The 144179-nt window shown below is 44.4% G+C and overlaps 2 protein-coding genes across 10 annotated transcripts in view; both read left to right on the forward strand.

Moving 5' to 3' along the window:
* The first annotated feature begins 11493 nt into the window (after positions 1-11493).
* Positions 11494-87427, forward strand: ERCC4 (ERCC excision repair 4, endonuclease catalytic subunit). Of its 4 annotated transcripts, none has more exons than XM_077448966.1 (13): positions 11495-11999; positions 12175-12506; positions 27595-27777; positions 30956-31136; positions 39339-39534; positions 49133-49340; positions 50849-51029; positions 59999-60118; positions 68297-68407; positions 78145-78733; positions 80938-81030; positions 83134-83246; positions 84325-87427. In XM_077448966.1, the coding sequence occupies exons 3-13, from the start codon at positions 27604-27606 to the stop codon at positions 85053-85055; spliced, it is 2697 nt and encodes an 898-aa protein (XP_077305092.1). In that variant the 5' UTR covers positions 11495-11999; positions 12175-12506; positions 27595-27603; the 3' UTR covers positions 85056-87427. The 4 variants fall into 4 exon arrangements, with proteins under 4 accessions (XP_077305093.1, XP_077305092.1, XP_077305091.1 ...); XM_077448965.1 differs by having other exon boundaries at positions 11495-11964; positions 12000-12506; XM_077448967.1 differs by lacking the exon at positions 12175-12506 and having other exon boundaries at positions 11494-11548.
* Positions 87428-137177: 49750 nt separating this feature from the next.
* The window catches only part of MRTFB (myocardin related transcription factor B), a 484967-nt gene continuing 477965 nt past the window's right edge, over positions 137178-144179 (forward strand). For all 6 annotated transcript variants that reach the window (XM_077448955.1, XM_077448954.1, XM_077448957.1 and 3 more), the window contains exon 1: positions 137178-137276. The gene's annotated coding sequence lies outside the window, so the exon portion shown is untranslated. The remainder of the gene's footprint in view (positions 137277-144179) is intronic.

The following is a 144179-nucleotide window of genomic DNA, read 5'->3' on the forward strand; positions in this document are numbered from 1 at the left end:
TTAATTATGAAATGAACTTTAACCTTTAGGGCCAGTTCACACCAGACGCAGTTCCGTGTGCTTTTTTTCACCACTAAAAATGCATACACAGTGTTTTCCATGTATTCCAATGGCTCTAGTTCACACCATGCAGTCAGTTTCCAGTCAGTTTCTGGTGAAGAACCTGACTGGAAACTCACTGTAACTGACTGTATTGGTGCAGAAAAAATTGAACTGCACGGAACTGGATGGAACTACATCTGATGTGAACTGGCCCTTAATACCAAACAGAACCGCTATTAACCATTAACAGACCAACATGCTTAGTCACTAAGACTCAAGCAGCAATATCTTATACCAAGCAAATAACAGTTTACCAACCACCGTCCACCCACAAAGTGGGCGACATTACCCAAAAAGATAGACCTTCAATATCAATCAGAACTGTTGTTTGTACTCGGAGTCACTCTGTGGATAATGAGGAAAGGAACAACGAACAACAAGGAAACAAAGCCTGAAGTGTGCCAGGGTCACGTGGTCAGTATGCCTAAAAGGGTGCATACCCAAGTATGAAATGTAATGAATGAAAATAAAAGAAAAAGGGAATGGGTGGGTGGGACACGAGACCCGACGTCCACAAGGAGGAGGCAGAGGAGGGCAGGCTTTATGCAGCCTGACTCCTCCTACAAATATAGGCTTAACCTGCGGTCAGCCTTACACTTGTACTCGGAGTCACTCTGTGGATAATGAGGAAAGGAACAACGAGCAACAAGGAAACAAAGACCTGAAGTGTGCCAGGGTCACATGGTCAGTATGCCTAAAAGGGGGCAAAAAATAACCCAGTAGGAAGAAAGCTCAACAACCAGATGACACAGTGAATAACGTCTAACCTGGGGCGGCGGCAAAAGAGTTATGTATTTGTCCGCAGAGAAGGAAGCGCTAGGAAAGGCAGTAGAGGACCAACCTAGCGTTAGACAAATGATACACACACACACTTGCTTCAACCCAACACCATGCACCACACCTTGCCAGGCTCCAGGGACCTGACAACAGTGCCGCTCCGAAAGCCACATCCCGTGAGCATGCAGATGTAACAGAAAAGGCTGGGGTGCCAACTAGTAGATTGGCTAAAGTAAGTAAGACCCTGGGCCAGAAGCACCACTCCCCTGGCTTCAGGAACCACAAATCCAGCTCTAGCACCCCCTTGAGCCCCAACCCGGTGACCAACGCAAAAGGAGACCTGAGAGTACGTGAAAGTCATAAAATAAACCCACAATGGAAAGTCAGCTGAGCACAGCAAGGAGTCCACACCGCTGGAACCCTGGATGGCTTGAAACGAAAGTGCAGAAAATAAAACAACCTGAAGGATCATTAAGCATGAAATGCTGCGACTTAGCTCGATACGCCCAGAAAGTGCTGAGGGCTGATACAAGCTGGAGGAGGCAAAAAGGAAACTAAAACAAAACAAAACAGAAAAGCAAAAAGGAACTAGATGTTTGACCATCAGGACTGGAAACCTGACCTGGAAACATGCCCAGCAGTTTCACGGGCCTTCCTGGAATTTAAAACAAAACCCAATGATCAAGGCTGCAGTTCCAGCCAAATGGAAAACCAATCTACCGCAACTGGAACTGAAAAGAAAGTGCGACACTGGAACCTGCTTCTGAGACCCGAGCCTACAGATACTGGCCTGGGCCCCGAGAGGGCCCCCGGGACCCACGAAAGCCCCTGAGCCAGAAGAAGCTGCGGATCAGCGAAAGGCTGACTAACCAATCGTTCTATACCCCAGTGCAACTCCTGGCCGAACGCAGCTAGGAAATTTAAAGATAGTGAGGAATGGCACCCAACTGATCAGGAACACAAACTAGCGAGAGAACCGAGATCAGACAAAGAAAACCTGCAACAAGAACGAAACCTACGATAAGGAAACGTGACTGAACGAGAAACCTGAGTAGCGTGATCTGATCACCGTGAGCGGCATAAGAGGCTGCTAGAAAACACAACCCGCCTAGGAAAAGCAGGATGCACAAGAAACGATAAAACCACAAGAGAAAACCCTGGGGGAACACAAGAGAAAATCCTGAGGGTACACAAGAGAAAACCCAGGCAAGCGAGAGAAAAACCTGGAACGCGATAGGGAAACCTGGAACGCGATAGAGAAACCTGGAACGCTAGAGAAACCTGAAACGCTAGAGAAACCTGGAAAGCGAGACCATAACAATGCACGAGAAACCGTAGTTGCATGAACCTTCAACTGTTCCACGGGAATACATCAGAACCACGGGAATACGTTAGAAAATGCTATAAAACATGGGGAAACGTCAGAAACATGGGAAACGCAAGAAGTTGCATGAGACACGTAAATTACATCTGATACGTAAATTACATCTGATACGTAAATTGCATGAGAAATGTAACATGCCTGAGAACCATAAATGTGTAAGAACTGTACATCGTTCAAAAACCGCCAACTGCCTGCGAAACGCACAAGAAACGCAATTGCATGAGAAACCGTAAAATTGCATGGAAAACCATCAATCGTATGAGAAACAACAACTTCATAAGAAAAGTAAAACACATGAGAGACCCAAATCGCATAAAAAACAAAATTGCGTAAGAACCATAACCAACGTGCGTGAAAACAACAAGCATGACAACGTCAAATCGAATGAGAACGTAAAACGAAAACGAGAACATAACTGCATGAAAACGTAAAACGAAACAAAAACGTAAATGCAAGAAACGCAAATGCAAGATACCCAAATGCATGAAGATGCAACTGCCTGAGAAACGCAACTGCCTGAGAAACGCAACTGCAAGAAGATGCAAATGCATGAAAAACGCAACTGCAAGAAGATGCAAATGCATGAAAATGCATGAAAATGCAACTGCTCGAGAAAACGCAACTGCAAGAAACGCAACTGCAAGAAAATGCAAATGCATGAAAACGCAAATGCATGAAAACGTAATTGCTTTGAGAACGTAATCGCTATGAGAACGTGAATGGCCTGAGACCGGAAACGCATGGGACCGAATCGCATGGGAAAACCATGAAATGCACCAGAACGTAAAACTGCATGAGAAAACCGTGAATAGCACGAGAACATGAATGGCACGAGAATATTAATAGCACCAGAATGCAAAAACTGCCCAAGAACGTAAATAGCACAAGAACGCAAAAATAGCACATGTTACGTGAAGCTCAGGCAGGGAGAGGACCGCCACGTGGAGCTCAGGCCCGCCACGTGGAGCTCAGGCGGGGGGAGGGGCACGCCACGTGGAGCTCAGGCGGGGCGGGCCACGTGGAGCTCAGGCGGTGCGGCTGGAGGGAAGAGATAGAACCATAGTCAGGTTTTTTTTTTTTTTTATTGCTGTCTGACATGACAAAAAATGTGGGGAAGGTCAAGGGGCATGAACACCCCCTCCAGGCACTGTAAAGCTTTCAGCGTGCAATTCTTTTTTTTTTTTTTATGCTCTTCTTTCTCTATCCTGTGGCGCAGGATCATCTTAGTTAAGTAGGAGATCCATCATTTTTAGTCCCGTCAAGATCTTGCTCGTCAAAATTGCGGGCGAAGGATGTGATTTACAAGCAGTGCAATCCATACATGAAACTACATTCCCAAAGTCACATGCTTCTTGAATGTAATTCATTAGTATGCAACCTTTTGATAGTATGCAATCACCTCCCCCCCCCAGGAGAAACGGCGGGCGCCCAAACATGCAAGGAAAGAAGGGGAGCCGGTGGCGGCCGACTACCTCCCCTCACCAGGGAAATCGCCGGGCAGAGCAAAACGTGGCATGGACACATAGGATATCACTATTTGCTTTTAGAAGTTTTTATTGAGCATTAGTACATTTTGGGAATTTTAGGTTGAGGAGTATATGAATTTTCCTTTTGCCTTTGTCCAGTACTTTATAAATGAGTCGGTAGACACCATTACAAACTATGGCCATTTTTGGATACTCCATCGAATCTGAAATACCCGCATGGGGAGAGAGGAGCCGTCGGGCGGCCAATCCCCCCCCCTCCACACTGGGAGAAAACAGCGGGTGCTCCGCACATGTGAGGGGAGAGGGGGAGCCGGCGGCGGCCGATCCCTTCCCCCCCACCAAGAGGAAAGTCGCAGATTCCAAAACTGACTGAAATGTAGGATAGAAAGAAGGACCCCCCGCCCCCCCCATTAAAACGGGGAGAACCCGGCGGCGGCCCCCCCGTGGAGCCCGCAGTACATAGGGAGAGGAGCAGCCGAACAACCCCACCCCCCTCCTGACGCGAGTACCGAGCGAAGCGGCCCCTGTGAGCCAGCATTACATGGGGAGAGGAACAGGCTGGTGGCCGAACATACACTCACTCACCACCCACCCCCCCCCCCCCACGGGCAAAGTGTGTGCAAATACACACAGTCTCCATGCCCTAGTGTGGACAAGAAGATGCAAGGGGGGAAGGGGAGCCGGCGGCCAGCCGAAGCCCCCCCCTCTCCCGGCGGAACATCCGGAGAAACAGGCGGGTGGCCCCCATGTGGAGCCTGATCTACCCTGGACAGGGGAGCTGACGGCAGCCGAAAGAACCCCCCCTCCCGGCGGAAACCAGGAGAAGCGGACGGCCCCCTCGTGGAGCCAGACCCCCCCCCCCCAGGACAGAGGAGCTGACGGCAGCCAACCCCCCCCCCCTTCTCCCGGCGGAACAGAGGGAGAAGCGGGCGGGCGTCCCCCACGTGGAGCCAGGACAGGGAAGTTGATGGCAGCCGAAACCCCCCCTCCCAGCGGAACAGCGGGAGAAGCGGGCGGACGGCGTGTCCCCCTCGTGGAGCACCCCCCAGTACCAGGAACTGAATGGGCACCAGCCGGCGGCTCCCACATGGAGCTGGATGAGCATACAGACGCCCCCCCACCCCTGCAGCCGGATCTGCCCCGGGAGAGAGGAGCTCGTAGGCGGCCGACCTACACCGCAGTACCCAGGGGAAGCAAGGTGGGTGGGCAGGCGGTCTCCCTGGTGTGACCCCAGAGAGATACACCGCCATCGCTGCAGCAGACGGTGTTTGGCAAAGACCCGCCGGAAGTGGCGTCAGCCACACGAGACCCGACGTCCACAAGGAGGAGGCAGAGGAGGACAGGCTTTATGCAGCCTGAGTCCTCCTACAAATACAGGCTTAACCTGCGATCAGCCTTACACTAACCAATAACAGACCAACATGCTTAGTCACTAAGACTCAAGCAGCAATATCTTATACCAATAAAGTAACAGCGTACCAACCACTGTCCACCCACAAAGTGAGCGACATTACCCACATAAAGAGGGACCATGATGAGGAGAAATAACAAAGGGGAGAGAGGGTGGAAGAGCAGGTCAAAAGATTCAAGAGGAGAATCCAGTGGTGAGTCCAGCTGAGAGACCTGAGGTAAATGCTGACTTCGCCCAGTGACAGGAGAAGATATAAGTAAAAGGTTACACTCATTGGCTAGGAGTTTCCTGCCAAAGGATTTGTCACCAATCCAGTACTCAGCAGCTGAGGTAAATCTTCCTAGCAACAGCAGGCAGCTTATCACCTGAAACACAAAACGGAAAGAACCAGCAAAGCAGCTATATAGAGACATGTACTTAACAATCACCATAGCCCTCTATTAAGAGTAAAATGTATTTTTAAAACAAATGTGTGTTAGGGGTGACAATCCCGTGGGGCCACTTCTCTATTTTATTATTTCGTGGCCCTGACATTCCAGGTATAAATACTTTTACCTAATTACTGTACATTGGTCCAGCTTGGACCAATGTATCTATGCATTGGGATCCTTCTAAAACAGGCTGGGAAGTCTTTCTCACCATTTTTACCCTGGAAGAACCCTTGGAATAAAGTTTGCGATCTCAGGGAACCTTTGAAATAATTTTCAGATCTACAGTATAGTGGAGACATGGCGACACAATACACACAAAGTACAACGCTCTGTTCCACACTGTTGGCTGTGTATGCCGCTCCTCTCACCCAGCCCTGGCCTGTTTGAGGGGAGGCATCATGTACAATGTGTCCTGGTGGTCAGAGCATATTGAATCCCAAAGAAGATGTCGTTTCTGATGAAATGTGTTGAACAGAGCTAGATGGTGTGACGTCATCACGTTTTCTGGAAGTGCGGTCCTCTATCCCGGAATTTATTTATTATCAGCGCTATCTTATTTATCATAATTTGTAATTGCATTTAAATTCATTTTCTAGGTTTTACACTGTGTGAAGTGTTTTCTTTTCCAACATACCGGCATGCACAGAGTGAGATCAGGGATGAGCTTGTGAGGTAATATCACCTTCTAGGCGTTCCTGTGTAGATGAAAGTTGGAAGCCTCGTGTAACAACGGTGGCAACCATATCTAGCATTATATGACTTCCACATAATCCAAGAGTTAAGTATATCTGGTAAGCCTTTTGTGTGTCATTTTGGTGGAGGAGAAGTTTGTGGGACTCACAAATTATATGTTGTATTTATTCACTTTTAATATAATTTCACAGACTTTTTTTGCACTTTGGATTTGTTAATTTTGAATATTATTCCACAGACTTGCATTTGTGTGGACTTTTGTAGTTATTAACACATGTGGATGTTGAATGTAGGGTTTATATTAGTAACACAGCATAATAGTTAGAGATATTGAAAACACTGCTGGGTGGATATGCAGGAATCCTGCAGACTTATGCTGGCTATACACTATATGAAAAATTGGCCTAAATTCAGTCATTAGACCGTTCGTTTGTTTTTTCAGCCAGTTAATGGGTACAAAATCGATAATCGCTTGGACGTTTTTGAGCCGAAAAAGAGGCATGATGGGATTTGTAGTTTCACCACAGCTGGAGGGCCGAGGTTGCCTATCCCTGTTCTAGAGGCTGGAAATCACTGTAGAAGACATCTCTATTCCAATGATCTCCACTTGCTTCTGTATTGTATTGTGTGCACAGGAGTTACATTTTCTCTATTAATGCAATGCACTCTCTGCATTACATGAAGTCACTTCCTCACCTCTCCAACAGGGCACAAAATGCCTGGCAAGGGTTATAACCCTCCTTTAGGTTACATTCAGATGAGCAGGCAGGGGCAGCCTTTGTTGGAAAGTGAGAACACCTTTAGTAGTCAAATTTGTACTCCGATGTTCACATGTAACTGCTCAGAAAGTATGCGTCCAGGCACAGAGTATCTGTGGAGCTTCTGGTCGCAGCTAATCGGCCATTTTGAATGTGGCCATAGCAGAGTGCAGCTGCGTCCAGACTATACTATTCTCGTTTAGCTATACTATTCACCCCCTCGTTCAGCTAAACTATTCACCCCCTCGTTCAGGTATATCATTCACCCCCTCGTTCAGCTATACTATTCACCCCCGGCTGACCCCTGTGAAATTTATCCAAAATGAAAAGATAAAAAGTAGCCTTTTATCCCACTTTAAACATACAAAGTCCTTCATGTTTTTAAGTGTGTTTTTGTAGCAATAAAACGTGACTTCAGTAGGAGTTTTATATACATTGTTTTATTTAACCACTTGCCGACCGCCGCACGACGATATACGTCGGCAGAATGGCACAGGCAGGCATATGGGCGTATATATAAGTCCCTGCCTTCCCGCGGGTGGGGGGCCCGATCGGGCCCCCCCGGTGCCTGCGGCGGTCGGTATTCGTTCGGGAGCGATCTGGGATGAGGGGGCGGCCATTCATTCATGGCCACCCCCTCGCGATCGCTCCCGACGAATAGAAATGCTCTGTGACATCACTTCCTCTCCTGTAATGTAAACACAGGAGAGGAAGTGATGTAATCTCTCCTCCGTGTCGGTATTTTTCGTTCCGGCACCGAGGAGAGAGGATCGGTGAGTTGCACCAACACACCACACGTACAGTAGAACATGCCAGGCACACTCACACCCCCCCTTTACCCCCCGATCACCCCCCCAATTACCCCTGCCCCCCCCCCCCAGTCACAGTGACACCAATTGCATTTTTTTTTTTTTTTTTTTTTTGCATTGGTGTCATTTGTGACTGTAATAACTGTTAGGGCAGTTAGGGTTAGCCCCCTTTAGTTCTAAGGTACCCCCCTAACCCCCCCAATAAAGGTTTAACCCCGTGATCACCCCCCGTCGCCAGTGTCACTAAGGCTGGGTTCACATTGCAGCGGTTTATGAGAACGAATGTGATTCGCACCGCACTGCAGTGCAAATCACATCCGATCTCTGTGCGATTCGAGTTCAGCCATACAGATAGTATGGCTGAATTCGCGCCGCACCCGCTGCACCCACCGCAAATTCGCACGGGACCCTTTTTTTGGTCCGCAGCAGAATCGGATCACATGGGTGTTCACACCATGCGATCCGAGTTTGCAGATCGCACTGCGATATGCGAACTGATCTGGGGGGTGTCATTAACATTTCACTAACACTCTCAGCAGTTCGCATAGGGCAGTGTGAACTGCCGCCGGGAGGCATGCGATGCGGGAACCCGCCGCGGATTCGTGGCGTTCCCGCATCGCTCCAGTGTGAACCCAGCCTAATAAGCGATCATTTTTCTGATCGCTGTATTAGTGTCACAGGTGACGCTAGTTAGGCAGGTAGGTATTTAGGTTCGCCGCAACTTTTTATAGCGCCAGGGACCCCCATATACTACCGCATAAAGCCCCCTGATTGCCCCCTAGTTAACCCTTTCACCAGTGATCACCATATAACTGTTACAGGTGATGCTGGTTGGTTAGTTATTTTTTTATAGTTTCAGGGCACCCGCCATTTATTACCTAATAAAGGTTTAACCCCCTGATCACCCGGCGGGTGTCATTTGTGACTGTAATAACTGTTAGGGCAGTTAGGGTTAGCCCCCTTTAGTTCTAAGGTACCCCCCTAACCCCCCCCAATAAAGGTTTAACCCCGTGATCACCCCCAGTCGCCAGTGTCACTAAGGCTGGGTTCACATTGCAGCGGTTTGAGAACGGATGTGATTCGCACCGCACTGCAGTGCAAATCACATCCGATCTCTGTGCGATTCGAGTTCAGCCATACAGATAGTATGGCTGAATTCGTGTCGCACCCGCCGCACCCGCCGCAAACTCGCACGGGACCCTTTTTTTGGTCCGCAGCAGAATCGGATCGCATGGGTGTTCACACCATGCGATCCGAGTTTGCAGATCGCACTGCGATATGCGAACTGATCTGGGGGTGTCATTAACATTTCACTGACACTCCCAGCAGTTCGCATAGGGCAGTGTGAACTGCCGCCGGGAGGCATGCGATGCGGGAACCCGCCGCGGATTTGTGGCGTTCCTGCATCGCTCCAGTGTGAACCCAGCCTAATAAGCGATCATTTTTCTGATCGCTGTATTAGTGTCACAGGTGACGCTAGTTAGGCAGGTAGGTATTTAGGTTCGCCGCAGCTTTTTATAACGCCAGGGACCCCCATATACTACCGCATAAAGCCCCCTGATTGCCCCCTAGTTAACCCTTTCACCAGTGATCACCATATAACGGTTACAGGTGACACTGGTTGGTTAGTTATTTTTTTATAGTTTCAGGGCACCCGCCATTTATTACCTAGTCTCACTAGTGTACCCCTAAATTTAGGGGTGTCTACTTTCCAAAATGGGGTCATTTGGGGGGCGTTTGTGCCATCTTGGCATTTTATGGCCTTCAAAACTGTAACGCCCTTAGAAAGCCTGAAGGCGGTGCTTGGTTTTCGGGGCCCCTTACGCGGCTAGGCTCCCAAAAAGTCCCACATATGTGGTATCCCCGTACTCAGGAGAAGCAGCAGAATTTATTTTGGGGTGTCATTTCACATATGCCCATGGCATGCGTGAGCAATATATCATTTAGTGACAACTTTGTGAAAAAAAAAAAAAAAGTTTGTAATTTTCCCGCAACTTGTGGCAAAATATAAAATATTCCATGGACTCAACATGCCTCTCAGCAAATAGCTTGGGGTGTCTACTATCTAAAATGGGGTCATTTGTGGGGGTTTTGTGCCATCTTGGCATTTTATGGCCTTCAAAACTGTAATAGGTAGTGAGGAGTGAAGTCAAATATTTACGCCCTTAGAAAACCTGAAGGCGGTTCTTGGCTTTCGGGCCCGTACGTGACTAGGCTCCCAAAAAATCCCACACATGTGGTATCCCCATACTCAGGAGAAGCAGCAGAATTTATTTTGGGGTGTCATTTCACATATGCCCATGGCATGTGTGAGCAATATATCATTTAGTGACAACTTTGTGAAAAAAAAATATAAAAAAATTAAAGTTTGTAATTTTCCCGCAACTTGTGGCAAAATATAAAATATTCCATGGACTCAACATGCCTCTCAGCAAATAGCTTGGGGTGTCTACTTTCTAAAATGGGGTCATTTGTGGGGGTTTTGTGCCATCTTGGCATTTTATGGCCTTCAAAACTGTAATAGGTAGTGAGGAGTGAAGTCAAATATTTCCGCCCTTAGAAAACCTGAAGGCGGTGCTTGGTTTTCGGGGTCCCGTACGTGGCTAGGCTCCCAAAAAATCCCACACATGTGGTATCCCCGTACTCAGGAGAAGCAGCAGAATTTATTTTGGGGTGTCATTTCACATATGCCCATGGCATGTGTGAGCAATATATCATTTAGTGACAACTTTGTGTAAAAAAAAAAAAAAAATATTTTTTTGTCATTATTCAATCGCTTGAGGCAAAAAAATAAAATATTCAATGGGCTCAACATGCCACTTATCAATTTCCTTAGGGGGTCTACTTTCCAAAATGGGGTCATTTGGGGGGGTTTTGTACTGCCCTGCCATTTTAGCACCTCAGTCGTAAACTAAAAGCTGCGTAAATTCCAGAAAACGTACCTTAGTTTGTAGATGTGACAACTTTTGCGCAAACCAATAAATATACAGTTATTGACTTTTTTTTTACCAAAGACATGTGGCTGAATACATTTTGGCCTAAATGTATGACTAAAATTGAGTTTATTGGATTTTTCTAATAACAAAAAGTAGAAAATATCATTTTTTTTCAAAATTTACGGTCTTTTTCCATTTATATCGCAAAAAATAAAAATCGCAGAGGCAATCAAATACCATCAAAAGAAAGCTCTATTTGTGGGAAGAAAAGGACGCAAATTTTGTTTGGGTACAACATTGCATGAGCGCGCAATTACCAGTTAAAGCAGCGCAGTGCCAAATTGTAAAAAGACCTCTGGTCATTGACCAGCAAAATGGTCCGGTCTGAAAGTGGTTAATAGACATTCTCCCACACAGAGAAATATTCTGCACTTGCATACCATAGAAGGAATGTTTGCTTCTTTGTACCATTATCTAGTTCTATTGTAACATAAGGGGAACAGTGAGTGTTCAGGTTGCCCACGCAGGACAATCTCCCCCTCAGGATCAGCACAGCTCTCCTCTTCATGTCACATTTCTACTTCTCACTGCAGGACAAACAGCAGCCTGTCACATGACGAGCCCGCCCCTCCCCTCCATACTCACAGGCTCTCCTCTCACCCCGGGTTAGTTGTTTTTGTCCAACACGTGTGAGGAGGAGGAGGAGGAGGAGGAGGAGGAAGAGCTATGCCCATGGCTAGACGGGAAGAGAGGAAGCCAGGTACAGTGCTGATGCCAGAGTACCCAGAGAGCCAGGCACAGAGTTGTGACCACAGAACAGAAGGAGCCAGGCACAGAGCTGTGATCAGAGGAAGCAAGGGACAGAGCTGTGATCAGAGGAAGCAAGGGACAGAGCTATGATCAGAGGAAGCCAGAAACAGAGCTATGATCAGAGGGAGCCAGGCACAGAGCTGTGATCAGAGGGAGCCAGACACAGAGCTGTGATCAGAGGAAGCCAGGCACAGAGCTGTGATCAGAGGAAGCTAGGCACAGAGCTGTGATCAGAGGAAGCCAGGCACAGAGCTGCGATCAGAGGGAGCCCGGCACAGAGCTGTGATCAGAAAACAGGGAGCATAGCACAGAGCTTAGGTCAGAGGGAGCCAGAAACAGCTGTGAACAGAAAGCAGAGGGAGCCAGGTACAGAGCTGTGTTTAGAAAACAGAGGGAGCCAGGTACAGAGCTGTGTTTAGAAAACAGAGGGAGCCCGGCAAAGAGCTGTGATCAGAGGGAGCCCGGCACAGAGCTGGGGTCAGAGGGAGCCAGGCACAGAGCTGGGGTCAGAGGGAGCCAGGCACAGAGCTGGGGTCAGAGGGAGCCAGGCACAGAGCTGGGGTCAGAGGGAGCCAGGCACAGAGCTGTGATCAGAGGGAGCCAGGCACAGAGCTGTGGTCAGAGGGAGCCAGGCACAGAGCTGTGGTCAGAGGGAGCCAGGCACAGAGCTGTGGTCAGAGGGAGCCAGGCACAGAGCTGTGGTCAGAGGGAGCCAGGCACAGAGCTGTGGTCAGAGGGAGCCAGGCACAGAGCTGTGGTCAGAGGGAGCCAGGCACAGAGCTGTGGTCAGAGGGAGCCAGGCACAGGGCTGTGGTCAGAGGGAGCCAGGCACAGAGCTGTGATCAGAAAACTGAGCCGGGCACAGAGCTACGATCAGAGGAAGCCAGGCACAGAGCTGTCACACACAGGTAATGATTCCAATCCTGAGCCATGTTATCGCCCATACACATTGGTATGAGCAGATCCTCATCTACACAGTGTTGTTGGCATTGAAAGGTGCTCATTGTTGGTAGGTGCTCGGTGTCAGGCTAGTGGCCCACTCATTGATGTGCTGTCACCTGGGGGACAAGTTTGCAATATTTCCCAGTTCTAAACTGATGAAGATGATTGGTTATCTGGTTACATGTTCAAGCTGAACTCCAGGCAGATATTTTTCTTTACTATCAATGTAATTTATCTTTCAGTAATGTCTCCATGTTTTCACATAGAGACCCCCCCCAACTGAGATGTCCCCTCTGAAAGCAGTCAGAAGAGGGGTTCCGTCCCATTCATTTCCTTTTAGTGGCCTTTTTTTCCCACTATTCCTGGCCTCTGGTCTCGTAACATCCTGTGTAAAATATTCACCCCATTCACAATTACAGTTCCCATTGCATGTTTTTTCAAGTGGCTCTGCACAGTGAGTGGAAATGATGGTGATGCTTGCTATATACCTCCTCTGGGTGCACGGCCATAGCTGCGTCCTTTGATTTACATCAGTTTGCAAAGGTATTTTTCTACCAAACAGTGAAGATGATAGAAAATGTCAGCTTTCTCATGTGCCTTTTGTAATGGAGTTCAGCTTTAAAGCACATTATATCACTTGATCATGTCAAGAGGGTCCATTAAGCTAGGGAACCACAATGTAGTTGGTCAGCATTATTGAAAGCTTAAAGCCCAACTCTGGACATGATTATATACTATTGATGTGTACACCTCCCCATGAATAGAGAGGAGTCCTCCAAACTCCTTTCTACCTGAACTTCAGTCATTCCTGCCATGCAGCCTCTGTTTTTATCCACTGCAGGGTGAGAGTGACCTGGCCCACAGATCATTGGGGTAAAAGAAGAGCACAAATTTGGAGTTCGACAAGAGTTCAGTCTTGAGCAGTGGCTGTGCATCTGAGCTCATACAGATACAGTTGGGTCCATATATATTTGGACACGGGCACAAGTTTTAGTTTTTTTCAGGTATTTACCAAAACATATTCGAACTATAGTTATATAATGGATAGAAAGGGGCTGAAAGTGTACTCTCAGGTTTAATTTGAGGGTATGTACATCCAAACCCGGAGGAAGGGTTTAGGAATTACAGCTCTTAAGAATAGCCACCCCTCTTTTTCCCAGATACTAAAAGTAATTGGACAATTGAATGAAAAGCTGTTCCATGGCCAGGTATGGGCTACTCCTTAGTTATTTCTTCATCAATTAAGCAGGTAAAAGGTCTGGAGTTGATTCTAAGTATGGTATTTGCATTTGGAATCTCTTGCTGTGAACCTTTATCATGCGTTCAAAGGAGCTGTCCATGCAAGTAAACAGGCCATTGTAAGGCTTCAAAAATGAGACAAATCCATCAGAGAGATAGCAGCAACATTAGGAGTGGCCAAATCAACAGTTTGGTACACTCTGAAGAAAGGAGAACGAAACCTAAAAGGGCCTGGGCGTCCATGGAAGACAACAGTGGTGGATGATCGCATGATCTTCTCTATGGTAAAGAAAAACCCATTTACAACATCCAGACAAGTGAAGGACACTCTCCGGGAGGTGGGTGTATCACTGTCAAAGTCTACAATCAGGAGAATACTTCACAAGGTGCAAACCATTCATAAGCCTGAAGAATAGAAAAGACAGATTAGACTTTGCCATAAAACATGTGAAAAAGCCAGACCAGTTCTGGAAAAGCATCCTGATGAGAAGAAAAAAGTGTGGAAAATGGCTTGTGATCCAAAGCACATAACATCATCTGTAAAACATGGTGGAGGCAGTGTTATGGCATGCGCATGCACTGGGTCATTGGTGTTTATTGATGATGTGACAAAAGCAGCCGGATGAAATCTGCAGTGTTTTTAGAGAGATACTGTCAGCCCAAATTCAGCCAAATTCAGCAAAGTTGATTGGACGGTGCTTCACAGTACAGATAGTCAATGATCCAAAACACACTGTAAAAGCAACCAAGGAGCTTTTGAAGGAAAAAAAGTGGAATATTCTGTAAGGCAGAGTAAGGTAACTGATCTCAACCCAATTGAGCATACATTTCACGTGCTGAAGGCAAAACTAAAGGCAGAAAGACCCTTAAAGAACAACTGAAGACAGTTGCCATTAGAGCCTGGCAAAGCATCAGAAAGGAGGAAACCGGGGGGCGTGGCTTGACTATGGCGCTGTGAGGACGTGCCAAGAGGGAGCTCCGTGTTGAGACCGGTCCGATCACCGCATCCAGTCGGCGGCTTAACAGCCTAGCTTATGTCCGCAGCAGCCCTCGCTCCCGGGACACCGACCGCCCGCAGATCTGCCGACATCGCGGCGTATTTCCTCCGCAATCCGGCCGCATTGCCTCAGGCCGCGGACGCCAACATGGCGCCGCCGCGCACCTCCACGGCCTCAGCATCCCACAGCAGAAAGACAGGAAAAGGATCCCAGCACACACAGGCGGGACAGCGGTCACCGGAGCCAAGAGCTGACTCCCCGATCCCCTCTCCAGACATCCTCACGGAGGGGCCGCATGCAGTAACAGGATTCGCCTCCCAGAGCCAGCCACCGCCGGAGGCCTGGAGAGAGCTGATTTCGCTTCTCCCCACGAAACAGGACATTGCAGAGTCCACTGCTACAATTGTGAGTACCCTGTTCAGGGAGATTAATGAGCTTAAGCAACATATAGACTCAGTAGACACACGGGTGACCACTGTGGAGCAGGTTACAGGCACGCTGGAAGCCAGGGTACAGGCCCTAGAGAACGCCCAAGGGTCCCATGCTCGCCGCCTGATCTCGCTGCAGTTGTCCGTGGACGATGGGCAAAACCGTAGCCGACGGAATAATGTGAGGATCCGTGGTCTCCCCGAGGCGACTACGGGCAGTGACCTGAAATCCACAGTGACGGCCATCTTAAATGCTTACCGTGACATGCCCCCGGCGGAGGAATTGGAGCTGGACCGGGTCCATCGCGCTCAAGGCCCTAGAGGTGGGGACCCTGCTGCCCCAAGGGATGTTCTAGCCAGGGTCCATTTTTATTCTGTTAAAGAGCAGATCATGCGTCAGGCCTGGGCTAAAGGCCAGATGGACTTCAATGGTGCCACTGTGCAGGTGCTCCCAGACCTGTCTCGTCTTACATTGAAGATGCGGGGGGTGCTGCACCCTTTGTTGGACTCCATTCGGGGGATAGGGGCTACCTACAGATGGGGGCACCCCTTTCACCTGATCGTCATTAAGGGAAGCGACTCTTTTGCTCTGAGATGGCCTGACCAACTCTTGGACCTGTTCTCGTTTCTGGGGGTGCCTGCATCCCCTGTCCCCAACTGGCTGGACTGCCTGCCCCTTTCGGACAACCCCCTGACCCTTCCACCTAGGCCTCAGCGGAATGGCAGGAGACGCCGCCGCTCCAGATCTCAGCAGGCCCCCAGGGCCGACTTTGCTTCTCCGGAACCTTGAAGTACCCAGCTGGTGGACTAATGTTGATAAGTGGACTTTCTTATTATATTCGTTACACAGGACTGGGGTTCATGAGGGGGAGCCCGCCCGGGTGCACCTGGGGGGAGGTTGAGACTTCTTGCTCCCCGGGGGCTGATTACATTGGAGTTGCTTTTGGGGTCTTTTTTTTTTTTTTTTTTTTTTTTTTCCTGCTAGTCCTGACTTAGCTGTACTAGATTTGGGCCTAGTCCCACGGGGCGGGTGGATGGGTGCGCCCCGGCATCCTCGCTGGTGGCGATTGGTGGGGGCGGGCGCAGGACGCGGGGAGGATGAGTGACGGGGTCGGGTGGGCGGGGTTTGCGGGTTGTCCCAGAATGGGTATAGGCCTCTGGTTTGTTATGTTCATTGTGCTCGTTAAAACCGGTGATTTGGACTGGTCCGCACGTCTCCCAACTTTTAGACCGTGCCAGTCTCCCACACTCCACCCATAGGTTGCGCTAGTGCGCGCAAGATTTTTTCCTTGTGATTTAGAAGGGCGCCGGTGTGGTTGCCTAAGTCACCACACTTCTTTGGTGCCAGCTTTCCTCTTATCTCTTACTTACCTTCTTCTTCTCTCCTTTCCTTCCCCCCCCAATACATTCCTTCCCTCGGGTCCGCCTGGGGCAATATGCCGCCCAGGCTGCAGTCCACGATGGGGGGACTACCCCAGGGGGTCAAATTTACGTCTTTAAATGTACGGGGCTTATCTACCCCTGAAAAACGGTCCAGGCTCCTGTCAGATTTGAAAAAGTCCCACACCCAAATTAGGGATGCACCGAAATGCCCTTTTCGGCAATTTGCCGAAAGAGAAAAACGGCCGAAAATGGGGCGGGGCCAGGGTAGGGGGCGGGGCTCCGCCCCCCACCGCTGGTGCGCCCATCATGAAAAGCTATAACATTCCAAATAGTGCAGGAGAGCCGTCTCCACCACCTGTTTGATCACAGAGCGGGAACATCACAGCTTTTATTTCAATAGCTGTGTGTTCCCGGCCGTGCGCCGTCACGTACAGCCCCTCCCCCTTGTCCGGGCACTTTGATAGACAGATCACCCGTAGGATTGGACGGATGATCTGTCTATCAAAGTGCCCTGACAAGGGGGAGGGGCTTACGTGACGGCGCGCGGCCGGGAACACACAGCTATTGAACTGAAAGCTGTGATGTTCCCCTGCTGTGATCAAACAGGCGACGGAGGCGACTCTCCTCTTCTCTCTTCTCTTTACAGGTTAGCTGCTATGAGGGGAGACACTGGCTGCTATGAGGGGAGACACTGGCTGCTATGAGGGGAGACACTGGCTGCTTTGAGGGGAGACACTGGCTGCTATGAGGGGAGACACTGGCTGCTATGAGGGGAGACTGGCTGGCTGCATTGTATCAATTGTATCATGTGTCATGTATCATGTGTGCAATTTCTGACCATCTCCTGTACCACGTCCCCTGTCTCTGACCATCTCCTGTACCATGTCCCCAGTCTCTGACCATCTCCTGTACCACGTCCCCAGTCTCTGACCATCTCCTGTACCACGTCCCCAGTCTCTGACCATCTCCTGTACCACGTCCCCAGTCTCTGACCATCTCCTGTACCACGTCCCCAGTCTCTGACCACCTCCTGTACCATGTCCCCAGTCTCTGACCACCTCCTGTACCACGTCCCCAGTCTCTGACCACCTCCTGTACCACGTCCCCAGTCTCTGACCACCTCCTGTACCACGTCCCCAGTCTCTGACCACCTCCTGTACCACGTCCCCAGTCTCTGACCATCTCCTGTACCACGTCCCCAGTCTCTGACCACCCCCTGTACCATGTCCCCAGTCTCTGACCATCTCCTGTACCATGTCCCCAGTCTCTGACCATCTCCTGTACCATGTCCCCAGTCTCTGACCATCTCCTGTACCATGTCCCCAGTCTCTGACCATCTCCTGTACCATGTCCCCAGTCTCTGACCATCTCCTGTACCATGTCCCCAGTCTCTGACCATCTCCTGTACCATGTCCCCAGTCTCTGACCATCTCCTGTACCATGTCCCCAGTCTCTGACCATCTCCTGTACCATGTCCCCAGTCTCTGACCATCTCCTGTACCATGTCCCCAGTCTCTGACCATCTCCTGTACCATGTCCCCAGTCTCTGACCATCTCCTGTACCATGTCCCCAGTCTCTGACCATCTCCTGTACCATGTCCCCAGTCTCTGACCATCTCCTGTACCATGTCCCCAGTCTCTGACCACCTCCTGTACCATGTCCCCAGCCTCTGACCACCTCCTGTACCATGTCCCCAGGCTCTGACCACCTCCTGTACCATGTCCCCAGCCTCTGACCACCTCCTGTACCATGTCCCCAGCCTCTGACCACCTCCTGTACCATGTCCCCAGCCTCTGACCACCTCCTGTATAAAAATATTTTTTAAAAACAGTCATTTTCGGTATCGGTGCTGTTTCGGTATCGGTTTCGGTTTTCGGCCTAGTGTATTTTTCATTTTCGGTATCGGTTTCGGCACCAAAAAACCCATTCGGTGCATCCCTAACCCAAATAGCGTTTTTACAGGAGACGCACTTCAGGCAGCGGGCGGTCCCCAAGCTTGGTAACAGAGGCTTCCCCCACGGTGTACCATGCACCCTCCCCCATCTCGAAATCTAAAGGGGTTAGCATCCTGATTGCGAAGTCGGTACCCTGGACCTTGTTGGCACAGCGGGTGGACCCGCAGGGCCGTTTCCTACTGGTGAAGGGTAAGATTAGGGATGATATTATTACCATGCTGAATGTCTACTTTCCGAACTCGAACCACTTAGGTTTTATGAGAACCTTGGCCCCTATACTCCTGGAGGCTAGTGAGGGGGTACTCTTGATGGGTGGGGATCTCAACTACGCTCAGGAACCACTGGTGGACGTGTCCAGGGGGGCGTCACACCTTACCTATTCCTGCCTCAAAAAACTGAGGGCGGAACTGCATGGTCTGAACTTGATCGATCCCTGGAGGGTCCTGCACCCGGAGGAGAGGGATTATACTTACTTCTCCCCGGTGCATCATACTTACTCCAGGATTGATTGCTTTCAGATCCGACATAAAGACCTCTCCATGGTGACCTCTGCCCAGATTGACCATATTTCTTTCTCGGACCACGCCCCAATACACTTGACTCTGGCTTGGGACTTGGACTTCCGCTCGCCCCCCACTTGGCGGCTCAATGAATCCCTGCTGCAGGACCCCGACACTCGGACAGAGATAGGGGAGACACTTAAGTGTTACTTTCGGGAGAACGTAGACCCGGCCTTGAGCCCTTCGAGCGTGTGGGAGGCACATAAGTGTGTAGTGAGAGGGGTGCTGATTCGGATTGGAGCGCGGAAAAAACGGGAGAGGAATAGGCAAATTGAAGCATTGATCAGGGAGGTGCGCTCTCTTGAACTTCTGCATAAGAGGTCTCTAGCGGCGACTCACCTGGAGGATCTGGCCCGGGCCAGGGAGAACCTGTGGGGCCTTCTGTATCAGAAGACGGTTTCTCGGTTGGCTTGGGCGAAACGTTCATTCTTTGAATATTCCAACAAGCCCAGTGCGATGCTGGCGAGAGCCCTTCGGGGACCGAGACAGCGCACCTTTATCCCCTATATTACTACTAGACAGGGCTCTAGGGTTAATACGTCTAAGGACATGGCGAGGGAATTTTTTGACTATTATCATGACCTTTATAATCTCCACCGGGGGGAGAGCGCAGAAGCAATCGCGTCTAGACAGGTGACAGCAGGTGGGTACGTCGGGGCCTCTGGTATGCCGACCCTTCCTGCGGAGGTCCGTGACTCCCTGGAGGTGGACATTTCCGCAGAGGAATTTCAGGTGGCATTGGCTCAGATGGAGCCCCGGAAGGCACCAGGACCTGACGGCCTCACTTTGTCGTACTACCGCACCTACACGGACCTTCTGGCACAGCACTTCCTTCGGGCGTTTAATGCTGCGAAGGGGGGCGATGGACTGCATATGGACTCGCTTAGGGCATACATATCCTTGATCCACCAAGGAAGGCAAGGACCTGTCGCAGTGTGGGAGCTTCCGCCCAATTGCACTCCTGAACGTTGATTTGAAGCTTTTCCCTAAGATCCTTGCCAACCGACTAGCACCTCATATCCAGAATTTAATTCACTTCGATCAAGTGGGGTTTGTCCCCATGCGAGAGGCCCGAGATAATATGACCCGGGTCATCAACTTGATTCATGCAGCTCGAAGGGGGGGGAGGCCCTTTCTACTGCTTTCCACCGACGCAGAGAAGGCCTTTGACAGAGTGGCCTGACATTTTTTGTGGGCCACTCTGTCACATATAGGCCTGGGCCCATGCATGCAGGGCTGGATATCGGCGTTGTATTCCAAACCCTCGGCGGCTGTGCGCGTGAACGATTGGCGCTCTGACTTTTTTCCAATTACGAATGGGACGAGGCAGGGTTGCCCCCTGTCCCCCCTTATTTTTATTTTGACACTAGAACCCTTCATGTGCCATATACGCAATGATCCAAACATAACAGGTTTTCGGAAGCCCTCGGCCCACCACAAGCTCGCGGCCTACGCGGATGACTTATGTCTCCCTTCCGAATATTTTGGAAGCACTCCGCGTGTACGGAGCCTTGTCGAATTACAAGGTCAATTGCGCCAAGTTCGCAGTCTTGAACGTCTCTGTCCCAGAAGCGGAGACCCGTGGTCTTCGCTCAGCTTTCCAATTCCACTGGGCAGCCGATTCTATTAGATATTTGGGGATCAATGTTACTTCGGACCCAGCGCAATTGTACCTGCATAATTATACCCTCCTGTTGCACAGGTTGAAGTTGGACCTGGAGGGATGGCACTCCCTGGCGTTAACCTGGTTTGGGCGCTGCAGCGCCTTTAAAATGACGGCGCTGCCTAGGATCCTATATATTTTCCAGACTGTACCTATTCGCGTTCCTCCGAAATTCTTTGCGCAGTTGCAGATCCTCCTTAGGAAATTTGTCTGGGCACGGAAGCCTACCAGGGCCAAACTCCAGACCCTTGCTAGACCCAAAGACCAAGGGGGGGTGGGTCTCCCCGATTTGTGTAGGTATTACAGGGCGACTCTGTTGACCAGGGTCGTGGATTGGCATTGCCACGGTCCACAGAAACAGTGGGTGAAGATGGAGATGGAGGATACGTCCATCCCTCTCTTGACCTCCCCGTGGCTCCTGGCATCCCCACCTAGGGATCTGCGGGACCACCCGCTCATCGGGGCAACACTGGCAGTGACGAGGAGGTTATTCCGTACCACCGATATCTCGCCCCTCCCTTTTCCGATGACCCCGATAGTGGGGAACCCGGACTTTCCTCCGGGGTTCACCAACAAACGGTTGCGGCGGCTGGTGGATTCAGGTAAGCACCGATTGCGAGGGGCGTGGCCTGCCGGGGATCTCCCGAGTCTACAGGCTGTAGCGGGACTTACAGAGCCACCACTCGACCCGTTCAGCGCATACCAACTCCGGCACTTCCTGCTGGCGATCCAAAAGACCCCCTATGTGCCCAGAGGCCTTACCTCTTTCGAGACGTTGTGTCATGAGACGGAACCTGTGCGGCACTCACTCTCCTTGCTGTATAATCTACTGGCTTCTATAGATGGGGGATCACCCCCTGCGTACATTCACCAGTGGGAAAAGGACCTGGGTACCCGCTTCACCCCACAGCAGATAGGGAAGATATTGCTTTTGACCCACAAGGCTTCCATTACTAGTTATATTCAGGAGTCGGGATACAAAATAGTCTCCCGCTGGTATAGGGTCCCATATCTCCTGAACAAGATGCACAACTCAATCCCCAACAACTGTTGGAGATGCCAAGCTGCGACGGGGTCCATGGTCCATATCTTCTGGTCATGCCCTGCCTTAGGCGCATTCTGGAATGATGTGGCGGCGACAATTAAGAAATTAACGTCGGTAGACTTACAGGGAGACCCGGCGGCGTGCCTACTCCATCTGACGAATAGACCTGTGCGAAAATATAAACAGACTTTGACAATGCAACTCTTGAACGCAGCGCGGGTATGCATCCCTGCAATGTGGAGGCAATCTCGGCCCCCGTCTAGGGCCCTGTGGTTTTCCAAAATTAATTATATCCTCCGTATGGAGAAATTGACTGCCACTCTCCACAATACGGAAGAAAAATTCCGCGAGAAATGGAGACCATGGAGGTACTTTACTGGTACAACGGACTACCTAATGGAGAGGGTATCTGCTGCCGACTCGGGGGCCGATTAGAGGCTCCTGACATTGTTAGTGCATGCTGAGATGGGTGTGCTGTCCTAGCCCTGTAGGTAGTGACGGGCTTTCGTGGGGTCCCCTAATACTTGCTACCCCCCTCCCCCTTTTTTTTTTTTTTACTTTCTTTTCCTTTTTCTTTTCTTCTTTCTTTCTCTTCTTTCTCTGTCTATCTTTTCTGTCCTACCCAACTTTGACCTGAATAGGTCCGTGGTGTGTCTTGCGGACCCATAGTGTCAATATAGACGTTACAATGGCGAAGGTCTGTGGATGTTTACGAGAGGGGTGTCACGTGGTTCACGTACACCTCCCTCGGCCTGTTACTCTAAGCACGTAGGAGGGTATTGTTTGTCATCATAGGTTAACGACTACAAATACCTCTTATATGTGAGACTGTTTATGAACATGCTTACTTCTTTCCAGTGTATGTTTATGGTCATGATGTGCATGACCAGGTTTATCTGTGATTGTTCTGTTTACTGTATCTGTCCTGCATTGAAAACTGAATAAAGGAATTTAAAAAAAAAGAAAGGAGGAAACCTAGTCTATGGTAATGTCCGTGAATTCCAGCTGTGCAATTCATAAAATGAGATTCACTATTTTTTTGCTTAACCACTTCAGCTCCGGACCAATAAACACCTTAAGGACCAGAGGTCTTTTTCCAATTTCGCACTGCGCTGCTTTAACTGGTAATTGCGCAGTCATGCAATATTGCACCCAAACGAAATTTGCGTCCTTTTCTTCCCACAAATAGAGCTTTCTTTTGATGGTATTTGATTGCCTCTGCGTTTTTTTTTTTTTTTTTTGCGATATAAATGGAAAAAGAGCGAAAATTTTGAAAAAAAAAGATATTTTCTTCTTTTTGTTATAAGAAAAATCTAATAAACTACATTTTAGTCATACATTGAGGGCAAAATTTATTCAGCCACATGTCTTTAGTAAAAAAAAATGTCAATAAGCGTATATTTTTTGGTTTGCGCAAAAGTTATATCGTCTACAAACTAGAGTACATTTTCTGGAATTTACACAGCTTTTAATTTATGACTGCCTATCTCATTTCTTGAGGTGCTAAAATGGCAGGGCAGTACAAACCCCCCCCCAAATGACCCCATTTTGGAAAGTAGACACCCCAAGGAAATTGCTGATGGGTATGTTGAGCCCATTGAATATTTATTTTTTTTGTCCTAAGGGATTGAATAATGACAAAAAAAAAAAAATTTTTTTTACAAAAAGTTGTCACTAAATGATATATTGCTCACACATGCCATGGTTATATGTGGAATTGCACCCCAAAATATATTCCGCTACTTCTCCCGAGTATGGAGATACCACATGTGTGGGACTTTTTGGGAGTCTAGTCGCGCACGGCACCCCGAAAACCAATCACCACCTTCAGGATTTCTAAGGGTGCAAATTTTTGATTTAACTCCTCACTACCTATCACAGTTTCAAAGGCCATAAAATGCCAAAATAGCACAAAACCCCCCAAAATGACCCCATTTTGGAAAGTAGACACCCCAAGCTATTTACTGAGAGGCATGTTGAGTCCATGGAATATTTTATATTTTGCCAAAAGTTGCGGGAATATTACAAACTTTTTTTTTTTGCACAAAGTTGTCACTAAATGATATATTGCTCACACATGCTATGGACAGAAGTCAAATTACACCCCAAAATAAATTCTGCTGCTTCTCCCGAGTACGGGGATACCACATGTGGGGGACTTTTTGGGAGCCTAGCCACGTACGGGACCCCGAAAACCAAGCACTGCCTTCCGGATTTAAATATAAAATGCTACCAAAAAAACTGTTAGCGATCGCAGGGATCAGGCCTGACTCTGCGATCGCTGCAGTTTTGTGTTTAGTGTTTTGTAAGTGACAGTGATCGATCGATACTGCACTTGGGTGGGCTGGGCAGAGGGGCAAAACGCAGGTGCTAGCAGGTATCTGGGCTGATCCCGCTAACAATGCATTTTTTTGGAACCCTGAACTGCTGGGGACGCTAGTATAGATCTGATCAGATCAGATATTGATCTGTTCAGATTCTATACCACTACGGGAGGTGTATGCTTTGCGCGTGGGTGTTAGCGGTACTGGCACTAACCTAGCGCTGCCTGGGGCGACGCAGACCCTGACCCTAAAATCTAATTGATATCACCCGCCGGGTGATCAGGGGGTTAAACCTTTATTGGGTAATAAATGGTGGGTGCCCTGATGCTATAAAAAGCAAACTAACCAGAGTCACCCGTAACACTTATACAGTGATCAGTGGTGAAAGGGTTAACTAGGGGCAATCAGGGGGTTCAAATTTTTATTAGGTAGTATATGGGGGTCCCTGGCGCTATATAAAAACCTGACGGGGAACCTAAATAACTAACTGGCTAACCAGTGTCACCAGTGACACTTATACTGTGATCGCTGGTGAAAGGGTTAACTAGGGGCAATCAGGGGGTTAAAACCATTATTGGGTAGTATATCGGGGTACCTAGCGCTATAAAAACCTGGCGGTGAACCTAAAAAAATAACTAGCTACCTAGCGACAGTAGCGACACTGATGCAGCGATCAGAAAAATGATCGCTTAGTGACAGTGGCAAAAGGGGGTGAAAGGGTTAACTAGGGGCAATCAGGATGTTAAAACCATTATTGGGTAGTATATCGGGGTACCTAGCGATATAAAAACCTGGCGGTGAACCTAAAAAAATAACTAGCTACCTAGCGACACTACTGCAGTGATCAGAAAAATTATCGCTTAGTGACACTGGCAAAAGGGGGTGAAAGGGTTAACTCTAGGGGCAATCAGGGGGTTAAATCTTTATTGGGGGGTGATAGGGGGCTACCCTGGACCTAACACTAACTGCCCTGACAGTTTTTACTTTTACAACTGACACTGAATGCATTGATCAGTAAAGAAATGATCAATGCAATCAGTGACACTGTGACTGGGGGGGGGGGGAGGGGGGGCGGAATGGGGGGGGGTTTGTGTACCTGTGTGTACCTACATGTCAGTGTAGTGTTGGTGCACACTTACTATTAGTCTTCACCTCGTAGTCCAGTCAAAAAGACCGCCCCGAGGAGAATGACATCACTTCCTCCTTCCTGTGTAAACAATACACAGTGGGTGGAAGTTCGTGATTGGCCAGGAGCGATCCAGAGGGGGTGGCCGAAAACCAACAGCCATCCCCTCATCACGGATCGCTGCTGGAGGGAAACGGACCGCCGTATCCAGCGGGAGGGGGTCCGATCGGACCCCCCACCCGCTGGAAGGCAGGCACGTAGATCTACGTGATTGTGCCTGCCTGTGCCATTCTGATCACGTATAATGGCAATACGGCGGTCCTTAAGTGGTTAAGATAGATTATGATTCTCTCACAATTCTCGCGGTGTAACATCATCTTTCACATTAAAACAAAAAAATTGTGCTAACTTTAAGTTTTTTTTTTGTTAAGAAGGAACAGTTGGTTACAATGTTTCATAGGAAGAGTTAGTTAAAATGTTTCATGTTAAATATTTCATGTTAGACTGCCCGGATGTTTTCTTTTGACAGCTGAGTGAGCAGATAAGTCTCTCCACTTGTTATATGAAAGAATCGACAAACTCTGCAATAGAGATCATCAGGGGGTTGAATCAAGATCACGATTTTTTTAACGATTACGGTAATTGTGCAGCTCTAGTGTTCAGTCGGTGAATAAAAACCAAACCCAACAATATGATGCTTCCTCTAGTGTGTGTGTGTGTGTGTGTGTGTCTTCCAGGTGTATGCCAAGCAACCTTCACAAATGCTGAACATGTTCCACTGGACTGTACAATCATTCTTGCTTTTCAGAATGTTGAGGATAGCCTGCTCAAGGAACATTTGGTATTGCAACTCCCAATAGGCTACCTTTTATTGAATTTGGGATCCAGTGAAGATAGGCCAGAGCTTGAAATCTAATCTGCACACTCTCCTGATGAGGTTTATTTTTATAGTATTTTCTTCCTACAGGGTTGCTTGTTGAGCACCAGGAAGATATTTAATCAGATATAATTGTATTTTTTTTTTTTTTTTTTTTTTTATATCGAACTGTTTTTAACAGCAACACTGGGAAAGTCAACACTCTAAGCCAGGGATCTTCAAACTTATTAAACAAAGGGCCAGTTTACTACTCTTCAGACTTTACAGGGGCCAGCCTATGCCCAGTGGCAGTAGTATTAGAGGGACGAATAGTGCCTCTTATTTGGCTTCAAGGGAAAGAACTTTGCCCCACTATTGGTTTCAGTGGGAGAAATAGTAACTTGACTCAGTGGGAGGAATAGTGCCCCAAAGGCCAGATAAAAGCAAGCAATGAGCCACATCCTGCCCAGTGGCCACAGTATTGGAGACCACTGCTTTAAGCCATTCAGGGCTCTTTTTCTTTGCAGTTTGTTGTCGGCCAACACTGTGACCTTGCTTACGAGGTGTAGTAGCTCAGAGATCACTTTACTGGTGTGTTGCTGCTCCTTCATTGTCTTATTTACATGCTTTTGGCAGGTAATTCAGATCAAATCTAGAGCTTTAGATATAAATAAGGTAAAAGAGGGCTCACGCACACTGGGGCCACATAAAATATTGGAGAGGCGAAGGATGGTGTAACCGGTTAAAAACAGCCCACGGACCACCTCCAAAGACCTACAACATAAACTTGCTGCAGATGGTGTCACTGTGCATCCTTCAATAGTTCATATGTTAGTTACACAGAACATTTTCTGACCAAAGCTTTTCCACATAGCAATGTACTGATAGTAAACACTCATAAGTCCATGAAGACATTCAATGTGTGATAGTCCATCTCATAGGAGTAACATTTAGGTGTTGTTATTCATATGAAGAAATTGTGGTTATATTCTCTGATTTTTCTATTTTTTGTTTATAGCACAAAAAATAAAAACAGCAGAGGTGATCAAATGCCACCAAAAGAAAGCTCTATTTGTGGGGGGGAAAAAAGGACATCAATTTTATTTGAGTACTATGTCGCACGACTGTGCAATTGTCAGTTAAAGCAATGCAGTGCCATATCGCAAAAAATGGCCTGGTCAGGAAGGGGGTAAAACGTATAAAGTGGTTAATTTATTCTTGCCATTGAAAAAAACAAAAACGCCTAGGCATGTTTAGATGAAATCACCTGCATTTAGGCACATCAGAAATGTTTTTATTTTTTTTTTAGCTCAAGTGTGCAGAAAGACTTAGACTTAGCCTGCTTCCAAATCTCTTCATATACATCTCAGTGCCACACATTATGCATCCACAATGGTTCAGAGACTGCAGCAGTATTATATATTCATGGTGTTTGTATGACCTTTTGTGCTTAACAGAAATTGTTTTCCTCATCAGAGACTGCAAATGGCACCTCTCCTGGAGCATGAAAATCAAATTTTTCTGGATCTTTTCCATGAAGATGGTCTTGTCATCACTGCCCGGGGCCTCGGCATTGACAGAATCTTGCAGAACTTTTTGAAGCTTTACTGTGACCCAGGAAACCTTGTATTAGTGTTGAATACTAATACAGCAGAGGAGGTATTAGCCACTTTTATTAAAAATGCTCAATAGTGACATTTATTATTCTACCTGATGATCAGCACAGCACTGAATCATGTATGGTCATCTGAGAAACAACACAAGTACATTGAACAAATTACAAACCCATATGAATGTTTTCTTTGTATCCTCACAATGGGGAGTGTAATGGAGATCTCAGAGTTCACATGACTTGCTTCAGTGTTCGGGTCGTAGATAATTGTTTTCCTATAAGATTCTAGTGGAATGCGTGATCAAACGTCACCCACTGATTGGTAACTCAACGAAGGTCTGCGCTCGGATAGTTTCGCAAACGCCCCTTTCCTCCCCAAACTCGCCCCTGTACCCCATCATAGGCAACCCATTATTTACTCCAGGTCTTTAGGATTGGAGTCTTTGGAACTTGGGGGAGGCGGGACTACATCAAGCATCCCACTTTAGTGCAGGGGGGCGCTGGAAAACGACGGCGGAGTTACTAGACCCTGCGGGCCCGTTCCGACTAGACTTCCTGAGGACGCTCCAACTCACACTTTCCTCTCTACGATCCCACCCCCCCCCCCGGGGAGACGCTCAGACGCTCACTGCCCTGGAGGTGCTCTGCACTGATGCGGGTGTCCTGTCACACACACTCTCACTGACTTATAATTTTCTAAACTCTCCCTCAGCAGACTTTATTCCTCTGGGCCTACTTAAATGGGAGAAAGAGTTAGATTGCCAATTCAACAGCACCAAGAGACAGCGTATCCTCAGATTTACCCACAAATCTTCGATCTGTGCCAAGATCCAAGAAACAAATTACAAAATTATCTCACGTTGGTATAGGACCCCTTCATTACTCCATCAGCTCTACCCGAATACATCAGACCTGTGTTGGCGATGCCTCGCAGACAAAAGGACTCTGCTGCATATCTTTTGGTCATGCCCGAAACTCACACACTTTTGGAAAGTGGTGCTTGAGACAATTCAACAATTCACTTCCCTGCCTCTCACAGACGACCCAGCTCTTTATCTCTTGCATGCCTCCAACGTACCCGACAGGAAATACCAGAAATCGGTGATCCGCCACCTAATTGATGCGGCTAAGGCCTGCATACCACTCCATTGGAAATCGCCCCTCCCGCCGACCATTGACCTGTGGCTGCGTAAAGTGGAAGACATTAGGAAAATTAAGGATCTTATCCTCACAGCGCAAAATAGAGAGGAGACTTTCACTAAAACCTGGCAAGGTTGGACTGCGTTCATATACTCGGCTGAGGGCCAGGCCCTGAGACGGGTGGACACAGACGGGTGATACTGTATGCAGCACCCAAGATCCGCTGAGCCTGGGGGCCATAGGGATGGGCCCCACATCTGTAATTCAGTATGGTCATATGCGCACTCCATGATTGGGTAGCACACCTTGCTCCCCCCCTTCTTACATTCCCTCCCCCCTTTATACCCCATACTCGATTTACCCCCCTGTCTTCTCTTCGCCCCTCTGTCCTTCCCTCCCCAATGCTTCACCTATTCCCCCCCCCCCGTACACTGGCAGTGGTATCGACAGGGATACCTAGTTAGTTAAAAAGAAACTGGGAAGTGAGACCACAGGATGACGTGAAATCCCGAATCCACATACTGCTGTTTATTCTTCTTGGCGATAATGCCAGCAGATTATTGATGTTGTACTTCAGATATTGCCTCGCTATCTGTAAACTACGTGGAAAGTTTGTACTCTGTTGGTCTGTGTGGACCCATTTCCTGATATAAATAAAAAAAAAAAAAAAAAAAGATTCTAGTGGAATGCTGTAAACCAGGGGTGTCCAAACTGGTGGCCCATTATGCCTGAATGCGATCTAACACAAAATCGTATTGTGGTGATGTCCTACACATCTGGTGGACATGTCAACGATTGGTGGGCTTTTGGACCCCAGTCTCTGGCCTTCTGTGCACCTTGTTTCATTTGACAAGGATGCTAAATTAGCCTTGCTGCACTGCTCTATCCCAGGCCTATATGCCCACCAACAGAAATTGGCATCCTATTTATTTTTGTCGACAAAGAAAATCATTGCCCAGGCCTGGAAAAAAACCTATGATTCCATTCCAGGGAATAAAGGGGCCTTTGATGGCTCTAATGATTAATGAAATATATGTCTAGCATTATGAAGGAGTCCCACACCATGTCTGTCAAAATTTGTTAGCTCTGGATTGAGTACTTCTTTCCTTTTGTTAAACCTGGCCAGTATTGGTCTCTGTTTCCCCTCCGTTACCCTCTTCCTCCCCCCTCTTTCTTCTCTTTCCCTTTTTCTCTTTTTGCTACTCTTGGGGTCTCTAAGCTGACGTCTTCCTTCTCCTTCTCTTACTTTAGGGTGTCCTTAGGATGGAAAGCACAAATGTTATTTTTTTTTTTTGCTTTTTACAAGGTATCCCTTTTGGTCTTCCCACTCACTTGTTTACATGTTCTATTGTTTGGCAATATTTAGCACCCAAATATGTTTACTATTCTGTATTTCATTTGTAGCCCCTGCATGGGCATGTTTGGGCTCATATTATATATTGAAAACCTAATTTAAAAAAAAAAAAGTTTCATCTTCCCAAAGAAAAATATCCCACTCTTCACAATCGTTCCTTATTCATGTTATCAGTTTTAGCAGCACCTATATTTGTGAGCAACTATTTTCAAGGATGAAGCACATGAAAGACACAATTAGAACCAAAATATCTGATGAGCACCTTGAGAATTGCTATTACATCTATCACACCAGATATTAATGCGTTCGTTTATAAGAAAAATTTGGCAAATGTCGCACAAGTTTTATGTTGTCATCTTTTACTTTTATAATAATAATAATATTCGTGATTTTTAACTTGTGATCTGCTTGACTTTTTCTGCTCATCAGCTATCCTTATTGTTAGTGTATGTTATGTGTTGCCCAAGACAATTCTTTTTCTTCCAATGTGGCCCAAGGAGGTAAAAAGGTTTGGACACCCCTGCTGTAAAGAAGCATATCCCATCATTGTTACATTTTTTTTTTTTTTTTTTTTTTTTTTCATGCAACACCTAACAGGACTGTCCCACACAGTGTAAATGCTCAATAAATGCGTCATAGCGTTTTTTTGTTTTTGTTTTTATGTTGTGCATTTTAATAATACTATATATTCCCCCTTTTTTTTTTTTTTTTTTTTTTTTTTTTTAAACTAGGAATATTTTATTGAACAGCTCAGGGCAGAAGAAGTTAGTCAATTGCCCCGAATTATCAACAATGAAGTAGGTGGTAATGAGCGATATGATGTTTACACACAAGGTGGTGTGTTATTTGTTACTAGTCGTATCCTTGTTGTGGATTTTCTTACTGACAGGATTCCTGCCAACCTAATAACTGGTGAGTAATTACTGTATTTTCTACACTAGCGAATAAGGGTCATGTTAATTTTGGTTTATAAACCTGTTGCCACACTTTGAGCCTCGGTGATGATCCTCTAGCAAGTCTGTAGGGCTGATGTCTCCAAGAATGGGTTGAAATTCTTCCCTTCTAAATCACAGTCTTGGCTCTTTTACCTTGCTAGGCTCACAGTTGAGCATTGGTGTAGTCTAGGCTATGATGCCAACATACATAACACTTCTGCAGTAGTTAAAGGGCAGATAAGAGTTTGCATTACTAGATGCCATTTTTCAGTACAGGTTCCCTTCATGGCTTCCATAGAGAATATGATTCATATCCGATATCTTCCGCAGGATTTGGAAGACAGATTGGATTACTGTAGGTCTCTTCAGCCCAGTAGAGCTTTTTGTATGACAGATGGTTTCACATGTCTTATTACATCACATATCCCAAAAATAGGATTATTTCTTATCTCAGGACAGTGGACACACCCATGTAAATCATTCATTTATGCCTCAGTGGCTAACTGCACATGCAGAACTAGTAGTTAAGCTACTGTATAGCCTAATAATATAAAGCCATTTATTCTAAGTGACATAAAGCTGTTTTAGGCTTTTTTTGACCTTCAGTACAGTGTATTGAAATTATTGCATCCATGGAGTAGGGGCTTGGAACCCAACAAGACAGTATAACTCAGATAGTTATGTTACAAAGAAGTAAAGGGAATCGTAAAGTCCTTCACCCTAACCAAAAGTATGAATTGCGTATACATTTTTCTTACAGACCTTGTCACAGCATCATATCCTGTAAACTATTTACATGTAGACAACCTGTAGTAGATGTAATTACACTAGCTTTCAATTTGCAGAGAGATCTGCATCTCGGTTCTGAATTCCAAACGTAGTGGAATGTTATTTAACAGCTGTCCCTGCCTCCATCTCCATCCCTTACTTTATCAGAGAGTTTCTACAGCAAGAAGACAAATATAAGATCAGAAGTAAATGCAGCTGCATATGCAGCATAGAGTTCACGATGTTGCAGCAGACCAAGCTAGTGTAAAAGCATCTACTACAGCTTGGCCAAATTGATTTGTTTTGTAGGGTCGAATCTGGTGGCAGGGGGTCTTCAAGGGCTTTTATTTTTGTTTCCACTGGAATTTCTAATCCTAAACCGAATAACATTTTAAGGATACTACTAGTCCTTACTGTATTTAAAAATCTACTGGAAAGAAAAATGCATTATTTTTTCAAGAAGGCAGAGTACATCTTGAAACTATTTGTGTTGTCACCACTAGATGTCAGCAATGTTATTATTGTATTTTCTGTGGTTTGCATCATATGGGTTCATATTCAGGTTAAAAAGGAACATTCTGGGGGGAATTCATAAAGGTGTCTTAGATACCCTTTAGAACTCTGTGAGCAGTTGCACCAAAATTGTCAGTGCTTGCGACTGATTCATGTACATGTCAAATATGGGCATTGCCATATTTGGGTAATGGCATCACCACTGCCCCCCACCCCTTTGCTTGGAGTTAACTTTCAGCTGGGTAATTTACCAAACAATTGCTGAATGGGGGGGGGGGGTTACAGAACTGTGTGGGGAACTGTTGTATTAATGACATTGAAACCATTTTCATCCCATGCATTATATAATACATTACATATCATGTATGCATGGTCAGCCAATAGTATCAACTAGTCATCTCCAGAGCATTCTAAATAGAATGCTACAAGGTTGTTGAGGTGGTGTTGACGTGTTTTGTGGAAACACCGCTTCTTCAGGACCTCTTTGATGTTTTCTTGTATCCACATATAACACAATATATAATGAAAACTAGAAATAAACAAGATATTCATATTAATGTCATAAATAACCGTATTTATATAAGACAATAATCATGGGCAAGGGGTCAATATTATATAGGATTGATCACTCCATTAGGAAATAAGGTATAGAAGATGTTAGCGCAAACATTCATTTACAAATACCCATAATGAAGTGGGTGAAAGTACTGTGTTCCGAAAAGTGGGTTCTGGATGACCCATGGGGGGTGGGGGTGGGGATGAGAGGGCTACCACACAGTGTTGTACAAATTTACCCAGGCGGGCCAGAGCTGATAATCCCAAAGAGAAAAATATGAATACTTGAAAAGAAATACTCAGATTGCTTTAATTTTAGAAGATAGAATGGTACTATGTGTATCACTGACACTCTATAGTTACCTCCAAAGGGTATACAAGGGGGGTACTCATGCTCAAATATGGAAGGAGAAGGGGGAGTTTAATATCTCAACTCATGTATCTCTCCAAAGAATGTCAGATGGTGACAATGGGGGTTATTTATGAAAGGCAAGTCCACTTTGCACTGCAAGTGCACTTGGAAGTGCAGTCGCTCTAAATCTAAGGGTTAAATCTGAAATGAGTGGAAGCTGTGCTGATTTTATCATCCAATCATGTGCAAGCTAAAATGCTTTTTTTTTTATTTTCTTTGCATGTCTTTCTCAAATCTACAGCGACTTTACTTCCAAGTGCACTTTCAGTGCAAATTGGATTTTCCTTTTAGTAAATAACCCCCAATCTTAATGTAGTAAAAGAGACATTCTCATGCCCCAACACATATGACTCTATAAATAAAATCATAAAAAAATAATTCTCCAGATAAATCTTATAAGAAGGAAACCTACCCCTCTTAACAAAGAATATCAATGTGGATAGTAATATGAACAAGTTACCTTATCTGGGTATATACAGCAGGCAAAATTCCACACTGCATGTGTGAATACAGGGTGACCTGTCATACACTGGCTCTTTAAATACTGGCTGTGGGAATCCCGCCTCCCCTGGAAGCCGCCCATGCATCCCGGTTGGGGAAACTTTGGCCAGTCTCAACCAAGCTCAAGGTGGGTGGGAAGGTTCCTCCCCACCTCCTGCCCATATGCCACACAGTGGAGGCAAGGGAAATGGTGGATGGAACACGACACGAGTCCCGCCATCTCTTCCAGTAACCAATAACTGATCGACGCAGGACCCACATATGAAGTCCCAAATCCACTGTTTTGTATTGCATTGTCAAATTAGGGATGCTTTAGTATTGTGATATTTAAATGGACCACCATTTATTTCCTTTCCTAATACAGCTACAGCATCTAAAATTTAGTAAGCTGCACTTTAATACATTTTTATTTTTGGGTTTAATACCGCTTTAATTATTGGCAGTGTCCTAATCTGTGAATAAGTGGTCATTTTATTTTATTTTTTTAGAATCTTTCCCTGCATGGTTCTTAAAGTGGCAATAGTAATAACTGCCTTCTGCGCTCAGATATGGTAAATGTGGTGGGTATAAGTGGAGATATATAGTTCCCATAAATGGTCCTCTATTGGCTTGGGTTTTTCCAAAGATCACCAGATGTTCCCTAGGCCTTGCAGTGCTCTTCAGACAGGGGGATCCAAAACACTAAATACGTTTCCTGCTGTTTTATGCTACAAGTCTAACATTCATAAAAGATATAAAAGATATTAGAATCGTGCTAAATAAAATAAATCTATAAATCAGTCCAATTATAAAAGTATAGCGTTCTTAAAGTCCACCAGTGATTCTAACTATGAACCTTGATTCCTGATGATAGAAAATGCCATCAGTCACCTCATGTGAAGAGGTTGACACCAAATGGTGAGATTTGCTGCTTACCAGCTCCAGAAGATCCCCCGTTACAGGTTTGGCTTATACCCAGCCTGGGTCTTTCTGCCAACGATATCGTTCTCCCATTCACAGGGCACCGCTCACTCACATGGATGGATGATTTTTGTACTAGAAACAAAAAACGCTCCATATGGCATAAAACCTTTTTAAAATTTTATTAGAAGTAAAGTAATGCACTTACATGTTAAAAGTTTCATAAAAGCCTTAACTCTGGTGTCCCGACCGGCGCACAACCAAAACAGACCCAGGACACGAGGGTATAGGTTACGTCAGAGACGACATTGTCCAGGGGCACAGGTGGCGCGCTGCGTCACTTCCTTTTAAATAGTAAAAAAAAACAAGCTTTGATCTGAGCCGCGACTCGCTATTCCAACATCCACATTGGCATGTACCAAGCCTCTTTTGCGGACGTCCGCCACGCTGATGCATTCTCTACAAATATTCTTATATCAAAGCAGAACGAAAAATAAAAAGTGTAGAAAAAAATATTCCTCTATTACGCCATTATAAGAGAAAGCTCAGAGACATAGCGGCATCAGAGACATCCTCTCTCATAGCCACCAGTTATAGATGTTAGCCTATTGCACAATGGTGTCACAGACTCCAAAATCTAACATAGTGACATCTAGTGGTTGAAAATAAGAATGTCACTATTATAAAAAATCTCAATTCATAAAGGAAAGAAAACAAGAAAAAAACTAATGGAAAAATCAAAAAATATTTTATACATACTACTGACAGAATACCAAATTAATAAAAATATGATATTCAAAATGTTTAAAAATGAATACAGGAAAATAGAACTGAACCGAATTATCAAACAAAAGCAACTCGAGGCTCAGAGCAAGGTACACAAATGAAATAAATTAAGACTAAAAAGTACAATCCCAAATCCACATACAGTAAACATAATTACCCAAAGTTGATAAGTATTACCCCGGTCACAATAACTGACCCATATATGATATGCTAAAAAGCTAGTTGTCTAATTATACTCCAGTATCCAGGTCCCCCCCGAAAAGGCCTCCTTAGTTAATATTATCAGACTTTAATACATAAATCTAAGAGTTGTTAATAAATGCATTGACATCACCAGTATCTGCGTTGAGGCCAAAGGGGACATAAGATCTCAACCTATATATCCAGGCCATCTCTAGTTTAGAAATCTCCAGCACTAGAGAGCTTCCTCGCCAATAGGGCCTGTACTTATCAATGCCCAAAAACAATTTATCTGAAGGATCCCTATCATGCATTAAGTCATAGTGCCTAGATACGGATTGATTTTTAAAATCTTTTCTAATATTTATGTGAACATTGAGCCTCACCTGAAGGGCCCGCTTAGTCCTGCCCACATATTGGAGCCCACAGGGACACTGGATGAGATATACCACTCCAACAGTGGAGCATGTAATAAATGACCGAGATGTACTTGTTGAGACAAAGCCACAAATCTGTGTTGGTGAGTATAATTGTTTACCACTTTCATTATAAAAAATGGTGCCATTGGTGATGCACTATGCTGGTGCACCCTTGCATTTAGTTATTAAACCTGAAATTTGTTGCCTGCATCAGATTGCTACCAAAACTGGCACAAATGCTTGCCTGAATTAGGCGCAGGTAATGGAAACTTCTGCCAGAAATGTGCCATAAGGTGTTATTAAATTCCAATTTGTGGATTTACCAAAGCAAACTTGCCAATAAATACACCTGAACATTGTTCCATATCGTGCATTTCAAAATGAATTATTGACTTGGGTGCAACCAGGCTGTTGGATTTTTTTTTTTAGCTGACAGAACATAATAGCAATGCAGGGAGAGTATTGGGGGAATCAAGTATGTGTTTTAGATCCAGATGCTTTACAAACAAAGAGCAATGCCCTTGTGCCCAAACCCTTAGTTGGCCCAAAGTGGAAGATTTAATGGATAACTGTGTTAGAAGTGTGGGGATATGTACAACAAAGTACAAAATGTGTGTGTGTGTGTGTGTGTATGTATGTATGTATGTATATATATATATATATATATATATATATATATATATATATATATATAATTGCTTGGTAACACAAATTGCTAATCAGCCAATCACATGGCAGTAACTCAATGCATTTAGGTATCTAGACATGATGAAGACAAATTGCTAAAGTTCAAACTGAGCATCACAATGGGGAAGAAGGGGATTTAAGAGACTTAACACATGGCATGGTTGTTGGTGCCAGACTTGCTGGTCTGATTATTTCAAAAACTGCTGATCTACTGGGATTTTCTTACACAACCATCTCTAGGGTTTACAGAGAATGGTCCAATAAAGAGAAAATATCCAGTGAGCGGTGGTGGATGAAAAATACCTTGTTGATGTTAGAGGGCAGACTGGTTTCAGATGATAGAAAGGCAACAGTAATCCAAATAACCACTCATTACATCCAAGGTGTGCAGAATACCATCTCTGAACGCACAACACATCACACTATGAAGCAGATGGGCTACAGCAGCAGAAGACCACATGGGGTGCCACTCCTGTTAGCTAAGAACAGGAAACTGAGGCTACAATTCACACAGACTCACCAAAATAGAAGATTGGGAAAACATTGCCTGGTCTGATGAATCTCGATTTCAGCTGCAACATTCAGAACGTAGGCATAAACAACATAAAAGCATGGATCCATCCCGCCTTGTATGAACAGTCCAGGCTGGTGTTGGTGTAATGGTGTGGGGGATATTTTCTTGACACACTTTGGGCCCCTTAGTACCAATTAAGCATCGTTTAAATGCCACGGCCTACCTGAGTATTGTTGCTGACCATGTCCATCCCTTTATGACTACAGTGTACCCATCTTCTGATGGCTCCTTCCAGCAGGATAATGCACTATGTCACAAAGCTAAAATCATCTCAAACTGGTTTCTTGAACATGACAATGAGTTCACTGTACTTCAGTGGCCTCCACAGTCACCAGATCTCAATCCAATAGAGGACCCTTGGCATGTGGTGGAACGGGAGATTCGCATCATGGATGTACAGCCGAGAATTCTGCATTAACTGTGTGATGCTATCATATCAATATGGACCAAAATCTATGAGGAATGATTCCAACACCATGTTGAATTAATGCCACAAAGAATTAAGGCAGTTCTGAACAGGGTGGATTTGATTCAAATTAAGTCGATTTAAATCACTACTAAAAAGGCTTGGTTTAAATCATATTTTTAAAAAAGCAGCTGTCATCCCTGTCCTGCAGCAGCTCCTCCTCTGACCCGCTGTTGACTCGCTGACAGTCCTATTCACTTTAATGTGAGAGCTGGTGACACAACAAGGTGAGGGAGGTGGCAGGAGCAGGTGAGTGGATGCCCACTAACAGACACTGTCATGATGGATCTGAAATGAAAGGTGCTCTTTAAATGTAAGGTCTTATTCTTGCTGGTAGTTAGAATCGTTAATATTTGCAAACAAAATTAAGGTTCCCTATTTAGAATATTAAGCTGTCAAAACAGCAATATCGGAACCGATTCAGTCATACAGTTTGTAGTGTACATAGATTTGCAAAACAATGGGATAAAGGAATATTCTTGAACTTTGTTTTATGGTTACTGTGACATTAATGTGATTAATTGAGGCTGCATTCACCTTTGCGCACGCTTTTCAGTTTATAAAATTCTCGTAAAACACCCCACAAGCAAAATCCCATTCATTTCAATGGCACCTGTTCACATCTGAGCGTTTTGTCACCTAAAGCAACATGCCCGAAAAACACCCTAAGCTCAAAAAAGAACATGAGCTTCTTTGGGGCAGATTACAGGCGTTTTTTTCTGCCTTTTACATTGGTGACCTGAACAGAATTGCGGCAAAATTGCACGACTTTGAAACACTCAAGTGTGAATGCAGCCTAAATGAGTTTACCAAAAAATTTAAATATTGCAGAATATACAACCTCATGCTACATAACTAAGCTCCACATTTCATGCTGAATAAACAAAATTATTAATGTATCTTAAATAGGTTTTCTATCTTTAGATAGATTTTTTTACTCCAAAAGCATTTTATTAAAATAAATTTGATAAAAATAAAAAAAATCTGATTGATTTTTTTTTTTTTTTAATCACTGATTTATATCCACCCTGATTCTGAAGGTAAAAGGGGGTCCAACCCAGTACTAGGAAGGTGTACCTAATAAAGTGGCCAGTGAGTTGCTGCTAAACTCTGTAAGCTGTGTAGGACTGATGCAGTGCTCATGATCTCTCTCAATACACTCTATATAGGAGAGGTTCCCTACTGCACCAAATAATTACTGGGTGTTTGGTATAGTAACCTACAGTATGTTGGTTGTGTTTTTGTTTTTACTGTTAAATGTATGTTGAATTTTTCACCGTTCTGGTCATATTCACACACTAAAAAAATATTAAACTGCTTTACAGAACCCTGAAAGCAATGACATAGAATAAGTATTGTGATCACACAATGTAAATTGGTACTACAGATTTAGATTGTCAATCTTTTGTCCCATTCAGGTATTCTTGTGTATAAAGCACATAAGATCATTCAATCCTGCCAGGAAGCTTTTATACTGCGTTTATATCGGCAAAAGAACAAGCAAGGGTTCATCAAAGCCTTCACAGACAATCCAATAGCTTTCCAAACAGGATTCTGCCAGGTGGAGCGAGTTATGAGAAATCTGTTCTTGAAAAAGCTCTACCTATGGCCAAGGTGTGTATAAAAAGATTTTTCTTTCTGAGATTTAATGTTTACAGTTTTTGTTTTTTTTTTTGTTTTTTTTTTTGCTAGACAATTACTTCAAACCCCCAAACATTATATATATATATATATATATATATATATATATATATATATATATATATATATATATATATATATATATATATTAAATGTTTTTTTCCTAACACCCTAGAGAATAAAATAGCAGTCGTTGCAATATTTTGTCACACCGTATTTGCACAGCGGTCTTACAAGCGCACTTTTATTTTCTTTTAATTAAAAAATAAGACAACAGTAAAGTTAGCCCATTTTTTTTTTTTTTTATTGTGAAAGATAAGGTTAAGCTGAGTAAATTGATACCCAACATGTCATTCTTCAAAATTGTGCCGCTCGTGTCAAACTTTTACCCTTAAAAACCTCCATAGGCGACATTTAAAAAATTCTACAGGTTGCATGTTTTGAGTTACAGAGGAGGTCTAGGGCTAGAGCGGAAGTGAGGTTTTGACGTCGCTTCCACCCTGCAATAGTATGGAGATGGGTGGTGGCCATCTTCCCCTCACTCTTCTCCATACCAAGGCAGGGAAAGGACCCGATTGCCTCCACCGCTACCGATGGCTCCAATCGGTGGGAGGGGGGGCCTCTCCCGCTGCCGCTAAAAGTAATCTTGCGGCACACCCACCACAGAGACCACTTTTATCTGAAACCGGACCGCTCACTGAAGAAGAGGATACCAGGTTTATGGTAGCTAGCTGCTGCCATAACAACGATAGTCCTCTTCAAAGTGCCGACGTATATCGACGTGAGCTGGTCCGGAAGTGGTTAAAATGCTAAGGTGTACAGTTCTGTAAATGCACATTCATTATTGCGTTTGTCTGTTAAAATAAAAAACCCTGTGTTTTCAAGCTCCTGCATTTGTCATCTTGCACTGCCATTGTTCTAGATAAGAAATGGAACCTCCTATCAAAGAGGAAAGGACCCTAAGATCTCATTCACATAAGCTTCCTGCGATTTGCATTATTAAACTCATGAGAAACTGATCTGATGAGCATACCTTTTGATTATACTTACCAGATTGGTTTCTCTTGTGTTTAAATGTACTTGTGTTTCCATTCATCTACACATATATAGGCCTGTTTCCCACAGGTGTTCTTAGGCCTCATGTACATGCTGCTGATAAACGGATGTTTAGGAGCAGTTGGGCATTTTTTCTTGCTTACAAAGTATTTTATTTTTTCAAGAATGAAATTATACATCAATGCTTGGTAAATGCCAGCTTATAAAAAACATACTTGAATATAGAGAAGTGAAAAAGGAAAAAAAAATGAGGCATTAAAGCAGTAAATATAAATTAAGGGCGTTATATAAATACATTAAAAAAAATGGAGTAGAGAGAAAAAAAGGAATATAGAAGCTTCCTTATATGAACGTAGTGAGTGAAGAAAGGGCACAAAATCATCCTCCTGGAGCCCCTATCTGGAACAGACTGCACCGGGGGGGGAGAACTTCTAACTGAAATCTCTCATTTGAGTATAAAGATTCCCTAAGTTACTTCTGAGAAGGGACCTGCTTTCATTTCTAAAAAAAAAAAGAGAGAATAAAATAAAATATGAAATCTCAAATTTATTGAAAATATTAGATTAAAATAGGAGGAATGAGGATCTCCCTCATGGCATTACCAGGATCCCCTAAAGGAGGGGGAAAAAATTTAAAAGTAAAGCGGGGAAAGAGAGAGAGAAAAGGGGAAGAAGAGAAGGGGAAGGAAGATGGTAGAGAGGATATCTTAACCGAAATTTGTGAAATATCCTGAAGCTCCCTTTATTTAACCACTACAATACAGGGCACTTTCACCCCCTTCCTTCCCAGCCCAATTTTCAGCTTTCAGCGCTCTAGCGCTTTCAGTGACAATTGCGCGGTCATGCTACACTGTACCCAAATGAAATTGTTATCATTTTGTTCGCACAAATAGAGCTTTATTTTGGTGTTATTTATTCACGACTCCGTTTTTTTTTTTTTTGCGATATAAGCGCAAAAATAGCGGAAATTTGGAAAAAAAACAATATTTTCTTTTTTCTATTTGAAAAGAAATCCAATAAAATCAAATTTTGTCATAAATTTAAGCCAAAATGTATTCTGCTACATGTTTTTGGTAAAAAAAATTCCGTTAAGTGTATAATAATTGGTTTGTGTGATCACGGACATATGTACGCAAATGATCATGTACATATGTGTGCAGGTGATCACGTACATATGTGTGCAGATAATCATTGGGACATGTGATTTTAGTGGGACATATGTGGGGGACATGTTTTTATTATTAGGGACATGTGTTTTTATTATTTGGGGACATGTATGTTTTGGGGACATGTGTGGGGACTGTGTTTGTACTGTGTGGTGTGTTGTGTGTTTACACTACACTGATGATCAGTGAGTAAAAAGCTGTAAAAAGCAGCCCATAGTCACTGATCATCAGCCGGCTGCAGCGTTCTGCTCTCCTCTCCTCAGCGGTGACTTCCGTGTGAGGAGAGGAGAGCCGATTGCCTAGCAACCGGCTGTTTGTTTACATCACATGACGGCCGTGATTGGACACGGCCGTCATGTGATCAGGAGGGCCAATCACAGAGCCCTCCTGCCGATCTGAGATGTGCCGTGTCCGGGTTCCTGAACGGCCTATCAGGAGTAGACGGCTCCCACCCGGCCGTATATATGCATTGGCCGGGTGGGAAGTGGTTAAGGGATATAACCAACATATTTAGCCCACGGGTCCCATATGTTTTGAACTTTATTACTGTATCATTCAGAATGCTAGTTAACTTTTCTTGAATCATAATCCAAGATATCTTTCTTTTGGCTTCCAAGAAAGGAGGGTTTATTTTTTTTTCCATGCTTTTGGCGATCGTGCGCTTTGCTCCTGAGAGAATAAAATGGATTTGTTTTTGTGTCGTTTTTGATAAGTGAGGTAAAGGAGCATTAAGGAGAGCTGTCGGTAGGGACCTGGACACCTGGCACCCAGTAACCTTAAATATCACGGAGAAGATTTTACTCCAAAAAGGGCGAATTCTAAGGCACTCCCACCAGATGTGGGTCATTGACCCCAGGAGTCCACACTCCCTAAAACATGTCGGATCCGCTGTAGGATAAATGGATGCAATTCTAGAGGGTGTTAAATACCATTGAGTTATAACTTTAATGTTGGCTTCCATTAATGAGACATTCAAGATCCCTTTAAAGGATCCCGAGAATGCTTTGTGCCAAGTAAGTTGGGCATTTTTGCTACTGCTCCTGAACTATCCTCTGTTATCTTATCAGTACATCTACCCAGGTTCATTTATAGTCATTTCTAGGCAGTTGCGTTTAGCAGCTTTTTTTGGAACCCAAATAAATGCGTTCAGAAGCTGTGTTTTAGAGCCATTTCAAACACCAAATGTGGCTACCCGCGTTTAGGCGCATTTTTGTCTAGTAGCTTTTTTAAAGAGAAACATTTTATTTATTACTTTTGAGCCTGGAAAACGCTAAAAACACACCAAAGACTCAATTATCACTGTATGCAAGTTTGATATTCCATGTGATATTCCCCTCGTTAGCCAATTATGTTGTACAATACACGACTTGCATTACTTGACGCTGTAGTTGAGTCACCAACAGACGTTCTTCTGATGGCATGCTTTTCCTCATGTTGGTGTCCATGCGAACTAGACCGGGTCTAACCTTTTCCAAGAGAACGTCAAAGGTGGCAATTGAAATGCGTGTAAAACTAAAAAATGTCTCTGGGTAATTACGCAGCTGAACAGAGATATTAGAAAAGTATCCTGTGGACATGCGTTGAGCCATCAATGGATGTGTCCAGCGATGAACTCTGGTCCTCTCACGCAATTTTCTACGTCTTTTGAGCCTCAGCAAAAGCAACATCAGGAGCATTTCCTCCCACATGCTCATCATGGGATCCATATTGGCAAACCAACCAAAAAATAACAGCTATCTACAAGCACGCTGTTTTCTCAGCTGCTACTCACACTGTTCTCTCACAGAATGGCTGAAATACTTGTTTTTAGTGCTTTCTAATCATTTGGGAAGATCTCCTGAGGTTATCTTTAGTAAGCGCTCCAGAACGCAAACACAGCTAAGCACGGCTTGTAAACACACATTTTTAAACGTGGATTACTTCCTGTGATGTTCCAGTGTTCAGGAGAGGTTGAGAAACGTCCCGTGTACATGAAGCCTTAAGCGTGCACCCATGTAAGGACCAAGTTTGCCAGCACAGGAATGCACAGGCAGGCAGTCCCATTCATGTCATTTGGGATGCAGTGGTTGCAAAGACACAGCCACTGCATCCCAGCTTACATTAATAGGACTGCCTACATGGGAATGCACACAACACCTGTGTAGCCCCATGCAGGCAAACACAGCCCTCACACTGACGTATATTTAGGTGCGCCCATGTGAACGAGGCCTCCTGTTACAGAAAGACTTAATAAACTACCATAGCGCTCAACAGCGCTGTAGTAGTTCATTGAGAGCTACAGACAGACAGCCACAAAGGCTGCCAGACCTTGTCGTTTTCCCATTCACAGGACACTTTTTGCAGATTGTGACAGCTAGCGGGGAGGGGAAGATCCCTCGCTAGCTGTCAGAATGGGGGATCAGGTGGGCAGGGGCCAGTGCATCTGTAACATGTTACACCCTGAATATGGATATAACATGTTACAAAAGGTGAACTTCTTTTAAGAATGTTCATTTGGTTTTGTAAACATTAGTGGAGTGAAATCAGTGTTCGCTTTTGACTGCAGTAACAAAATTAGAAGAAGCAGGATGGATTGAATTTTAAACATTGTATGGGGCTTTTGTACAGTAAAGTCTATTTGCTCCAAATTCAAAGGTTAAAAGCAAACCAAATTTTTAAATACTTCGAATGACTAGTCAAATCATCGAAATGTACTGAGAATTTTCACAAAAAACCTTCTAGTGTATACCCAGCTTTACTACCCTGAACACATTCTCCTAAGGTGAATCTCTTCCTTGGCACCCAGGAGAGGAGTGTGGTAGAGATTTGTAACTTGACATTTTTGCTAACCTTATTGTGAAATGGCTGCTAAAATGATGGCCTTTCTTCATTTGGATCCAATATGGACACTGTTGCCCTTTACGCTTTTGCTGTAACTATCGGGGCCCCTTTCAGATGCGAAATCCATCAAGCGGATCCGCCTGCTCAGCGGGGGATCTCTCTGCTGATCCCCCACTGAGCAGGCGGATGACAGGTCCGTGTTCTCTCCGCTATCCCGAGGGGACACGAACACAGCCCCCTTTGCTCTATGGGGTGGCCGGATGGAAAAGAACTGCTTGTCCATTTTCATCCGATCCACGGGACGGATGGGGAACGTTTCCCTTCCATCTGTTTTAAGGGGACCGGATTAGATCGGATGCTGGCGGGTGTCAGCGAACACGTGTCCGCTGACATCAGCTACTCCATAGAGAACAACGGGTGGTCCGATCAGGTTTGTCTGAGAAATGGACAGGTGAACCCGAACTGTCTGCTGGTGTTAAAGGGGCCTTATGGTGGGGCAGTAAGGCCACTTTTACACTGAGGCGCTATAGTGCTAAAAATAGCACATGTAAAGCGCCTCCTGTCACTCCAGTGTGAAAGCCCGAGTGCTTTCACACTGAAAGAGTGTGCTTGTGGGACGTTAAAAAAAGCGGCCCTGCCCGTTGAAAGTTTTAACCCTTTATTTACCTGCTAGCAGGCAAAAAAGTGATGCTAAAGTGACGCTAAAAATAGCCGACGCACCCTACGCCCAGTGTGAAAGGGCCCTAAATGGTTGTGAACAAGTTCATGGCTACAGTAACAGCTGTTAGCTTGCATACAAATGTGCCTTCTCTTTTCTGTGGAAGTGATTTGGGCAGTCATAAAGTCACCTGGACTTCCATGGGGAATGAGGGAATATGGTGGTTTATTCTGCTCACCTCCTGTTAAATTAATAGTAGGATTTTCAACCTCTCCGGTGTGCCATTAAATTCTCGAAAATGAAATAACCAATTAACTGATTTTTATCCTCTCTGTATTTTGCATCTGTGAGGCTATGAAGGGAGGCATTGTAACTTTTTAAAAAAAAGTAGAGTATAGTTTGTAAAAACAATGTTTTTCTCCTTAGTTTTCAGTGCTCAGAGGAGGGCACTGTTAGATTACAGCATGGGAATGTTATTATTTAACAGTATTAAAGACTAAAGAATTTTTAGGATTTCTGATTTTGATTTATTCAGTAAAGCGTTCAAATACACAGACTTGTCAACAGCTAGACATTGTTTTGCTAAGTGGAGGATATGCAGTATGTGTGAATGTTTTTCATTTGGTTATGCTGGTAAATGATCTAAAGAGTTACAAAAACTTCACCTTGCTAGCGTGCTGTAAACATGCAGTAAAAGCATTGTTCTGTAGATTTGTTTAGGGTGTGTATTCCTGTTCTGAAGCCTTATAATTGCTATTCAATTCTGCACAGCAAGATGTTTGAAAGAAGTACCAGTGCCAAAGAAATGCCAGTATTTTTTGAGGCTATTGTAGTAATGCAAAAAGCAATGTGCAAAGTACAGCAATAGCAATCAATCAGAATTCAGTTCTGTAATTATATCCTTGGAATCTTGCATTATCTGCATGTTTGTTACAGGTCAGTGACTAAAATTATTAAATCTATGGAGTCAGCATGACATGCAGGAAAATAGCATTTTTAAATTGAGATGTTATCAATGGCATGTACCTGTCAGGAAAAGTTACCTTAATTACTAACTCCGAGTTACTTTAAATAGCCTGGCCCAAACAAACTGTTTCCATTACTAAGAAATGCAGCGCTGTATAAACTGAAAGATGGGGGGATGACGTCACAATCTGCACCTCAGCCAACCTTAGGAAGCCTTGTACTCATCAATAAAAATACAGGCGTCTACGGCGCTCAGCCCAAGTTGATTTGTCCTGGGAACAGGATGAGAAGTCCCCATACTGCTGCCAGAACACAGTGCTGTATATACTGTAGTTCATGTTATATACAGTTTTATACAGTGCTGACAGCAGCCTTAGTTCTTATTAATGGAAATAGTTTGTTTGGGGCACGTCTACCCAAATAAATAGTTTAAAGTGATTGTAAAGTCTAGGTTTGTGAATTTGCACAGAGCAGCCCCGATCCTCCTCTTCTCGGATCCCTCTTCTGTGCTCTTGACCCCTCTCTCCTGTTGAGTGCCCCCACAGCAAGCAGCTTGCTATGGGGCACCCAAGCCAAGCTGCAGCTTTCGTGTGTCCATTCAGACACGGATCTGCGATTCAACCCTGCTCCCTCTCTCTCCTGATTGGCTCCTGCTGCTGTCAAAATCAGTTAGCCAATGGTGCTGCTGCTGTGTCTCAACCAATCAGGAGGGAGAGTCTCGGACAGCTGAGTGACACGTGGACAGAGATGGACTCAGATAAGTATGAGGGGGCTGCTACACACAGAAGGCTTTTTATCTTAATGCATAAGGATAAAAAAAACCTTCTAACGCTGCAACCCCTTTAGGGCTCATTTACACTTGCTTTGTTTTCAACAAGGCTTCAGACAGACTTTGTTAAAGCACTCTGAATGCTAGTCAAAGCTCCTGTCACTAAATAAAATGGTTAGCTTTTAGTCCTACTTACACCTGCTTTTGCTTTGCTTTGGCTTTGCTTCAAAAATGTATACTCCATGTAGCTTCAATGGTGCTTCAATGGTGCTTCAAAGTGTCTTCAAAGCCTCCATAGACGTCTATGGCAAAGCTCACTTGGAGCCCCACCAAAGAACCAAGCAAAAGCAGATGTAAACAGGACTGTAGGCTATCCATTTTATTTAGTGACAGGGGCTTTGACTGGCATTCAGAGAGCTTTAACAAAGTGTGTCGAAGTCATGTTTTGAAGTAAGTGTAAACTAGCCCTTAAGGTAACACTAAACCTGGTGTTAGACTTTAATGCCTAAAAATGTATTCTTAAAATTGGCATGCTATCATCATTGTCACCTGGTCCAGTTTTAAAGATGGGGGTGGCCACGTTTGCTTGCCAATGTACAGGATTCCAAGCTGAACAAAAAAGTGCAGATCAGTGATTAGCACTGATGCTTCTTGAGTAGTCTGCTTTCAATGAACACTGACCATAGTTGCCAGCAGAGAGGTAACGCCAGAGGCAGCACTGTCGCCACCATTTTTCTTAAAATGTCAGCAGATCTGGGCCATCAGGTGTATGGAGGTCCTCTTTAAACCCGTTTTAGTAAAAATCCCTTCATAATTCACAGTTATATTTTTAAAGTACATACATTTTCTACTTAGCATATTGCAAATGGCATAATTCTCTAAGTAGTGAACAAAAGGCTCAAGAGTTATTAATGGTAATAAATGTGAAACTTTCTTGATGCAGGTCAACCAAGCAAAATGTTTACTTTGCGTGGAAGGACACGGCTGCTGTCAGGAATCAAAATGGATTAACAAAAAAATTGAAACATGGATTAGTCACATTATATTCTAACTGGTGCAATGAAGCTTATTTACCTGCAAGACTAAGTCGAGGCTAATGAGAAAAGTATTTTGATCACTCAATACTCTTGTGTTCATAGTGTTCCAGTGTGTATATACTCCCTATGTTGGACAGAAATGTCTCCTTGTCAGTTCTGTTATTACTTGACTTATTTGGGGGATTTTGGCTGTGGTTTTCTTCTTCTCGATGATCCATTTTTTTACTTCCTTAGAGCACCAGTGACCAGTTGCTATTATCTTTGGCACTGGCCTCATTACTTTCCACTAGATGTGCCAAAACTAAGTCATATCCAGTGCGGGGTGGCAGGGCCATTACTGATCTGTTTGTAGTACAGGATGTGAGGGTCTTGAGGTGCAACAGAGTGGACCAGTGAGCATAGAGATTGGTTATCTTGGTGATACTGTGACAGAAGCTTGCATGGTTAAATGTTTACATTTTGTGCGCACTACAGTAAAATGAAGAACCACCCCTATTTAAAGACAGCAGACCTGGCATTGGGCTAAGAGTTTGGAAAATGATGTCTATTTCCTTCACCTTTCAGCCATTGCATCACATACATTTTTAGCAGGGGAGAATGGAGAAGCCAATTGGTAACTTGAGGCTGGGTTCACACTATTGCGAATTGGATGCAAGTTTCCCTCCATCCAATTCACATGTCAGGAGCTTGTGACCAGCTATCAATAGAGCTGGTTCACACAGCTCCGGGACAGCTGCAGAGCGAATTGCACAGTCCTGTGTGTCTTTTGGTCCATTTCAGGTCTTAATTCAGACCAAAATGTGGACTGAAATCGGACCTGAAACGGTGAACAGGGATGCACCGGACCGCTTCTGTGAGCCACTCAGTACGGAGGTGTGAACCCAGCCTGAAGGATTTGCTCATTGTGTTTTTGGTGTTTTCAAGATAAGTTGGGCTGTGTGTTTTCTTCATCGCTCCCCATAGGAATAATTTAGCAGAAGATGCACCGCGATGTAGGCAGGTGGTCATGCAGAAATCCAGGGGTTGTTGGATGGATATAAAATAATATAATTCCTTTTTTAAGGGCACTCATTTTATGATATTTAATTTTTTTTCTGTAGGTTCCATGTTTCCGTGAACTCATTCTTGGAGAAACACAAGCCTGAAGTGGTAGAGCTGCACGTCTCTATGACACCTGCAATGCTTGCTATTCAAGCCTCCATACTAGATATAATGAATGCATGCTTAATGGAACTGAAGCGCTACAATCCTGCTCTAGAGGTGGAAGATCTGAGTTTAGAAAATGCGATTGGAAGAGCCTTTGATAAGGTACTCACGTTAGCTAAGCAACAGTCTGCCATCTTTATGGATGCAGTCGTGGTTTTTGTTTTATATCATGTTAATATTTTGGCCTCACAACCATGTTTAAGGTATTTGCTTGAAACATATGGTCTAGCTGTAGAAAACCGTGTCCAGTAATCAGCAATTGTGTGTATAGTATTGTCATAGCTGAATAATCCTTCTATTAAGACAATGTTAAATATATAATAAATTCTAAGCTTTATTTGCATTTAACCTAGTCACATAATAAAACTCAATATAGGTTCAAGAAGGGAAATTCTTACTAAATTAAAAATTTTAATCTATTTTCATATTAAAGTGATATTATTTTATTGCCATGTTCCAGTTAAAGTTGGTGTCATGACATCTGCTCCAGGTTTCCTGCTTCAGGGTGGCTTCTTTCTCCTGTAACAATCCTGTGAAGCCACCGTTGCATATAGGGACTAGAGTTGTTGCAAAAGAAACCTATAGCTCCGTAGCCTAGGATGGCAAGCACTCCCCTGCTTCTCCTTCCTCCCCTCCCTTCTACAAATTAACAAACTAGGCTCAAGACTGCACTGCCCACTGTTAATGCTTTCCTGTGAAGAGTGGAAGTTCAGGGAAGCAGCACCGAGAATGCAGGGGGCAGTAACATTGATAGTTGTGAACTCCAAGTGCTGGGGTAAGAATTGTAACAAATAGTTTGCTGGGGAATGTTTGTTTTATTGTGCTGAGGTTGTAATACTACTTTAGGCTGGGTTCACACTATTGCAAATTGGATGCAGGTTTTTCTCTGCTTAAAATTTGCATTTCAGGAGATTGTGACTGGCTCTCTATGGAGCCGGTTCATACATCTGCGCAGTGTCTCCGGTGTGAATTAAACAGGAGTCCTGAGCGTCTCTCGGTCCGTTTCAGGTCCGAAATCAGCCCAAAATTCAGGCTTAAATCCGACCTGAAACGATGAATGGAGATGCACCACACTCTTGCTGTGATCCGCCGCGTTCTCCAGTGTGAACCCAGCATTAAAGGGTAACTCCACTTTTGTGGGGGGAAAAAAATGAAAAAAAATTAATAGAGCTATGATGTGAGAATAGAGATGTCCTTTCCTGCCTGTGTGATTGGCCCAGTGATTTTCTCAGAAGTCTGCACCAAGATATAAATGAGATTTTGAGCATTCCTTGCAACAAAAATTTAATTTTTGTTGAGAAACTCCCAAAGGGAGTCTAAAGGAGACCTTGCCAATTTCCTCCAGGTGTAGCAGTTGACTAATAATTATACAACCACTCTCATACAGATTCACTTTGCACATGAAAACCGACAAACAAACCGCTATTTCTTCAGGAAGCTGCAACAAAGTTTGTTAAAATCCCTGCAATGTATCACACAGAGGGGAATGTTTTTTTTTTCCTAACAACATTTTTTTTTTTATCAAATAATGCTACATATTATGTTATTTGTAAACCACATTTTGTCTTTTCTTTGGTAGAATATTTTTAAAAATGTTTTTCCTTTTGTAGATAATTCGACATTTTCTTGATCCACTGTGGCATCAGCTTGGGGCAAAAACCAAGTCATTAGTTCAAGACTTAAAAATTCTCCGCACTCTGCTACAATATTTGGCCCAGTATGACTGTGTGACATTCCTAAATCTACTAGAGTCACTGAGAGCAAGTGAAAAAGCATTTGGGCAGAATTCAGGTACAGTTTTCTTATTAAATTGTGTTTTTTCAATTTGAAATCTATCCATTTGTTTTTATTTAAAGAATAAAGTTTCTTGATTATTTGAACATAAGTACAGATACAAAGAAAAAAATAAGTACTGAAGGTTTATAGAGGCAAAAGGCTGTTCCTCTCTTTGTTGCGGTTGCAGCAGAGGTCCATTACAAGCTAATACAGTATAGGTATCAATTCCTAACAAATAACGTATAGAGGGACCTAGGATCAGTTGTGCATATACATTTGGCCCATGTGTCCTCAATGAAAGTGGAAGTCTTCTCAAAAAGAAATTGTGCAAACAATAAAAAGTTGGGGAATCATATTGGTTCTAGTAATGACGGTTTATTTATTTTTAGGATTTCTGGAGGCAGAGGAACTGGCTCAGTTAAAGCTTAATAAAAAAATCGGCCCTGATGTTATTCATCCCAGAGCTCTAAGAGAACTTTGAGATATAGTTGTTGGACCATTAATCTTTTTTTAACTTGAACAAAATTTTTCATTGAGTAATAGGTACAAACATGTTAAGCTTGTTTAACCCCTTCCCGCCAAGCATACGCAGATGTGCGTAGTCTGCTTTTAGGGGTTATACCGGGATAATGCCTGCAGCTGCAGGCATCATCCTGGTACCGTTGTTTAGAGCGAGTGATCGGCTTTCCGGGGATAATGACCAATGCGGCCAAAAGCTGCTCAATTGTTATCCCGGAGGAGTGGGAGGGAACGTCCCCCCCCCCCCCTCTCGCCGCTCTTCCTGGGCCTCCCATGCCACTGGAAGGCCCAGTCGATAACCTGCTGCTTCTGGCAGCTAGTGACAGACTGCAATAAGGCCAGAAATGGCTTCATTCCAGTCTCCTGGATGTAAACATGGAAGCGACGTCACTTCCTGTTTACTCGGCTTCCAATGGTTCCGGTTTTAAAAAAATATATACAATATTCAGATGATCGTTTTCGGTGATCTGAATACTTTGAAGTGCAAAGGAGGGATTGGAGGTCTTTTAGACCCCCGATCCCTCCATAAAGAGTACCTGTCAGCACCTATTACTGTCAAAAGGGATGTTTATTTTCCTAGTGACAGCAATTAAAGTGATCTTCTTTTTTTTTTTTTAAACACAATTTCATAATATAAAAATAAATAAGAAAATGTTTTTTTTTTTTCAAAGCGCCCCTGTCACCGCGAGCTCACGCAGAAAATAAAACGCATACAGAAGTCACGCCCGCATATGTAAACGGTGTTCAAATCACACATGTGAGGTATCAATAATTCTAGCATTAGAACTCTGTAACTCTACCCTGGTAACTGTAAAAAAAAGATTAAAGCGTCGCCTATGGGAATTTTTAGGTACCAAAGTTTGTCAACATTCTACGAGTCCGTGCAATTATAAAACGTGTTTGGTATCTATTTACTCGGCGTAACATCATATTTCACATTATAGAAAACCATTTGGATAACTATACTGTTTTGTTTTTGTTCATGAAAGTGTCCCTTTTCCCAAAAAGTTGCATTTAAAACACTTTTGCACAATTACCGTGTGACATAAATTATTGCAACATTGCAACGCCATTTTATTCTCTAGATTCTCTGCTAATATATATATATATATATATATATATATATATATATATATATATATAAAATATATATATATATATATATATATAAAAAATATATTAGGGATTTTAACTTGTAAACTCCAAATGTTATAAATAGGCTTAGTCATGAAAGGGATAAGATGCATACATCAAGGTCATCATAAGTAGAATGTTGCATTGTATACTGGTATGTTAGGTTACAGATTGGTCGGAATAGTCAGTAAGAGTACAAGTCATAACACAATACAATAAAAGATGTTGTCTATTAGTATACATTTGAGTATTGATTCCAGGTAGGCATATTGTGTTCAGGTGCATGTTTCTGATTCTTGGAGCCAGCGGTCTCATATTTTATTGTATTTATTTAGCGGGACAACCTCTGTTGACATAGACACATTTCTTGTATGGTAGAGCACTGTTAACATCCACCTTCCATCCTGTGAAGGTAGGAGATAACGGCCTCATCCATTTCCTAGCAATAACCTTACTAACTGAAAACAGGGTTTCGTGAAAGAATATCTTGGGTGAATTTGTCGACAGTGTCTGGAATTATTCCAAGTAGGCACTGTTTCTGTCTGGTCCAGTGCTATTGGCGAGCCCATGGTATCATGAAGGAAGGTTATGACTTGTGTCCACAAGCCCTGTATTTTAGGGCAAGTCCAGATGAGATGGAAAAACATACCTGCCTCCTGGCCACACAACCGACACATGATGGAATGTCCAAGTTTATATTTAGCCACCCTAAGGGGGATAAGATATATGCCCAGTGGAGTATGTATATCTTGGAAAGCCTATTGGATAGCTTAGGAGCCCCTCCTTGCAGGATTCCAGTGCCTCCTCCCATTCCTTGTCCTCCATTGGACCCACCTCCTACTCCCAGCAAGGTTTCAAATCAAACGCTAGTTTAGTAGTAACAGATGTAGAAAGCATGTTGTAGAAGGTTGAGGTCAGCCTTTGGGTGTCTGTACTTAACTATTGCTATAATAGGATTAGGGGTGGGTTGAGGAGAGAATTGTGGAAAGTGTTTGTTTGGTTTGCATGGCGTACCTGTATATATCTAAAAAAACATGCGATTGTGAAGTGCAAATTTCTCTCTCAGCGTGCTAAAGGGTTTAAGGGTACTAACGGACAGCAGGTGGTGTAAATAGTATGTTCCCTGTGGGGTCCTGGTCTCTGTGTTTTGTATATGAAGGAATTCTGGAAGACTTTCGTTGTGCCATAATGGAGTGAAGTCGTCGTATCATGGTATTGCCAATTTGGTGGAGGCAAGATCCCAGATACGCCTATAGTAGTAAAGAAGAGATTTCCTATCTCTCTCAGGTTCCATGCAGCCAAGGCCCACTGCTATTTCATATACTGGGTCTCTGGTGCGCTGAGCCCAAGTCGGGCACAGTAGGGTATTGAATCTTTCCCTGTTTGTCTTGTCCAAGTGGAATAGTTGGGACAGCTGGGATGTGATATAGAACAGGTTAAAGTTGGGGAGGGCTGTGCCTCCTAGGTCCGTGGGATTTTTGAGAGTCTGCCAGGCAAGTTTATGTCTATTAGCTGCCCAAACAAAGGGTTTGAGAAGAGCTTCAAGAATCTTAGTGTTTCAAGGGTAAGTATACCATATGGGGAGTGCCATAGTATGTACAAAATTTTGAGGAGAACCATTTTAATTAAATTAATATGGCCCCATACTCCAAGGGGCAACCAGGACCAGGCATGTCTCTTAGATTTGACAAGGGAAAAACGAGGCTCTATATTGAGGGAAATATAGTCTGCTGGTGTTCTGGAGATGTGGATTCCCAGGTATTTAATAGTGTTAACCCGTTCCAACGGTAGTCTAGTTTGGGACTCAGAGGGTGGGAAACTATCCTGTGGTAAAATTTGGGACTTTCCCCAATTAATTTTAAGTCCGGAAAAGCTTCCAAAGCGTTCAATCGTCTGCAGTGCAGTTAGAAGGGAAGGGCCCAACTCTGCCAGGTATAAGAGGGTGTCGTCCGCATACATACTGATTTTTTTCTGTCAGGGTTCCCACCGTCAGCCCCTTGATCTCTGGGTCAGCTCGAATGGACATGGCCAGGGGTTCCGCAGCCAGGGTGTATAATAGTGGGGAAAGTGGGCAGCTCTGTCTCGTGCCTCTACTGAGGTCAAACAATGAAGACGGCCAACCATTCGCCACCACCCTAGCTGTGGGAGCCTGATACAGTAATTTAATAAAAAATGGGTCTAAAGCCATGTCCATTCAAGCATTTCAAGAAATACCTCCACTCCAGGGAATTGAATGCTTTTGCTGTATCAAAGGTCACCACTGCCAGGGAACCTATGTCTGCATGTGTAGCTTGCAGATTGATATATACTTTTCTCAGGTTGAAGGAGGTGTTTCAGCCTGCCATGAATCCTGCCTGGTCAGAGTGTATAAGAGATAGTATGACCTGATTAAGACGAATAGACAGGACCTTGGCTAAGATTTTAATATCCACTTGCAAAAGTGAAATGGGGTGATAGGACTCCGGATAGCCTGTATGCTTCCCCCGGTTTTGGTATAAGAACTATGGTTGCCTCCCTCATAGAAGGTGGCAGTGTCAGGGTCTCAAACAAGTAATTATAGATGGTCAGGAGTTTAGGGGTAAGTATCTCGCTGAATTGGGAATAAAATTCTATAGGTAGACCATCAGATTCTGGGGTCTTAGACCTGGCAAAGCTGGCAATAGCAGTTGTTATTTTGTCCGTTGTGAGTGGCGCTTCTAAAAGATCAACCTGTTCTTTCGTCAGTTGAGGGAAGGTGAGGTTGCCTAGGAAGGAGTCCATTGTGGTTGGGTCAGCGGATACTGTCGATGTGTATAGATCTGAAAAGAAGTCCCTGACGAGGTTACACTAGGTGGGTCTATGATCTGTATTCCCGCAGGTCCATGCAGGGAAATGACCACTGGGGGCTTATCTTCACTGTGTACCAGATACGTGAGTAATTTGTCCCTGCTTTCTCACCATGCTCAATTTTTCTCTGGCTTTCTCAAACTCTAACTAGGTTACTACTCTAGTCTGTAATTTTAAGTTGGTTTGCCTTAGCCGGGGATGGGTTAGTCGCTTATTCTTATGTGGAGGACAGCTCCACTACCGCCTTGTCAAAGGCACCAGCAGAGTCTGCCTTAATCTTGTTAATACGTGAGATTAGGAATGCGTGTGCTTAGAGTTTGAAGGAATCCCAGACCACTGCCAGAGAAGCTGTCTGGTCATTCTCTGCACAGTACGTCCTCCATTCGTTTGGGAGCTCTTAGTCTTCCGGCAATAGTGAGAGCCAGAAGGGGTTCAAGCGCCACATGTTTAGTGGTTTGCCAATGGGTACAGTTAGGGCTATCCAGTAGGGGCTATGGTCCGAAAGTAGCCTGAAACCAAAGTGCGCATCTGATAGCCTAGGTGTGAGTCTCTGGGATACTAAAATAAAATCAATACGTGACATAGAGTTGTGGGTAGACGAGAAGTAGGAGTAGGACTGTGTGTGAGGAAATTTATGGCACCAAGTGTCTCTCAGGCGGAAGACTGTGATAAATTTCATGGATTTTGTGATCCCGGTGGTCCCCGTGGTCAACCCAGTGGGCTGAGGCCTGTCTAGGGTCGGGTTCAACGTGGTGTTGAAGTCTTCTAGCCATACTACCTGTATTGAAGGGTGCCGGGCCATAAATGGGAAACCCTCTATGATGACAGAGGCGGAGAATGTGGGAGAGATATAGCATGCTAGGAGGAGAAAGGGTTCACCGTACAGTTTGACAGACAAGAATACATAGCGGCCCTGTGGGTCAGTAGTGACGTCACATAATTCAAAGTCTCTGGAGTCTATACCTCTTTTAAGAAAAGTATTTTGCTTGCTTTAGAAACTGCAGCTTGGCATTGCATACTATTATTAAGTATATGATCTACCATAACAACCAGATCCTTCTTAACCATTGACTTTCTCAGCTGTTCTTCTAGAATATATGGGGTATGCATGTTTTTAGCCCCCAAGTGCATACCTTTTATACATTTATCAACATCAAACTTCATTTGCCACATAGTCGCACAATTAAATAGTTCACTGAAGTTGGTTTGTTACATAGCTTTTGTCATTTGAAAACACTGAAATGGTACTTTTAATTTCCAAAGTGGAGTCAATTCAGGTTCACCAAGTTTCCATGGATTTCAAGTGATATTTATGTAGGCTAGGTGTTAGTTCCTCCATCCTCATAATGTGATTAAGCTCATCAACCCATTCCCTAATATGGGGGAGACATTTTAAATCTCAAGTGCCTCGCGATCCAGGCATGACTAGATAGAAGAAATTGGAGGAGGCCCTCTGTTTATTTTATGTATTCATCTCTAAAATCTGTCCATGGCAGTACATAAAATGTGTATGATTAAGAAGTTTTAAGTGTTCTATAACATAAGGAATAATTAGAACCTTGGCCTAAAACTGTCTAGAAGTCCAATGTAGTAAATAATGGTCACGCCTGCTCTGGTTCTTTTGAGTGCTTTTGTTATCCAATTAATGCAGATTTTTATTTGTAATTGTAAAAGGAAACAAGATTTTCCAGATTATGTTTACAGTTTGCTTTAATTCATCTTCAAAACAGAATTGTTTAGTATCTCTTTAGATGTGTGGGTACACCATTAACTCATAAAACGTGCTGTACTGCCTTGGGTAAAATACTGTAAAACTCCAGCAAACTGCTTATTTTATAACAAATATGTCCTAGGACTGTTATTTCCAACCTCTGTGAAAATTCAAAAAAATAAATAAAAATAAAGTGTTAATAAAACCCACAACAGTAAAATCAGTATATGCTAAGTGGGGAAAAAGGGGGAAAATACTGCGCTAAACCAAAATACGAACAATGATCAAGTGAAAAAGCATCCGACACTCAAAGTTCAAACAATATGTGGAAAAATAAGTGGAGCACTCAAACATGTAAACCTAAAAATGGGAACAAAAAATAAAATGACCAAAATATTGATCAATACACATGAAAAAAACAATAATAATGCTCATAAAGTGATGGTGAATATAAAACAATCAATACACAAAAGTGAAATAATGAGAAATAGAAAATATAAACACTAGTAGTGCTAGTGAAACACAGTAGGATGTGGAACATAGTCCATAGGATGGGTGCATGAGAGGTGGAAAGAGTTCTTAAAGCCCCATTTCTGGCTGGGTCAGCTGGTATATGGTCCTGATAAACCAGTTGGTATACCTATAGACACTTGGCCTGTAAGGCCCCTTTCTTCCCCTGTTACCCCATCTTCTCTATACTTCTTTATAACTGTAATGTATTGATATCCTTGTTGTAAGTAAATCCAATCCTCATTCTAAGAATTAGTCGCCCTTTGTATTGGAAGCCAGACACCCCAGACAGGGCACATTTTACACCCCAATTTATGCTTCAGTAATCTCCCTTAGCAGGCATACTACCAAATGGGTTGAAGGTATGAGTATTTGTCAGGATTTCACTCATAGACTGTTAGACTCTCTACTTTCAAGTTTAAATGAACCAGAATGGCTCTCCACCCTCTGTTGGTAGTCTTGTTTTGTTTTATGAAATTGTGTTAGTTCATGTTCAATCTCTTCAAGAGGACCTTGCCCCTCCCCTTGTTTTATTGAATGTTTGGGGAAAATGTCTGCAGCTTTGCGCATAAGCTGTAATGGCTTACTTAGCTTGTTATTGGCTTTACTAAGCTTGTTTCTTGCTTAGTGACGATGTCTGCTTAAATGCATAGGGCACTTTGACTACATGCCTTCTGCAATTGGGGGCTGTTCATCCAGAAGAGTCCCTGGGTAGTTCCGTTTTTTTTTTCCATGTCCAAAGATCCCTGATTCTTATCATTGTAGGAGCCTATCCTTGATAATATCCTGCGCAGACTCACACCACAAGTGCATTTTTTTCCCTAAGTTGGGTTACACCCCTTATGCTGTTTGATGCTGCTTAGCCCTATCCCCATCCTTAAGGCAAATGTTTACCTACAAGGTCCATGGGGATCAGTTTTCATTGCTCCACTTTCCTGGGAAGGACCTTACCCTTCAGTGTCCTCTGACACTTCTAGATGCTGTTCACAGAAGTGGCCTTCTGCCCATTCAAGTGCTCTTTCCTGGTATCCCCATTGTGGGTTTTTCAGGATACCCTCTTTAAAGAGGGTAATTCTCCTAGGTTCCAAATGGCCTGTTCATACCATGTATTTATGGTACTGACACAGTCAGGGAAAGGGTCTAACTGGTAGCACTAGGATTTCTACTCCTTGCTACAGGGTAGATGCTACTCATCTCGTGGTAGCTCACTTGATTTTTACAATTATACTATTGGTGCCTTGGGGATTGTAAAGAGCACTTTTAGTTACTTGATCTTCCCTTTGTCTCTACACGCACTGCTAGTCCTGGTAGTCTCTTTTCTCCTATGCTCCTATGGTCTAAGGTTATCTGATCTCACCAAGACTGATGCAGAGCCCTTAGCCCTACATTGGATGTGAGAATACTGAGGAAAAGTCCACTGCTGGAGTAGAGGGGCATGCCATTTACCTGGGGAGAGGAGGATTGGTAAGTTAAAGTGGTTTTCATGTCCCCTAGACCAAACTAGTGGCTAACTCTCTTGCAGTGCGGGCACAGCCCCACTACAAGGAAGGACGTTTTAGTTTTTCTTGGCAATCAGCTTTAAAGAGGAAGTAAACCCTGATGGGTTTACTTCCTCTTTTTTTCCCTGCAAAGGTAAAGCATAATGGACTACTATGCATCGCATAGTAGCTCATTATGTGTCACTTACCTGACACAGGAGCCAGCGAAGTCGCCGCTGATCCCTGTAGTCCGCCGCGTCCATCTTGCTGGTGGCGTCTCGCAGCTCCGACCAATGACAGCGGCGCAACCGCGATGACGTCACTCCCGCGCATGCGCACGGGAGTCGCGCCTCGCAGCTCCGTTGCTGTCATACGGCGAAGCCGCGATGATGTCACTCCCGCGCATGCGCACGGGAGTCGACAAATTTGGCAAATCCATTCTTGGATTTGCCGCATTTAGTGCGCCTGCGCGCCGCTGTCTACGGCGCATGCGCCGTAGACAGCGGTGCCCATTTTCGGGCAAATATCTCCTAAACCATATAGGTTTTAGGAGATATTGCTTGGACCTACAGGTAAGCCTTAATCTAGGCTTACCTATAGGTCCAAGTTGTTTGGAAGGGTTTACTTCCTCTTTAAGAATGTCTGTCTGTGTCTCTCAAGGTTTTTCAAGATGATTTTACAGCAAGTAAATCTTATTTTTATGGTTCGTTTTATGTTGAATGAATACGAAGGTTTATATGTTGAACATAGTTTTTATAGATATTGTTCCCTCTGTGCTAATGGTTCATTCAAATGTTCTGTTGAAGGTTGGCTCTTCCTTGACTCCAGCACATCCATGTTTGTTCATGCTCGTGCCAGGGTCTATAAAGTTGCAGATTCAAAAGCCATTAAAAAGCCAAAGACTGCTGAATCAAATCCTAAGCAAGGTAAGAGAGCAGAAAACTTGCCAAATACTTTCTTTGGTTTTTATTTAATAATCATTCTGGTTAAAATTGTATTTGAAGCTCATATTTGTAATAAAATACTATATGTCAAATGTGTACATAATCTGGTCATAGTCTGGCAGATATCATCCCTGTAGATGAGATGGAAGATATTTGCTTGTCCTTGTAAGAAGATGACAGTGAAACCTCTGTAGCATTTTAGATCCTTACATCTCCCGAACCACCATGCTTGAAATTGGTAGTTTTACATGATTTTTATAAAGCCAATGTGACAATCTTGGTTCATTTCTGCCTCCTATTCACTCACACAATGTAGCTACATACATGTGCAGTGTAACATACTGTATGTGTAATATTAGTAAGTTGTACCATTAAAATAGCTGCGACATGTTTTGTTAAGAGGCAACTATGTATGTATTTAGTATTTTTTTTTATTTATTTTTTTGTAGCAAATGTATGTTTAAGCAATATTAAACCCAAAACCAGAAATATAATATATTGCAGTTTACTAATCATTAGATTCATTAGATGGTGTAGCTGCTTTACTTTTCTTTTTATTTCCCTCTGTTTTCACCTGGTAATCTGGCCAGTAATGTACATCCTGTATTAGAGTGCATAGAGCATTGCACACGACCACAACCAGTGTGTACTGCTTGTTCCAAACAAATAAAGCTAAGGGGAAAAGGATCTTACGAGGAGGCAGAAACACAGTAAGAAATGTCATGTAACCTAGATTACAGGGTCATTATGTAGTGAATGAGTATGGATTATTTTTGGACAATAAATATAATGTTTAGTGTCACTTTAAGGTGGATTTCCAGCTGACTAAAAAACAGCTTTATAAATAATTTTTGGTGCACTGAAATCTATCTGTTCGATCTGTGTTAGGCAGATAAGTAATCATTAAATAAAGTGGATATAAAAAGTCTACATACCCCTGTTAAAATGTAATCAGGTTTCTGTAATGTAAAAAAAATTTAGACAAAGATAAATCATTTCAGAACTTTTCCATCTTTAATGTGACCTATAAACTTTACAACTCAATTGAAAAACCAACTGAAATCTTTAGGGGCGAAGTAAAACTAAAAAACTAAAATAATGTGGTTGCATAAGTGTGCCCAACACCCTCTTATAACTGGGAATGTATCGGTGTTCATAATTAACCACTTTCAGACCGGACCATTTTGCTGGTAAATGACCAGAGGTCTTTTTACACTTTGGCACTGCGCTGCTTTAACTGGTAATTGCGCGGTCATGCAATGTTGTACCCAAACAAAATTTGCGTCCTTTTCTTCCCACAAATAGAGCTTTCTTTTGATGGTATTTGATTGCCTCTGCGATTTTTATTTTTTGCGATATAAACGTAAAAAGACCGCAAATTTTGAAAAAAAATGATATTTTCTACTTTTTGTTATTAGAAAAATCCAATAAACTCAATTTTAGTCATACATTTAGGCCAAAATGTATTCAGCCACATGTCTTTGGTAAAAAAAAAGTCAATAATTGTATATTTATTGGTTTGCGCAAAAGTTGTCACATCTACAAACTAAGGTACGTTTTCTGGAATTTACGCAGCTTTTAGTTTACGACTGCCTATCTCATTTCTTGAGGTGCTAAAATGGCAGGGCAGTACAAAACCCCCCCAAATGACCCCATTTTGGAAAGTAGACCCCCTAAGGAAATTGATAAGAGGCATGTTGAGCCCATTGAATATTTTATTTTTTTGCCTCAAGCGATTGAATAATGACAAAAAAAAAAATTTTTTTTTTTTTTTACACAAAGTTGTCACTAAATGATATATTGCTCACACATGCTATGGGCGTATGTGAAATGACACCCCAAAATAAATTCTGCTGCTTCTCCTGAGTATGGGGATACCACATATGTGGGACTTTTTGGGAGCCTAGCCGCGTACGGGGCCCCGAAAACCAAGCACCGCCTTCAGGCTTTCTAAGGGCGTAAATTTTTGAGTTCACTTCTCACTACCTATTACAGTTTTGAAGGCCATAAAATGCCAAGATGGCACAAAACCCCCACAAATGACCCCATTTTAGAAAGTAGACACCCCAAGCTATTTGCTGAGAGGCATGTTGAGTTCATGGAATATTTTATATTTTGCCACAAGTTGCGGGAAAATTACAAACTTTTTTTTTTTTTTTTTTTTTTTAACAAAGTTGTCACTAAATGATATATTGCTCATGCATGCCATGGGCATATGTGAAATGACACCCCAAAATAAATTCTGCTGCTTCTCCTGAGTACGGGGATACCACATATGTGGGACTTTTTGGGAGCCTAGCCGCGTACGGGGCCCCGAAAACCAAGCACCGCCTTCAGGCTTTCTAAGGGCGTAATTTTTTGATTTCACTCCTCACTACCTATTACAGTTTTGAAGGCCATAAAATGCCAAGATGGCACAAAACCCCCACAAATGACCCCATTTTAGAAAGTAGACACCCCAAGCTATTTGCTGAGAGGCATGTTGAGTCCATGGAATATTTTATATTTTGCCACAAGTTGCGGGAAAATTACAAACTTTTTTTTTTTTTTTTTTTTTTCACAAAGTTGTCACTAAATGATATATTGCTCACGCATGCCATGGGCATATGTGAAATGACACCCCAAAATAAATTCTGCTGCTTCTCCTGAGTATGGGGATACCACATATGTGGGACTTTTTGGGAGCCTAGCCGCGTACGGGGCCCCGAAAACCAAGCACCGCCTTCAGGCTTTCTAAGGGCGTTACAGTTTTGAAGGCCATAAAATGCCAAGATGGCACAAACCCCCCCCAAATGACCCCATTTTGGAAAGTAGACACCCCTAAATTTAGGGGTACACTAGTGAGACTAGGTAATAAATGGCGGGTGCCCTGAAACTATAAAAAAATAACTAACCAACCAGCGTCACCTGTAACAGTTATATGGTGATCACTGGTGAAAGGGTTAACTAGGGGGCAATTAGGGGGCTTTATGCGGTAGTATATGGGGGTCCCTGGCGCTATAAAAAGCTGCAGCGAACCTAAATACCTACCTGCCTAACTAGCGTCACCTGTGACACTAATACAGCGATCAGAAAAACGATCGCTTATTAGGCTGGGTTCACACTGGAGCGATGCGGGAACGCCACGAATGCGCGGCGGGTTCCCGCATCGCATGCCTCCCGGCGGCAGTTCACACTGCCCTATGCGAACTGCTGGGAGTGTCAGTGAAATGTTACTGACACCCCCAGATCAGTTCGCATATCGCAGTGCGATCTGCAAACTCGGATCGCATGGTGTGAACACCCATGCGATCCGATTCTGCTGCGGGCCAAAAAAAGGGTCCCGTGCGAATTTGCGGCGGGTGCGGCGAATGGCTGAACTCGAATCGCACAGAGATCGGATGTGATTTGCACTGCAGTGCGGTGCGAATCACATCCGTTCTCATAAACCGCTGCAATGTGAACCCAGCCTTAGTGACACTGGCGACGGGGGGTGATCACGGGGTTAAACCTTTATTGGGGGGGTTAGGGGGGTACCTTAGAACTAAAGGGGGCTAACCCTAACTGCCCTAACAGTTATTAGTCACAAATGACACCTGCCGGGTGATCAGGGGGTTAAACCTTTATTAGGTAATAAATGGCGGGTGCCCTGAAACTATAAAAAAATAACTAACCAACCAGCGTCACCTGTAACAGTTATATGGTGATCACTGGTGAAAGGGTTAACTAGGGGGCAATCAGGGGGCTTTATGCGGTAGTATATGGGGGTCCCTGGCGCTATAAAAAGCTGCGGCGAACCTAAATACCTACCTGCCTAACTAGCGTCACCTGTGACACTAATACGGCGATCAGAAAAATGATCGCTTATTAGGCTGGGTTCACACTGGAGCGATGCGGAAACGCCGCAAATCCGCGGCGGGTTCCCGCATCGCATGCCTCCCGGCGGCAGTTCACACTGCCCTATGCGAACTGCTGGGAGTGTCAGTGAAATGTTACTGACACCCCCAGATCAGTTCGCATATCGCAGTGCGATCTGCAAACTCGGATCGCATGGTGTGAACACCCATGCGATCCGATTCTGCTGCGGGCCAAAAAAAGGGTCCCGTGCGAATTTGCGGCGGGTGCGGCGGGTGTGGCGGGTGCGGCGGGTGCGGCGAATGGCTGAACTCGAATCGCACAGAGATCGGATGTGATTTGCACTGCAGTGCGGTGCGAATCACATTCGTTCTCATAAACCGCTGCAATGTGAACCCAGCCTTAGTGACACTGGCGACGGGGGGTGATCACGGGGTTAAACCTTTATTGGGGGGGTTAGGGGGGTACATTAGAACTAAAGGGGGCTAACTCTAACTGCCCTAACAGTTATTACAGTCACAAATGACACCAATGCAAAAAAAAAAAAAAAAAAAAAAAAATGACATTGGTGTCATTGTGACTGGGGGGCAGGGGTAATTGGGGGGGTGATCGGGGGGTAAAGGGGGGGTGTGAGTGTGCCTGGCATGTTCTACTGTGTGTGTGAGTGTTGGTGCAACTTACTGATCCGCTCTCCTCCGTGTCGGAACGGAAAATACCGACACGGAGGAGAGAATACATCACTTCCTCTCCTGTGTTTACATTACAGGAGAGGAAGTGATGTCACCGGGGATTTCTATTCGTCGGGAGCGATCGCGAGGGGGTGGCCATGAATGAATGGCCGTCCCCTCGTCCGGGATCGCTCCCGCACGAATACCGACCGCCGCAGGCACCGGGCGGGGGCCCGATCGGGCCCCCGACCCGCGGGAGGCAAGGGACGTACATGTATGTCCTTATGCCTGCCCGTGCCATTGTACCGACGTACATCGGCGTGCGGCGGTCGGCAACTGGTTAAGCAATCACATTTAAACTCATGTTAAATAAGAGTCAGTACAGTGCCTCTGATTAACCCCAAATAAAGTTCAGCGGTTCTAGTAGGTCTTTCTTGACATTAAAAGATATCAGTCAGGAGAAGGGTACAAAAGAATTTTCAATTCATTAGATATATCATGGAACACGAGAAGACCAAGAACTGGATGCCTCTCCAAAATGGATGAAAATACCAGAAGAAAACTGGTCAGGGAGGCTGCCAAGAGGCCTACAGCAACATTAAAGGAACTGCAAGAATATATGGCAAGTACTGGCTGTGTGGTACATGTGACAACAATCTCCCGTATTCTTCATATGTCTAGGATATGGGGTATCCTTTGTTCTTTTAACAAAGAAAACCTCAAAGCCTGGCTAAATTTAGCAAAAACACATCTGAAGCATGTGGGAAAATGTGTTATAGTCCGATGAAACCAGGGTTGAATTTTTGGCCATAATTCCAAAAGATATGTTTGACGCAAAAACAACACTTGCACATCAGCAAAAGAACACCACACCTACTGTGAAACATGGTGGTGGCAGCCTCATGCTTTGGGGCTGTTTTTCTTCAGCTGGAACAGGGGCCTTAGTCAAGGTAGAGGGAATTGCGAACAGTTCCAAATACCAGTCAATATTGGCACAAAACCTTCAGACTTCTTCTAGAAAGCTGAATATGTTAAGAATATTTTTAGACTCATATGCTATATCATGTTATTGCCGTCATCCCTGGATAATAGCTAGAATTATTGGATACCTCAAGATTAAATGGGATTTTTAAGGCAATATATAAGATATGTACTACTTATATATAAAAGATATTTTTATTATGAATACAAAAAGAAAAAAAGACTATATATACATAAAAAGTCCATAGTATGACATTGTTATGTTGGCATACAGTAATGCATTAAACAGTACCACATGCATGAATAGTGCATATAAATAATTTCTTCTTCAGGGAAGCCACTTTCTGTGAACACATAATAAACAATGAATATACAAAAATTACATCTAAAAAATAACATAGGTATTTATATGTAACATCAAACACCAACATTTGACTACTCACATGTTCGTTCTTAACATCAAAAGGACATTTCTCTTTCTTTCACCGCCCAAAAAAAAGGACAGACCAAAAAGGAAAAGAATAAGGATAATCTGTTGATTTGTCACTGCACTACAAAGCCCAGGAGTCAGACTCAACAGTAGATGGGAAAAAAACCTTCTTTAATACATGTCCAATGGCTCAAATGTGAGGAAACCCCATACTATATGAGCCCTCAATTATCAGACCAAAAGACCAAAAGAATATTTTAATTTTAACTCCTATCTCACCACTTTTCTTCAAAGAGAGAAATCGCTCAAATTGATTGGCGCCAAAGAATCCTGATTTGGGCTATTTAAGGCAAACGCCAGAAGCCCAAACAGATGGGAACTGTTCACATGTCTCTGGGATTTCCAGGATCAGGTCGCATTGGCAGGAAAATTTAGGAATTTAGATTCTTTGGTCTGTGGATGTTGGACTCCAATACTCTAATACCGCTGTAAGTAATAGTTGAGCGAATTCTCTCTTTGAAGAAAAGTGGTGAGATAGGAGTTAAAATTAAAATATTCTTTTGGTCTTGTTTCTGCCTTAGGTCCTCCTGATAATTGAGGGCTCATATAGTGTGGGATTTCCTCACATTTGAGCCACTGGACATGTATTAAAGAAGGTTTTTTCCCATCTACTGTTGAGTCTTTCTGACTCCTGGGTTTTGTAGTGCAGTGACAAATCAACAGATTATCCTTATTCTTTTCCTTTTTTTTGGGGCGGTGAAAGAAAGAGAAATGTCCCTTTGATGTTAAGAACGAACATGTGAGTAGTCAAATGTTGGTGTTTGATGTTACATATAAATACCTATGTTATTTTTTTAGATGTAATTTTTGTATATTCATTGTTTATTATGTGTTCACAGAAAGTGGCTTCCCTGAAGAAGAAATTATATGCACTTTTCGAAACGCGTAGGAGATATAGCTGGTTGTTTGTCGCATTTATTCATGCATGTGGTACTGTTTAATGCATTACTGTATGCCAACATAACAATGTCATACTATGGACTTTTTATGTATATATAGTATTTTTTTTCTTTTTGTATTCATAATAAAAATATATTTTATATATAAGTAGTACATATCTTATATATTGCCTTAAAAATCCCATTTAATCTTGAGGTATCCAATAATTCTATCTAGAAAGCTGAATGTGAAGAGCAACTTCATCTTTCAGCATGACAACGACCCAAAGCATATACTGTATCCAAATGAACAAAGGAATGGCTTTACCAGGAGAAGATTAAAGTTTTGGAATGGCCCAGCCTGAACTCAGCTCTGAATCCGATTGAAAATCTGTGGGGTGATCTGAAGAGGGCTGTGCACAGGAGATGCCCTCGCAATCTTATAGATTTGGAGTGTTTTTTCAAAGAAGAGTGGGTAAATATTGCCAAATCAAGATGTGCCATGCTGATAGACTCATATCCAAAAAGACTGAGTGCTGTAATAAAATCAAAAGGTGCTTCAACAAAGTATTTAAGGGTGTGCACACTTATGCAACCATGTTATTATTATTTTTTTATTTAGTTTTTTTTTATTTTTACTTCCCTCCACCTAAAAGATTACAGTTTGTTCAACTGAGTTGTGCAGTGTATAGGTCACATTAAAAGGTGGAAAAAGTACTGAAATCATTTGTTTGTCTCTTTTTTTCCAATCACAAAAACCTGACTGTTTAACAGGGGTGTGTAGACTTTTTATATCCACTGTAGGTAGTAACTGGTTTGCCATATTGTTTAAACAAGCTCTGATATTCCTTGCAGAATTTATCATGCTAAACAAAAAAATGCAATAGAAAATGGAATTTGTTATCTCTCCAGAATGGAAGCCAAATGTATTTTTAGTTTTATTTGATTGGTTTTGGCAAATTTGTTTAGTCTCAAAGATAACTAAGCCTGGCCCTGAGACCGATAATGAGTACCAGGGGAGGCAAAATAAGGCACTAGGAAACCGAAATAAATGCTGCTTTTAAAATTTGGGTTTCTGTGTCCCAGCCGTTTACCATCTTAGGTTCTTCTACTGACCCTGAAAATGTCCATACCCAGGACAGGAATGCATTGTAGGAGAAGGTATATTTTTCTGCATTTGAGGTCCCTTATTGCATTTACAGGCTTTATGAAGAGCAAAAAGGGATGGGATATGTGGTTTTGTTTGGAAACTGCAATTACCCTTTAAATATTGGCAGTTAAATTATATATATTTTCTCTATATTTACAGATGGAAAGAATGAGCTGGTTCTAGAGAGTAACCCTAAATGGGAAGCTCTCAGTGAAGTCCTGAAAGAGATTGAAACCGAGAACAAGAACAGTGAGGCCCTGGGAGGACCAGGTCAGCTTGTTTTAATACAAATTAATTCAAGCACCAAGCTCCGTGCAGTGCTAAATAATCATGTCTTATCATGCTTGACTGCTTACTAAAGCCATTCAGGCATCTGTGCTGCAAAGAAGTGATTTGTAGTCTTTACATTTATGACTAACACATAATCTGCAGTTTCTATTAATTTGCTTGGTACAGCAGAGTAAGGCTGGAAGGTAAATATGTGGACTGTATATATTTTTTTTGTTAAGTTTAAATTATAAGGAGTGACATGGATCCAAAATAATAGGTGCAGGATTATTGTTGTAAAATGTATGCACTGATAACAAAAATAAAGCACATTAGCCAGATGATTAATGTTTTTAACACCAAAGGCTCCATGTTTTCATGCTGCACATGTCACACTTGTGGCATTATTAATGGCACCCCACAGGTGGCCACAAGATGCACAAAGCTTGATGCCAAAAAAAGTGCAGGAGTTATTTGGCGCATTTGCTGCATGTAGGACAGCTGAACAGTTTTCTCCTGGTTGTTAGGCAGCCATCAGGTACCAGCTTCCTAACAACCAGTACCTCATCAACACATTCAGCTGTCAGCCAGGGAGGTCCCCCTGAACTTCATACGAGGCCCTTTTGGTCTTGTATGAATTTACCTACTTCAAAACTGGGCTAATTCTGACATTTCTCACATACATGTAAAAATCACAATTTTTTTTGATAGAAAATTGCTTAGAAGTCCCAAATATTATATATTTTTTAATCGGAGGCCCTGGAGAATAAAATGTTGGTTGTTGCAATTTTTTATGTAACACAATATTTGCAGTTAATGCAAAATTTTCAGAAAAATACACTTGCATTTATAATGAATTTTATAATGAATTTTAGTGGGTATAAATACCCAATTTTTGTGTAAAATATAAGATGTTACATCCAGTAAATAAATACCTAACAACATGTCACACCTTAAAACTGTGCATGCCCGAGGAATGGTGACAAACTACAGTACATTCAATTATTCATAGACTGTGCTTTGAAAGCCTTTACAGGTTAACAGTTTAGAGAGAAACTGGAGGTCTTGGGGTAGAATTATTGCTCTTACTCTGATGTTTAGGGCAATACCTCACATGTGCATTTGCAGATGAGCAAGGGATAACAGGTGCTCTTTACTTTTCTTTTTTTTTTATTGAACTATATTGCTATCACATGAGGTGAACAACATCCAATTACACTGGCTCAAACGTGAATGCTTGGTCCCAAACAATGGGACAATATACTGGGATGCTCAAGGGAGTTATAGCCTCTGTGCGTTTCACGGGTGCACCCTTCTTCAGGAGTACAAGGGAGACTAGAGATTTTGTGCACTACAGGACCCATCAAAAATGGGATGCCATATCCAGAATTACCCCCTGGAAGACGAGCAAGGAGACAAAGTAGAAGACAGCACGACAACTTGTATCATACGTTATGATGATATAGAGCAGGGTTTCTCAACCAGGGTTCCTCCATAGGTTGCTAGGGGTTCCTTGAGCAATGTCTGCCTTTTAGATCAGTTCCCACTGGCACCACTGATTATTTTTAGCTATTTATAGAGGGTAATTCTTCCCAGTGACCACAAGTGTAATGAAAATTCTTCCCTCTGACTATCACACTAATGTATCATGATTTGTAGGTATAGAAACTTTTAGTCTGGAAAGTAAAGTTATTTCAAAGGTTCCTCTGTGTTGAAAGTGTTGAGATACGCTTGTATAGATAGAGGACGCATTGCCACATGGGATGTTCTATATCGATTTAAAGACTGTTCCCCCTTATAAATTGTAACAGGCTGAAACAAGGTTTTATGCAGCGTACACGCGGTCGTAATTCTCGTCGGGAAAAGTTCTGATGGTTTTCCCTTCAGAATTCCGCTCAAACTGTCTTGCCTACACACGGTAACACCAAATTCCGACCGCCAAGAACGCAGTGACGTACAACACGTACGATGAGACTACAAAAAGGAAGTTCAATACCTAGTAGCCAATAGCTTCCATCTTGTAGTTGAATCTGAGCATGCGTGAGTTTTTGCGTGTCGGAATTGCATACACACGATCGGAATTTCCGAGTTATTTCCATCGGGTAAATTGAGAACATGCTATCAAATTTTTGCTGGCGGGAATTCGGCCAGCTAAATTCCGTTGGAGCATACACACGGTCCTATTTTCTGAGAAGAAGCTCTCATTGGTCTTTTGCTCACTGAAATTCCGATCGTGTGTACGCGGCATTAATGTCCAACCTCACAGGTAGATTGCAGTTCAATGGTGGTACGCCGATGCAACATATATTACCATAAGCTGAAGTTTAGCCAGGCTATCCGCCATTCCCCTAAGTGGTGCCAGGGGTTTCTAGTTAAAGGAGTGAGTTTTACATCTGCGTGGTTCATTACTACTGCATAGACATTATTTTTAACCTTGTTTGAATTTTGGAAATCCATTCCCAACAATCAGATCTGTATATAATAAGGGTGTGGTGCTATAATAACATGGCCCGCAAGCTGTCCCAAGATATTTATTGTATACCCTTATGGAGTGAGGAGATTTCACTAGTGGGATCTTCAGGACACATAAGAACTCGGTGTGTTTTTTAGCTGACTGCTACCAACTGAAAGTCCAAATATAAATTTTTAAATGTAGATAGTATTTAAAGAAAGCATAGTAATATGCTTTACAGGATATTTCTGTATCAGGCTATTATTTTCACACAAAACGGTCTATTAATGCGTAAGAATAATCTGATTAAACAAGTGACCTCTATTAGCCTGTGTCTGTTATCCAGCTGCCTACTATGGCTAGCTTTGCTGTTTATTGAACTCTGGTAAAATGGATTTCTTTGAACTTGAAGCCTTTTTCTTGTTCCTATTAAAGACCACTAGTTGTAGACATTTTCTCAACTGTGCTAGAGTGACCCTGGCAAGCTATGTTGAGAAATGAGATATATATATATATATATATATATATATATATATATATATATATATATATATATATATATACAGCAAAAAGAAAAATCATATAGTTTTTACACTTTTGTTACTTGCCAATCGGGGTTATGATATTGATCTGATTTCAGCTATCTTCTGGTCATTTCATTTCTTGAGATTATTCATACACAAATGGGTGGGCTTCCTTTTATACTGCAGCATCCAGGAATAACCTAGTCCTGCTTCCATATTATTGATTTGTGCATCCAGCATTTAATTCAGCCATGGTTTTCAGATTTAAAATTCACGAGTCTGAACCTGTCTGAGATGGCCCGCAAGGAAGTTGTCACTGCGGAGAGCCAATCATAAGGGGCTGTGGTATTTCCCACCCTACAAGTGCATCTATACAAGGGGTCTGTATATGTGGTTGCAAGTTGTTTTGAACTCAGATTGTTAGGATTAAAAAAACAGTATTATGCTGGGAAGAAAAATGTCTCCAGGATTACATAACCCTGATTTCATGTAAACAGTGTGTTTGTATTTAACAACTTTTTGCATTGTTGGCGTTGATAAATCAAAAATTGGCTTTTTATGGTGAATGGTTCTCCCTTCCTTGTTTCGGAGTAATTGAAAAGTTATGTGCTAATTCCTGCAGCCGGGAGGTGAGAGAGAAAAGTACAGCCTGCAGCGGAGTATTGTCTGTTTAGTATGTTCGTGGGTGTCTGTATGTGGTTGCAGGTTGTCTTAAACTCAAATTGTTAAAATAAAAAAAAAACAGTATTATGCTGGGAAGGAGAATGCTGTCTTCATGATTGCATAACCCTTATTTTACGTGTTGTAGCTTTCATAATTTATTATATATGCTATTTTTGTAAGCAGTCCATTTATGTTTGCATTTTTTTTTCTGTACAACTCTTAAAAGGATACAATTAAAGCAATAATACACTCAAAAGCAATCATTTATTATATTGCAGCTTACCAATTCTTAGATGTGATGGCTGCATCCGTTTTTTCTTTTTATGATTTAGATCCTCTATTTTCATATGGTAATCTGGCCAGAACAAGCTCTCAGCTCAGCAGTTACAGGGATGATGCAAATCATTTAGAGTAGACAGGGTGCTTTCAGTGATCAGCTATCCAAAAGGGGAAAAAAAAAGAAAGGAAAAACGGCTTATATAGTGTTAGCTGGCATTTGACTTTGATTTGTTAGTGTATTTAAATCTGCTATTCCATCTAACAGTCCCCTCCCCCCAGACTGACAGTGCTGCTGTCCAAAGGTGTCCCCTGTACTCATTATCAAGAGTAGAGAAAATGGGCTATGTGGAAGTTGAATGAAGCTTAATTATAAGAGCTGAGAGTGCTTTAAATGCTATTCAGCTATTACGTAAAATGTGCAGAACTAATTTTACACTTTAAGACCTCATGCACATTGCATTAGGCTTTTCAAAAGCTCCTCTTAGTGGCAGAAGTCATGGCAGAAAAAAAACGCACTTTTAGGCGCATTTTTCTCATACGTTCCCGTTTACATGTTGTCTTTTTTTTTCACAAAACACTCCCCTCTGCTAATTTTTCACTCCCAATTTTTTTTTACATCAGATATTTGGACCAGATATTGGCCCACAGGAAGCTGGATGTGGTCAGAGGGTGACAGGACAGAGGTCACATAAATGTCTAAAAGAGCTGATGTTATTCACACCATGGGGTTAAGGTCACAAGAGTCTGTAGATACGGTGGTATGATGGCTGCAGGCTCTAACTAGAGCTAGAAGGAACACAAAGGAAAATGGGAGTGTGCCATCTAAGTGCAGTATCAATACACCTTTAATAGGCCAACATAAGAATGCAACTCACAATGTGGCTGAATTTTTAGCGCATATCAACTAAGGATGAGTCATCCGCTTGCATGGGAGAGTTGTGGGGCTGACTAGTGGAATGGCCTCACTGGTAGTTTCCGGCTCTTCCTGGATCCTCAGGCAGCTCAGGTCCTCCAGGTGGAAGGTGGAGCGGGAGGTGCATAAGCATATTAAGCGTTCAGCCACATTGTGAGTTGCATTTGTGTTGTCCTAATTAAAGAGGTTGTAAACCTCTCTGTGTCAGTTGTACCTATAGGTAAGCCTAAAATAAGGCTTACCAATGGGTATGGTAAATATCTTCTAAACATGCGCCATTAAGGAGATATTTACTATATACTGCTCCGATGATGTCATTGACACTTTTGCTGTGAAGAAACTTCCGCCCGTGCCGTTTCTGCAGTAGCGAGTGGTATGAGCGGTGGCTGCGCACGCAGGAGTGACATCACGGGGCTACGGCCAGTCAGAGTTGGAGTCCATGGCCAGGGAAAGAAGAGAAGCGCGACGATGGATGCGGCCTGCAGCAGGGATGGCGCTGGCTTCATTTGCAGGTGTCAGATAATGTTCTAATATGTGATGCATACATGCATACTAGCACATTATGCCTTTACTTTACAGGGGAAAAGAAATGAAGAAAAGCCATCGGGGTTTGCTTCCTCTTTAAAGGTGGATTGATACTGCACTTAGATGGAGCTGCGCTTCCATTTATTTATTTATTTTTACAGCAATGTATGTTGTATGAGCATTTTGTACCATTTAATCCTTGGACATTAACTTTTGCCTTTGTTATGGTAACTACAAGCCATTTGTCTAAAACAGCTTTGTATCCTTTTTTTAGAGCATGTTTTTTCTTAAATAAACTTTCTCTGTACACAACATCTGGCACCAAAACCTGTTTATACAACGTAGTCTTAGCTGGAACTTGCCAATTTTCAGACGTACAAGATCAGATTCCCAGCTTCATCTGGCATGCTTTCACGTGCAGCATTGTGTTATTTATTTAAATATCTGTAATCAAGCTCAATCCCATTAAAACAAATTGAGATGCAAACATATTTTATATAATTACAGTAAAAAGAGCCATTTAGTATTTGTTCGGCCTCACAGTTCTGCATATCTTACGAAGTATATACTTATAACTACAAAGCATTTTATAGTTTTATTGCATTATTCAATTTAAAGCGGAGGTCCACCCTAAAGTGGACCTCCGCTCATCGGATCCCTCCCCCCCTCCGGCACCACAATTGACACCTTTCAGGGGGGAGGGGGTTGCAGATACCTGTACAGTACAGGTATTCTGCACCCACTTCCGGGATAGCTGCGGAAAGGGGCGTAGATTACGCCCCTTTCCGCAAGTGCCCGCCCCTTTCCGCAAGTGCCCCGCTGCCTGCTGGGAAACACACAGATCCCAGAGGCAGCGGGGACCGTCCTTATTGTGCAGCGCGATTCCCATACCCAAGATGGCGGCGGCAGCACCTTACAGACGATCTAGAGATCGGCTTCGGGTGCCGACATCGCGGGCGCGCTGGACAGGTAAGTGTCACTATTTTAAAAGTCAGCAGCTGCAGTATTTGTAGCTGCTGGCTTTAAAAAAAAAAAAAAAAAAACGCGGAGTCCCGGTGGACTCCCGCTTTAAAACTTGCCATCAGAGACATTAATATCCACCTGAGTTCCAGATTTTTTTTTTTTACACCCTTCATGATCAGGCCATTTTGTTATTCAGCACTGCGCTACTTTAAGTCATGCAACGCTGTACACGACAAATAGATCTTTCTTTTGGTGGTATTTGATCACTACTGTTTTTTTTTTTTATTATATACAGTACATTTTGAAAAAAACAGTATCCAGTAAAAAAAAAATTTAAAAAATCTCTTTGATAAAAATTTTTTTAAATCTCAATAAGTGTGTATCGAGTGGTTAATTAGTAAGGTTGAATAAAGACACCAGTCCATCTAGTTCAACCTGAGTGAGTGTGGGTGCATGTCTACAATTGTCCCTATCCCTGTACGTTGTGTCTTATTAAAGAGGAAGTAACCTCTGTGTTTTTCAGGTCATATATGTAACATTTAAAATAATTGCCCTGTCTAATATCTGCAAAAACGCTTGTTACTTACTGTATTTAGAAGTTTTAAGTAAAATCTTCTTCCGAGATTAGGCTGCACCATCTAATTTGATGGTACTGATTTCTGAGTACCCAATGGACTTCATTTCCGCCCTTCCTTAATTCCCCTTGCTGAAATCTCGCACATGCGCGAGCATTTGTTACCGAGCCTCATTCTCGGTCGACGTTCCTATGGCAAGGAAGCTGGGAAACAGCCCAGTCTTGTGTGTCTTCAAAGCGGTGCCGCACAGAGCGGGACTCTCAGACACAGCATTATGCTGGAGGGGGAGCGCCACTCAGAGTGTGCCATAAATTGAAGGACGGACAGCGCATGCACCGGGGACATAAACAAACATTACAAGACGAAATATAAGAAAAAAAAAACAAGTAAGGAAACTTTTACATATAGTGATCAGTAGCTTTGTTAAGAAGGATTATACCATTACAACCACTTTAAGATGCTCACCTATTATATTATTTAAGGTACCCATATAGTGCCATCAATTTACGCAGCACTCCCACATACATCACACACTCACATCGGTCCCTACCCTCAAGGAGCCCACAATCCAAGGTTCCCAACTCACATTCATATAATAGGGGCAATTTTGGACTGAAGCCAATTAACCTACCAGCATGTCTTTTGGCGTGTATGGTTATAACGTCTACAAACTATGGTGTGTGTATATATACTGGAATAATTTTTTTTTTTTTTTTTTTTTTTATACTAGTAATTGCAGTCATCACTGACTTATAGTGAGACTGTGATAGTACAGTGGGCAACCTGACTGTCATGGTTATGCAGTAATCTTTCTCTGTCAGCTTACCTTTCCTCATGTGTCCAGACTAAGAGGCCAGCCACTCTCACCTGGCTGTTTTTTTATAACCTCTCCTCTAAGCATGGCTCCACCACAGGCCCTATCAGGGAACCCTATATTACCCTGTGCACTGCAAGCCAGCAGTGCTGATCAACCATTGTGTATTCATTGTGCATTTGGATTCCTGTTTCCTGCTTGCCGTGTGCTCTTCATTTGTCTGTTGCCGACCTTAGCGTGTTCTCGACTATTCCTGTCTGCTCGTGACCCTGACCTTTTGGTGTGTCCCCGACTATCACCATTTGCCTGTGACCCTGAAACTTTGCATGTACTCTTGTTGTTCCTGTCTGCTATTCACCTTGACCTCTGCCTTGTCCCTTTACTATCCTTGTTGTTCCAGCCTGCTGCTTCCTTCTCCTGTAGTCTACGATGAGCGTGAGCTGTGAGACCCTAGGGGCTGCGACCTGGAGCCAGACTGCAGCGCAGTCCATCCTCACCACTAGAGGCTCTGCTGAACACCTGCTAACTCTTAGACTCTGCACCATGGGGAAACTATGCTCTAGCTCCCACTGGGTCTGTTTTAGTGATCCAGTAGACCTGCTTCCTGAACCTCCCTGGGTACTATCCGCAGAAGTCAGTCCTAGGGCCCACTACCTTAGCGGTGCACATCCAACTCCTACGGAGTGCATCTGTCACCTGGTCTCAGGTGACCCGACACTGACACTTTTTGGGAACTGACTGACACATAACCAGTGACACAAATACAGTCCTCAGTGCTAATAATAAACACTGTCACTGTACAAATGACAATGGCTGGGAAGGGGTTAACATTTTTAGGGGCAATCAAAGGATTAACGGTGTGCCTAACAATGTTTACTGTGTGTACTCTGTGCTCTTTTTACTAAGTAATGTGCCAATTTACTCCCTGCTTAGCAGGGAGAAAAAAAGTCTTGTCTCTGCTCATAGGGAGCCCTGTGTTGTTTACCTACACAGGGCTCTCTTCTGTCATTCGCTGAGCTGATCAGCAGGTTTCAGCCATAAATCATTGATCATCCTGATCTTCTTGTGCTGTAGCAAAGAACAGAACAGCTAGGTAAGTACCAAATCGTATACATGTACATGATTTGTCACGGTGGGGCCGTCCTGCCACCGTATAATTGCAGTGGGTGAATCCTGAAGTGGACAAATTATATTCCCAAGGGTAGCCAAGTACATGCCTGGCTCACCCACAAAAAAATCGATGCAAATCAGGTATAGAGGCACGCACAAATCCTGCAGCAGAGGTAGATAAAACACTGTTAAAACAATGTTACTTTGATTTATGTATATATTAATAGTAGCTTCTGCCTTCTGCCTCTCAGGTGAGGGCATTCGGGTGGCTCCGCTGCTGCCTGATCGCTCTCTCACACCCCCGGTACTGGTGCTCCCCTCCCCGCTTGCCCATGGACGGGCCGGGAGCTCCATGGCGGGTTCCAGAGGGGAAGGAGAAGAGGACACATGTCTGCTCTCCTCCCCTTCTTCTTGTGACCCGGAAAGCAATGTCTCCGATGTAACTTCCAGGTCAAGCTCTCGGTGTCCCTGGCTCGCTTTGCTAACAAAGGATGTTTTGCAATGCGATCTGCATGTAAAACATTCAGTGGAGTACAGGGGAAGCATGCAGGACCCTGCATATCTCAATAAAGAGAACCTGTCACGCACAAATCATCACATCACATAGGGGACTTTTTTCTAGACCTTTGCGGTAATAACGTGTGACAAAAATGCACTACCACTATTTCGTTCTCTAAGGTGCCTGCTTTCAGAAAATGATATAATATTTGTGGGTTTTGTGTAATCTTCAGGACTAAAATGATTTTTTAAACACGTGCAAAAAACTATTATGTGAGATTTTATGAAAACTGGGGAGTCACTAAAATGAGTTTAGCAGTTAAATTGAACATTCTCCCATTTTGTTACAGCATGAGTTTGCATATACAATGTAGAGATGTTTTACATTTCCAGAGATTTAATGATGTTTGTGTTTACTTGTCAGGCCGCGTATTGATATGTGCCAGTGATGATCGGACATGTGCTCAGTTGAGGGAGTACATTACCGTGGGGGCAGAGCCTCTTTTAATGAGGCTGTACAACAAAGCCTTCGGGAAGGATGAAAAGGCAGTAGAAGTATGGCTGAAAAACAGAAAAGCAGTCAAGAAAAAGGAATTGGCTACAGGTGGGAAGAACATGCAAAGTAAGAAAGTGAAAGATGGCACAAGTAAACAGAAGAGAAACTGCAAAAAAACTGAATTAACTTTAACACAAATGATAGGAAAAGCGGATGATGATGGCATGGCAAAAGAACAGGAAGAAGGCTTATTCAAAGAGGAAAGCATTAGCATGGAAAGTAGCCTAGAAGAGCCAAAATATGAAGATCTCCAGTTGAATTTACCTTCAGACTCTTATTATGGCATCTTAAAGGAACCCCTGACTGTCATCCATCCTTTACAAGGCTGCAATGACCCCTATGCGCTGATGAGGTTATTGCATGAAATCGAGCCAAGATATGTCGTCCTATATGATGCAGAGCTCAGCTTTGTTCGTCAGCTTGAAATTTACAGAGCTAGCAAGCAGAAAACATTAAGGTACTTCAAATCCCTGTATGTATATTATAAACATAAATACATGGTTACAGGACATTTTTGTAAAATTAGTACAGATACTCGCCCTCTCCTCACCCAGGCTGCGTTTGTTGCCCTCCACCATTCTTTCCCTTAGAAAATACTGTGGTACTTAACCTGAAAAAATATATCTGATGCTAGGTCCACCACATATCAGGTGTGATGTGAGTAGTACATTGTTACTGTACGTATCTGTGATGTGTACATAGTGTACATTTATGTAATGCTGCTGGGTGAAAGCAGACAGTCGCTGACAGGCACCCAGCAAAGTCCACTAACTTGAGGTGTACTATGTATATAAGGACACACCTTATGGATGCGGCATGATGCACGCTAGTCTGATAACAGTATAGCCGCACTACCTGCTTACCATAGTTAAATAAACCTATATCTGCTCTTACTGGGCTAAAATAAGACTTATCTTTGTAGTCAGTGGAAGCTGCCTCCAATACTATAGGCTAGAATCTCCCCTGTGCTTCCCAGGCAGGTTGCAGGAATGAAGTAAGAGTCTGTGACGCCTATGGTAGCTTCACAAGAAAGGAGAAAATGTAGCAATGCAAGATCTTATCCCCTTGTCGCCATTTTAGCCAAAGACCTCCCTTATTAAGCCCTGGCAACCTACAGATTTTTTAAGGAGCAGGACCTCAGGAAGCTCCATTCTTGCTTAGCATGCACAGGCTGACTCATAGCAGAACAATACACTTTCCTCTACACGAGTGCATGTAAGGAAAAGAGCACAGCAGCTCACTGGCTGTACTAGGATTGTTGGTTTGAATCCCAAACACGGCACTACCTGCCTGGAGTTTGCATGTTCTCCCTGTGCCTGCATTGGTTTCCTCTGGGTCCTCTGGTTTCCTCCCACACTCTAAAGATTTGCTGGTAGGTTAATTGGCTCCTGTCTAAATTGGCCCTAGTATGTGTATGACTTAGAGCTAGGGACAATAGATTGTAAGCTCTTAAAAGTCAGGGGCGGATGTGAATGCATGACATATATATGTAAATTGCAGTGTAAATTAAAATATAAGTACCTTTTAATAGGTAAAAGAGGGCATGGCCAAGGAGGGGTGGCCCATTTGATGAAGCTGTCTTGTTTGGTTAGTGTTAGCAGTAAAGGTCTGAAGATGGCTGGCACTGCAGGAGCAGGGAGCAGATCTGCAGCAGTGTTTCCGGTGTGCAAAATCGTGGCGCTGTCCCACAAGATCCAGGACACTTGGCAAGAATGCTTTTCTAGTGACCGAAAAATACTCCAGGGTTAGCTCTTTGACAGCTTTTCTTATAGACACTAGTACCAGGAGTAGTTAAGCAACTGATAGGGCTGCCTAGTAGCTCTTACTGAATAGGAAGGAAGTGCATAGGACCAATGCATTTTGGGACAAAAAATGTCCTACATTACTAAAGCTGGTCGTTGTCCAGTCCTTTCAATCATCCAGTATGCTGATCAAAAAACAAAATTTAATTAATTCCCCCAGGCACACAAGTGAGGATGATAGGGGAATCCACCCCACTGCGCTATTGTAGTCTGACTGAGATACTCCTCCACTGTTGGAATACAACAGATCATCGCTGCAGGCGATTGGCTGCAGCACTGCTCAAAAGAAGATTTTTCAACAAGTCCATTTGTGAGAAGTCAATCATTAGAATAGAATCGGCAATAGATAGATCAATATTCAGCCAGTCGCCTCTGCACTGGCCAAATTTCAATCAATCTGTTGACAGATTAATTGTTATTTGCTGGGTAGAAGCAAAATACACTGAATTGTGATGTGATGGGCTTATTTGAAGTAGCAAATAGTTACATAGTTAGTAAGGTTGAATAAAGACACCAGTGTCCACAATGGTCCCTATCCCTGTACATTGCACACTCACATTGGTCCCTACCCTCAAGGAGCCCACAATCCAAGGTCCCTATTCATATACCAGGGCCAATTTTGGACAGAAGCCAATTAACCTACCTGCATGTCTTTGGAGTGTGGGAGGAAACCGGAGTATCCGGAGGAAACACACGCAGGCACAGGGAGAACATGCAAACTCCAGGCAGGTAGTATCGTGGTTGGGATTCAAACCAGCGATCCTTTTTACTTCTAGGTGAGAGTGCTAACCACTACACCACTGTGTAATAATTTCTTTTTTTTTTTTTCTCTATTTACAAATATTCTTGAACATTTTAGGGTTTATTTTCTCATCTATGGAGGCTCTACAGAAGAACAAAGGTATCTCACTTCCCTCAGGAAGGAAAAAGAAGCATTTGAGCATCTTATCAGGTAAAACATACTTCTCTACAAAACGTTTCAAATAATGAAGAGGCTCAAAATTATAGCTTGGAGAGAAGCAAAATCCATTATACATTGTTTACCGACTGAGCCAGGGTAGATTTACACAGGATATGAATTTTTTGGGCATTACTTGACAAATCATTTGAGCCTCATGATTAGGTATAGAGATAAGGGGCTGATACATTTTTTACATTTATTAACAGAATTCTTGTTCAGGGTATGTGACAGAGAGAGGTAAATTGTATATTTAGCAGTGGCAAACCCCCCCCCCCCCCCAATATGCTGATGATGATAGGTGTATCTTAAAGGATCAGGCCAGCTTTGCCTACACTTCTTTTGGTAGGTGATAGAGAAGTTTGCTGGTGAAATATCTGCATTTAGATTTTTGAGACTGCTCCATTGCTGTACACTACTTATGAGGGGTTCCCACTGTTTATTTTTTTTATATTACTCCTATACTATGGAGACTGCAACTGATGAAGTTGGAACATGCAAATATATGTGGCAACACCTAAAACCATAACAGGATTTGGAATTTGGCTCAGTGATAGAGTATCCAAGACATGGATAGACTAAAATGGTAATTTTAGGTGTACAGACTTGATAAACAAAAGGACTTAAAAATAGGTACTACAATGATACTTTTAAGTTTTTTTCCGGAGTTCTGCTACCCACCTAATTATAAAACATTGAATGATTTTGGTAATTGTATAAACTTCCCATTTGTGGAAATTTAGACACTGGCGCTAAAATACAATTGGATTTGGAGCAGCTACACATGTGGCACAGAGTCTAAATTGTAAAGAGTACAGAATTCCCGAAATTGAGGGGATCTTTTTTGGGTAGAGTTATTGTGGAAGAAGAGAAGCAAAAGTACACTAAATCAGGTTACAGTGAGAGCAAAGTAGGTACACAATCTTATTTTATCAAAAGAGCCCAGTGGCCTCTGTTTATGGTAACTTATATATGCTTGATATACACTAAGCAAATTTTTAACTGGGCTGGGAAGAGAATCGGTTCTTTTCTTTTCTTTTTCTTTTCTTTGTCCATCTGAGCGAAAAAAACAAAACCTAACCATAGATGGCCAGCTTTAATGGAGGGTAAGAGACCTTCTCATTAAGTTCAATATACACTTTTTATCATTAAAGTACATTGTCTGTAAGAACCTTTTTACGATTTTATGTTGAGATGTCCACAAAATTGTTAGCCAAGTTTGTGTGTTTGTATATATATATTATTGAGCTGTGGGTGGCCCTCAGGGGTACCACTTACCTCAACAAAGGTCGATTCAAAAATTGACTGAGCTGGGTGGATAATGATCAGCTAAAATATAACTGCATCCTATGAGGTACAGTAATTGTTTGGGTCATCAGCTACAGGTGCTAAGGCTGCTGAATACAATAGCCAGCAGGTGAGAATTTTCCATCCATGCCATTTGCCGATTGATTTATCTCATTCCGCTCCAGCCATCCACACATGTATGGCTTGCCTTAAAGTAGAATACCCTTTTAACACTAACTATGCTTACAATTTACACTGCCCCCTCTGGCCACCTTTCCTGCATATTCTGTGTAAAAAAAAAAGATGCGTGTACTTACCTATTTGCTATGATCCGGTCATGTGACTCGCAGCTTCGTCTCCCCTGTGTCAGTGATCTGCTGCTGCAGGGGAGAGGAGGGAGTGTTGACAATGGCTTGGGCATGGGAGACTGGGTCATGTCACAGCTCTTGGAATTCCAAGATGTTGTTGAGAGCTGCATCCTCTCCCCTGCAGCTGCCGCTCACTGACACAGGGGATCACGTGACTGGACTACAGTGGACTAAAAATAGATAAGTGTACACAACTTTTTTTTTTTTTTTTTTTAAACACAGGTTAAGCAGGGTAGGTAACAGGTGAGGGGAAGAGGAAATTTTAAAGAGTAGTTAGAGTTAGGCTGGAATTCCACTTTAAGGCATCAGTGTTTTTATTGTGCACAGCTATCTATCTGTTCTAAGCAGGTTGTGATCTAAAATAGCTTAGAACCAAATAATATAGACTTTTGGTACCTACACTTGATTCAGATATTAAATTCACTATCACGGTCGCTTGCAGAGAAAAGGCCAGCATGGTCATCCCAGAAGAAAGGGAAGGACGCGATGACACAAACCTGGATCTGCAGAGAGATGTGACTTCAGCCTCAGCTGCTTCTGACACACGCAAAGCTGGTCAGTTCAGTTAATTTCCTTCCATGCTATTTATTACAGTGTGTAAACTGTGCCTATACCTCTCACGTTTTCAAGAGTAAATAGATTTTTAGTCATTAACACAATTTTATTTATTATATATATTTATTGAAGTCTAATACCTGTACATAAGTATAAAAGAGCATGTATGTTCACATTTACAGTAATCATGTAAAAGAATCTATGCAAATATGTTTCAAAATAAGAACTGGAACAGTGACAGTGGGCTCCAATCACAAAGCGGTATCTTATCGCATCCGGGTATGCAGGAATATACCACAAATTTTTCCAATCACTTTAAAAACGCTACCAAAATACCTACTTGAAATAAAATCACGGTGCTACTCTGCAAACCAACAGTTTGTGCAAATATGTGATCTCGAAAACTACATAAATAAAAAACGGCTTTGTTGCCGTTTATATACTGACATGCGTTCCCGTATCCAACAAAAACTTAAATACAAAAAGTAAACGCATCACCACTAAAATAATTACTTGTGTACAATATGGGTATCAATAGTAGTAGTTGTAAAAATATAAAATTGGTCACCCTGATCTTAATGTGAGAGTAGGATTACACCATAGGTCCCAAATGTTATTGAATTTTAGGGGACAATTCCGATTGCTATATACAACTTTTTCATAATTAAGAATTTTAATGTGCATAGAGGCCAAACATTAATTACTAGGAAAGGGGTACTATATTTACCTTTAACATTAGGGAATGGACTGTGTTTATCTATCACTATATTCCTGTGAATTGCTCTTTTATAGGAGTGGAAGTAAATATTCCTGACAGTCGAGAGAATAGAGTATACAGAATAACCGTTAGCAAACAATCTGCAGTTCATTTACTAGGAAATGAGCCCTTTTAATCTGCATCTGCCATGGGATGTTTAGTAACATCATATGCAGCTACTCTCTGGAAAAGGACTTCTAAATAATATTTGATGTGGTGAACTAAACTAAACAACAGAGTAATTTTAGGACATTGCCTGATTTACAAGCATTTCCCACAAATTCTTCTCTAACAGTGGTCCTTTTTTGGCTCTTTGTTTAGGTGGCCAGCAGAAAACATTGCAGCAAAACATCATTGTTGACATGCGGGAATTTCGGAGTGAACTACCATCTCTTATCCACAGACGCGGCATTGATATAGAACCTGTCACATTGGAAGTGGGGGATTACATTCTCACCCCAGATATATGTGTAGAGAGAAAAAGTGTGAGTGATCTTATTGGATCTCTCAATAACGGACGTCTCTATACGCAGTGTGTTTCCATGTGTCGTTACTACAAGCGGCCTATTCTTTTAATTGAATTTGACCCTAATAAGCCATTTTCTCTCACATCAAGAAGTTCAATCCACCAGGAGATTTCCGTGAATGACATCACATCAAAACTCACCCTCCTCACACTCCACTTTCCAAGACTGCGCATACTTTGGTGCCCTTCACCGTATGCCACCGCAGAACTCTTTGAGGAGTTGAAGCAGAACCGAGCACAGCCTGATGCTGCAACTGCAATGGGTATAACCGCAGACTCTGAAACTATCCCAGAATCCGAGAAGTACAATCCAGGCCCTCAGGACTTCCTTCTGAAAATGCCAGGGGTCAATGCCAAGAACTGCAGAGCTATAATGAATAATGTAAAGAATATAGCTGAACTGACAACACTGTCTTTAGAGAAACTGACTGAAATTCTCGGCAACTCAAACACCGCAAAACAGCTTCATGACTTCATTCACGCATCCTACACAGAAGCTGTTTCTCACGGGAAAGCTAAACGTTAATATGTAATAGCTTATTTATATATTTAAGTATTTAAGAAATATTTGAAATTTACATTTTTGTGTGAAATTTCAATTTTTTTTAAGAACTAGATGAATTTTTCAGGCCTATGTGCAAAAAGAACTCAAAACAAAGAAAACCTTATCTAGTCGATGTAATTGCCAGTTTTTTCCTTCTGTCTGTGCGCCCTAGGTTATTTGCTAAACCTAATGGCCATAGATGAGTCATTTTTGTTTGTTTAGCCAGTAGGCTGAACGCCCCCCCCCCAAAAAAAAATCTCCATTCACACAAGTCAGGTGAATTAAGAACACCCCCCTGCTGAGATGCTGAGACATTGAATTCTGACAGTGGAACTTTCAGCTGTCGGAATACACTGATCAGCAGCTGCAGCTGACTTTTTTCAAACAGGGGCTGCCATTCATGGATCGAAAGTTGTCCGGTTCCTCATGAATCAGCCAAATTTTAGTCCATCTGTGGCCAACTTAAAGGGTGATGCTTCTGTGTCTTAGCCCTTGTACACACGATCGGAGATTCCGACGGAATGTGTCCGATCGGAGCATTTTGTTGGATATTCCGACTGTGTGTGGTCTGCATCGGACTGTTTCCGTCAGAATATCCATTGGACCAAATTTTCCAACTTGCCGGAAATATTTTCCGACAAAATGCTCCGATCGGACATACTCCGATCATGTGTAGAGAATTCCGATCGGACAAAGTGCCACGCATGCTCAGCACAAATTCCTACATCAAAGCTATTGGCTACTACCCTGAACGTAGTCCCATCGTAACGAAATTACGTCATCACGTTCTGAAAGATCGGATTTTCCAACAACTTTGTCCGACCGTGTGTATGCAACAGTTTCGAACAAGATCCGACGGACAAAATCCGACGGATTTGGTTGTCGGCATCTCCGACCGTGTGTACAAGGGCTTAAAGTGGGCATTTCCTTTATCCACGTAGGGCAAAGGAGAAAGGGCACTTAACCCCCATCCTTCCCCAGCAGCAAAGTACTCTACTTTCCTTGTGTGTCTCTCCAATTCAACCTCCGGGACTGAGATTACATATCTAGTACTTCTGGGTATATTTAAGCACATGAAAGCCAGAGGCACCTCATAATTGGTCTAGTGACAGGGAAGCAGTCCATAGCCCTGTGTAAGCTCAACAAGTCTGGTGCTTATACAGCACTTTTTGAGGAGTCCTAGTGGCCAAATGGAACTGCATTATCCAATTCTGTTATCTTTCTTGTCTTTTATTTTAGGACACACATGGGAATTTAAGCAAGTCTGATTTAAAATGTTAGCTATAGAGGTTAATGAGGGTGGAGGCTAGTGCAACATAAAAAAATATTGTGCTACTGCAACATATTTAAAATGCTTAGTTGCTCTGTAGCAGCCAACGTGTACTATTCAGTGCCTTTACTTACCAAATCCACTGCAGAACTTCTTTCAGAATTGTCATGGATATGTCATCATAGAAAGACTGACCTGTGTTGTCTTGACCTTGTCTTGATGTAGGAAATTGCTATCAGATTCTGGAGGTTCTTAATGCAGTTTTGTTATGTACTGATAGCTTATGGTGCTTTTTCTTGCAAACTGCTTAGCTGCTCTTTATTAACCTTGGAGGGTCTCTTTCTGCAGCTGTTTAAAAAGCAGTTCACAAACTTCAATTCTCAAACATAGAACTGAAGCAGCACTAATCCATATCAATCTTCTGAAAGACTTGAGGCAACTGCCATACATATCAACTGTAAAAAATGATAGAACAGATTATGTATTCTTGGTCCCAACCGTCTAAAACATGTTATATGTTCTGACTGCAGGGCTGGATAAAAGTGCACCTGAGGGCTGTATGTCACGCTTTGATTTTAAAACCCCCTTTCTGTGTGATGTTTGTTAGTATGAGCACTAAATCTAGAAAGATGTTGAGGGAGAAAAGCGCATTGCTCATAGCCATCATTCAGATTCTCATTGCTACATTTCTTGTACTGGTTAGAAAATGCAATTAAGCATCTTTTTGGAGGTTAAGGGCATCATAGCTGCTTTTCTTTCTTTCCCTGTTTATAAATCAGCCCCATTGTACTGATAATTGGCTTTGTGCCACTATAAGGAAAATGTGATATTCCTTTCCTACAAAAAAAACAAAAAACACTTGGCATAATTAATGTTCATGTCCTGAGTTTAATCCAACACATGTCTATATTCATTGGTATAATCACAGAATAAAATAAACATCCATGAATTGTCCAAGATACAGAATGGAGACCCTTATATACCCTCACAGACCAAGGGCAAAAACAATGAACAATTATCTAGGGTAGCTATACTTAAAATAATAGGATTATAAAAGGACTTGCTGAATCCTTTACATAAAAATTACATACCGTATATACTCGAGTATAGGCCGACCCGAATATAAGCCGAGGCCCCCAATTTACCCCCAAAAAACTGGAAAACTTATTGACTCGTGTATAAGCCGAGGGTGAGACATGGCTGTCCATCCCTGTGTGTCCATCCATCCCTGTGTGTGTGTCCGTCCATCCATCCCTGTGTGTGTGTCCATCCATCCATCCATCCATCCATCCCTGTGTGTGTGTCCGTCCATCCATCCCTGTGTGTGTATCCATCCATCCATCCATCCATCCCTGTGTGTGTGTGTGTGTGTGTGTATTCATCCATCCATCCATCCCTGTGTGTGTGTATCCATCCATCCATCCATCCGTGTGTGTGTGTGTGTGTGTGTCCGTGCAGCCTTGTGTGTGTGTCCAGCCTACCTGTGTCCCAAGCCTCCGTCCCGAGCCGCCGTCGTCCCGAGCCTCCTCCGTCCCGTGCCTCCTCCGTCCCGTGCCTCCTCCGTCCCGTGTCGTGCCGATGGATCGCCGCTCCAGGATCGCCGCTCTTCTCGGCGGCCATTCTACAATTCAAAAGCCGCGCCTCCGCCTCCGCCTGTGATAGGCGGAACACTCAATTTCCCAGCAGCCTGTGTTCCGCCTATCACGGACATCCTCTCATACTCGTCCGTAGTATGAGAATGAACGGATGTCCGTGATAGGCGGAACACTGACTGCTGGGAAATTCAGTGTTCCGCCTATCACAGGCGGAGGCGGAGAAGGAGGCGCGGCTTTTGAATTTTAATGTCCGCCGTCTGTCTGCTCGATACGCTGATCGAGCAGTCAGACAGCGGTGACTCGAGTATAAGCCGAGGGGGCACTTTCAGCCTCAAAAAAGAGGCTGAAAATCTCGGCTTATACTCGAGTATATACGGTATATTGCTTTTATTTTCTTTTATGTTTTCTGAATGCACTTGGGCTAAAATAAATAAAATGGTATAATCTCCACTTTGTATGCATTTTGATGATGCACTTTCTGAAGTTGGGTTTTTTCTCTCCAAAATTTGCATTTCTTTTAAGTCCAAACTGAGTGCTCTTTTTTTTATTTCTCAGGATAAATACTTGGTGAAATACATATTTTTAGGAAGAACAGAACATAACCTGTATTCTGTCTGCGATTTGATAAATGTCTTCTAATACAAACTAAAGTAACCTAAGTTCAGCTATCCTATTACCTCCAGTAGTTGACCTTTGCTAAGTGATGCAGCTGCTGTCAATGTTGTATCATACTGTCATATCAGCTATGTACAGTATGCAGCACTGTAATCTGGCAGCAATACAGGCAACTTCCTGTCTGCTGCAGGAACAAAATCAAGTCAGGCTTCTCAGCCTTTCAGAGGAAGCCTATTTTTTTTTTATCAATGAATAGCTGTTAATGTTATTAGATCCATCTTATCTAATCAGAGGGATTATATCCCTCTGATTTCCCTCTGATACAAAATTTCCTTTGTATAGGAAATAGTTTGCCAGCTTGTCCCAAGCAAACTATTTAGGCCCCTTTCACACATGCGGACAGTATGTCCGTATTTCATCCATCCGTTTGCGGATGAAATACGGACATACATGCATCCCTATGGGATAGCGGGTGTCTGCGGATGAACATCCGCAGACACCCTCTATTGTCCGCCTCTGCAGAGCGGATCGGATGAACACGGACAGACGGTCCGTGTTCATCCGATCCCCATAGAGGAGAGCTGACAGGGCGGTCCCTGCACAGTGTGCCAGGACCGCCCTGTCCGCCGCCGGCTCAGTGGGGACAACGGATCGATCCCCGTTAAACAAGCGGATCATTACGGGGTGGATCATTACTGATCCGTCCCGTGTGAAAGGGGCCTTACAGTGATAGGAAAGCTGAACTTGAGCTTTAATGTGCATCTAAACTCATCAATTAAACTGCTATCTGCTTTATATAGAACATTTTATCAGTCATTAGATTCCTATTTTTTTTCCTTTGTTTTCTCTTAGTGATCGTGCCAATCCACTTCATGTCCTACAGTGACATTGATGGAGAAATGGCATTACCACCCTAGAAGAGGAGGGGGGTTCGGACTACATAACACCTCCCACTCTTCTCATCTCCAGCACTATTCGAAATTACTATGAACATTTTTTTTTTTAAATAAATAGGATTTGAAGTTTAATAATGAATTCTAGTCAAAAGTAAAAAAAAATCTTTATTTACATGCTGATGTGACTCTGCGCTGGGGCAGCTGATGCTACCTAGACATTGTTTCATATTGCAAGATGAAGTTCTACTTGTGCAGACTCATACAATACTAGGATGTATATCTCCTCCCTGACCAGTTTGATAATTGTTAATTGGCTAAACAGTAGGGTGCAGGGAAAATAACATATATTTTATTTTTAAAGCATGTACTGGCACAAATACTATTTATTGCGTTTCTTAACTTATAAAATATTGGTGAAGTATAATTATTCAGATATCTATTTTCTGAATTTTTTTTTCTATAAACATTTAGGTAAGTGGATGTGTTTATGGTGATTTGATAATAAAATAAGTGATTTGTGTTTTTCTTTTAATTTCTTTTTAAATAAGTTCTATGAATATTGTGATAGAAAATACCCTAGATGCCTCTGAAGATCTATAGTTTGGCTATGAAGTTGAGGAAACACTTGTCACAATAATCCTTGACAAAATTATCTGGTCGTATATTAGCACTTCCTAAAACTCAAAATTAAACAGAACTTTGATAGAAATGTGGAAGCTGCCATCGCTTCTTGTTCTGAAAATTCTAGTTGCCTGGCTGTCATGCTGACCCTCTGGCCTTTTTGTCCCAGAGTGAGTACACAGATGAGGACTTCTCACTTTCCTCTGACTCTCCTGACCTGCATAGCTGTTTTGGCTCAGTAACATACAGTATTGAATCCAGAGGGTCAGCGTCATAGCTTGGTGAAATTTTTAGAGGAGGAGCAGCAAGGGGTGCCCTTTGTTTTTTTTTCTGGAAAACCTTTTCTAAATGTAAACCATATTTGTATGACACTTAGTATGCTGTAACATTGTGTAGCATATAAGTGTGTCTGATAGGGTAACCGTGCACAAGAGCAATTGGGAAACTATGACAGAGCAGTGTCACCCCCATAACAGAATGTGCTGAACAAGAAAATTCATGACAAAACCACTAAAGAATTTTTTATGAAAACTGCAGATTTTAAACGTGTCCACATAAAAACACACACACACACACACACACACACACACACGTCAATTTAGCAGTCTATAAATGTGGTGTCCTGCATTCGTTTTAATTTTTGAGCAAGTAAATAAAATACCTTTTCTTTCCAGAAATGCAGTGCTTTTGATACGTCCTGTAAGCTTAATAGAAGCGGAATATCAAAATCGTTTTCTTTTTTTTGTGTAAACAACTAGCTTTGTCAATCCACCCTATAATGGAGATGAATAAAGGCAGACATTCTAGATGTCCAGCCATGATAACCATGGCTCTCTCCATAGATGTAGTGCATAAATCATTGTACACATGAAGGGACAGCCGGTGTGCTATGTGAAGGATTACCACATAAAAATAAAGGGGGAAAGCCATAAAAAATAAAAAAAAATAATGCAGACACTACATCTAAGGACTGGTAAGCTGCAATATATTACATATATTTTTTCAAGTTTAGATTTAAAAAAGATTGAACCGGTATTTTGAAATTATGTTCTCATAATAAATATTATGAGATTTTAGTGATTGAGCATACATCTAAATTTAAATTCTGCAATGCGAATAGGGATCTGTGTTTCTCATTGAGTCACTTATTAGGTTTCCAGGCCAGCTGCAACCTAAATGCATTTTTATCTAGGGATGTGAGGACTCTATACCTCTAGAAATCTGCTGGGTGGAAACTTACATTTCAGCTCTCGGCTGCCCACATCCTTAGAGTGGACAGTTTGCAGGGTTGGGAAGGAAGTGATCCCTGAAAAATCTCTCAAAGGTGGGAAAACCAGATGTGGATATCCTAGCCTCCAGGTTCAACAGCAAGCTGAACAAATACTCATAGCCAAAGCCAGGGATCCTCTAGCTTTCACAGTAGATGCCCTGGTGATTATTTGGACTCCATTCAAACTTTTTTATGCCTTCCCTCCAATGAAGACCCTTTCTCAACTGCTGTGCAAGATGGAGAAAAAAAAGGTTTCAGTGGTTCCCATCTCACCAAATTGGCACAGAAGAATGTGGTACATAGACATAATCAGAATTCTGGTAAATGAGCCTTGACCTCTTCCAAAAATACTGGCCCAAGACAACCTGTACCATTCTGCTTCTCAGTTGCTGGCTTTAACAGCATGTCTGAATAGGGTTTTTTAAGGAACCCAATGTGGGCCATAGCTCTGGCATAGGAAAACCGCCTGGGCCTACAGTAGCGTTTGTTTACTGTGCACAGCTGCTCCATTCTTATTAAATTTCCCTCAATGTATGTATAAGGGGGAAATGTTAGACCCTTTGCTAGGTTTTTATTGTTACCTGTGTCTGTTGGGGAGTTTTGCTGTCATTTCCGGTCCCAATTGCACAGCAGAAAGTGAATAGAAATCTCTCAAACAAAAGACAAAATTTAGGTAACCATTTTTTTACACTTCCTGTTTGATGTAAAATGTTGGATTTACTCACACTTAAACTGGCCTTACATGTAAAGATGTCTTTTGTTCATCTTGCAGAATGTAATACCCATACTAACAGCACAACTGGAGGAATCTCTTGCTGCATGCCATTGTATGTGGAACACCATAACAGTGCCTGCATTGGGTGCAGGCACTATTTAATCAAAATTTTCCAACTGGCTCCTTCAACAAAAGTCAATTGAAAAATCAACTTTTGTTGATTCAGATGTTGCCAACAGGACCGCTTGCATAGCTTATTCTTGTTGATTCTGCATGATTTGGACACATTTGATGTGTGTGTGTGTGTGTGTGTGTGTGTGTGTGTGTGTGTGTGTGTGTGTGGCCAACTTTACTTTCCTAGCAGATAAATAGTAACTATTGATAAACTGTAAAGCTGGCTAAAGTTGGGGGTTGCTAAAACCACACCAGTGAGATAGATGGAGACTCCCTCCACTGGGACATTGTGTTCTGATAACGCAACTTGCCACTGTCAGAATACACTGGTTAACGGCTGCGTTCGCTGAATGACAAAGGTTTTTTAGTATCAATCAACTTGTGTGGAGTAGGGGCAGCCACATACTGATTAATTCAGTCTGTTCCTGCTGAACCATAAAAAATTGATCTGTCTAAGGCCAGCTTTACCATGAATCTTGCAAAGTATCCTACAACTGACAGTGGTTTCCAGCCCACAGTCTATCCCAAAAAAATTGTCTGCAAATTCACATAAAATGCCAGGCTCAGAAAAGTAAAGCTAAACAAGATGGCACATACAGTTAGGTCTATATATATATATATATATATATATATATATATATATATATATATATATATATGGACACAGGCACAATTTTCATACTTTTGGCTATGTATGTCACCAGAATAAAATTAAAATGAACAATCCAAATGCAGACTTCCAGCTTTAATTTGAGGGGTTGCACATAAATATCAAGTACTAATTTTAGGAACTGCAACCATTTTTATACACAGCCTTGTTTTCAGGGGCTCAAATGTAATTGGACAAATGAATATAATCATAAGTAAAATGTTAATTTAATATTTTGTTGAGAATCTTTTATTGGTAATGACTGCCTGAAGTCTGGAACCCATGGACATTACTAACGACTGGGTCTCCACTAGGGGTGCACCGAATGGGTTTTTTGGTGCCGAAACCGATACCGAAAATGAAAAATACACTAGGCCGAAAACCGATACCGAAAATGGCTTTTTTTGTATGTTAAGACAATTTTATATAAATATATATTTTTTATTATTATTCATTATAGTATTCATATTCAACCATTAATCATTAATTTTATGAAAAAAAGAATAGTCCAGTGATACAAATAAGTACTTTAATAAAGCAAACCCAAATAAATTGGATAGTGACACAGAAGATAAAATCATAAAATCAAATAAAATACAAAATTATAAATTAAAGTTACTACAGCATATCCTGCAGTGCAGACTGCAGTCAGTGCACATTGAACCATAACAACAAAATAAAAAAAAAAAATATAATATAAAAATAAAATGACTAAGTCTAAGAAGACTTAAAGTCTTAGGCCACGTACACATGATCAGACTGTCCGGCGGACTTAGGCCGGCAGACAAACCACGGAGTTTGAAGCGGAGGTCCGCTGGACTTTCCGAACGAGCGGACCTGCCCACACACAACCGGACTTTTCCGGCGGACTAGGTCCGGCGGACTATGGCGGGAGTCTGCCGTACTTTTGAAATGAACGGACTTGCCCACACACGGAGGAAAGTCCGTTCATTTTGAACGTGGCTCCGGGCGAAGGAAGTCAATGTCACCTGGTATGGACTTAAAGGGGAAGCCCTACGCCGAAAAAATGGCGTGGGGGCTCCCCCAAGTCTATATAAGACCTTTATCCGAGCACGCAACCCGGCCGGTCAGGAAAGGGGGTGGGGATGAGCGAGCGCCCCCCCTCCTGAGCCATACCAGGCAGCATGCCCTCAACATGGGGGGTGCTTTGGGGAAGGAGGGGCCCTGCAGCCTCCCCACCCCAAAGCACCTTGTCCCCATGTTGATGAGGATAAGGGCCTCTTCCCAACAACCCTGGCCGTTGGTTATCAGGGTCTGTGGGCGGGGGGTTTATCGGAATCTGGGGGCCCGCAACCCGGCCGGTCAGGAAAGGGGGTGGGGATGTGTGAGCGCCCCCCCTCCTGAGCCATACCAGGCAGCATGCCCTCAACATGGGGGGTGCTTTGGGGAAGGAGGGGCCCTGCAGCCTCCCCACCCCAAAGCACCTTGTCCCCATGTTGATGAGGATAAGGGCCTCTTCCCGACAACCCTGGCCGTTGGTTGTCAGGGTCTGTGGGCGGGGGGTTTATTGGAATCTGGGGGCCCCCAGATACTGGCCCCCCACCCTATGTGAATGAGTATGGGGTACAATGTACCCCTACCCATTCACCTGGTGAAAAAAGTGTAAATAAAACACAACACAAGGTTTTAAAATAATTTATTGCACAGCTCTGGTGGTCTTCTTCCATCTTGGGGGGTCTTCTCACCGGACTTCTCCGTTATCTTCTGCTAGCTCTTATACTAGCGGAGGAGCCCAGCTTTCTTCTTCTTTGTCGCCGCCGCCCGGGGGTCTTCTTCCGACTTCGGGGGTCTTGTTCCCCTCTTCGGGGTCTTGTCCCCCTCTTCGGTTCTTCTTGCCAGGCCTCCGCTTTCTTCTAGCTCTTTTACTAGCGGTGGCCTGGTCTTCTGTCGCCACTGCCTCTTCTTCCTACTTCGGGGGTCTTGTCCCCCTCTTCGTTTCTTCTTGCCGGGCCACCGCTTTCTTCTTCCAGCTCTTTTACTAGCGGTGGCCCGGTCTTCTGTCGCCGCTGTCACCTTCTCTTCTTCTCCCTTGAGATGTTGACTCGACGCTCTCTCTGGCCGCAATGACATGGACGTGTTGCGCGGCAACTTATATAGGGACAATGGGCGGGGTTACCGGGTCATGTCCCCTCCCCGGCAAGAAGAACCGAAGAGGGGGACAAGACCCCTGAAGAGGGAGACAAGACCCCCGAAGTCGGAAGAAGACCCCCGGGCGGCGACGAAGAAGAAAGCCAGGCTCCTCCGCTAGAAAAAGAGCTAGCAGAAGATAGCGGAGCAGTCCGGCAAGAAGACCCCCCGGAGCTGTGCAATAAATTATTTTAAACCCTTGGGTGGTTTTTAAATTTTTTTTCACCAGGTGAATGGGTAGCGGTACATTGTACCCCACACTCATACACATAGGGTGGGGGGCCGGTATCTGGAGGACCCCTTATTAAAGGGGGCTCCCGGATTCCGATAAGCCCACCGCCCGCAGACCCCGACAACCAACGGCCAGGGTTGTCGGGAAGAGGCCCTTGTCCTCATCAACATGGGGACAATGTGCTTTGGGGTGGGGGGGCCGCAGGGCCCCCCTTCCCCAAAGCACCCCCCATGTTGAGGGCACGCGGCCTGGTACGCCTCAGGAGGGGGTGCTCGCTCGTCCTCACCCCCTTTCCTGACCGGCCGGACTACGTGCTCAGATAAGGGTCTTATATGGACTTTGGGGGGACCTCCACGCCATTTTCTCGGCGTAGGGCTTCCCCTTTAAGTCCATACCAGGTGTCGGGGCCAGCGACGTGTCAATCTCGCCACCGAAGGCGGACAACATTGACCTCCTTCGCTAGTCCTGGCTACTTGGAGCCGCGCTCAAAATGAACGGACTTTCCTCCGTGTGCAGGAAAGTCCGTTCACTTCAAAAGTCCGGCGGACTAGCACACAGACGGCCGGATTGTCTGGCGGACAATTTTTGAGTCAAAACTACTTTCTAAGTCCGTCGGACTTTTGGGGGAAGCCGGACCCCACACACGCGGGGATTGTCTGATCGTGTGTACGCGGCATAAGACTTCATTATTTTTCATCTTAAATCAGAACTAGTAGTAATTCAGTTCTCTCTCCCTAAGGTGTCAGCGGCTGCATGTGCGATAAAAGTGTATGTATGTAGCTGCGGGTTACATACATAGTCATACAGAAGACCACACTGTTTTCCGGCCCCCGGGTATGAGCATCCCGGAACACAGACTAGTCTACAGTCTGGTCTACAGCAGAGGTGCTCAGCCAATCACAGCAAGCAATGTAGACTAGTCTGTGTTTCTGGAAGTCTCCGCCCATATCTGGAACACAGTGTGGTATAGTGTATAGTATTGGAGTATGTAGACGGTCACAGATACAGAACATACAGTTTTGCACATGCAGCGGGCTGAAAGCTTAGGGAGAGACAATCAATGACTGACATAGTTTGTCCCAACAACAAACTATAAAGAAGAACAACATAATATGGCAGAAAGCTGTTATTCTGTTTCACAGTATCTGTAAAATATATAAGTTTAACATATGCTAAATGCAATAAAAAAATGTAAATTATTTTATTTTCAACTTGAGAACTAGTAATTTTATTTTTTTCCCCTAAATTCTCTCCCTAAGGTGTCAGCGGCTGCATGTGCAATAAAAGTGTATGTATGTAGCTGCGAGTTACATACATAGTCATACAGTAGACCGCACTGTGTTCCGGACCCCGAGTATGAACGGAGACATCCCGGAACACAGTCTACAGTCTGGTCTACATCAGTGGTGCTTAGGCAATCACAGCAAGAAATGTAGACTAGTCTGTTTTTGGAAGTCTTCGCCCATATCTGGAACACAGTGTGGTATAGTGTATAGTACTGGAGTATGTAGCCACAGATACAGAACATAGTTTTGCATTTGCACATGCAACGGGCTGACAGTTTATGGAGAGACATAGTTTGGCCCAACAGCAACAAACTATGTATGTACAGTACTAGATTAAAAGCTGGAGTTCTCTTTTAAATTGAAGAAGTGCAAAAAAAACTGTAGAATCACTACAATGAGCAACCAACTAATGGCAGTATGGCAATGGCACAACTAGACAACATACTGGTAGTCAGTCATACTATGTTGTATGTTCCAATTGTCCAATAGCACAGTCCAATGCCAATTCATTTACTATGTTCAACAACATGGTAAATGAATTGGTCTATTCTATGGATTTATAAATCTATTTCAGTAAAAGTGGCAAATTTTGCTTTAAGAACAAAAGTTGTTCACCTTTCTCACAGGAGAGACGGTTTCTCTTCTCATCAAGAATATGAGATGCTAGATGGAATAGTCTCTCACTCTCTGTACTGGTGCTTGGGGCAGATAAATATCTGCTTGCAATCTGTGCAAGCAAAGGAAAACGTTGTTTGTTGATGCGCCAGTACGCAAGGGGATTGTCACTTCTGGCGATAGGCTGTTCAGCTTAATAAATGTCCAGCTGTTGGGTAGCTGCACTTGTTGTGGCACTGCTATGGACCGGGGTGCATTCACGTAAAATTTCTTCAAACATATCAGCTATGGAGGGAGCGTGTTCCTCTTCACTGTATGCAACCGTTTCTTCTCACTTTCCTCTGTGCTACACCTCAAAACTCCTTCACCAGATGCTTCCACCACCTCCATTTGTGCCTGTATCATTTCCCGTGCATGCTGCTTTTTCTCAACATTATAATAATGCTCTTTAAATTGAGGATCTAGAACTGTTGCAATGCAGTACAGAGGGTTGGACTCGGTGTCTTGAAACCGGTTGGTAACGGCCTCCAGTAGAGTGGTTTTAGCCTTTTTTTACGCGATGGTCTGTTTCTATCTCTTTTCCTAGCAGACGCTTCAGTGCGGCAATCAAGGGAATTACTTCAGAAATGGAAGCATTAGTTGAGCTTATTTCTTTTGTTAACTGTTCAAATGGAGATAGAAGAGACAAACTATTTTCAACTAACATCCACTGATGTGCGCTCAGTGTTGCCAGCTGCTCGTAATCTGCAATGTATGCAGCTAAAACACGCTTTTGTTCAAAAAGATTTTGCAGCATATAGTAGGTGCTGTTCCAACGAGTGGCTACATTTTGCTGCAGTCATTTTGGTGGCATTCCAAACTGTATCTGCAAAGCTTGTAATCTGGAATAGGCAAGCGAAGAATGCTTAAAGTAACCCACAATTTTTCTTCCTTTTGATACAATATCAGATATGGTGCGCTGACTCAGCAATCCTTCATTCACAGCCAATTGCAGTGTGTGCGCCATACACGGTATGCTTTTAAGTTCACTGTCCTCCATTGCCTTTGCCATGTTCCGTGCGTTATCTCGGACAATCAAATGCACTTTAGACTTCTCAATGTGCCAAGTGTTAAGCATGGATTTTAAAGTGTCAGCTATTGCTGCTGCAGTATGTGATCCAACAAACTCACGTGCGTTAAGTAGGATGTTTTGCAATTGAAATTTGTCATCTATCCACTGCGCTGTCAGGCAAAGCATGCTCGTTGGACTGACGTCTGAACTCCAAATGTCGGTAGTAAAATTAATTGCTATGATGTCGGTAGTCATGAGCTCTTGAACGTGTTTTCTAACACTGCAAAACAATTCAGGTAGACAGGTATCTGCAAAGTAGCGTCTGCTTGGTAGTGAGTAATGCGGCTCAATATGTTGCATGAGCCTACGGAATCCAATGTCCTCCACAACAGAGAATGGCTGGTCCAAATTCCATAATTTTATCTGATATGGCACGAGCTTTGGGACTGTCACTTTCAAATTTTTTAACCTTTTCAAAGACCGTGGCCACAGATGGTGTTGAGCCTGAGTCACTTTTTGGAAGTGGCACTGTTTTCTTGTAATCTGAATGCTGAACTGGATGACGTGTTTTCAGGTGGTGTATCAAACCTGTTGTTGAAAAGTGCCTTGGCACTGTACCCTCTCTTGAAATTTCTGCTGAACAAAGACTACAGATTGCAAATTTGGGGTCTTTATCAGAAACTTTAAAATATTTCCACACTGCAGTCATGGTCCACCTTTGCTGGTAGCACAGAATAATAGCATAGAATGATCTATAGTGGAAGTGAAATCTGAGGAGGGGAAAAAAAAAGAAAGGACGAAATCAATTTAAAAGCTAAATCCCGGGGCGTGTCCAAGATGGCGCTGGGAGCAGACGTGTATTAACTGAGCTCCCGTCTCCGGCTGCTTATCCTGTCATCACCCTGGTGTAGAAGACTCCCGACAGTGCGTTCCGTTGGAGGAGTACCTCAGGGGGCTTTGAGCGATGCCCGGTGGCCGACGGAATAGCCAGAAAAAGTCCGCTACGACTCCTGCCTCTGCCCGCTCGGCTCCTTGGCCTCCCGCACACGCGGTCAACCACATGGAGGTGCAGACGGATCCTCCCCCGGCCGGGGCTATCCATGCCGGCTCGGAGGCGTTTGAGGCCCTGATGATGGCTATCTCTACCTGCCAGGCTACCCTAACCACAAAAATTGACCATGTTCAGACCGAAACGGCCCTGATCAGGAGGGACATGGACAAGTTTCGGGACCGAGTGACGGAGGTCGAGCGCCGAGTATCCGGAGTAGAGGATGCTCAGGGGACCCACGCTGCCGACATCCAGGCCCTGAAGGTCAGGGTTCGGCATCTCGAAGCAAGAGCCGAGGATGCCGAGAACCGCAACCGACGCAATAATCTGTGGGTGATTGGTCTCCCTGAGGGGGCCGAGGGCCAGGACCCGGTGTCATTTATGGAGGAGCTCCTTCCATCCCTGCTCCCTAAGGCCAAGTTCTCCTCGCATTTCTCCATCGAGCGGGCCCATAGGATGCCGGCGACCAGGGGCCCTCAGGGTTCCCCGCCCCGCACTCTCATCTTTAAATTGCTACACTACCGGGACCGAGACACAGTGCTCCGGGCGGCGCGGCTGCAGGGGGAACTTAAATTAGAAAATGCGAAGATCCTCATATTCCCGGATTACTCGGTCGAAACTCAGCGACAACGGAAGTCCTTCGACCACGTTAGAAGCCTGCTGCGACAGCGGGGGGTGAAGTATAGTATGCTCTTACCGGCCAGGCTGCGGGTTCAGGATGGCGAGAGGACAATCTTTTTTACATCGCCCCGGGAAGCTGCGGACTGGGCTGAGACTCTCCCGCGTTGAAACTACCCTGGTATGTGATCTTCACTCCCCCCTGTTTGTTTGATTGACCTGGCCGAGTGTGTCTTCCCCTCTCCTCTGGGACAGCTTCCCCCCCCCCCTCCTGCACCTCGATGGTCGGGCAGTGCACACCTTTGTACAGACCAGGACTCTCCCATGGCTGCCTTCTCATCCTATGTACATCCGGGTGGCCCTGCCGAACGGATTCTCTCCCCCCTCCCTTACATGGGATGGGGCAGGACCTCTTCGACTGATGGGGATTTAGACGCGTGACATCATTTGGGGACGCTGTCTCCTACTACTCCGTGGCTGGGGAACCTTTTCGTATGGAGGGGAATGGAACGTGGATTTTGAAATGGGTTTTCTTTTTCCCTTTTTACTTGGACCTGAAGTATGTGCCCCCGGGGCTCCGGGAGATCTACACCTCATATCCTTGCTGGACTGCAGTTGTTCTGTTTTTTCCACAACACTTGTAGCAGGAGGCAAGGCTCCTCTTGCACACAGCCTTCACGGGTGGATATTTATCCACCGTAGTTTTGGGAGGGAAAGCCCTCCTACTGAGTTGGGGGATGGGCGGGGTGGGGGGGTTGGTGGGGTTGTGTTGGTCTGCCGTTGCAGACCCCCTGTTTTTGTTTTTGTTACTATTATTATTTCTATGTTTGGTGATTTGGTTATGCTCGACATTATCTCTGCTGAGTCACATTGTCCTAGCAACGTGTATGGTTTGGTCCTGTGCCTGCCCTTCCGGGTCTGGGTGCTTGGATGAGGAGGTGGGTACCCCACTCTCCCATCTCATACTACTTCTCGTCCTTATTGATGGCTTCTCTTAAGGTCCTCTCCTGGAACACGAGAGGTTTAAATTCTCCTGTTAAACGCTCCTTGGTTTTCCAGTTTATTAAATCTTACCACCCGCACATCTGCGTGTTCCAGGAGACTCACCTAGTGGGCAAAAAAACGTTCAGCCTTAAGAAACCCTGGGTGGGTCACCACTACCATGCGACCCACTCTACATTTTCGAGAGGGGTTAGTATATTGGTGGTGAAGTCCCTCCCGTTCAAGTTACTTGATCTGGCCCTTGACCCGGGGGGTAGGTATATTGTGATGCATGCTTTACTTTATAATCAACCCTGGGTGATTGCGGGCCTATATCTCCCACCTCCGGCCTCCCTACAGGTACTGAACCAGGATAATGCCAAAATAGCAGAGTTCTCCACTGACCGGGTTTTGTTGTTGGGCGATTTTAACCTTGTCCCTGATGCAGGCCTGGATCAGCTTCTCCCTACGGGAGTGAGCCGCCAGGGCCTGGCAGAATGGGCTGAGACCTATGGCCTAGTTGACGTCTGGAGATGGCGACATCCCCAGACCAGAGCCTATACATGTCATTCTGCCTCACATAGAACGTTTTCCCGAATTGACCTGATTTATGCGGGTGCCCCCGTTCTTCCCAAAGTCTGGGATATCCTGATTCTTCCCCGAGGTATCTCAGACCATGCCCCACTTCTCATTGACCTGGACCTATCCCTAGCTCCTTTGGACAGACTGTGGCGCCTCTCCAGATATTGGATCACGGACGAAGGGGTCGAGCCGAGGTTTGGGGAGGCGTTAGTCACGTATTGGAGATCTAACGCTGACTCGGCCTCCGCTTCCTCTGTGTGGGATGCTTTTAAAGCATACTCGAGAGGACAATACCAGGCTATCATAGCAGGGGTCAGGAGAGAGCGTAGGGCAGAGCTTACGAAGTTGGAGGCAGAGGCAGCCAGGCGGGAGGCGCTCTATGTTCGGGCCCCAGAACCGCACCATCATGAGAGTTTGCAGTCAGTGCTGAGGGATATACTCCTTCTGCGGACGCAGATGACGCAGAAACGACTGCTCTATCAAACCCAGAGGATATTTGAACAAGGGGAGCGGACTGGACGCCTCTTGGCCTGGCTTTCTAGGGAACAATCGGTGGGAGGGAATATCAGTCAGATTAGAGCGGCCGACGGCTCAATTTTGACCCTCCCAGTAGACATCAACCGGGAGTTTGTCTCCTACTACAGGCAACTCTATAGCTCCCGTGCGACCTATGACCTGATGGAGCTGGAGGAATACCTCCAGGGGATTGACATCCCGACTCTCACTCCCACGTACACTAAGGCCCTGGATGCCCCTATATCAACTGAGGAAATACTTAGAGCGCTGAAGTCCATGCAGGCGGGTAAGACGCCGGGGCCGGACGGCCTCCCGGTAGAATTCTATAAATTATACGCGGAACAACTAGCCCCGAGATTCCAGGCCCTACTGACTAGAGCCAGACTTGACGGTACCCTCCCAGACTCCATGCATGAGGCGGTCATTGTAGTCATCCATAAGCCAGGAAAGGACCCTACCCTGTGCCCCTCATACCGTCCTACTTCCCTCCTAAATGTGGATGCTAAAATCCTGTCTAAAGTGTTGGCCATGAGGATCAACTCTGTTATCACAGCCTTGGTGCACTCGGACCAAACGGGGTTTATGCCGGGTAGGGGTACGGACATAAACATCCGACGGCTCCACACGCATATTGCGCTGTCTTCGTCTGGAGGGTCGAGAGTGGTGGCCTCACTCGACGCCGAGAAGGCTTTCGACTCGGTCGAGTGGGGCTTCCTTTGGGGGGTCCTGTCTAGGTTCGGATTCGGTCCTGAGATCTGTGCTTGGCTCCGGATGCTCTACGAACGGCCCGGGGCTCGTGTCCGGACAAATGGGGTCCTGTCGGAGGCGTTCCGGCTGGGGAGGGGCACGCAACAGGGTTGCCCACTCTCCCCAGCTTTGTTCGCCCTGGCTCTGGAGCCCCTCGCTATCCTTCTTAGAGCAGATGACTCGATTAAGGGAATACGGGTGGGGGTGGTGGAAGACAAGATCTCCATGTACGCCGATGACTCCCTACTGTATCTGGCGGATGCTGGGGACTCACTGCGGGCGGCCCTGGAGGTCTTTGACAGATTTGGCAGATACTCGGGCATCCGCATAAACTGGAATAAATCAGTCGGGGCAGATTTGTCGGGCTATCTAGATAGGAATGTACACCCACTGCTCACCCAGCTCCAGCAGAAGTGTGTCGCCTGGAGGAATCTCCCCCTCTCACCTCTGGGTAGAGGTAATCTTCTGAAAATGATTTACTTACCCAAATTTTTGTATTATTTTAGGCAGACCCCTACTCCCATTCCTCGATCCTTTTTTCACAAACTTGATGGTGTGGTGTTGGCCTTTATCTGGGCAGGGAGGCCCCCTCGGGTGGCAAAGAAGGTCCTTTATCTCCCGCTGTCAAGGGGAGGTCTGGCTCTTCCTAATTTCTTAGTGTACTATTGGGCGGCGGTCCTGGTCACGGTTCGGTGGTGGTTCTCACAACCCCGTCAAAACCCGGCGGTTACCCTAGAGGCCGCCCATCTCGGATCGTATGCGGCGCTGTCCAACCTCCCCTATAGGGGGGAAAGGGCCGGCCCTGGGGTGACTGGGCCCATGGCGACTGCGCTCCGGGTATGGAAGGCTTCCAGGGCGGCTGTTCTGAAGCAGGGCTGCGTCTCTCCTCACACTCCTCTCTGGGCTAACCCCTCGCTGCCCCATCTGCTCACGGTCCCTGACCCGGCGCCTTGGGCTAAGAGGGGGATCGTGAAGCTCCGACAGGTGATGCCGCGGGGAGAGATAGCTACGTTCCGGGAATTGCGTCGGGCCTACCACCTGCCGGGGACGTTCGTTTTTAGATACTGGCAGCTTCATCATGCCCTTAGAGCTCAGTTCCCTTCCCGCCCTGTGCTGGAGACTGACCCCATTGAAAGCCTGCTGATTTCGGCGGGCCTGGAGAAACCTCTCTCCTCCCTGTACCTTCACCTGATGGTTGCCCATGACATCACGACTTGCAGGTCCAGACTTAAATGGCAGGGGGATATTCCCTCTCTGGATGTGGAGGAGTGGGAGGAGTGCCTGCTCACCTACATCCCCTCTATGATTGCGGCCAGGGACCGTTTTATACAACTAAAATTTATCCATAGGGCCTATTATACCCCTCAGAGGATTGCGAACATTTACCCGGGTCTCAGCTCCAACTGTACTAGGTGCAACTCGGAGGTGGGGACGTTCTTTCATATGGTCTGGTCATGCCCGCGGTTGTGCCAGTTCTGGAGCGAGGTGGCGGATACTCTTGGAGAGGTCTGTGGGATGCCGATACCACTGGATCCCCTGACATTTTTGCTTAGTCGTCTAGATGATATAGAGGGTGACCGTTACGTCAAGCTATGCCTGACGTACGCGTTATTTTACGCCAGGAGGGAGATACTACTCAGATGGAAGCAGACGGATCCGCCGTCTGCAGCGATGTGGCGGAAAACGATCAACAATGTCTTGCCATTGTACCGTATAACATATGAAAGTGGTCAAACTGGATTGACGCATGCGGCTGACCCTGCTTAGGTGGGGTGGGTCTCGTGCGGTTCCGCTCCTTCCCTGATGCCTGGTTTACCCTGTGCCGGAGGTGGACTCCCTTCCCCTTCCCCCCCTCCCCCCCCCCTCATGGCGGTTATTAGGCTGTGGGGTTGGGTTTGACCCCTGGGTGCCGTCCTTTCTGTATCGGTAGGCTCCTTTCCGTAATATTATTTGTAGCCCCCCCCCCCCCGGGGTAGGTAGTACTTGTGCCCTATTAGATGCAACCAGGAGAACCTATCGTCCCTTCTTGGGAGTAGAGGGCTGTTAGGATTGGATGTTATTGGCTGTTGGGATTCATGATTTGATATCCTCTCGGGTACCTAGGATGTGATATTTATGTGCCTTACAATTTTGTTTTGCATAACTGCTGTGCTGATATTGTCTTGTTTTGTTATCACCTTGTTAAAAAAAAAACAATAAAAAACCTTTCTGGTAAAAGCTAAATCCCAGGAGGCAGCTTTAAAAAATAACAAACTATCACTTTTTTTTTTTTAAACGGTGCAGCTCTTGCCATGCAAGGTAGTTATGTCTGCACTGCAGTACATCTGACTTGTACCAAAAAGATAATATAATTGCACTGATTAAATTTCATTTGAAATGGAATGGATTGCTTGCAAATTGCAATTGCATGCTATATTTAATTTTTTTGAGCTATTCTGTAGTATACTATAACTTCATGCGCTTGTTGCATTGAATTTGTCAGCGTAGTATTATAACTAAGTTATACGTGATTTGTTGAAACATGTCAGTACGCAATAAAATATATAATGTATAGTTATTAAATATATTAAAAAATCATGTGCTTGCTGTAACTAAGTAATAACTAACTATACTGTGACAAATTCAATGACAACAAGGGCATACATTTAATATTATTTTTGCTATAAGTCAAATGTACTGCAGTGCAGACAGACAGACAGACAGACATATTTAATACCATACTGCATGGCACAAAGGCCAAGTAGTACGGTAAGTAATACATGTTGTTTGACTGCTATGACAGTTTCAGTAGTATAGTAAAATAAAATTAGTTGGATTGTTTCTGTCAGTTTAAGTAAGGCAAAAAAGGCAATGCATTGCTCACCGGTGAATAGTAGTAATGGTAGCCATCCAGGAGGGACAGTGCCCACTCTTGTACTTGAGTATGCTATGTGCAGCCCTCTATGAAGCCGTCTCTCGGGTCCCAGCAGCGTCTCTTGGGTCCTAGCAGGGTCTCTCGGGTCCCAACAGCGTCTCTCGGGTCCCAGCAGCTTCTCACAAGCACAAGGAGCATCCGCGGGGAAGGTGCCAGCATCTCCGCAGGGAACGTGCTTATGAGTGCGGCGTCTTATCCGCGAGGAACGCGCAAGCCGCCCACAGAACGAGTGACGTCATCCGAAGGTTCTCCCACCGCTACTGCGCATGCGCGATTTTCGGCACCATTATCTCCAAGAATTCTCTTTCGGAAAAATGCCGAACAGTCAATTTTCGGCCGCTATGTTTCGGCGACCGAAATTTCGGTGCATCCCTAGTTTCCTCCTTTCTGATGCTTTGCCAGGCTCTTGCTGCAGCTGTCTTCAGTGGTTCTTTGTGGGTCTTTCTTTCTGCCTTTTAGTTTTGCCTTCAGAAAGTGAAATGCATACTCAATTGGGTTGAGATCAGGTTATTGACTCCGCCATTGCAGAATATTCAATTTTTTTTCCTTAAAGCTCCTGGGTTGCTTTTGCAGTGTGCTTTGGATCATTGACCATCTGTACTGTGAAGCGCCATCCAATCAACTTTGCGGCATTTGGCTAAATCTGGGCTGACAGTATCTCTCTAAACACTGCAGAATTCATCCGGCTTCTTCTGTATTCTGTCACATCATCAATAAACACCAATGACCCAGTGCCACTGGAAGCCATGCATACCCTTGCCATCACACTGCCTCCACCATGTTTTACAGATGACAATGGGAGTTGTTTACTAAAGGAAAATACACTTTGCACTGCAAGTGCACTTGGAAGTGCAGTCGCTGTAGATCCAAGGGGGACATGCAAGGAAAATAAAAAACAGCATATTAGCTTGCACATGATTGGATGATAAAATCAGCAGAGCTTCGCCTCATTTCAGATCTACCCCTTAGATTTAAAGCAACTGCACTTCCAAGTGCACTAGCAGTGCAAATTGGATTTGCCTTTTGTAAATAACCCCCACTGTGTGCTTTGAATCATGAGCTGTTCCAAGCCTTCTGCACACTTTTTTCTTTCCGTCATTCTTGTACGGATCATTCTTAGTTTCATCCATCCAAAGAATACTTTTCCAGAACTGGTCTGTTTTTTTTAGATTTTTTTTGGCAAAGTCTAATCTGGCTTTTCTATTCTTCAGACTTGTGAATGGTTTGCACCTTGTGGTGCCTCTGTATTTGCTCTTGTGAAGTCTTCTCTTGATTGTAGACTTTGACAATTATTCGCCCACCTCCTGAAGAGTGTCCTTCACTTGTCTGGATGTTGTGTATGGGTTTTCCTTTACCATAGAGAAGATCCCGCGATCATCCACCACTGTTGTCTTCGGAGACGTCCTTTTTATGTTTCTGAGCTCACCAGCGTGTTCTTCTTTGCTCAGAATATTTAAGAGCTGTAGATCCTAAACCCTTCCCCTGATTAGGATGTACTTACCCTCAAATTAAACCTGAGAATGTATTATTTCAACCCATGACCTTTATATAACCATAGCTTGAACATATTTTGATAAATACCTGAAAACATCTAAAATTATACCTGTGTCCAAATATATATGGACCTAACTGTATATGTAATGCTTATGTAAGCCTGCACAGTTACAATGGATTCATAAATGACCCCAGTCATGACAAAATGTTTTAAACAGAAGTGGTTGTGGGTTGCCCAGTTACTAATTTAAAGCAGCTTCACTTACAATATCAGGGGCAACACTGAATGAATCCATAAAGCATTTGTCTGCTTTTATTTAGTGTTGTAAGATAACACGGCTGACACTGCCACAATGCAAGTAAATTGTATAATAGTTAAATAATACATTTGGATCTGCATATGCCAGAAAGTAGATTGAAAACAAACATACAGTATGTCATTTATGTAGTTTACAAGGAAGCATGTTCTTATCAACTGAAATCAAATTATGTTGTGTGTAGCAATGAAATTCCAGCTCTACTGCAGTTAATGCAGAACCGAAAATACATGAGACTGTTTTTCTTGGAACTTAAAAGTGGAACTGTGGTAAAAATAAAAAAATATATATGTGATTCAGCCTGTTACTAGCATTAAAGTGGTTGTAAACCCTCAAGGTTTTTCACCTTAATGCATTCTATTCTATTCTCTCTCATACTCTCTCATACTGGTCACTAGAAGTTCAACATGGCATCTCATGGCAAACAGCTTTCTGAGGATCTGAAAAAAAAGAATTGTTGCTCTACATAAAGATGGCCTAGGCTATAAGAAGATTGCCAGGACCCTGAAACTGAGCTGCAGCATGGTGGCCAAGACCATACAGCGGTTTAACAGGGCAGGTTTCACTCAGAACAGGCCTCGCCATGGTCAAAGAAGTTGAGTGCACTTGCTCAGCGTCATATCCAGAGGTTGTCTTTGGGAAATAGACGTATGAGTGCTGCCAGCATTGCTGCAGAGGTTGAAGGGGTGGGGGGTCAGTCTGTTAGTGCTCAGACCATACGCCACACACTGCATCAAGTTGGTCTGTACATAGTTACATATGTCAGTATTACTTTGTATATCCCTGTATGTTATGGTCGTTCAGGTGCTTATCTAATAGTTTTTTGAAACCATCAATGCTGAGACCAGTGAAGGGAATTCCACATCCCAGCCACTCTTACAGTAAAGAACCCGCTACGTAGTTTAACCACTTCAATACCAGGCACTTACCCCCCTTCCTGCCCAAGCCAATTTTGAGCTTTCTGAGCTGTCACTGTTTAAATGACAATTGCACGGTCATGCTATGCTGTACCCAAACAGGAATTTTATAATTTTGTTCCCACAAATAGAGCTTTCTTTTGGTGGTATTTGATCACCTCTGCGGTTTTTATTTTTTGCTAAACAAATAAAAAAATACACCAAAAATGTTGAAAAAAATAAAGAATTTGCTTTTGTTTCTGTTATAAAATGTTGTAAATAAGTAAGTTTTCTCCTTCACTGATGGGCACTGACAAGGCAGCAGCGATAAGGTGGGACCAATGAGCGGGCACTGATGGGCACCGCCAATGGGCACTGGTAGGTGGCACTGATATGCAGCACTGATGGACATTGATAGGCGGCACTGGGCACTCATGGGTGGCACTGATGGGCACTGATAGGTGACACTGGGCTTTGAAAGGCTGCAAAGATGGGTACTTTTGGGTGGCACTGATACGTGCCACTGATGGGCACTGATATGCGGTACTAATAAGCATCCCTGGTGGTACTGGCAGTGGTAGGCATTGTGAATGGGCACTGATTGAAAGCTGCCTGGGCATTGATTGGCAACTGCCTTGGCATTTTCCTGGTGGTCTGGTGGGGCATACCTGGGGGTCCAGTCATGATGGTGGTCCTGGGCAGGATCCGAGGGGGGCTGCACTAATAAACAATCAGCACAGATCCCCCTGTCAGGAGAGCAGCCGATCTTCTCTCCTCTACTCGCGCCTGTCAGACACGAGTGAGGAAAAGCCGATCAACGGCTCTTCCTGTTTACATCGTAATCAGCCATGATTGGACACGGCTGATCACATGGTAAAGAGCCTCCGGAGGCTCTTTACTGAGATTGGTGTAGCGGTGTGTCAGACTGACACACTGCACCACCAATCACAGTGATGTGTGGCGGCTGTTATCCTGCTGGACTTCATATGACGCCCAGTCAGGATAACTGAACCACCGCCCGGCTGTCATTTTGCTATAGGCCGGGGTGGGAAGTGGTTAAGGTTAAACCTCTTTTCTTCTAATTTTAATGAGTGGCCACGAGTCTTGTTAAGCTCCCTTCGGTGAAAAATGTTATCCCTATTGTGGGGGTCACCAGTATGGTATTTGTATGTTGAAATCAGCGTCTCTTCTCCAGAGAGAATAATTTCAGTGCTTGTAACTAATATCCTCCAGACCCTTTATTAACTTTGTTGCCCTTCTTTGTACTCGCTCCATTTCCAGTACATCCTTCCTGAGGACTGGTGCCCAGAACTTGACAGCATACTCCAGGTGAGGCCGGACCAGATTCTTGTAGAGTGGGAGAATTATCGTTTTATCTCTGGAGTTGATCCCCTTTTTGATGCATGCCAATATTCTGTTTGCTTTGTTAGCAGCAGCTTGGCATTGCATGCCATTGCTAAGCCTATCATCTACTAGGACCCCCAGGTCCTTTTCCATCCTAGATTCCCCCAGAGGTTCTCCCCCGAGTGTATAGATTGCATTCATATTTTTGCCACCCAAATGCATTATTTTACATGTTTATACATTGAACCTCATTTGCCATGTAGTTGCCCACCCCATTAATTTGTTCAGATCTTTTTGCAAGGTTTCCACGTTCTGTGGAGAAGTTATTGCCCTGCTTAGCTTAGTAAAAGCATAGCTGTCATCTAAAGATGATGCACAAGAAAGCCCGTAAACATTTTACTGAAGACAAGCAGACTTCAGCCTCGTACACACAATCGGATTTTCCGCAGACAAAACAGTAGACTTTTGTCCAAAGGGCGTTGGCCAGGAACTTGTCTTGCATACAAATGGCAAGGAATTGTCGGCCAACAAACATGAACGTAGTGACGTACTATGTGGCTTTTCAGCACTTTAGCATCACCCTTTCGGCACCTTCTGCTAATGTTGTGTTTGGTGAGCATTGATTCAGAGCATGCATGTTTGTACTTTTGTCTGACGGACTTGTGTACACACGATTGGAAAATCTGACAACAGACATTTGTCTGCAGAAAAATTTAAGCCTGCCATGCAACATGTGTCTGCGGAAAATCCGACAATAATTGTCCGATGGAGCGTACAAATGGTTGTATTTTAGGCCAACAATCTGTCAACACACAATTCCCAAAAATCTGATCATGTGTACGAGCCTTAAGGACATGGATTACTGGAACCTGTGGTCTTCTGAGACCAAGATAAACCTATTTGGTTCAGATGGTGTGAAGTGTGTGTGGGACAACCAGGGGAGGAGTACACAGACAAGTGTGTCTTGCCTACTGTCAAGCATGGAGGTCATGGTCTGGGGCTGCAGGAGTGCTGCCGTCACTGGGGAGCTACAGTTCATTGAGGCAACCATGAATGTCAACATGTACTGTGACATACTGAAGCAGAGCATGATCCCCTCCCTTTGTAGACTGGCCACAGGGTAGTATTCCAACATAATGACCCCAAACACACCTCCAAGACGACCACTGCCTTGCTAAAGAAGCTGTGGGTAAAGGTGGTGGACTGGCCAAGCATGTCTCCAGACCTAAACCCTATTAAGCATCTGTGGGGCATCCTTAAACGGAAGGTGGAGGAGCGTAAGGTCTCGATCCACCAACTCCGTGATGTCGTCATGGAGGAGTGGAAGAGGACTCCAGTGGCAACCTGTGAAGCTCTGGTGAACTCCATGCCCAAGAAGGTTAAGGCAGTGCTGGAAAATAATGGCCACACAAAATATTGACACTTTGTGCCCAATTTGGACATTTTCACATTAACTTTTGTTGCCAGTGGTTTAGACATTAATGGCTGTGTGTTGAGCTATTTTGAGGGGACAGCAAATTTACACTGTTATAAAAGGCCTTTTTTGTAAATATTTTATTATATCTTTTCATGTGACAACACTGAAGAAACTCACTACTTTACATTGTAGCAAAGTGTAATTTCTTCAGTGTTGTCACATGAAAAGATATAATAAAATATTTACAAAAATGTGAGGGAGCTTTGGATTTGAAATACACAGCAGGCATTAGTTTAAAGTGATTGTAATCCTTAGTTTTTTTTTTATAACAAACATACCTCCACTGTGCAGTTTGTTTTGCACAGTGCAGCTCCGAACTTCGTCTTCTTGGGTCCCCCATGGTGCTCGCAGCTGCTACTTGCATCGGTAAACCTCCTAGGAGAAGCACTCCCCCTGGGGGTTACCTTTCGGGTGCGCCCCTGAGTCCAGCATTTGCGTGCATAGACACAGAATGCTGGACTTGGCCCCGGCGCCCAAGTCATTGGATTTGATTGACAGCAGCGGGAGCCAATGGCTGTACTGCTATCAATCTGTCCAATCAAGAAGCGAGAACCCCAGACAGAGAGGAAGAGCATGTCTCCTCCAAGGGAATGCATGGGCTCAGGTGAGTAAAGCAGGGGGCTAGGAGGCCGGTCAGTGTCAGGATCTTTTTTCTCCCTAATGCATAGGATGCATTAAGGTGAAAAAACAGGAGGCTGTACAACCCCTTTAAGTAATATTTCCAATCAAGCCAAGTTGGTAGATAGTTGCTTTGAAACAAAAAGATTATAACCTAGGGGCGAAAAGAGATTATAGCCGCAGTAGTGCACTTGGGAGTCTCTATGTGTGACATAGCAGGAGCAGCTGTCATTGTATTTCTCTTCTGTAAAATTGGGCATTCCACAGTAAATAAAATAGAGCGCCGACCTGATGGGGAACTTTTATCCTAATATCACCAAATATGTGATTCATTAAATTCATCTTCTGAATTTCCTCATATGCTGGTAATCCAAGTCAGGGCAGTAGGTAAGCTATCAAAATAAAAGGGAGAAAACCTGATAGGGAACTCTCACATTACATCACCTCTCAGGCTCCTTGGCTGCACATATTGCCTCATTTTAATGTTGGGACTCTAAAATCCACCACTTTTTTTCTTGCTGTTATTTCAAAGGCATCTTACCAGCATGTCAGTGATGAGTGTTAGAAAGCAAAGAGTGTTCAAGCACCTGGCACCCTGCTGGCACTCTACAAAGTCCAAGTGTCCTGGGTTCTACACTACAGGACAGCCCACAAGACAAAGTCACTGTAAGACGGGATCCAGTCACAGGATCTACAGGTGACGAGGAGGATCTTGATGGCTTAAACCGTGAGTGGCAGCAGAAAGATGAAAATCCAGTTTGGGGAAAGGCAGACAGGATCTTAAAGTGAAATTAAACCCAAGGGATTAAAGGTTTTCCAAAATAGATATATTCAAGGCAAGCAATGAATGGTAACCATCACAGTTGCTTGTGCTTTCAACAGAACTGTCAAGTCATCAGCTGGCTGGTGTCATAACTAATCACATGTGCAGCACCATGCCAACTGCAGATCAAAAAGAGGCTAGGATGGCAGCTTCCTTAGTTGTAAAGAATAGGAGTGTTTAGTTACAATTTAAAATAGAGCTAAACCTTCAGGAAAACTATGAGCAAGCAGTTTTTTGTTGCAGAGGTACACAATGTCTGCCTGTTCACAAGCTTCTATTGAATGTATTCTGAGCTGCACATGTTCAGCTCTGCATATATTCTTGGCACAGTGCTTACAGTACCTTGAAAAAGTATTCATACCCTTTGAATTTTCCACATTTTGTCATGTTACGACCAAAAACTTAAATGTATTTTATTGGAATTGAATGTGATAGACCAACACAAAGTGGCACATAATTGTGAAGTGGTAGGAAAATGATAAATAGTTTTCAAACTAATAAATACAAATAAATAACTGAAAAGTGTGGCGTGCATTTGTAATCAACCCCCCTGTGTCAATACTTTGTACAACCACCTTTTGCTGCAATTACAGCTGCAAGTCTTTTTGGGTATGTCTATCAGCTTTGCACATCTTAAGAGTGACATTTTTGAACATTCTTCTTTGCAAAATAGCTCAAGCTCTGACAGATTGGATTTGGATCTGGACCTTGACTGTGCCATCCTAACACATGAATATGATTTGATCTAAAACCATTCCACTGTAGCTCTGACTGTAGGTTTAGGGTAGTTGTCCTGCTGGAAGGTGAACCTCCGCCCCAGTCTCAAGTCTTTTGCAGACTCTAATGCCGTGTACACACGACCGGAATTTTGGTCGCAAAAAGCTCTGATGGTTTTTCATCGACAGACAGAATTTCGCTCAAGCTGTCTTGCATACACACGGTCACACCAAATCCCAACCGTCAAGAATGCGGTGACGTACAACACGTATGACGGGACTAGAAAAAGGAAGTTTAATACCCAGCGCGCCACCCTTTGGGCTCCTTCTGCTAATCTCGTGTTAGTAGAAGTTTGAGAGGCGATTTGCGCTTTTCAGACTCGTGCTTATTCCAATCGTTTTACTGCTGTTCATTTTGTGCTTGTGGGTTTGTTTCTGTTTTTCAGTGCGTGTAGTCAGTTCGTATCTGGTTTTCAGTGCGTGTAGTCAGTTCGTATCTGGTTTTCAGTGCGTTCTTGTCCGCTCGTTTCTGATTTTCAGTTCGCTCTTCACAGGCCTTGCTGTTCTTCAGTGAGTTTGATTAGTTCATTCTGACCAGCCGACAGTTTTGAAGCCATGTTGCGGTTACGTACTCGTCATAGAGTTTGTGCTGTGTGGGGGCTTGGTATTGGGGTTCTTACTTTGACCCAAGTCCAGTCCATGAACAGGGTGGGGAGGAGTTCATGGACCAAGAATTGGTTACTCCAGCATGACCAATTCTCTCATATGCCTCTGCTGCGTGAGATCCAGGATAATAACCCTGATGATTTCAGGAATTTTCTCCGGATGACGGACCCCATTTTTCATCATTTGTTGGCTTTGCTTACCCCTTATATTAGCAGGCAGGACACCTGCATACAGCAAACCATCTCTCCCGAGCAGAGGCTAGTCGCCACCTTGCGGTACTTGGTGATGGGGAGACGTCTACAGGACCTCAAGTTCTCTACAAGCATCTCCCCCCAGGCTCTGGGGCTCATTATTCTGCTATAGATATGTTCTGCTATAATTCAGGTCCTGCAGAAGGACTATATTAGGGTAAGTTTTATCCTTTAACATCACATTATATGTATTTAATGTATGCTAATGTTTTGTATTTATTTCATCATTCCATAATTACCCTGATTGTAATATGCTGTGAATATCCCCTTTGTCCTCATGTATGCTGGAAACATTTAATGCTCCTTTTTTGGCCTACATGCATATTTGCCTTCACTAACCTCCCCAGCATGCTATCCTGGGCCCATACACACCTAGTCTAGTCACTTAAAAATGTATTTTGTCAGCTCCATTGTACTGCTTTACCCTAAACACCCCCTATAATGTGTACAAATGTTAGCGTTGTCCTTAAATTCATGCAGAGTGTCAGAGGCTTTTTTTGGGCTACCAAACTCATTTAGAACCCCCCCCCCCCTAAAATTTGGACTATGGGCTATCAGAGGGGGTGGAATCTGATAAGTGGACCTTATTTTTTTGTCTTTAAATACACATTAAAATCAATGTTATACTGATGTTGGCCAAGAATGTGTCTAATCTGCTTGCAATGTTTATGTGCAAAATTACTCATTTTTATTTTTCTGTTTGGACTCCACAGTTTCCTTCAACGCCACAGCAATGGCAGACTGTGGCATCCCACTTTGCCCATCGTTGGGACTTTCCCAACTGTGGGGGGGCAATAGAAGGGAAGCACGTCCACATCGTCCCACCACCCCATTCGGGGTCATACTATGTTAACTATAAGGGGTTTCATAGTATCGTGTTTATGGCAGTGGTGTTGGCGACATACGAGTTTCTCTATGTGGACGTGGGGAAGAATGGCTGGATGTCGGATGGTGGATTCTTTGCCCAGACATCTCCAGAATGGTGGCTTTGGATTGCTACCTGCGGAAGAGAACGTCGAAGGACTTCCGTTTGTTTTTATTGCTGATTAAGCATTTGGTCTGGCCAATCACATGATGAGGCCATTCCTCCAGGGGACCCTCACCCTGAAGAAGAGGGTTTTTAATTACCAGCTGACCAGAGCCCGAAGAGTTGTGGAGAATACCTTTGGGATAATGGCCAGCCGGTTCCGCCTATTTCTAACGGCAATCAACCTGGCGGAGTACAAACTGAACCACATCGTTTTATGCTGCTGCATCCTGCTCAAATGCTCCAAATTATATAGCCTCAGTTGGGCCTGAGGCCGGACTTTGTGAACCATCACTGAAGGCCCTGGAAGCTGTCTGTCCTGGCTTGCCTCCCCAAAGCACCCGTGACATGCGCAAAAAATATGTGGAATATTTTACAGGTAGGGGGACCAATGCTCTGCCAACTATTGTGCGGACATGCTACACTGTACCCAAATGAAATTTTTATCATTTTTTTCCCACAAATAGAGCTTTCTTTTGGTGGTATTTTATCACTTCTACGGTTTTTATTTTTTGCGCTACAAATAAAAAAATACCGAAAATTTCGAAAAAAAAATGTTTTTTTTGTTTCAGTCTCAAAACTTTGTAAATAAGTACGTTTTCTCCTTCACTGATGGGCACTGATGGGGCTACACTGATGGGCACTGATAAGGCGGCACTGATGGGCACCAATGTGGCACCAATGAAGTGGCACTGATAGGCGGCACTGATGGGCGACACGGATGGGCGACACGGACGGACACTGATAGGTGGCACAAATTGGCACTGATAGCTGGCACGGATTGGCATGGATGGGCGGCACAGATGGGCATGGAAAGGAGGCACAGATGGGCATGGATAGGCGGCACAGATGGGCATGGGTGGGCATGGATAAGCGGCACAGGTGGGCACTGATAGGCGGCATAGGTGGGCACTGATAGGCGGCACAGGTGGGCACTCATAGGCGGCACAGGTGGGCACTCATAGGCGGCACAGGTGGGCACTCATAGGCGGCATTGGTGTTATACCATTGTGGGCACTGATTGGCATCCATTATGGGCACTGATTGGCACCCATTGTGCTGACTGGCATCCCTGGTGGTCTAGGGAGGATTACCTTTTCCCTGGTGGTCTGGTGGCGTCCCTGGTGGTCCAGTGTGGGCATCCTCGGGGGGGCTGTGCTGATAATCGATCAGCACAGACCCCCCCTGTCAGAGGAGCAGCCGATCGGCTCTCCTCTACTTGCGTCTGACAGACGCGAGTGAGGGAAAGCCGATCACCGGCTCTTCCCATTTACACTGTAATCAGCCGTGATTGGACACGGCTGATCACGTGGTAAAGAGTCTCCGTCGGAGACTCTTTACCGAGATCGTAGTTGCCGGGTGTCAGACCGACACCCCGCAACAACGATCGCCGCGATGCGCGCCCCCAGGGGCGCGCAGCGGCTCATAATCCTGATCACGTCATATGACGTCTGGTCAGGATTATGCAACCACTTTGCCGCCGTCAATTGCCTATAGGGCGGGCGGCAAGTGGTTAAATAAAAAAAAAATTAATATGATAAAATCTTGCATTTCTTTGGATTGTGGGAGGAAACCGGAGTACCCGGAGGAAACCCACACAGGCACAGGGAGAACATGCAAACTCCAGGCAGGTAGTGTCATGGTTGGGATTTGAACCAGCGACCCTTCTTACTGCTAGGTGAGAGTGCTAACCACTACACCACTGTGCCGCCTAGTGAAGTCACCCCTGAAAAAGCCAAATTTAGAAGATGCACACATCACAAATTGTGAGTAAAAATGGGGATTTCCTTTCTGATACCATACCTAATGTCAACATGTGCTATCTCCCATCATGGGGGATCAATGGACGTGTTTTGGGGGTGCAACTACTTCTTCTCACCTACTAGAGTTGGGAGGAAGGGGTTGCACCCACAAAACGTGTACATTGAAATCCCCTGATGTCAGATAGCACGTTGACACACTGTGTGCATCTTCCAAATTTGGCTTTTAAACTGTATTAAAACTTTAGATAAAATTTGTAGAAAAAAAATTAAAACAATTCATGAATCTTTTTAGGATTTAGATTTTCCCTAGTACATCATCATGTTCTTCAGACTTTGTTCAATCTCCTTGCTTTTTCCTTTGATAAGGTCCAAATCACGACTACAAGACATGATTTCTAGACATGTGCACACTGAAATATTTTGTTTCGGAGTTTCGTTTTTGTCCGAAAAATACATTTATTTAGTTACTCCCGAAATTAGTTTTTATTTATTTTGTTTTTCCGTAAAAATTGCATTTGTCCGAAAATCCAAATTAACTAAGGTCAAATCTGTCTTTGAAGGCTTATGGTGTCTGTCGAATGTTCAAAGAAGATTCGACAGAGCAGCTAAACTGTATGACTCTGTATAGTTTAGCTGCTCCGTCGAATCTTCTTAGAACTTTCAACAGACACCATAAGCCAAAGATTAAACGTTTGTATGTTTTTCGCTGCTTTATCGCATCTTTGTCGTTCACGTTGAATGTATATAGTTCAAACAGAAAATGGACTGGTGATAGTGATCACTGATCAGACAGGTAACAAGATAGGGTATATAGAATCTCAATCTATAATATAGAATCTATAATAATAAATCCCCCCCCCCCCCGACACCACGGGCAGCCTCTGAGGCTATCACAACACTAGCAACACTAGTATCACTATCAGGTTCACAACACTAAGCCCTTGTACACACGGTCGGACATTCTGACGGAAAATGTCCGATCGGACCGTGTTGTCGGATAATCCGACTGTGTGTGGGCTCCAATCGACTGTTTCTGTCGGAATATAGCTGGGCTCTAAAACTTTCCGACAACGTGATCCGACCGGACTTTGTCCGATTGTGTGTAGAGAATTCCGATCGGACAAAGTGCCATGCATGCTCAGATCAAATTCCTAGACCAAAGCTATTGGCTACTAGACTGAACGTAGTCCCATCGTAACAAAATAACGTCATCACATTACGAACAATCGGATTTTCCGACAACTTTGTCCGACCGTGTGTATGCAGCACAAGTTTCAGACAAAATCCGTCGGACAAAATCCGACGGATTTTGTTGTCAGAATGTCCGACCGTGTGTACAAGGGCTAACACAACAACAGCAGATTGTTATGAAAAAGTTAAGTTGAACTGTAGCTTGCTTCACTATTGTTCTGCTGCTGTGCTTATGCTTAATAATTTAGGTTCGCTGACAAATGGACCAGCTAAGATTGGCTGTTTTCTGAAATGATTCAGTGTGTGTGTCTCTCTCTGCTAGCAATCGTAAGTGAAAGTAAGTTGGCTGTACGTGTGTACTTAGTTCTAGCTATTTTACTGCTCTTCCTCTTTGGTTACAATCAGCCAATAACATTCATCATCATCTCTATGTCAAATATTTTCTCTCTCTGAGGAATCTTTTCTCTCTGTTGAATCTATTCTCTCTATGTCGAATCCTTTCTCTCTATGTAGAATAATCCTGGACTAATAGAGTTAAGGTTAGGCACATTTGACCACAGGTTCGATAGACACAGATTGTTATTGTCAGTGTCATGTCAAATCTCCTATCTGTAACGAACTGTTGTCACAACGAATACGAAAATAAAGCATTTATTTATGTCGGATCTTTCGTTTTTTGGATTGTGCACTTTTGTTATCGTTTGTTAAAATGATAATGAACCTGAAATTCGGACGAAAACGAATGCACATGTCTAATGATTTCCTGGATAAGCTGTTGTGCACTGTCACTGGTGAAATGACTTGGATTCGGTACCACAACCTGAACATCCCCTAAAATAAAAATACACACCATGTATTAAAACGATGCAGGCATACATCTATTACCTGAATCTGTGGTGTCCGACACTGACCTGTTGTGGTGCCAAATTCCAGCACTTCTTCCACCTCTCCTTCCTCCACATCCTGAGCTACCACAATACTCTGCTTCCCTTCTTCATAAGATGTGGTGTTGCTGGTGTCCTACGATGGAGCAAGTCTTTTCTCTCCTATGAGAATGAAACAAAAGGTATACTTAGCAGACAGATATTTGTGGCCAGAAATATGAATGTGAAACATTGCTTGGAAGTGGTGTACAATTGTCTGGGCAGAGTTCCAAGTTGAAGACATGATTAATTCCCTTAACCAAGCTGGAGTACTTATCTTTTTTGGACAAGTTTCACACATGGAGACACCCCAAGTATCCACTGGAACACCTGTGTGGGTCACCCTAAAAAATGTGCTCTGGTGTCCCACACTAGTGCTCCTCAGTCCAGATGTGTAAACAGCTGCTGAGTGTCCTCTCCTTACATTCCATTGAATCAAGTTTGTAATTCATTCTTTCAAAGACATCTAGACAACAATGTCCTAAACTTCTTTTAATACAAATTAGCATGACCAAATGTAATTAACCCTGTAGCAGCTAAAAACATTGTATTTAGTTGGAAAATGAACAATGTTTCCTACGAACAATTACTGTGCCCATGAGTAGCCATTTTAAACTGTACAAAAGCACATGGAGCAGCATGCAAGTTAATAACCATAATAGTAACACACAAGTACTTACTTTTGTGAAGCACTTTCTTTATCCTTCTGTACTGATCCTGCTCCCTTAATTTTTGGTCTGACCAGCGTTTCCTTAATTGCTCCTTGTATCGTCGTATACAAAATTTCCACCGCAGACTCTTCACCACTTTCATCATGATTTTGGCCTTTCGCAGATTAGGGTTTGGGTACAGTCCATTCTTGCCATCATAGTTGTCCCTCTTCAATATGTGGACCATCTCCACCATCTCTTCAAAGGACATATTGGAGGCCTTAAACCTCCTTCTGGATCGGGACGTTTTGGCCTCCGGGCTTTCCTCCTCATTACTACTAGCAGAAGTGACCACCTGCTGTGGCTCCACCATGTTCCTCTTCCACTGCGGCGAAAGAGACGGGGCGGGGAATCTTCGAGAAAGAACGTTAGGGGCGGGCAACGTGGGCGGAGTTTCACGCAGTGCGCAATATATATAAAGTTAAGACGCGTGTGTTGTATGTACGTTCGGTGTGCTGAGGAAGGAGGACAAACATTCTAACGAAGGTAACATCTTAACTTTGGTACATCAGTGGCCTATACAGATTCTAGATTAAGGCCTATATTGGGACAAGATTAGGAGAGTTTAGCCTGATATTTAGTGTTTTTGTCTTGTGTTTTGTCTTGCAGCAAATATGAAACAATTCAAAGACCCTGAACTCATGAGCCACTTCATAGACAAATACAGGGATATGCAAAATTTGTGGAAGGTTAAAAACCCCTTATATTGAAATAAACCAGCTAGGAATGCATCGCTGGAGAAACTGCTGGAATATGTGAACACGCAGACGCAGACATTGAGTTTGTGGATAGGAAAATTGGTAGCTTGAGAAGCACATATAGGAAGGAGCTTAATAAGGTCCAGGCTTCCATGAGATCAGGAGCTGCAGCTGAGGATGTGTATGTACCCAGTTTGTGGTACTACAGCAGGATGGCCATCCCTGGTGATCCTGGTGGCATCACTGGTGGTCCTGGGTGGGCATCCGAGGGGGGCTGCACTGATAAACAAAGCTGCAACAACAATCCCCGGGGGTGTGCAGCAGCTTGTTATCCTGACTACACTATACGACGTTCGGGCAGGATATAGCAACCACCTTGCTGATGTAATTTTGCAATATGGCAGGCAGCAAGTGGTTAAATATTGGTGCTACATTGGCTTTTCTCCAATCAGCTGGTACCATTCCAGTCAGTAGACTGTCAGAAAAAATTAGGAACAATGGTTTGGGTGCAAGCCATCTGGTCCTGGTGATTTATTAATGTTAAGTTTCCCAAGTCTATTTCTAATTCTGTCCTCTGTTAGCCATGAGTGTGATTCCTGTGATGTGTCATGAGGATAAACACTGCAGTTTTGGTTACGGAAGCCCCCGATTCCCTCGTGAAGACTGAGGAGAAGCATAAATTCAATAACTGCGCCATCTCCCCGTCCTTTGTAACCAGATGTCCTTCCTCATTTTTTATGAGACCAATATGGTCTATCCTCCCTTTCTTTACTGTTTATATACTTAAAGAATTTCTTTTGATTTTTTTTGCTCTCCTCCGCTGTGTCTTTCCTGTTCTAACTTAGCTACCCTAATTGCACCCTTTCATTTCTTGTTGGATTCTTTGTAAAGTCAGAATGCTGATGATGATCTCTCAGCCTTGTATTTTTTGAAAGCCTTCTTCTTTGCTTTTATATGCATTTTTACATTGGAGTTAAGCCATCCAGGACTTTTGTTCACTCTTTTAAATGTATTTCCCAATGTGATGCACAGGCTAATGCCCTTATTTAATATGCTCTTAAAGCAAACCCATCTCTCCTCCGTGTTCTTTGTTCCTAAATTTTTTTTTGCTCCATAAATTTTATTGTATAAAAATAACAGCTTACAATATTTAAAGCAGTAATAACAGTACAGAGTCAATAACAAAAACATAAAGTGTTACATAACTGTTGTATAATGTGCATAATGTAGTCGAATAAGTCGTTTTTTGTTCCTAAGATTTTATCCCAATTTAAATCCTCTAGCAAGATTCGTAGTTTAGGTAAGTTGGCTTTTTGAAATTCAGAGTCTTTGTATTCCTCTTATGTTTCCTATTTGTGTGATTTATACTGAAGCCAATTGAGATTTCAGTTTCCTAAATTGCCCCGTATTTCCACATCTCTGATCAGGTCTGTATTGTTGGTAATCAGTAGCTCTAGTAACACTTTATTTCTAGTTGGTGCATCTACCATCTGACCCATGAAATTGTCCTGCAAGATATTTAGGAACTAGCAAGCCTTAGACAAATGTGTGGTTCCCTCCACCCAGTCTATGTCTGGATAATTAAAATCCCCCATTATGATAATGCATCCCATCCTTGCTGCTAATCCAAATTGTGATAGGTCCGTCTCCCCCTCCTCCCTCAGGTTAGCATACTCCCAGTATTATTTTCCCCTCAGCTTCATCCCTTTGGAGCTCTACCCATAAGGATTCCACCTTCTCCCTAGCTTCCTTAATGACGTCATCTCTCTCATTCACTTGTACATTATTCCTGATATATAGGCACATCCCCCCCCCCTTTTTTTACCCTCTCTATCCCTGCGATATAGGGAATACCCTTGAATGGTTGCCAGCCAATCATAAGAGCTGTTGAACCAGGTCTCTGAAATTCCCATAAAATATACCATATACCTGCATACTTAGGTGCATTAACACATACATTTACATGCCATTCCCCCTTTAGATCCAAGTTCCCATTTGGGGGTATATCCATTTCTATCATCACACAGTGCTCATCTCTTTAGACCTGCATCCCGGGGGAATCCCCGCGGGCCTATTCTGAGTGTTCACTTTGGGCTGGGTGTCAGGGAATAACAACGCGTGGCCTGCTGATGCATGTTCTTAAGCTTCACAATAGGATTTATCATTAAAAAATTTGGGAGAATGCAGTCTCATTATGGCTCTGCTCGTGTATATGCTGATATATATATATATATATATATAGATATATATTTGGATATCAATATGTAATTTTATCTTGCAGAAAGTTGTATGTACTGTATATTAAAGACATCTCTGAAGAAGGAGTCCCAAAACGCATTAGAGTCTGTATCTAATCTTTCCAATATTCAAGTATGGTTGTTATACACCATTTTCACTTGATGTTTTGTATATGTTTAGTTTGTAAAAAAAAAATTATATTTTTACAATTCTTACTACCTCTTCATCTTTAATCTACCAGTGCCGCTATAGTCCAACCCCTTAAGGGATTTCTCGATTTCCATTTCTAGCACTGACCCCCAAAGGAGTGGCTGATTTAATTGGGCTTACCGTTACCTTCTTCACCTCGTGTGTGTTGTGTGTGTCTAGGGGTTTCCTGAGGTAGATGGCCCAAGACAGGGGTCAAGTCCTGGGGAAAAAAGTGTGGGAACTCCCACCCAAGATCCACTCGCCCACCAAAAAAAAAGATACGCTCATATGCACAAACGCTTCAAAAGTGGTATTTTTCATCCAATTTTCGTATTGTGTGTATGAAGCTTAACTGTTAGTACATACAAAAAAAAAAAAAACCTCAATAAACATAAATACAGTAATTCTCTGAATAATCAGCATTCATTCAATTGTGCTTCCATGCAAATGTGAACATCATGTTCTGATCTTTATTGGGGAATTTTATTTTGTGTATAGAGTGTTTATGTGGTGAGTTTACACTTTTCATTGAACAGAGTTTGGATAACACAGGGTTAAACGGAAAGGTCATAAATTAACTGCACATTATTTGGACAGAATGCTTGGGGAGATAGTAATGTGTTCCTGCTTAGGAGATGTATGTTAGCTTGGGGCTGCTATTCCAACCCTTCAGATATTTCCACATAAACTTCCCTCCTCACATTAAACTTTGCCAGGTATGGGGGGCGTGGCCTGGACATGGCGGAGTGAAGAAGCAGTTTTCAGAGCTCCTGGCCTTAGTCCCCTTTCTCAGCTTCTTTACTTACCAAAACCCGGTATGCTGCCTTCTAAACGACACAGGACAAGAGCTACTACCCGGGGGGCGCCAATTGCCAAGAATCCAGGCGAGATTCAACGCTTTTTAAAGCAGATTTCAGCTCCCTCTGCAGGCTCTAGAGTCTCTGCTCCGCGGGGCCCTGCACGAGGCGTCACACAGGAATCCCCTTGAGGGGGGAAGATCTACCCGGCCCCATCGGCACATCTCCACGACCTAGCGCTAGCAGTGAACCCTCTGAGTGGCCCCGAACCGAGATGTCCTCCGGGAGCCCCGCCACACCTACGGACATGGACCATGACATTCGGGCTCTCCTACCGGCACTCCCGACGTGGACAGACATTGAGGCCTTGATTCTGCGCCTCGAGGAGACTCACGACATCCAGGAGGTGCGGGGTGAGGTCAGCGGTTTGGCAGAACGAGTGTCTGCGGGATTAACTTCGGTCACCTCCCTGGAGGGCCATGTGCTGGCCCTGGAGCAAGCGAGGGATCAGCACCAGGAAGCGGCAGTCGCCTTTCAGCTCCACCTGCAGGATGTCGAGGACCGCAGCCGTCGCTCTAATATACGGCTCCGCGGTATCCCGGAATCCTCAGGCGCAGATGGCTTGGAGGAGGTGGTCCTGCGTATTTTGCGGGAGCTGGTTGCAGACCCGGACATGAATTTTGAGCTGGATAGGGTGCATAGGACTCTGGGCCCCAGATCAACGGACCCCACGAGGCCTCGGGATGTCGTCTGTCGGTTTCACCGCTACGTGCAGAAGGAGCTGGTTCTCCGTCGGGAGTGGGACCATGTCGCAGTGGAAATGGAAGGTTGAGCAGATCAAGCTCTTACCCAACCTTTCCAGGGCTACACTGCGCCGCAGAGCCTTGCTCCGTCCCCTGCTCGACCTTGCGAGACAACGTGTAGTTACTTACCGGTGGGGGTACCTTCTGTCGGTGATCTTCCGAAAGGAGTCCTCTTCTTTTGTGCTTCAAACTCCAGCGGATCTGCCAGCCTTGTTCAGGTTTCTGGAGGAAGAATCGATCCCGGTCCCGGATTGGCTCGCCGACATCAGCGCCTGGGAGGACGGTGGTGATCGGCTTCACGAGACCCGCAACGTGAGTAGCCGGAGGGGGTGTCCTTCTTCCCCCCTGCATTGACCCACACCCCCGTGCCCTTTCTGTCCGGCTCGTTTGACACCCGATGTAGACGCTCTCGGACCCCTCACCCACCCTTGACACTTACCGCCATTGTCTTCCGTGGTCCCCGGGACTCTGTCGGATTTTCCTCCTCACGCACCGGATAAGGAGAGCCGCGGGGGTCCCCCTGCCCGTCACTGACCCTCCCCGGAAAGGTTTTTCTTCTCCCACCATGGACGCTCCCTCCCCCCCCTTTTTAGTTACCTTTTTTTGTCTTTATGCTGTGGCAGGGGAGGACAGCGTTTAGCAGGATGCGGAGCGGCATGCAGGTGGACTGTCCCCCTGCAAGAGGAGAGGATAAAAATGACGCATTGCCGGGCGGTTGTTCCCTGGGGAGTTCCAGGTACCTTCCCTCTCCCACTGGAAACCTGACTCTGCAGAGATGGGGTTGTGTTGTGGGGAAAAGGGGAGGGGGTGGGTGAGATGTGCATGTCACCCTGGGGTACTCATGGATGCTGCCCTGCGACGGGACACAGTTCACTGTTGGCCTGTTACCAGACCTTTCTGGGGCGTACATTCTCCGCGGTCCATTGGGCCCCCGGCCACCCCCTTGGATACGCTGCCTGGCCCCGGATGGAGCCGCGAGAGAGACCTTTGTTTATAGACCAGGAGACCTTTGCCTTGGGGCATATCTAGGTGGGGGAGGGGTGGCGGGGACGCGGGTCCCTTGTGTGATGGGTCTCCCGCTCGTTGCCCAGGACCGCATCTCCTTTGTACGTGCGGGGTGGGGGTGGGGGGGTGGGTTCTCTGGGAGGTCCGGGAGAGGGCTGCGGGAGTGTATTTATGTCTACTGCATTTTGATATATGTGTCTTCTCTCTCTGGGTGCCTGCCCTCCCTTCCCCTGCCTGTCGCCTTCCTCCTCCCGCTTTCTTCCTTTCCCCGTCCCCCCCTCTATGTGCCTGTCCTGGTTCCTCCCTTCCATCTCCATGTCCCTCCCCTTCCTTCTCCCTCCTCTCCCATCCCCCCCTCCGCTTCTCCTCCCCGTCCCCCTCCCCCCGCCCGACCTTCTATTTCCTTCTCCCACTGTGGGTGAGTGCGGTTCCCAATTGATCGGGATGATATAGAGAGTGGGCATGCGCCTACAGGGTACTGGGGACTTATTCGGGGGTGATGTATGTGCATTTTGATGGTTGGAGGGGGAGGGGCGGTGACTTCCTCTGTTTGTTGCTGTCGGCCACCCTGACGGGCGCTCTGGTACATGCCCGGATTCCCCATGATCATCTGCACTTGGTGAGCTCTTCCTCTATTGGCCACATTACTTGGTCTGACCATGCCCCTGTAGCCATTATCTACACGCTTTCCAGGTACCCCTCGTCTAGGTCTTTATTCTGGCGCCTTAACGAGAGTCTCCTCCAGGTGCTGGAAGTCCTGACAGATGTGACTAGGGAGCTGGATCTCTATTTCCAGGAAAATTAAACGCAGAACTCCGACCCAGGGATAGTTTGGGAGGCACACAAAGCGATTCTCCGGGGGATACTTATCAAACATGGGGCGCGCATTAAATGCTTGCGGAATGAACAACTGACCAAATTGCTTCGGGGATCTTGCCCACATTGAAGCGCAACACAAGCATGCTCCCTCTCGGCTCTTGGAGATTGAACTGGGGACGATCCATAACCAGATTACCGACTTACTCCATTATAAAGCAAAAGCAGCTCTTCAGTTCTGCCGTAAACTGATCTACGAGTCGGGGGACAAATGCGGGAAGCTTCTGGCCAAATTGGTTAGGGAGTTGAAGTCCGCCTCTTACATTCCGCAGGTGACAGACGGGAATGGCCAGAGAGTCTCGATACTGACACAGATAGCCAAAGTCTTTGGGAAATTTTATTCTGATCTCTACAACCTACCAGACTCGGGGGCCGGTCAGGCTGACATAGACAGATATGTGGCGGAAGCTGGTCTACCGACGCTTTCACTGGAATCTTGGGAGCTCTTGGAGGAGCCAATTACCTTAGTGGAGGAGGTCCAGACGGCCGTGGGCTTGTTGAAAATGGTCAAGGCCCCGGGCCTGGATGGGTATACAGCGCAATACTATAAGACCTTTCTCCCGATTCTCGGCATTTGGTGCATTTATTCAATGCCCTGAGCTCAAGTGGAGATTTCTCCCTGGACACCCTTAGAGCCCATATTTCACTGATCCCTAAGGAGGACAAAGATCCGGGACTATGTGGGAGTTACAGACCCATTTCCCTGCTAAATTTGGACCTAAAGTTATTCTCTAAAATCCTCGCCACGCGACTGGCTCATCACTTGCAGTCCCTCATACACGCTGACCAGGTGGGTTTTATCCCCTCTAGGGAGGCTAGGGATAACACCACTAAAGTACTTACTTTGGTGCACAAGGCAAAATCATCGAACACCCCGTGCCTCTTCGTGAATACTGATGCTGAGAAGGCCTTTGATAGGGTTAACTGGCCTTTTATGTTTTCAGTTCTCCGCCACATAGGTCTTGGTGACCCGATGATCACGTGGATCAGCAAAATATACTCACGACCCTCAGCTCAAATCAAGGTGAATAGGGTGCTTTCGTTTCCCATAACTATTGGGAATGGGACCAGACAAGGTTGCCCCTTGTCGCCTCTCTTGTTTGCACTGTCATTAGAACCCTTTCTATCCACAATTCGGCAAAACCCAGATATCACAGGTCTTCGCATGGGCACCATTGAGTGCAAGATATCTGCTTACGTGATGACATGTTGTTTTCCCTGACAAATCCAAGAATTTCTCTACCGAACCTCCTCCGAGAGTTCCAGACTTATGGGAGACTTTCTCATTTGAAGATAAACTTTGCGAAATCGGAGTCCATGGGGGTGGCTGTCCCTCCGCACACGTTTTTAGACCTGCAATCCAATTTCCATTTCAAATGGACACACTCTTAAGTATTTGGGTACTTACATCCCACCAGACATTGCAAACACATTTATGTTGAACTTCCCTCCCCTGATCGCTAGGACACGCAGCCTGCTTCACAAGTGGCACTCTGGCCTTCACTCCTGGTTCGGGAGATGCAACCTAATTAAAATGCATAAACTTCCTAAGTTTACCTACCTTTTCCAGGCCTTCTCTGTCCAGATCCCTGCCCCATTCTTTAAACAAGCACAATCTTTGCTTGCTCAATTTGTATGGACCCATAAAAAACCCAGACTTCGGTGGTCACAGTTTACCCTGTCTAAGCATCAAGGGGGGCTGGCTCTGCCTGACCTGCGGCGCTACTATCTGGCCTCGCATCTGGGACGTATCTTGGATTGGAATCGCAACAGCCTTGCTAAGCTCTGGGTTCGGCTTGAACAATCTCAGTCTCGCTTTCCGCTGAAGAGCGCTATATGGTGCTATCAAGCTTTACCCACGGAATTTAAATCACATCCTACTATAGGAACTTCTCTGAAAGTCGGTTATCTGATTGCTTCCCAGAACATACTCACGTCCTTGGCCTTCCCCTTGTACCCTATATTGGGCCACCCACACTTTGAACCGGGGACCCATTCAGGGGATTACAAATTGCTTAGGGACTCCAACGTAGACCACGCGTCTAAATTCGTCATTGATGGGGGGAGGCCCTCTATCGCTTCCCTAACTGACCAGAATGGTTTTTATCGCCTACCTTTTTGGAGGGCAGCGCAACTACACCACTTTCTTCATTCCATTCCCAATCCTCAGGCTTTTGCCTGCCCCCAGACGGACTTTGAGACTCTGTGTAGGACGGAGGGCCCTCTTGCCCACATTCTTTCTCAGACCTACGCTCTCTTGAATAGGCCGCCAGATCACCCTCATTTGACCTGTCTGTCCAAATGGGAGCGGGATCTTAGTTGTTCGTTCTCCCCGACACAAAGACAACGCATTATCACCTTGGCTCTAACAACCTCGGTGTGCACTAGGATACAGGAGTCGAACTTTAAACTCCTCACTAGGTGGTATCTGACTCCTACAAAATTGCACAAATGCTTCCCTGCCACTTCTGACAGGTGCTGGAGGTGCGGAGATGAGGAGGACATGTTGCTCCACATTTTTTGGTCCTGCTCCGAATTGACGAATTTCTGGACAGAGGTCCGCCGCATCACACAAAGTTCACGGAATTTCCCATCCCGGAGGAACCGGCTTTTTTCCTTCTGCATCTCTCACAGATCCGCAACAAGCAATATAAAAAATCACTTTTGCGGCATTTGATAAATGCAGAGAAATCTTTCATTCCCCTCTACTGGAAACAGAGTACCCCCCCCCCCCTTCTGTTGTGCACTGAATTAGGAAAGTAGAGGACATCAAAAAAATGGAAGACCTGATTCTGACGTCTCAGAATAAACAAGAAATTTTCAAGTGGACGTGGGATAATTGGAATGCCTTTGTATTCTCGCTGGAGGGCCGCCAGCTGCTAGCATCATAGTGACATGGACTGCCATCGCATCCTGCCCTGTTCCTTTCCTCTCTCTCTGTTCTTTCACCCCTTTTTTTCTTCTGCCTCCCCCTCTCCTCCTTCCCCCGCTACCCCTCCTCCCCTTTGGAAAGAGTGAAATTTGGGATTGACGGCCCCCCCCTCGGTTGAGGGCTCATGCCAGAAGGGCTTAGTGTTGATTTGGCCCCAGATCTTGGTACTGCATCTCCTATCTACGTCAGAATGTTTGAACTGCTGAAAGGCAGGCTTCCTGTTATATGTATATATACATCAAGTTTTATTTGACTGACATCTGTTCTGCTTTACTTTGTTTTGCTATGTACCATGGGGACCGTCCTCCCCAGTTTGGAGTTGAATAAAATTATATTTGAAAAAAAAAAAACTTTGCCAGGTATTGTGCTCAGCTTACCAACCCAAACTGATGTTCCTTCCTCAGCTCACCTCTCTCCCTGCATGTCCTGTGAGCAGAATAGCTGTGCTCCTCCTCTGTGTTCTCTCATCATATGGCACTGAAGATAGAGGAGAGGGGGACACACAGAGCAAGTATGCAGGAGACTGGGGGGGGGGGGGGAGATGAGGAGACAGAAAATCAGGAGGGGCCAGCGGGGAGGAGCACATTACGAAAGGTCTGACTAAATACAATCTTTTAGCAGCAGGGACCTGATCTACCCATCAGCTAGCTGTGATTGACAGGTAGATCGAAGAGGAAGCTGTCATGGCGCCCCCTACTGGCAATGCCTGAATGGTCAGGTGTGCGGCACTTACTATTGCGAGCTGTGTCGGCGGCTGCTGGTGTAGCACCTGCCACACAGCTCGCATACTTCAAAGTCTTGCAGGACATGGCTGCTAACAGGAACTGTGTTCCTGTTGTGGAAAAAGTACAGGAACGCCGTTCCCATGCGTTCCCGCAGGACTTGAGCCCTGGTCCAAGAACTGTAGAGACTGATGTCAGATCCACTTAAAGGGATTTTTATTTGCAAAAAGTAGTTAACGAACACAGTCTCTCAACATAGGGTTAGAGGGTTTAGGTAGGAAAGTCCAGGTACTCTTATTGCTAATTCAAATAGGAAAAGTCTCACACCAGTAGGAAATCCAGAGCATAGCCATTCACAGCTGGATCCTCACCCTTATCGGATAGTCCTTCTCTCACCAGGCCTAGCAGCCAACAAGGTGCTTCAATCAGACTTGCTATAGAACACTTGAGTAAAACTGAAAGTTTGTCGAACACTTGGAGAATCCTCGTATGGTACTAGTATCTTGCAGCTGGTCTGGTGATACCACATGAGACCAGATTCACTTGGGGTCTTTCAACTTGTCCAGGCTCTTATTGAGAAGCCATCCTTTGCGTGGCCTTCTTCCAAAGAATCCTCCCCTGGATACCTTCACACTTGCTGGGCCTCTCCACAAACCGAGACGGCACCAGACCACCCAGGCCATGAGAGTCCTGGGGGCTGGTCAGGAGGACCAGGACCATCAGCCAGAAAGCACTTCTGGACCAGAACCCCGAAAAAATGTGACGTCAGCACCTTAAGTACCCTCTTCCAGAATGCACAGCAAGAGTGACACTCCCACTGGGCTGGTTCCGAGAGAGAGTAAACCCTTAATGCACCCAACTAGACAATGTTCTGGACCCTGACAGGGATGACAGGGATGACAGCACCATGGTCAGGCAGAACACCATGCAGTCCAGCCAGACTGAGGTCAAAATTTAGAATAAGTAAACCCAAAACCAGACTGCCGTTCCAGAAAAAAGTTAAATGACAAAACACATAGCGCATGCTCTTCAGGAACCGGTGCTACATACTTACCCTTCCAATTTAGATGATGTCCTCATCGTCTGGGAAAGAAGAGAAAAAACCCAGAAAGAAAAAAAATAGTTCTATCAAAATTGAGTACCTGAACATTAGGGTTGGAATGGGGAAAAGGGAAGGAAAACAATAAACTTTAAACATTTATAAAAACATTGGCTAGCAACACAGGATCATCTTTACACACAATGCAGCCCAAGACCTATCTACCTAAACCACCCTCTTTCTAGTGGCTTGATATAAGCTCTCCTGCAAAGAAAAAAACACATAAACAATAAACCATTATATCAGGAAGGCAAGTCCCCATCATAATATGATGAGTCCTTCTCTTCCAACCTAACTGTTACCAAAAGCCTAAAAGCTTCAGAACATTCAGAGCGTTCCCTTGCAAACTCGCACCACCTAGTGGCGAGAGTCATAAGTGCTAGGCAAAAAGTAGGGGGAGCAAAAAGTTTTTTTTTCCAAAGAAAAAATACAGTTCTGGTAACTGTCCTCAGATCTGGTAAGGTCACAGACTTTCCTTGGGCATCTATTGTTGTAATAAAATAAACAACATTGTCCCTCCCCGGTCTACAGATCATCACCTTGTCCGTATACGTGCCTTCCATAACTCCACCCTGTAAAACTTTCATACATATCCAAGGAAAAAATCTTCTTCCGGAACGGCTTTGGAATCTTTAGGTAGTTTCAGACGTCTTCCGCATACCACTCCTCACGGTATTGTTCAATATGTCCATTACATCCCTGGGCACATAAGGGAATTCAAACCCATATTCCGATGCCACACATTTATTAGGCAGTCTCTGAGACCTCGCAAGCTTTGGCAAAGCTCTGGCATTCCCATCTCCCAGAGGTACACAGGAGTCAGGGGCCTTGTGCACCAGAGTATCCAAACTTGTTTTAGGTGTAGGCAAAGTTACGGGTTTGGGCAAGGTCAAGTCTATCGTTGTCGGGGTTTCCGCATGTGGCGTTCCACTCCCCGAATTCAGGGCCAGCCATCCGGAGATGCTGCAAGTTGCGGCAACATTGTCTGAATTAGGTCGCCATCTCCAGCATCAGAGAGAGAGTCCAACTCCGAATCTCTCAGTTCCTCCACTGGGAGATAATTCCTCACAGTCCCACCCAACACAATGGCCCCAGATCTCTCACCTTCAGTGTTGGCCGACCTCTCTGAAGTGACTTCCTTCCTCCGGTCAAGTTTAATTGAACTCATGAAGTGTCCTCGACAGCGACTGCTGGAAGACTTGGATCGCTCACCTTCTCCAAGGCAGGCACTGTTGTGGCAGTCACAGTAGACAATGCTGTATCCATAACCTCCAGAGTAGTTCCTCCGACAATGGCAGCAGTAGAGGTAGTTACAGTGGTGGTGGTCACATCTACGTACAGAGTACTGACCGTGACAGCCATCACGGCTGTGGTAGGCCTCACTAAGGGAGTATAAGCAGTATACTCAGTGACCACGCCCGTGGGCCCAGTCCACGCGGTACACCCTTGGCGGCACAACAGGCTGCTCCACACAGAATAGATATTCTCTGCAACCCGTACAGCAGGCGAATGGTCGGGGACTTGGGGCCAGTCCTGCGCACTTCCCGCACAACATACCGAGGGCCTCAATGTCTCCCGAGATGTACAACAGGAAACGCCCTTGAGGTGTCAGGCGAATCCTGTTGTAAAGTCCCTGGAAGCCTCACACCCGCAGGGATACCCGCAACTGGCATCCTGGGTCCCATGGCAGGTGATGCTCCTGGAACGCCAAACATTCTCTTTATCTTTGCTCTCAATCCAATGCACAAGTTTCCTCCTCCCTCTTCCACGACACTTTCACGTGGTGCCTCATGCAAGGCAAAGAGAAAGGCAAGACTCCTCCCACTGGCTTCTCTGGTCACATAACTCGCAGGCTTTTTCCAACTCCGCCCAGAGTTTTCGCACCAACAGTGGATGTCAATCATTTTTGTTCCCAAAATGACGTAGTCCACAAATTAAACCCTCTACCTGATGGTAGCCAAGAACACAGTTCTTTTATTGTGAGGGGTAACAGCAAATCCCGGACTCGAGCCCCCATATGTAGCACTGACCCCGAAAGAGCGGCTGATTTAATTGGGCTTACTGTTACCTTCTTCACCTCGTGTGTGTCTAGGGGTTTCCTGAGGTAGATGGCCCAAGAACTGTAGAGACTGACACCAGATCCAGTTAAAGTGATTTTTATTTGCAAAAAGTAGTTAATGAACACAGTCTCTCAACATAGGGTTAGAGAGTTTAGGTAGGAAAGTCCAGGTACTCTTAAGCCGCGTACACACGTAGCCGTCTGTTCGACAGAAGACCGGGCCACCGCCTGTAAAAGAGCTATAAGAAGGCACGGTGGCCCGGCAGAAGAACCGAAGAGGGGGGACAAGACCCCCGAAGTCGGAAGAAGAGGCCGCGGCGAGGAAGAACGCCGGACTCCTCCGCTAGTAAAAGAGCTACAAGAAGATAGCGGAGGAGTCCGGCGAGAAGACCCCCGAAGACGGAAGACCCCCGGAGCTGTGCAATAAACTATTTTATCTTGTGTGTTGTGTTTTTTTTGTACTTTATTTTACAGGTGAATGGGTAGGGGTACATTGTACCCCATACTCATTCACATAGGGTGGGGGGCCGGTATCTGAGGGCCCCCTTATTAAAGGGGGCTCCCGGATTCCGATAAGCCCCTTGCCCGCAGACCCCGACAACCAACGGCCAGGGTTGTTGGGAAGAGGCCCTTGTCCTCATCAACATGGGGACAAGGTGCTTTGGGGTGGGGGGGCCGCGCGGCCCCCCCTTCCCCAAGGCATCCCCCATATTGAGGGCCTGGTACGGCTCAGGAGGAGGGTGCGCTCACTCGTCCCCCCTTTCCTGGCCGGCCAGGTAGCGTGCTCGGACAAGGGTCTGATGTGGACCTGGGGGGACCCCCACGCCGATTTTTGTTCGGCGTTGGGGTTCCCCTTTAAGTCCATACCAGGTGGCGGGGCCAGCGACGTCTCCTTCACGGGCCCCGCCTACCTGGAGACCCGCTCGAAATGAGCGGACTTTTCTCCGGGCGGGAAAAGTCCGTTCATTTCAAAAGTACGGCGGACTGGCACACACACGGCCGGATTGTCCGCCGAAATGCGAGTCCGGCGGGAAGATTGGAGTGCAAAACTACTTTCTATGTCCGCCGTACTTTCGGGTCAAAAAAGTATGCCGGAGGCTACACATGGGGGGATTGTCCGGCGGACTTGAGTTTGCCGGACTTTTCCACCCGCTTGTTTGATCGTGTGTACGTGGCATTAGTGCTAATTCAAATAGGAAAAGTCTCTCACCAGTAGGAAATCCAGAGCAAGCATAGCCATTCACAGCTGGATCCTCACCCTTATCGGATAGTCCTTCTCCCACCAGGCCTAGCAGCCAACAGGGTGCTTCAATCAGATACAGTCTCTGCCACAGACTTGCTATAGAACACTTGAGTAAAACTGAAAGTTTGTCGAACACTTGGAGAACCCTCGTATGGTACCAGTATCTTGCAGCCGGTCTGGCGATACCACACGAGACCAGATTCACTTGGGGTCTTTCAACTTGTCCAGGCTCTTATTGAGAAGCCAACCTTTGCGTGGCCTTCTTCCAAAGATACCTTCACACTTGCTGGGTATCTCCACGAACCGAGACGGCACCGGACCACCTTTGAATCCTTTTTTCTGTTTCTTTGCCTTGGGCTAGCCAGCCCCGAGACCTGTAGTCGGGTGGATCCGCACCCCAGGCCATGAGAGTCCTCGGGGCTGGTCAGGAGGACCAGGACCATCAGCCAGAAAGCACTTCTGGACCGGAACCCCCGAAAAACGTGACGTCAGCACCTTAAGTACCCTTTCCCAGAATGCACAGTAAGAGTGACACTCCCAGTGGGCTGGTTCCGAGAGAGAGTAAACCCTTAATGCACCCAATTAGACTACGTTCTGGACCCTGCCAGGGACGACAGCGCCACCCATGCTCAGGAAGAACACCATGCATTCCAGCCAGACTGATACTGAGGTCAAAATTTTGAACAATTAAACCCAAATCCAGACTGCGGTTCCAGGAAAAAGTTAAATGACAAAACACATAGCGTGTGCTCTTCAGGAGCCGGCGCTACACATTTATTAGGGAGGATGGCACTTATCCATTGCACATTTCCATATGCTATTTACACATTTTCATAGGCTATTTAGTAGTGTTTTACTCTCACAATGCAGCTCTGGGTACTTTAGAGGTCAGTGGCCAGGTCCATGTACTATGACATGGATATGGGGGTCCCTGACAACTGAAAGCACCTGAACAACTTGGAGATTACTCATACTTGACTCATGTGACCATAAAAAAGCTCACCGCTGGCACCTCAAAAGCGGCCATAGTTTTATCAGCAGTTTTTGCAGCGCTTCAGTGTGAAAGGTGTCTTAAGGGATGAGGTGGCAACCCTATACACGAGTGCAGCGGCTCTCGTACTCCTTACAGGGCAGATTAATAGCAACAAGATCATATTCTGTGATGAGGGAGCAGAGGGTGGTACTGAACTTAGCTGTCTGTGTCAATAGTGTAGTGCTGAGCTCCTGAAGAGCACGTGCTATGTTTTTCAAAGTTAAAACTTTACCCACACTACAGTTTGGTTTGAGTCTATTTGGCTAAATTTGACTTCTGTGTCAGTCTGACTGGACTGTGAGATGTTCAGCCTAACCACAGGGGGCGCTGTCTCTGGTGGCAGGCATGGAACTATGGTTTGGTCAGGCGCTTAGATTACTCTCTTTCGGAGCCAGGTCAGTGGGAGTGGCCCTCTCGCTGTGCGCTCTGGGAGAGAGTATTGAAGATATGGACGTCACGTGGTTTGGGGTTCCAGTCCAGTATGAAGTGCTGATTACATGGTCCTGGTCCTCCTGACCAGCCCCCAGGAAGGCTATGGCCTGGGATGCGGTTCCACCCGACTTTAATGCCTTGGGGCTGGCTAGCCCAAGGCATGGAAACTAGAGGAGGATTCTGAGGTGGATGGGTGCAGTCTCCGGTCCGGGAGACCCATTGTACTTCGACCATTCCAGGGGAGGACTCTTTAGAAGAACACCACGTACTGGGGTTTTCTTAACAAGAGCCTGGAAGGCCCGAAGTAACCGAGAGAATCCGGTCTTGTGGATATCGCCAAGTGGGCTGAAAGATCCAGGTATCCTACAAGTGTTCTACAGCTTAGTTTCCTGCGTGTTCTGCAACAATGTCGGTGACAAAGACTTTGTTCCTGAGTAAGTACCTTGTTGGCTGCTAGGCCTTGTGAGAGAGGGACTGTCCAACCTGAGTGTTCATCCAGCTGCGAATGGCTATTCTCTGGATGCAGTCAAAGTAAGAAAGTTCTTTAACGTTTATAGACTTTGACATTGAGAGTGCCTGAACTTTCCTTTCCAACCCTCTGATCCCAAGTTAAAGACTGTTCAATGGTTGAAGTTTGCAAATAAAATCCATTCAATTGGATCTATTGTCAGTCTCAAGTTACTGGGTCACCTACCATGGGACATCCCCTAAACGTGCAACAAGGAGAAGCGGAAGGTAATGGTAAGCCCAAAAATAACCAGCAGCTCCTTCGGGGGTTAGTGGTACAATAGAGGTAAACAGGGTGGCTCAGGATTGAGCCTGCAGCAGTGGCCCATGGAATGTGACTTTCTATGGGGGCAATCTCCAAAAATGAGGAGCCAGGAGGAGACCTCGGAAGAGGAGAAAAAAAATATTGCACAGAGCAGATATGTATGTCATGTTTGGTATTTTATTAAAAAAAAATGAAAGCTTTACAATCACTTTAAGCTGTCCAGTGTTCAAATCCAAAGACAACATTCCAGAACTAAAGACTCGACAGCTGCAACTTCCCAGTTGTCATCTATACATACATATCCAGTGCCCTGCTCTGATTAGAAGTGGGGAAGTCACGTGACCTCCCCTGTGCTGGGACAGCCTGTCACGTGACCACCCCTTTCCCTCAGCCTTCCGTCACTCGGGTTAGTTGTTTTTGTCCGCGCGGTGCAGACTCCGCCCCCCTAGCCGGAGCAGGGGGAGGAGGCAGAGCTGTGTGCGCATGGCAAGCTGTGACCAGGCTGAGGAGAAAAGAGGAAGCCAGGCACAGAGCTGTGACACTCAGGTAATGACTGAATCTCACCCTAATACTGAGTTGGATTATTACGTCATCACTCTGCGTTCAGGGATAGCACAGAGCGCCCCATCAGTGTCTCCAGTGCGCCTCACACCATGCACACTTAGTTCTAGCAACATTCCTCCCAGCTACTGTGTGTGAGGGAGGCAGAGCCTTTCCTCTGCATTGTATATAAAGTGTCTATGGGGGACTCCTCATTCCTGACCTGTGGAGGGGACGTTCTAGAAATACTCCTGGGCCAGTTCCTATCCCATCCCTGCTGCCTATGACCAGGTTGGAGGGGTGCTGCTGGCCTTCACCTGTCTGCATGGAGTGTATGGGAGCCTCTGCTGAACAAGTGCTACAGATGGGTATATATATATATTCTATAGTGTTTACAATGTACACAACATATACTGTACATTCATATCAAGCCCTGTCCTCAAGGAACTTACAATCTAAGGTCCCCATATCCCATTGAAACCTATACATACTAGGACCAATAACCTACCAGGTCCTGCATGTGCTTGGAGTGCGGGAGGAATCCAGCATACCTGGAGGAAACTCACCCAGACACAGGGAGAACATGCAGCTGTTACTAACCTGAGTCATTTAAAATCAAAACTTTTTAAAAGAAATTTGGATAGCGTAAGGGAGGGATCTAATCCCTGTCAGGGAACTTACTAAAAGGAATGATAGAATGGAATGCCCTTTATGTCCCCTGTCTGGTTATTTTTGCCATCTGTGCCCCATTGGGGAAATTTACCTTCACTTCCTGTCCTGTAGCCAAAACAGGAAATGAGAGAAAATTCCTTCAACGTGAGGGAATCCCTGGTTATCACCACAACTAGTGTCCCCATTGCAAGATTTCCTCTTATTACTGTCCTGAAAAAAAATAAAGAAGTTGGGCAGTGCTCTGATAGCATAAAATAGCGACTTAGGGCAGGTTGTGCGTTTCACATGTGATCTGGATGCAGTGCGATTCCAGCTCATTCATTTGAATAGACTTTTATTGTGTCAGACTGCACCAAAAGTAGTGCATGCAGGATCTTAAAAAATGTACAGAAATCAGTTTGCGACTTGCGCTTGGGCTGTCAGTGAGTTAAAGGGGTTTAAAAACCTCCTGTGATGCAGCCACCCCCCTTTTAATTACCTGAACCCGGTCTTTATAGCGACGGGGATGAGCCAAGCAGCTGCCGCTGTCTTGGGTCCTGATTGGTTAGAATGATAGCAGCGCAGCCATTGGCTCCCACTGCTGTCAATCAAACCCAATGACGTGGGAGCCAGGGGTCAGGGCAGAGTCCTGCTGTCTCTGTCAATAGGCGCAGCAGCAGGACATGGGAGCGCACCCACACGGGTGCCATGATGGAGAAGGGGCGGGACCCCAGAAGAGGAGGATCGGGGCCACTCTGTGCAAAACCAACTGTACATAGGAAGTCCGCATGACATGTTTGTTTTTTAAAACAAACCTTTACAAATCTTTTTACGCTGACACCCGCTGCAGATCACAAGTGCAGTGCATTTTGAACAAGGCTCAGGAGGCACGCAGGGAACATGGGTTTTTCTGCACCACATTCTGGTTGAACTGGCCCTGGACATTATACCATCAAGGGCAACATACAGATCCTGTAAGAGGTAGTATAGAGATGGGCCACCACAATGGTTTGTAGGGGTATTGGCCCAGGTGCAATCCATAAAAAAAAAGTACATAGAATATGGAGCAGGCAGTAGCTGCACTCAGAATATTGAAATCCTAATAAAGTGACTCGAAGATTACTCAGAAACCCAAAACAGAAAATAAATGTGCAAAACTGACTCCTATGCCTTAAAACAATGTGCAAGACATAATTAAGTGTCCACAGAACAGCATGTAAAGTATTTTAACTGGAATCCACACAAAAAGAACTCTGTGCAAATCAAAAGTTATAAACCATCGCTCACAAAGATATGGTGCTTATTTTCCTTTCCTCTTTTTATAATTGGCTCCATTCACATAATTTCCAGTGACACTTTGATCTGACTTTACACTCTCTGGACCTAAGTCACATGAAAAGTTGCATCAAAGTAGTGCAGACACCTTTTCATAATTGCTTAGACTTTAAGTTGCACCTGAATGGGTGCCATTGAAAAGAATTGGGTTCGACTTGTGATGTCTAAAGTCACATGACAAGTCACTCTAGTGTGAATGGAGCCTAATGCCGCGTACGCACAAGCGGAATGTCCAACAGAAAAAGTCAGACGTAAGCTTTTCATCGTATATTCTGATCATGTGTATGCCTCATCTGACTTTTATTTTTGTGGAAAATTCTGACGGACGTACAAATAGAACATGTTTTAAATATTTCCGACGGAACCAATTCCTATCGGGAAAACCGCTCGTCTGTATGCTGTTCCGACAGACCAAAAACGACGCAGGCTCTGAAGCAAATACGAGACAGAAGCTATTGGCTACAGGCTATTGAACTTCCTCTTTCTAGTCCCGTCGTACGTGTTGTACATCACCGCGTTCTCAACTATTGGTCTTTGGTGTGATCGTGTGTACGCAAGACAGTTTCAGCGGAACTCCGTCGGAAAAACCTTCAGAGTTTATTCCGATGGGGAAACCGGTCGTGTGTACGTGGCATGTCTCTTCTCTGGACAGCTTACAATTTGGGATTTTCTTTCATGATAATGATAAAAAGGACAAATAGAGAGGGTGAATCTCCCTGTCGGGGACACAGACCTCAATGAAAACTGACAGAGGTTCTAATCTCTAAAAGTAAAAAAAAGTTTTGACTTTAGTTAAGCTTTAATGAAGCAATAGAACTTCTGCAGCAGAACCGAAGGTGAATGGCTAAATATATAGTGGAAAATCATATGGGAATTATGACTTTTCCAAGGAGTTGTAATTCTGTTTAGCTGGCATTATCCATGCACCTCCAGCCAGATAGCACTGCCGGGCTCTGCTTTCCCTGTCACCTCCCTGTAGTTGAGCAGTAGAGATGAGCTCAGGCGTGTTTAGATCCTCGTCCAAACCCACTTGAGTGATCCTGCCAGGAGCTGTCATCTGTACTGGGCAAATCATAAGTGGCTGAGGGATTTCACGCCCCACAGGCACATGTATACAGAGAGATTGGCCTAGTACAGGTGACAGCTCCTGGCGGGATCACTCCAGTGGGTTTGGACTAGGATCTGAACATCCTGAGCTTATCCCTTTAGAGCAATACACCTTAGTCTGGGACTGGACAGTGAAGTAGCAGCACGCTATTCTTGAAAGCCCTTAGGACTCACGCACACAGGCATATTAAAATATGTCTCTTTAAACTGGATCTTTTTGCCAGGAGATGGCAGAAAAATAAAGCATAAAAAATGTTCATTGTAGTACAAAATTATGGGCATTTGTGAAGGTTTACAGGCATCTGGTCTGGCGTTAGGCATAAACTCATTCTACTGGCCAAGATATTATTTTATTTTGGCCTCTAGAATAAATTTTATGTGCATAAACCCTACATTTTTTCATGTGTATGTTCATGTGTATGTATTTTGGTCATAAGCTCTTCTCTAAATGCAGCTTGTGTGTTTTTTATGCCTTTTAAATGCTCGTTTTAAAATATTGCTCTAAATACCTAATGTACACGGCCACATAGGCTAACATAGAACTGCGTTTAAAGGCATAAAAAAAAATGCTGTAAAAGACTGTAATAGCTGGGTTTTTAAATGCCTATGTGCATGAGGCTTTAGTGTAATGATACATAGCAAATCTTAAAAGGGCAATCATAAATTAAAAAGGGATTTTCGTTATCTTGCATATTAGGATAAGCGTAGCAAGTTTAAAGAAGAACTACAAACAGAACAGGTTTTTGATATGTTTTGTGTACAATAAAGCCCCCCTGTAATCATGTATGTCCTACATGTGGATCACTGCTGTGCAGTGTAAAAATTGTTTTCATTAATTCCAGAAAATATAGCTATCACTATACTTCCAGCACTGTGCCTCTCATATTGGAAGGAAATCTTTCACTTACCCTCCCTTTCCAATCCCCTTGTCCATTCACTGAACAGAACAAAAGGGGAGAGGAGGGGCAGATAAATGACGTAAGTACTAGTCAGTGTGAGATCGGTCAACTGATCCCTGCTCCACTGGGGTTTATTTACTAAAGCTGGAGAGTGCAAAAGCAGTCTCACCTCTGCATAGAAACCAATCTGCTTCCAGGTTTTATTGCCAAAGCTTAATTGAACAAGCTGAGGTTAGAAGCGGATTGGTTTTTCTGCAGAAGTGAAACAGATTTTGCACTCTCCAGTTTTAGTAAATAAACCCCACTGTGTCTTGTTTGATTTTTATATCAACAATAAAGTGAATGATTATTCAGAAGTTCAGCTTGTTGGATCCTATTTGTTACTGTCATGTATGAGAGCCATAGCTCTTGTCCATTCACATTACACATTGTATTTTGTGAACAGAATACAAGGCGCTCTCTGAATGGACAAGGGGAGAGGAAAGGGAGGATAAATGAGAGCCACAGAACCAGAAGTGCAGCACTAGCCATATTTCCCAGCATGAACGTAACAGATTTTTACACTACACAGCAGCAATCCAGACATAGACTAAACGTACATCATTACAGGTAACTTTGTTTTACACAACCCATTTCACAAAACTGTTCTGTCTGGATATTTGCTTAAAATCTGAATTTAAAATAGACAGAAGGATTTTTGCATATTCATTATTTACCAATAAATCCCCTCTAAGAAAGTTTTATTCAGCCTTGACGGTACAGAGAGCAGCAGACTAAAGCCTAGTACACACAGGCCAAATGAGGGGCGGCCCACGGCCGGTTCATTAGAAGGCAGCTAGTCCAACAGAAGCTGACCAAAAAAGGTCTACCAATAAGCTTCTGATCAGCGCTCTCAGCCAATGGCTAAGGGCCAGTTCACACCAGATGCAGTTCCATGCAGTTCCCTTTTTTCTGCACCAATACAGTCAGTTCCGGTCAGTTTCTGCACCAGAAACTGACTGCGTGGTGTGAACTAGAGCCATTGGAATACTTGGAAAACAGTGTGCATGCATTTTTGGTGCAGAAATAAGCGCACGGAACTGCGTCTGGTGTGAACTGGCCCTAAGAGTGCTGAGCGGAGTGTTCTGGGGGGATCACTGTACTAACATCCGATTGTTAGTACAGTGTCCTGAGCTATCTTTTTTTTTTTTTTTCATTCAGCCTGCTGGGTTGAACAAAACAAAAAAAACTACTTGCGTATACTAAGCTTTAGGTGCTAAGACTTAAGATTAACCGTACAGAGGAAATAAAATGAACAGATTTCTTCATCTATACACTTTTTTTCTGATAGCTTGAGCCTCAGCTGTCAGAATACAGGGATCAGTTTGACATGTCTGATATAGAGTATTGTACATGAAGGCTGAAATTACACTTTGGGTTGTTAACAGAATTTTTTTTTTATAATTTGCATTATTATTATAATATGCGTCTTTGCTGCCTTGCATGCACTAGGATGATAATCTCTCTATTATGGTCATTTGATATACTGCCTTAAAGTGAAGAAAATCTAATTTGACAGCTTTACATTTAGTTTCTGGGTAATATGCACTTTAATAAAAAACGTACTTTGTTAAACTGTTGCATTCTGCTTTCCTTAGTGCATTGCAATTCTTTTCTGTGGTTTCCCTGAGATAGTCGGCTGCGTTGTACCACTGTAAAGAACTGAGACGTTAACGCAGTTGAAAGGTCATGACAGGTCATGTAGACTGACAGTTGTAGTAATAGGATGTAGATTAAGGGAAAGCATCTGTTAGAATAGTGAAGTAAGTTGGCTTCACATGTAATTATTTTCATTATAAAGCTCAGTAGATGAATATGATAAAGTTGTCTTAGGTCCTTGAAAATTAGCATTTTTATGTGCTTCTAAATCTACCACGTCCTCTGAAGCTCGGTCCACGTTCAGGGCACCTACCTTTAGGTTTTTCTTTCCAAGAAGCTCCAGACAAAAATGTAATTAAAAGTAAAAATCTAAAATGTTGCCTTACGCAGCATAGGTTTGTTTTATTTACTTTTGTGTGGTAAATCGGCTGTAACATATCTAGTCAGCAGAATGTTTCCAGTTTGCCTGATCTAAATATATTTTTTGTTTATATGTGTTTTAGAAACTTCTTTATACAATACTAGACTAGTGTTGGTGACTATAATATTTCCAAAATGAGTAAATGAAAAATGATTTGTTTTAATAATTACTGAATCATAAAAAGGCTATTTGTAGTTCTAAGAAAATGGTGTCTTGCTTATTTTTAATGTGCCTAAATCTGCAGCCTGGTGCATTCTCTATACTGGAAATAATTGGATAACCCATCAGGGAGTGAGTTTCCCTCTTAGTTGCTATGACTGATTGGCAGACAGGCTTACTTGAGTGCAGAAAACTTGCCACTAAATCATCAAGATATATAGGAATGTGTAGTGTGATTTTCTTTTCCACGGGCCTCTATTAAACTCTGACATATTTTTTCCTTTAAAATATAATAATTTGTAATGTTCTAACCTGATACTGGTCAAAAACTGAAATTTAGTCAGTTCAGCAGGGACCGGCTAGTTTTTGATCAATGTGTGGCCGTGCCAGCTCGATAGCAGTCGAAGGGACATGTTGGAAAATGCTCCTTGATTAACAGCTGCAGATCAGTGGATTCAGACAGCGGTGGATGTCACTGTCAGGCCGCGTACACACGGGCGGACTGTCTGGCCAACTAAGTCCGTCAGACAATCCGACAGACAGTCCGTCCTACTTTTGAATGAACGGACTTGACCACACACGATGAACAGACAGTCCGCTGAAAGCTTGCGCGATGACGTGTACAGCACGTACGACGGGACTAGAAATACGACGTCCAATACACTGCAATGCAACCTTCGGCCGTGTAAATCCTTTCTG

This window comes from Lithobates pipiens, unplaced genomic scaffold (genome assembly GCF_037356315.1).
Source record: "Lithobates pipiens isolate NorthernLeopardFrog02 unplaced genomic scaffold, aLitPip1_a1.2 Scaffold_22, whole genome shotgun sequence".
Lineage (NCBI taxonomy): Eukaryota > Metazoa > Chordata > Amphibia > Anura > Ranidae > Lithobates > Lithobates pipiens.

Bases quoted from the DNA above. Each gene is read 5' to 3' on its own strand.
- ERCC4 (XM_077448967.1), top strand. From the start codon at position 27,604: ATGGCACCTCTCCTGGAGCATGAAAATCAAATTTTTCTGGATCTTTTC. The intron at 27,778-30,955 runs GTATTAGCCACT...TTTTTAAACTAG, and splicing joins ATACTAATACAGCAGAGGAG to GAATATTTTATTGAACAGCT. The intron at 31,137-39,338 runs GTGAGTAATTAC...TGTCCCATTCAG, and splicing joins TCCTGCCAACCTAATAACTG to GTATTCTTGTGTATAAAGCA.